General features: G+C 44.9%; 1 protein-coding gene and 1 long non-coding RNA gene across 5 annotated transcripts; one reads left to right on the forward strand and one right to left on the reverse strand.

Annotated features, from left to right (window-relative positions):
- The first annotated feature begins 5,850 nt into the window (after positions 1–5,850).
- On the forward strand, positions 5,851–119,460 carry ZNF608 (zinc finger protein 608). Of its 4 annotated transcripts, none has more exons than XM_059175728.1 (10): positions 5,851–6,120; positions 9,608–10,717; positions 59,852–60,107; positions 108,041–108,128; positions 108,654–111,114; positions 112,794–113,211; positions 113,837–114,009; positions 115,350–115,503; positions 117,798–117,879; positions 118,458–119,460. In XM_059175728.1, exons 2-10 carry the CDS (start codon positions 9,803–9,805, stop codon positions 118,462–118,464), a joined length of 4,554 nt encoding a protein of 1,517 aa, XP_059031711.1. In that variant the 5' UTR covers positions 5,851–6,120; positions 9,608–9,802; the 3' UTR covers positions 118,465–119,460. The 4 variants fall into 4 exon arrangements, with proteins under 4 accessions (XP_059031711.1, XP_059031713.1, XP_059031712.1 ...); XM_059175727.1 differs by lacking the exon at positions 5,851–6,120 and adding an exon at positions 8,007–8,600; XM_059175730.1 differs by lacking the exon at positions 9,608–10,717 and having other exon boundaries at positions 5,853–6,120.
- On the reverse strand, positions 87,247–96,339 carry LOC131832551 (uncharacterized). Its single transcript, XR_009354095.1, has 4 exons — positions 95,756–96,339; positions 89,235–89,586; positions 88,642–88,678; positions 87,247–88,142 (listed from the first exon to the last, which is right to left on the reverse strand). It is a non-coding gene; the product is annotated as an uncharacterized LOC131832551 (long non-coding RNA).
- Positions 119,461–143,071: the final 23,611 nt, after the last annotated feature.

The raw sequence follows: 143,071 nt of genomic DNA on the forward strand, positions 1-143,071 counted from the left end.
AGTGATTAAAATATTTTTGGAAGAAGGTGGTCCACAGAGCGGGCTGGCACGCAGCTTACGTTCGAGCTGTAGAAACCTGAACATCCTGGCCCAGGAGTCAGCCAATCAGGAGGCTGAGAAACACATTTCCCTAATGATGATTGGCTGGTGGACTAGAGACGCCGCTGAGCTGTGAGGATGGGTATCTGGCTTTCTGTTGTTTATTGCATAGTCTCCAAACGATTGTAGTGATTCATCCTTTAGGGAAGCTTGTTTTGAAAACAAAAGAGGCACAGTTGTTCACAACAAAAGTGATACTCAGCAGCCAAAGGAGCCGCATATAATGGTACTCTTTGATTTTTCTTTGGAATCAACTTTAGTCTCCTGATTTTTCTAACCAAAGATATTAAAGACTTTTTAGGAGATGCGTAAGGATTTGATTTAAATTAAAATCAGACAGGGGTTACTATTTCTGATAAGCCTCTTTATGCATCTCTCAGCTCTGTGAAAGAGGCACAAATGGAATGTAGTTTGTAAAGTCTGGAGAAATCTTTACATTCCAGCGCCAAAACGTTCACAGTTAAGGGGGGACTCTGTCACTGTTTCCAAGAAGAAGCTGTATTGGGAAAATTTTATATTAAAAACCCACTGTCATTAAGTCTTAGAGATTTTTTTTTAAATGGCAGGAGGGGGAGCCGAGAAAGTGAAGCAAGGAGAAAAGATGGAGTGGAATGGGCCGGCTGTGCCTCGCTCCCTTTGCACCCTTTCTGGCTTGGTGGTATTGTCTTCTGTTGGAGTTGTTGTTTTCCCTTCAAACTGAGCAGTGACAACATTTCACCTCCAAAGTTTAAAATTTAGTTTAACCATCATTCTTTCCACAGACCTTCTTTCTGGAAATGAGAATAATTCTGTAATGCAGATTAAGCAGAAGTATTTTTCAGCCTCTCCTAGTGACCATTCCTTGGCTAGCTAACAGACCAGCCATTCAGAAGCAATTTTCTTCAGGCTGAAATTATGTGCTGACCGTAGCAGAACACTTCCCATAATAACCCTTCCCCCACCCAACGCTAAATACAATCTGTCTCCTACTCACTGTAATAACGTGCAAATGACTGTAATTTTGCAGACAAGAAACAGCCCAAAGTGAAACGTGTCTAAACAGAGGTCGATTTGAAAAATCAGGGCTATTACCTAAATCTGTAAAATACATATTGTAATAAAACCAGCAACAGCAATCTCCAATAAGTAGTTTTAAAAAACTGTAGCTTGTGTTTTGATCTCCTTTATGTGCCTGGTCTCCCCTGGCATAAAAGAAAAATCCCTTTCCAGAAATGGTTTCATTACATGCGATGTAAATTGCCGGTCCTTTGCTAACCGATTCGCAGACCTTGCTTGGGCGCGGGTTCAGTTAGAATAGTGTGCCCCATGCCGCAAGGGCCTGCGCCAAGCGGAGGTAAGATTTCAGACACTTAACACTGACCTACATTGCCGTTCTCTCAATGTGACCAGGGTACAAATGTTTTCCTTAGAAGAATGCACTGTTTTTGCCATATTTGCTGGTTTCTCTAGAACTGCAGGGCATAAAAGGGACAAGATTTGCTGTTTTTTTTCTTTTTCTTTTTCTTTTTTTTTAAGTTGGAATATTGGGAGAAGAAGGAACATGGAAAATATACATACAGATAGAAGGAAGCATCTTCTTTAATTTTCTGTTTCTTTACTATTAAATTTCAGGGTAGTCTGAAATCAGAGCATGGAAATTTCACTTTATTGCATTTCAGTGTTTCACCAAAATGTGAAGACAGCCATTCAGCCCTTTCCCTTCAGCCTGCGGTCCCTTTGTTATATTATACTCTCAGAACTTGAAATTGAAGGTGAGATGATAGTGTATAGAAGTGACCCGAAAAGTTACACAATATGTGCAAATGTCCAGATTCGCGAAATGTGTATCAGAATGTCTCCAAGTCTTCTAGGGCAGGGTGAACACCATCAGTGTCTTTCCTATAAATCCCACCAACCTACCCATCCCACCCTGTCCCTTGTCCCCTAGAAGGGACCGGAAATGTTTCTGTGTACAGGTGCTCTCTCTTCAATTGACATTTGCGTCTTGTCACTTTATTTTGGTCTGGCAGTATTTCAGGATATCGCAAAACTGTGAACTATTTAACCAAGAATACCGCTCATTTCTTTTTGGTGACAGTTGTCTAGAGATGGATATTGTTAAAAATACTCCACAGAATCTTGAGTTGGATTCAGTAAGCATTTCTAAAAAGGCAGAAAAAGGGTTTTCTCTAAAAGACCTTTTGCAAGTGGGAAGCTAAGATGTTACCCAGAGGTAAAAAGAGTGAAGACCTTCTAGTGTTTGTGTAGGTGTTTAAATCACCAACTCCACATTCCCTAGAAACCAGGGCAGGTCACCTGCCCACTACCTAGAGGCAGGTCTGTTCATAAACAGCCTCAAACAGATAAGAATCTTTTTCCACAAGCTTTTGGGCAGTCACAGAGTTTCTCATTATGCCTAAATTAAGTTCCCTTTCCCATAAATTAAGCCCATTTCCAGGTAGGTTTTATTTATTTATTTTTTAATAACTTTGCTTTCCACGTTTTCCACCTGGCCCTGAGTTACATGTCACGGTTGGCAGGGGTTTAGAAAAGCAGGGCCCAGGTACGCACTCCCTTGCGAGTAAACAACAGCTCCAGAATTTGTTTCTGATCCCCCTGATCATATCCTGCTGTTCAGAGGAAACAGGTACCAAAGACAGATGACTTTGTTTTTTCTCTGTTACTCCTTTGAAGCCCCAGGCCTCCTCAGCCTTGGGCTCTTTTGCCCTTAAAAATGTGGGAAAGTTCTGTGCCAGGACCTCCTGATCACCTGTGATCAGTGCAGAAGGTCCAGGGCAGGGCTGGTGGTGGTGGTGACTGGAGGATAACATGCTTTAACAGCCCCTTTTACACTATGCTCTCACTTGCTTCCATCCGCTCCATTCCTTCTAGACTCTTTTCCAGCTTGCTCCTCTCCTCTACCACATCTCTGAGGAGACAGGCCCTCAAATGTAAAATTATAAAGTGCACATATTATCCGATAGCGAACTGGTATTACCGAGTTTGTGCATGGGATATTAGAAGGGAGACGAGCATGTTCCTGTTACTCCAGAAGAGAAAAAAAAATACATTTTTCTTCTCCAAAATCAAGAACTTCCCAATTTCGTGAGGGGTGTAGCTCTGATTTTCTCAAGCTGGTAGTTAATTATCTTAGTTTCCCTCATCAATTAGCTGATAGCCCTCTGATGTCTCTTGATGGCCCCCTTTGTCAAACAAAACAAAACAAACACACGCAAAGCGAGCATAACAACTCCGGCTGATTCAAATCTTCGGGAAGAATGCGGAGGGCAGGCGATGGGGGTGGGGTGCCAATGGAGTGTGGCTCTGTTGGAATGGGAGGAAAATGCTTTGGGTTAAATATGTTGACTGAGTTTGGCCTAAGCCTCTATGGCCAGTGGGGCTTCCTTAGCAAAAAAAAGGTTTAAGATTTAGTTTAGGGGTTAATGTTAGGGTTATATCAGATTGTTTGAGTATTAGGAAGCCTGAGCCTTGGTTTTAGTCATACTCAAATCTATGCCGTGTGATTTGCTTTTTACCAAGGGAGTGTGCTGGAGGAGTGCTTTTACCCTTTCCAACTTCACCAACTTCAGATCTCATTTTCTAAGCTTTTTGAAATCCAGTTGTTATCAGAACTGATGATCGATTTTTCCAGGGTGATGTAATATATGGGGTAGCCATGGTGTTCCAGAGGCTGAAATGGAGTAGATACCCTGGGGACCCTGAGGTGCCCAAGAGTGATCTGGAGGTGTGAGGAACCACTCTTCCAAAAGAAGAAAAGTGTTTTTTTTTTTTGTTTGTTTGTTTGTTTGTTTTTTTAAAATCACCTTATGGTGCTGTGTTATTATCAAGGGGACATTAAAAAAAAAATTCCAAAATCTGTACATTCAAAAATACAATACAAATATCAAAGTTAAAATGGAGCGTGTGTGGATATCAGGTGGTTAATTGACTCCTTCATTTGTTGATGTACAGCGTTGATTTACATGCAGATCTATTTAGGGAGAGACAAGGACTATTCTAGATTTCATTCCTCTGGTTTATAGACCTCAGGAAAGGGTGGGAACTGCTGTTTGTTACTGTTGGCAGCATCAAATTTAGTTCATCATGGCCAGTGAAACAACTAATTGGAGGTTTTTTTTTTTTTTTTTTTTTTTTAGAACTAAACATACTGAAAGCTCAAACATGAGTCAATAGACATTACTTAAAACATGTGACATAAATATTTTTATTGGCCCACAAAGTCATCCCTGAACATTTACATCATAAGCTGTCTTTTGCTAGCACTAATCCACTTTGTATGTCCATTCGATTCAGTGAAGACACATTCCCGCATTACGCTTGTCATGTGGAAATTACAGTAGTGTTGGCTCTTTAATGCTTGGGATCATAATGCTTCCAATGAAACTCAGATCCCACTTTAACTTTAAAATCTCAACATCATAGCTCCTAAAAGGAATGGCAAGTAACAGTGAAAAATTAAAAATAAAGGTACTTTAAAGCCTTTATATATGTATACACATTAAGTATATTTGCTGTTACAGTACAATACTGAACTTAGGTTATACAACCTCTCCTATTCTGTGACCTCAGAGTCCCATTAACTTGGTTTTTGGCATCCGCCCTATAATGAACTCTAAAATATTTCTGTATTCCTGGTGGATTGAGCAGTGTGGCAGTCAGAGGACTTTGCACCTCCCTATCCCCCAAGATAGGGTTAAAGATTGGGGGGGGAGGGGAACTCTGACAATCTTTCTGTTTAAAATTGCACACTGGGGGACTGTTTAACGGGTTACTCTTTCTAGTATATTTATCTCCCACAAATCGATTTTGTAAAAAATGAGGCTGGCCCGGGGTGTTCAATATGATTGGCTGGGAACTTCTTTTATTTTTTATATTTTTTTGGGTGCAGCCTCGGACCAGGTGGAAAAGATTTGTTCCAAATTCCAGGGAAGAACCGTTCCCGTAGTGGTGGTTAAATGGTTGCTAGCCTTCACACTTGAGTGCCTGTAGACCAGAAGACTGGAAACAAAAGGGTTACTTGTTTCCCCACCACCGCCTTTACCCCCAGATCGATTTTTCTTATTTAATCAGCGAGTAAAAAGAGAGACGACTGGGGGAGAAAAAAATTGGAAGAAGGGCAAAGTGGTGGGGGGAGGGTTGAAAGCCAGAAGCCGCAGTACAGAAAATCGGTCTTGGGAGTTCGCGCTGCCGAGTCCTTGCAACAAGGAAGGGAAGCCAGCAAAAAAACGCTCTCAGTCATTTCCACACAGCCAGCCTCTCCTTTTCTCCTCGCTCCGCGCTAGTGGCTCATTTGGCTTCCCTCTGCCACCGAGCGATCACATACATTATTTCCCCCAAGATAACACAATCAAACTTGTATTTACCGACATCCTTTCCTCGCAGCCTGTTTGAGATTTGTTTTAATAAATAAGTGTTTTATGTGAATGATGTAGTCATTGAAACGGGCGCACCATTTTTTTTTTTCCCCCTCGTTACTGCAGGAGGTTCCTCAACCCCAATCTGGTTGGAAAATAAAACGCTTTGTCTCCACAACCACCCCCCACCGCACCCCCACCCGCTCTCAGTGTGTGTTTTATACGTGTGTATATCTCAACCCCCTACAGTAGCCAAGAGAAAGCAGCTAGCCAATGAGAGAGCCCAGTTTCATAAAAGCTGCTCTCTGATTGGCCTGATGCGAAAGGGCAATGGGAACAAAGAAAAGTCCCTTTCAGGTATAGAGGCTGAGAGCTCCTTTTGCTCCACTCCCCCTGTGTGTGTGTTGTGTTTCAGTCCTGATTTCAGTGTTGCAGAACAAGCTTGTGGTGTGTGTGCACCAGGGGGATTTTTCTTTTCTTTTCTTTTCTTTTTAATTTTAATTTTTGCTTTTATAAAAAATACACAGGACGGTCTGTGACATTTGATGGTCCATCTTCTTTAATAATAAATTTGTTGAAGATATTATAATTTCCAAAATAAAGCGGCTGCAACCAAACACATTCAATGCAGTTAGAAGGAAAAGGTCAACTCGATCCAATACAGACCGTAAGTACGGTTGCGTGGTGTGTCTCTATATAGCACTTAGCGGGGACTTCATGCAGGGGAATGTGCGAGTTTTATGCATTGAAATGAGGAACTAGTTACAGGGTTTGGCTTTTGCATTGAGAAAACAGCCCAAGAAGGGTGAGTTTTATTCAGTGGAGGGTGAAGCATTTGTAACTTCTTCACACAAATTAAGCTTGACTGGGCACTCGGGGTAACTTAGAGTAAATTACCTTTTGGGCTGTAACCCAAGGAGAATAAAAGTGACACAGTTACATATACTGATCTGTAGTGTCCATTCCCTAGCTCACCTCGCCCCCTCCCTCTCCTAGCCTAGCTGGGCAAGACCCTCTTCCAAACCGAGCCAGGAAAATGGGGGCAAGGGCAGAACAAGCCGATTTCTGTCTCTTGCCACATCCTAGTGCCCAATAATTTAATATTAAACAAGGGAATAGTCACTCATTACATGTAATGGTTATAATTACCATTTTCCACCTCCTGAAAAAAGCAAGCAGCAAAAACACCATTAAGGGGGGGGGGGAAGCCCCACCCAACCCAAACAAACCCACAAATAGAGTAACAATGGTGTGTTTATTACAGGACCTGGTTTGGGAGCTAGCAAAATGTTTTTCTTTGTTTAAGACAAGAAGGGGGTCCCTAAAACCCAAATAGCTTGGAGGTGCCCTCCCCCCTCTTCTGGGCGTCCCCATCCCTGGCCCCTCGGGAAAGCCGACAAATTGGAGATAAGTTGAGGAAAGGTTTATAAGGTGCTTCTTTAAAACATCTGCTTTGCTCTTGTGCTCATTACATTTCACTCCTTCGAACTTCCGAGAGCCTAGATCTGCGAGAAATGTTTCACATTCATAACTTGTAGCTGCGCCCACTGCAGGGGGGTGGGGGCGCGGGGAGGCGGCGGCGGCGGCGCGGGGGGGGGGGAGTGTATGCAGGGGGAGGGGAGAGACCTTCAGCTTTTTTTTAAAGACCAGATCAGTATTTTCTTGATACGCTTGTCACCATTTTTGTTCTCACGACAACCAATTGAGCCCTTGATCCTCACGTGATGTGAAAGGCTTGCACTGTAACAAAATCGCTCCTTTTAGATGGTTGGTTGTTGCTAACTCGCCCATCCCCCTCTCCCAGCCCCGACATTTCCAGCAAAGCGACTCTCCACTTCCAATCCATCAACAATTCATTACTGCATTTAGCTTCCAAACGCCAGCTAATTAAAAATACTAAGCCAAGCTCCGGGGCCATCTGACTAAACACAGGAGGGGGTGGGCGAGAGAGGAGGAGGAGAGAAAAATAAATAAAAGGGAGACGCACCGTTTGCTGCGACTATCAATGGGAAAAACTGTCCTGAAAAAGGTCGCCTTAAAAAAAAATCTTTTTTTTTTTTTTTGACTCTAATTATCGAATTACCACATGACTGATTGGCTTGAGAGACAGCGGATTCTCCTCCCTCTCCAACCCCCCCCCCCCCGGACTATACTAGGAACTCGGTTCCTTTTTCTTAAAACAACATAAAACAGGAAAACATCACATCCTTTGGGTTTCGAAGACTGAACCAATTTTAAACGCCGTTATTTTCCTCACCCCACCGCCCACCGCCCCCAGCCCCGAGCGAATGCTGTTATAACTGGTTTATCAGCTCCCTGAATCATCTGCTCCCCTCCCCCTCCACACCTTTCTTTTTTCCTCTTGCTGGGTTTCTCATCCTACCCTTTCTTCCTCCCCCTTTCCCCCTCCCCCTTCCCCCTTCCTCCTTCCTCCCCCTCCTCCCCCTCCTCCCCCTCCTCCCCCCCTCCTCTCCCGTCCTCTCCCCTCCCCTCGTCTTCCCCCCTCCTTTCCTCTTAAGTTAGTTCAAGAAATCAAATCTGTCAGGACGGGCGGAAAAATGCCACTTCCCGACTAACAGGCGGAATCCAGCCCAGATTTTCAGTCGTTTCTTCTTATTCTTTCTTCCCTTTCACTAATTTATCCCGATGTTAGCACATTCTGTCTTGTTACTAGCGGACGCCTGTAGGTTTGCTACATGGGATCATTACTTACTGATCACGGTGACTCTGAAGTCTGGAACTGAAGGCGGAATGAGAAGTTGGGAAAACTTTTTTCTCTAAGCTCTCTCTCTTTCTTTTTCTTTTCTTTTCTTTTTTTTTTTTTTTTTTAAACCTATTATTCTCGATGCTTGTTAAGAGGAAAAAAAACCTTTGGTACTTCTGTTGTGAATGTGAAACATTATCTTCCAGCTGTACAGTGACACATTTTTTTAAGGAGAAAAGGACTCCTGATCCGTTTGCCAAAAGGGGGGTGGGGAGGTGGAATAATGTTATCGAGTGATTATTCTGGCTGAGATGTGTTATTTGGTTTCTTCCTTCTTGATCATTTGGTGTTTAAGTAAAATGAGGCACAGGCTTGTTTGCCGAGTGGAGTGGGAAAGGCATTTTGATTTGCTGGCCTGATTAAAAAATGATAAAGGATTAAAGGTAAGCAATGTGTGTGTGTGTGTGTGTGTGTGTGTATGTATATTTATTTGTTTTTCTTGACAATCAACTGTTAAAAAGGGGCTGATCCCTTTAAAAACCGTTTTAACTGATCTTTGTCAAACACACACTCATTTGCGGTCATTGAGGCCACCTTGGCGCAGACTACTTAAAGTGCATGTCTTAATCAGTTTCCCCGTACAGTCAGTGGCACCATATTTAACAGATTGAGCAAGTCTGTGACCTAGGAATACGGTAGAATTGTTTATATGTGATTTTTTTTTCCCTCAGAAGGCAGGTACTCAGCCTTTTATTTAGCACTGTCTTTTCTATAGAGAAATGCTCGTAAAGACATGTGTGTGTGTATTTCAAAAATAAAATTGTATAAACTGTTGGGGGAGAGAGGGTATGTGTTTATGGGAGGGGGGTAGTTATTCATTGTTTTTCCTGTTCCTTACTGGGAACAAAAAACAGATTGCCCAGACGATTTGTAAAAAGAAGTAATCAAATTAGAAATACGGATAATTTAGAAACATCATTCTGAAACTAGCCTCAGAGAACTTCCAAGGTCTGGTCTTTGAAACTGCAAGATCTAGGACATGTTTGGGGATGTTTAAAGCTGTGTTCCTCTCTCTTGTCTTGAGTGTTTAGGCTGTGTTTCTAGGGTTGAGATAACACATGTATGGAAAAAAAATCCTAAACTTTTTTTTTTTTAAACCTTCCTGGACTTGACACAGATCTTTAAGATATCTTAATGCCTTTAAAAAAGTGCTTATTCTTATGTTGTTGATAAAGGGATATTTTTTTTTTAAGCTACTGTTAAGATCCTTACTGTCGTGGGTAAGTTTTTTGGGTTTGGTTATTTTCCTTTAAACCCGACTGTGGAGACAATATATGAACCACCTTCCTGTCCATCCTTCCCTGTGCCCCTTACTGACTCCCCAGTGTTAATCGTTTTTTATTCTGGTAACACCCAGACAAGAAATATTCGACTTTTCCCCCCTTCACAGGAAAAGGTGGACCTGGACTGAAGGGTGTAAAATCTCTGGACACATTCCTGGGGCAGGAAAAAGAAGAGGAAGATAAGAAGATTTTTTTTTTTTTTTTTTTTTTTTTAAGAGAAAGCCCAGCGGAGCTAAACGAATGTCCCCTCATCTCCAAAGGAAAGTTCATCGGATTTTTATTCTAGAGAGCCCATCTTCAGGATGTCAGTGAACATTTCTGCTGCAGGAAAAGGTGTGGATCCAAATACGGTTGATACTTATGACAGTGGTGATGATTGGGAAATCGGGGTTGGAAATCTAATCATTGATTTGGACGCTGATTTGGAGAAGGACAGACAGAAATTTGAGATGAATAATTCCACCAACACCACCAGCAGCAGCAACTCCAAGGATTGTGGAGGTCTGGCCTCCGGTGGGGCCGGTGCTACCGCAGCCTTAGCTGATGGCCTAAAATTTGCTTCTGTTCAGCCCTCCGCTCCCCAGGGGAATTCACACAAAGAGACCAGCAAATCAAAAGTGAAAAGGAGTAAAACTTCTAAGGATGGTAATAAATCTCTGCCTTCTGCTGCCTTGTATGGGATTCCCGAGATCAGCGGCACTGGCAAGAGGCAGGAAGTCCAAGGGCGCCCTGGAGAGGCAACTGGCATGAATTCAGCGCTGGGTCAAAGTGTGAGCGGCGGCGGCGGCGGCGGCGGCGGCAACCCCAACGGCAGTAGTGCGGGCACCGGCCCCTCCGCTGCCCCCGCGGGGGCGGCCTCCTGCGGGAAAAGCAAAGAGGAGAAGCCAGGTAAAAGCCAGAGCAGCCGAGGCGCCAAGCGGGATAAGGATGCGGGGAAATCCAGGAAGGACAAGCACGACCTGCTTCAGGGCCACCAGAATGGCTGTGGCAGCCAGGCCCCTTCCGGGGGGCACCTCTATGGCTTTGGGGCCAAGAGCAATGGAGGTGGCGCCAGCCCCTTCCACTGCGGGGGCGCTGGGAGTGGCAGCGTCGCGGCTGCTGGGGAAGTTAGCAAAAGTGCCCCGGATTCAGGGCTCATGGGAAACTCTGTGTTGGTAAAGAAGGAAGAGGAGGAGGAGGAGAGCCACAGGCGAATCAAGAAACTGAAAACCGAGAAGGTAGGATCAAGTCGCCTTCCTCGAATTCCCACTTTCCTCGTTGTGTGCATTTGTGTGGGTGTGTGTCGGGCGCGGGGTGTGTGTGTGTGTGTGTGTGCCTCTGTGTGCCTCCCACTTCTTCGTGCTTCCTGGTTCTTTGTGAGGTTTCTGTTGTGTGCCTCCTTTCCGTGGACATTTGGAGTGGGGGGGCTGACTCGGGTGCGGTGTTTTCAGCTCTTGCTGCTTCTGCCGCCGCCGCCGCCGCCGCCGCCGCCGCCACCGCCTCCGCCTCCGCCGCGGGCGGTGCTGAGTGTTTGGTTCCCCAGGTGGGAGGGCCTGGGTGTTCCAAGTGCCTTTTGCCCTGCACCAGGGCTCCTGGCCAGTCAGCCGGCGGTGGTGTGCTTTTAATAGCAGACCTGCTCTTCTACCCGCTTGACTCAGGTCCTGGTTTCTCGCCTAAGGAGAGCTGTCTTAGGTTTTCATGTGCCCGCCCTGGTATTTCTGGTAATGAATGTGTCCTTACGTGCAGGGTTCACGTTCCCTCCCTGGTAGAGGCTGTGTCGAGGGTTCTCATTTACACTCTCCCTTTCACCTGTTTCTTTTCCCCAGACTTTCTCCAAAATGGTTCTGTCAAAGGGTATCCTCCTTGGATGGGTTCCCCTTACAGGTCCTGAATTGAAACCCCAGCCTTGGCGTCCTGGGGTCATTGCTCTCTTAACTGTGTGGAAAGACTGGAACGGTTTTGGTGGTTTCTAGGACTCTCTACGCTGGTTCCTTCGCCCAGTTCTTAGCTGGAGATTTCAGAGCGTCATCCCTTGGATTTCTAGCTTGCCTAGGGAGTGGAAAGGTTGGTAAGAAAAGTAAAATAGACTGGGCGGATTGGTGTTCCTGAGAATGGGGCAAGGGCCAGAGGGGATGGGAATTTAGTGTGGCATTTGAGTAATGGGGGATCCTCGATATAAGCCATGTGGACCCTTTCTGCCATCTCTCGTCCTTGTCTTAAGGTCTAGTTAGAGACTGCCTTTTGAAAAACTGCCCCCTCCTTGGGGGGAAGAAGGTGGAGGATGTGCCGCTTGGTGCTGGAGGCCTGTGACTTACTGGTCTGCCGACGGTCATGCGTTGAATAGCGTCCCAGGACGGAAGGGGCTCTGTCCACTGGGCAGTTTGGAAGTGAGCTGGGGGTGTGAGTATGTTTGTATGAAATCAACCTTTAGATTAAATCTGCGGGTCCTGCCTCGCAGAAGCAAAACTCATATCCTGTAGTTTCTGGCATGGCTGGTTGGAAATATGCTTATTAAATAAGCATATTATTAAATAATTTGATTTTTTCCCAATGTCCACAGAACTGTCAGATGTGTTTGGCTGATTATTTCTGTGGCCAGTTATCCACTGCTCTCTCTTCAGACCTCTCCATCTTTGTGGCCGTGGGTTCAAGATTAAAGGGGGAGCACAGGCAGAGGTTCTGATTTTCTGGTTTTAGAAGCTGTGGAAAATCTATTAAGGTGCGAATGATGCCCAAATCACCGACAGCCTCCGGACACTTCTTTTATTCCTCTACCTTGGCTCCGACAGCTTTTTACACCAATGAACCCAAATGCATTTTTAAAAATCCCAGGTTTTGCTTCTCAACATTACATTGTGGAGTTGCACATGATTTTCTGCTAAAAGGCGTTCAGAAATCTTACTTAGTACAGTAGGGCATTTACTTTTGTTGCCAATAGTCTTCAAATTGCACTTCTAATCTGCTCTAACTATCTAGATGAATTGCCCTAATCCAGTGCTCACAATGGCTGTGGTTAAGGAGTCAGAGGCATTTGATTGGATTCACGGCTGCCTGGAATGTGGGAGGTACTGCCCTTTTGCATTCCCCTTAGCCTTTTAATCTTCCAGCCAAATGTTCACATTCAACAATTTTGTTTAGCTGGCAATCGGAACATTTCAGTATCTCAAAGGCTGCTGTCATGGCAACTGAGATTAGAGCACGGTGTCGGTTCTCCAGTTTTTGTGTTCTTCACTTTCCAGTCACAGAGGAAACTGGAGAAAGAATGGAGGAATTAAATTATTCATCTACGTGCGACTCATCTTCAGGCAGAGCAGGATAAATGGGATGATACGCATTGCATAAACGAAGAGCAAACAAGTCGCGATGGGGCCGGGCCGGGTGGAGGAGGGGAGATGGGGGGGCGGGGAGGAGAAAGCGCGGCGCGTTGAGGACACAGCCCACCGCCCTCCGCCAACCGTGGCCGCTGGTGTTGGCACAGGGGCCCTTCAGGGATGGCTCCGAGGGGTTTGAATCCTGCAGCGCTGGCCATTCTCTGTCTAGCAGGGGGAGGGGCGTGTTGGCTCAGGAATGCTGATCCTTAGGCTCCCCACCCCCCCACCTCACCTCACCTCACCTCACTTCACCTCTTAACTTCTCTTTAGAAGGCTTGCCTCCTGGCCACGGGGAGATGGCACTCCCTTCCCCCCCCCCCCCCCCCCCCCCGCATGCCGCCCCGGGTGTGTGTTGGGGGTGTCACTGTAATTCCACTAGCTCCTGGCTGGGAAAACAAGAGCTCAGTTTAGGGACTGCTTTCCAACGAGAGGAGGCTACCCTTTCAGGAGGTATGAGGAGGGCGCGCTTTACCTATTTCCACACTGAGGCATCTTCAGAGAAAGGTTTTCTGACGTTTTGTTGAATGTTTTAATTTCCGCCTTGCTTGATGTTCTTGGGCCCGGGACGAGTCAGGGTCTCACAAGTGAAGATGATTAATTTTCAGCAATCAGGTGCGGCTCACGAGGGGCCAAACCTGAAAACTCAAGGAGGGGGTTTGATGTGCGGGAGCTTTTCCTCTGTCTCCTCCACCCCCCCTTCCCCCCTTGAAAGGTTTCACAGGAGATTCATAAGACTTGCTGTCACCGGTTAATTTTCACAGCATGCTTAAATGTCTATTTTTGGTATGTTTATTCTGTTTCTACACTACACAAAGTCATGTAAAACATGATAAATTGGACCTTATGAAACCTAATTAAATCAATGAGTGTTCCACTCCTTTATGTGGAAACCACAAGTATGTTGTAAAAGTCGCCACTCCCTTAATACGTGAACGAAATCAAAACATGCCATAATTCTGAGATGTTTGAGCTATATTTCTATAGCCCATTTTGTGGTTAAGCCACCAGTGACATGTCTGAATAAGTGGATTTGACGGGTTGGCTTTGGGTTGTTAAAACCTGCTTCTCCACCTTCCCCCTCCTTTCTTTTAAAGCCTAAGAACCTCTACAGAGGCTCTCCTTAGCATCTTAGAGTTTTGACTTATCAGACACAGGCACTCGGCCGGGCTAAATAGGGTACATGGTTTTATTTGATTGCCGGAAAATTCTGAACGACATAGGAGAATTCTTAAAAACACCTAATACTTAAATAGACATGAAAGGCACAGGAGAGCTTACAGTCGTGTCTCAGGGTTCTGGCTGCTCAGTGCATATTCAGGAAGGAGAATTACTTTCCTGATATCATATTGCTTTCATTACGCCGGTCCTTAACAGCCTAAAGGTGGTGTCTACAAATGGACCTGTCTATAAGGGTATCATTCATTTTATTTTACTCTCTTGGAGAAGCCTTTTACACTTCACTAGGGAATTCTGGCACATTTTCTAAGTGAGTGTGAGCAGTTTAGGAACATATTTTGATTAATGAGTTTTGGGGACCGTATGCCTGCCTCTCCCTCCCCAGTCCCCCACATCTGGTGTCCCCTACAAATTCTGCTTAGATAGTACAGTTTATCTGCTGTGAAATAAAAGGGCAAAAAGGTCACTTGCTATAATTAAAGAACAAAGTCCATTGTTGTTGGACAGCAAACTGTCTGGAAAGCTACACATAAGGGATTTCGCGGTTAAAAACGTTGGTAACTAAGGCTGGGCTCCCAGTCAGTGTTGGTCCCGCTCCTCAGATTTCTCTGAGCGGCCTGGGAGGGTGACAGGGCTTTTTTGAGGTAGATGCAGAGGCAGTCCTTCCCTGAGCAAGTTTTCTGTGAGAACCCAAGCAACTTGGGAGCCTTTGTGTGGCCAAGCATATCCCTGAGTCTTGAACGAATTATTTGAAACGGAGCTGGCATGGTGGAGAGATGAAAAAAAAAAAAAAAAAAAAAAACCTCTACAGATCAAGATCATGCTAAAAGGAGAGGAGTAATGTTTAGCAACTTTTAATAACTTTGCAAATAGTCTGGGAGAAAAAAAAGGGGGGCGTGGGGTGCAGAGTCATTGTCCACATGTCACCAGGTTAAGAATCTCTTCAAGTGAAATTGCTTGGCGGCAAGATGGTTTTAATTAGAGTGTTATAAAGACTTATTTTTCCTAAGCAGCATTTTATAGTTAGTAAATGAAATGTATGCCGAACGTGCTAAGCAGAAATCTCCCTAACCACAGAGGTGTTCAATAACCAGATTCAAACAACATGGAAAGTACCATCTGTTCTTCGTTTTCAGCTTGAAAAACAAGGATTGAATGGCTGAGATTTGCTCCAATTTTGACTGTGTCTGTGCGTGTGTGTTTTTTTAATTTAAAAAAGTTCACCTGGTACTTCATAGAAACTTGAAATTGCAGTAATACGAGCAACACTGTGAAAACACATGTTCCTACATTTATTTTAACCAGTTCCACTTTTCTTTAAAAGATTTCCAGAAGCCCAGCCATGGAGCCCTTTATAATGGTTATTCGGTTCCTGCAGGCAATCACAACGAGGGGTCAGCTCTTCAAAGATCGCACTGTTTAGTCAGTACCTGAATTATTCTGTCAATTTTCCCCCTGGAGGCAGGAGGGGCAAAGGCTCTCCCAGGCTAACTCTGGTCAGCGTTTATCGGGTAATCTAATTGTGTGTGATAGCACTTTGGACTGGTGTTGACTCTGCAGAGCCCTTGCTCTTCTCCAGAGCTGTATCTGGGATGGTTGCTAATGAGGAAAATATTCTTTTCACGATGATAACTTTGGAGTCCTTGACTTTTAGACATGAAGCTTGGTTCTGGGCTTAGTGAGAGCCCTGGGTGAAACGGTATCCGGCCTTTGTTTGAGGTCTTTTATAGAAGCTAATGACTGGGCTTATGCCTCCCCGAGATAAATGACATTATCGTGGAGTGGGCTGACAGGAAACAGACATGTTAATGGTGAAGCTGCAGGGAAGGTCTGTTCGGGTTCTGACAAAAGAGTCAAGAAGGGACCCCTGGTTGTGGTCATTAACACATAATGCGTTCTTGCTCTTCCTAAGAGGCCCTTGATAATTGGAAAGCTATTTTAGCCACAAGCACTTAAATCATAAATCTACCCCTTCTAGTTCCTTTGCATTTTTAAAAGTCGCAAAGTAACGTGTTCTTTGTTAACAAGTGTGCGGTCTGGTTTTTTAAAAATGGTGGCAGTTCTAGGCTGGGCGTCCCAGGACGTCTGGGAGGACGGCCCTTGGAACTGGCTTTATCTGATGGGATCTCTGTCTTTCATTGTGGCTCCGTCCTCCTTCTGTTTTAATGAAGCAAAAATAAATAAGTAAATAAATAAAAAATAAAGAAATGAAGTGGGTCCAGGAGCTCAAAAGAAATTGTCTTTGTGCGTGAACGGGTCTTGTGGGAGAGGGATAAAAATCCTGTTTCTTATAGGTTGGGGAGAAGATTTTGTTCAGCGATTCAAATGTGATGAAATCTGCCTTTTGAAGTGTATGTTTAAAAAGTCATGGGTATAATTGAGTTGCAGTGCATTTTAAACTCTGCTTCTTGAACGGAGATAATTGCCATGTTGAACACACTCTAGAGGTGTAGAAGAGGTGGAAAGGATCATGTTATTCTATTCTTTAATATTAAGCGCTGAAAGTTTTTCATAGTAATTACTGTAGCACAACATAGTTTTGATTGCCAGCACTCTGAACTTGCCAGTGATCCGAACATCAAGGGTTTTGCTTGAATACTAAACAGTTTATTCCTTAAGTTACTTGTAGAGCATTCTTGTAGAACATGGAAGCCAGAAACTAAGGAAACACTGAGCAGTCTCTAGCAGTATCGCAGTGGAAATCACCCATCTTCCCTAGGATTGTTGCCCAATAAATAATACTCTCTTAATCTGTACAGCTAACTGTTGGTGCCCGGTAACTCCTATTTCATAGGTGTGTGAATGATTATTAAATGGGGACATTCAGCTGAGTAAATTAGTAGATCAGATTGGCTTCAATCACGGATTCATGAATGGATCAGTAGCTCATCTTGCAAGCAGAAAGGAGCTCTGAGGAGCTGTAGGAAAGAGGAAAGGTTTTGAAAGGTGGAGAGGGGCCTGGAGAAGGAAATTTATTAGCAGAGCGCCTTCCTAAGGGGGCCAGGTGGGACCTACTGGGTTTCTTTCTGTGCTGACCAGGTAATCCCGTAATAATGGGTAAAAGCCTATATTCCTGGGGGAGGCTGAAACTACAGTTAGATTGAAGTCTTGGTTTGCTGACGTGGGGCTTAGCACAAGTGACTCCATTTTGAACCTGTTGTTTCTTTTTGTAACAGTTGCCCCCACCTTTGATCAGACCTAGCTGAACCGAGAGATATGGTCAAACTTTAAGGCGTGAAGTTCTCCCAGTTCTTGATCCCTTTGGGTGGGATTCACAGGTGATGACCTCAGGCTCACCAGTGTTTAGTTGGTCATTTTCATCCTTCCTTTTCTGGCGTTCCAGTCTTAGGGAGCTCATTTGCTTGGGGGTTCGCAGTTGGGAACATACCTTTAAAGGTTCTGAGAGAATACAGCGTGCCAGGGAGAGGACTGTGATGGTTATAAGTTATAGTGCCCAGTGCCAGGAGTGTACTTGGAAGCCACGCTCCCAGCACCCAGACCAATCAAAGGCAAGTCAGTCAGAGTAAGACTCCGCTGAAGGAGTCACTCTTATAAGTTCAGTGGCTTGCTCAGTGATTGTCAGTAACATCCCAAGAAACATGAATCCAGGTGTGGCTGGTGGTGTTGGTTAGAGCGCAGACCCCTCCTTGTTCGCTAAAAGATACACAAGGGCTGTCCTCTTATCAAGAATGACTTTGTGGGGTACCTGGGTGGCTCAGTGGGTTAAGGCCTCTGCTTTCGGCTCAGGTCATGGTCCCAGGGTCCTGGGATCGAGCCCCACATCGGGCTCTCTGCTCAGCGGGGAGCCTGCTTCCTCCTCTCTCTGCCTGCCTCTCTGCCTACTTGTGATCCGTCAAATAAATAAATTAAAAAAAAAAAAAAAAAGAATGACTTTGGTCAGAGAGTCTAGGATGTTCTGGAGACAGCTTCTGCATTAGCAGTGGGTTTTGTAATATTTTCAAGAATTCAGGATGGATTCCTGGTCATAGCCTCATGTTTATTCCTAACCCCAGAAATTGAGACCTGCCAAAGGGAACTAATTTTAATCATGAAGGTGTGCTGGTATAGCCATGGAGGCCAATAAAATAAAAAGTTTCTGGACCATACACATGGTTACTCTTTTTTTTTTTTTCCCAGTGAAATGTACCTACTTTTTTTTTTTTTTTAAAGATTTTATTTATTTATTTATTTATTTGACACACAGAGAGAGAGAGAGAGAGAGAGAAAGAGGTCACAAATAGGCAGAGAGGCAGGCAGAGAGACAGGGGAAAGCAGGCTCCCTGCTGAGCAGAACCCCATGCGGGTCTCCATTCCAGGACCCTGAGATCATGACCTGAGCTGAAGGCAGAGGCTTAACCCACTGAGCCACCCAGGTGCCAGGAGTTCTAGACTTCTTGGTCACTCTTGATCTGGTTTCTTTGCACCCAACTAGATTGCAGAGTTCCCTGATTTTTGGGTATTAACCAGAGACGTGGAAACGGACTCTTATGGTTAGGGTGTCAGATGAAATGGGAGGGGGGGCTGAGTTTGTTTGAGGGAAACTGAGGCAGGAGCCTAGTGGCAAGTCCAGCCGTGTTTGGAGGTGGGTTATCCTCCTTTGCAGTGACCTGGGAGATACGGATGATGGTGTTTATCTTTTCAGGCCAGTGCCAGAGTCAAGGATGGAAAGACAAGAAGAAAGTTTTAGGTTTAAAGTATGAAGTCTTGGTCAGACATTTTGCAAAGAAACAGTGAACCTCAGTGTTGGCTCTTTGTCTTCCTAGTCAGTTTGATTTTGAGGTTTCCACCTGGAGTTAAGGAACTGTCAGGTGGAGACTTCTTCAGCTATGAGATACATTGTGTAACCGAGGTTCAAGTCTCCGAGGTTTGGTGCCATCCAGATAGTGAAAGAAACCTGGCACATCCTCCCAGATAAACCGATGGGCAGTCTTTGTTCTTCGTGATTCGAATTCAGTAGGGCTGGGAGAAAACTGGAAACATTAGTTGGAGTTATAGCCAGATATTTTAAGAAACCAGAAGAATTCAGCACCCAGTCCTTTACAGGTAAATAACAAAATCTTGGAGGCAATTAATATGATTAGAATCTAATATAGAGATAAATCTAATATAAAGATAAATGCAACATTTTTTTCTCTCTACAGTTATTTCCATTTTATACTCAAAAGAGTCACAGTAAAAGTAATTTGTTTGCTTTAAGCTTGGCCTGATTATTTGCATAAGTGCAGGAAGAATAGTGATTGATCAAAAATGCTCTTTTTAAGCCGGCTTTACTGGAACCCTGTAAGCAAAGTACCATGCCAGTTTTTCCAAGGGTCTTTATTTGCTCCATAAAGTCAACCTCAGTTTTTAAAAACACACACGGATCCTGAGTCTATGCACATGTCTCTCAAATACAAAGTTCCAGTAAAAGTCTTGGCAATATTACCGGTGTTCCCAGTTGTGTCCTGTTACAAAGAGAATGGATTCTCATTGAACTTATGTGAATAACTATTTTGCCATAAAAAGAATACTCAAGAGTTTCCACATTCTGAAGACATCAGAGGAAAAAAGTAAATGTTTCATCTTTGTTCATGAAGGTATACTTTACCAAATTATTGTAGGTCATAAATAGCTTAAGGGAAAAAGTTTCCCTAAATCTGGAAAAAACAACATTAAAGTGGTACTTCACGTAAGAAGTCATAAAAATATAATCATCCTCCTTAGTTCATTCATTCCCATGTTACTAATTTTTGTTCTGCTTGAATCCACATTTTCCATTAGTTCTGAAAATTCTTAACTGGTTCATTATCATGATCTTAAAGTTATGAGAAACCTATGTTTGCCAGAGTCCTTGTTTTGAAGCCTTGAAGATGATGTACTTTTGCAGGAACACGTTTGTGAAAACATCTGGGTGAAACAGTAACTATCTGAAAGTGAAAAGACTTATTAAAAAGATGTCCATTGTTAAAGATCAGATGAGAGTTCATTAGAAGGGAATTGAAAAGGAAATTTGGTTATTTCTGTCACACATGTTTTAAGATGATACCTGCAATTATGATGACAATTATCCTGTAATATTGGGCTTTAGGAATTTTATACATTTTCTGGAACACTTATATACCTATACAAATAACAATATAAAGAAGTCCTGGTTTTGAGGAGGCAGGAAGGGGGAAAAAAAGGAGTGTTAGTATTATTTTTTGATAATGCTTCCCGTGTAATTCAGCATAACAAATAAGCCTACTTAGTTTCACATCTCCCTTTCTACAAGCAGAGAAAACAAATCTTTTCAGATGTTTCAGGGACTCTCTGAAAAATCTCAAAGTTAGTTTTTAGTCAAAAAGACTTCATTTAGGATTTAGTTTTGGGAAGTTTGTCAGAAATATCAAAGGTTTTAAAATACTTGGTCAGTTAAGATTTTAGGTCACTGTGAAACAATATGGTTAAACATCTATTTAACCAAAGGGTCAGATAAAGAGTTCCAGGCAGGGGTGCCTTGCTGGCTCAGTTAGTAGAATATGTGACTCTTGAGTTCAAGCCTCATTTTGGGCATAGAGCTCACACTCTTTAAAAAAAAAAAAATGAGTAAAATAAAGACTTCACAGACAAATATAGAAAGTTTAAAAGTTGTACAATATCTTAGAGTCCAGTAATCCAAGGAAACTCAGCAGATGAAAGAATATTAAGGTTCAGTTCTATATAAATATACTGTGGATATTAAAGCCCATTTGTAAAACCTTTATAACAAATTTTAATCTTACTAAGCTTGGTCATGCATAAAAATCTTCTTCCTCAATTTTTAATTTTTATTTCAGAAACTTTCTTTTTTTCCATTCAGAGTTTGTCATCTGTTTTTTCTTTTTCATCCTGATATAGCCACCTTTGCTTTAGGACAAAAGCACTTTTCTCTCAACAAAATGTATCTCCATTCTTCATACCCTTTTTTTTTTTTTTTAAACCACATCCTACTTTTCTTTGGATAGGAGATGTGTCCCTTATTGTTTCTAGTCATTTCAGTTACATACATTAGAATTTTTTTTTTGAAGATTTTTTATTTATTTATTTGACAGACAGAGATCACAAATAGGCAGAGAGGCAGGCACAGAGAGGAGGAAGCAGGCCCCCCGCTGAGCAGAGAGCCCCATGCGGGGCTTGATCCCAGGACCCTGAGATCACAACCAGAACCAAAGGCAGAGGCTCAACCCACTGAGCCACCCAGGCGCCCCCATACATTAGAATTTTTAACCCTTCAACACTTCCCCTTCTCCTGAAAGTTAAGAAGTAAACAATTGTGCAGTGTCTGTTACAGTAGCATTCTGTGGCTTGGTGAGTTTATAAATACTTATCAGAATTTCTAGAAGTAAATGTTTCCTCATAGTAAATGCACTGTGGCACATTACGAGTTTACCATTGGACCCAAATATCCATAGTGCCTCTGTAAAAGGAGCCCAGAGTAGATAAACCGATTTTGACCAATGTATCCTTGTTTGGTTTTGTTTGGAGATGATCTAGATATTTCTTCAGTGGCCTTGACTTGCTTTATCATTTAATTTAGCAGAAGTTTGTTTCAGGTGGCTAAAAAGATTTGGAGACAGGTTGCTGAGAAGTCGACAGAGAAAACTATCTCCTTTTCCTCTATTTGAGTCATTTGTCCTTAACACTTAGTGTAATTACCTATGAAAATTTCATTAGATATTAGACAAAGGCAGTCAGCATCCCAAGTCATTTTTCTGGTTGACAAATACAACAGAGATAACATGAACTTAGCTGATTAGTAAACCCAGGTAGAAGAAAAGTTGTACATCTGGCTGCATTATATTCAATGCTGATAGTTCTAAAGACATGCCTATGTTAATTAAACCAACGATGTCAATGTAGTTGTTACAAAAGATTATTTTAGATCACATGAACTTGAAAGAAGAGTTGGGGTTTTTATATTTTTTGAGAATTTTAGGAATGCTTCCACAACGACTTTTGAAGGCTCTTCTTTTTCCCTCTCGGTACAATTTTATTTTACTTTGAGGGGGAAGGCCTAAAAACATCCTGTTGTGCTGTGAATAGTAACGTCCAATTTGGTCATCTATTTAAAAAAATACTATAAAATATTTTGTCATTTTTCACCTGGGACAAACACTAAAGATTTTTGACAATCTTCAACAAGCGCGTGGACACAGGAGGGGTCCCCAAAGAGGGTGCAAAAGACATTTGATTCTTCTCTCTCTACTGGGTGCTACAGAGATTTGGGAGAGCTGACTCTGGTAACAATTTTCTTCCTTAGCTGGCTTTTGTTAGTTTTCCCAGGATCCCATCTGTAGGCTTCTAGTTGGGTGAAAGTATGCACCACAATTTGGCACGGCTTTGCATTAATTTTAATGTTGGTTTCCCCTTGGCTTTTAAAGGGAAAACACAGCAGACTACCAGAAAATTCCTGAGTCTCCTCAACTCTGGGAGGGCACCCTGTGGTGTCCCCCGAGAGTAGATAAAGGATTGTCTGTAAGACAGTTTGGTAGATTTGGTTTACTGTCATGTTCCACAGTCTTCTCAAAGTGTTCACCTCTTGTCATGACCTCATTCTGTTTTCTGCCTTTTTATTAATCCTTTCGTCTTAGAAGATCATCTGTCTGCGGAAACTTTTGAGGCTGTCCCCTCAATGGGGGTTTAGGGACATTTTGAAACTATGGCCCTTAGTTTGGCCTTTCGCCAAGGAGTGAAAGATACCTGAAGAGGGTCACCTGGAGCCTTGGGTGGTCTTATTTTAAAACTATTTACTAGTCTTTTCAGAGTGAAAAGTGGCTTTAGAAAAAGGATCAATAGATTGAGTAGTCAAAGGGTGACGGAGAGCGGTGGGAGTTGTGTCTGGCTTCAGGTTCTTGTTTTAGGTAGTTTTGTACTTTGAATTTTTCATTGACTCACTGCAATGAATGTTTCAATGTAGCTATTTTGGAATTTTGAGGACTTTAGAGGCTTAAACTAGATAACCCATTCTGTTTGTTTGATTTGGGAACGCTTGCTTCTTAAGCCCACTTCTTCGATGATCATGTCAATGGGAGCATTCCAGTAATGGTCACTGTAATTCCCCTGAGGGTGGGCAACAGTTTGGTAGGACCCTAGCTACAAATGGAGAGTAAACCCACATTTGCGTCTTGCCATATTTTGGAGCCTCCAAACTTTCTAGTTAACCTAGCCAAGTGCTTAGGACAGAAACAAGCTCAGTAAGGTTTTTCCCATTCTTTTTTTTTTTTTTTTTTAATTGATCTATAACTTCTGGGGGCCATAGTGTTTGGACACCAAATAAGTAGGTATGCCAGACGGTGGTACATTTAACTCTTTGGGTTTTAAGACCCCCCCCCCCCCCCAAGTCTTTGGCTGTCTTAGAGCCAAACTAATACCTAAGAGGAGGGATGTATCACTTGGTTGGGTATCTTGGTGGTGGTTTACATTGTACCTTGTTGCATGGAAATTTTCTTGAGGTTGGCAGGTGAACTAGTGTCGATCTTACCCTCTTCCATCAACTTACCATAACATGGAAGTCTCTGGGTTAGGAGGTGTATCAACTGGTCAGTGTTTGACCCATCCCATCAGTTCTGTGGCTTTTTGTATTTTTTCTGTGGTTTGTTGTTGTTGTTGTTTTGTTTGTCTCTCAAGATTCCCATGAACAATGTAGCCTTTACCTAAAACAAAATTTTATTTGCCCAAGGCCTCACACTGGACCCAGGACAGCTTAAGCCAAGCCAAGTCTGGGTTAAATCTGACCGTGTCCAGTCCCACCGAGAGTGGACTAAATGTTACCTTCCTCAGAATGAATGTTCCCCAGGTTTTTTTAAGTTGGACCCAAGTCTAGTGACCAGTAGCATTACCCAGTGTGGAATCTGCTAGCACTGGGAAAAGATTTTGGGGAGGGATTCCAGTCAAATGAGGAGCTTTGGAAACTTAGTTAGGTCAAAAGCTCTATGCCAAGAGAGTGAACCTCAGAACCGACAGGAACTCATTCACAGTCTTCCCCCTGGCAGTGGTGAAAAAGACAGCTCAAAAAAGTTTTCTCAGAGGACGTGCCTGCCTTTCTGCTTCCCCATCCCCAGTACCCTTAGTAGTCTCCTTCTGGTACTGCCACTGCCACCGATCCGTGAACCAGCAAATCTCCACTGAGTAACTTTAAAAATCAAATTGGCTTTATTGAAGGATTTGTGCATCAGGCAGCATGCTGTCTAGAAAATAGAAAGGAGCTCTGGAGAGCCATAGGGAAGGAAAGGTTTTTCAAGGCAGACAGGTTGCAGGAAGAGGAAGTTTATTAGCACAAAGCCTTGTTTCAGGCAGGGTTCCCTTCCTAAGGGAAGGGGTCTCAGACAGATTTTCTCACTTGGGCTGATCAGGTAATCCCAGATCGCCTAGTTAAAGATTACATTCCTGGAAGAGGCTAAAATTGCACATAGATGATGCGTGAAGTGTTGTTTTTTTTTTTTTTTTTTTTTTTTTTTTTTTTTTTTGCTGATATGGGGCTTGGCATAAGTGACTCCATTTGGGGTCTGTTGTCTTTTATTTGTGTTATATATGTTATGTTATAATTGCATAAATAGATGTTGGCTTGGGAGTCGACTAGTACTTTCTAGTTGGTATGGGCTTTATTTCTTTTAAAAGAAGTATTACCATTGATTTTTATGTTCCACTCAGCAGCAGGGTAAATGGGGCCCCCAGTGCCCAGACTCCTCCTGTGCTCAATTCTCTCTCCCCACTGAAGTTTCCTTAAGTGCCTCCTTGCTGTCTGTTGCAAGTTCTTTTTAATTTAAACTAAAGGTTTTTGGCATTCGGAACAAAGCTTTTGCAACTGAATGGGAAGGTTGTTAAACTGTTCATAGTGTGTTGACCAGCAGTTGGGCTGTTTGTAATGTGTGGTTTTTTTTTTGTTGTTGTTGTTTTTGTTTTTTTGAGAACTCAAAGGATCTTCAAGAGGGTGGGATTGGCCCATTACCGCGCTTGCTGAATTCTGCATATGTGCTACCTTTTGGTTAGATACCTTTGGTCACGTATTAAAGGAGATGATGGGTTTCCCCTGAAAAGCTGAAATGATCACAAAGCAAATATGTTTTGATAGGACAGTGGACCTTGGAAAGACCTGGATGGCATTTGGTATTCAGAAGACCTCCCCCCTTTGCACCCCCACAATGAAGCTAAATGAAGATTTAAAAAATTCGCATTAGAGCTGTAAGAGAGAACTCAAAGGGAGGGGTGTGTTGGTTAGAACAAATCAGAGTTTGAACGGATGGATAAGTAGGACTGCTGATTTTTCAGAGGCGTTCTTCTTTTTTCATCCTTCCCATCCTCCTCTGATTATTCTTCTAGCTCAACCACTGAGCTTTTTTGCCTCCTGGGAATCCTCAGGGTCCGCTAGCACAGTAAGAAGAATGTGCCTGAAGGGCACATGTAGGCCTCTTCCAATAATGCCTTATGAATGTGGCTTTTACTGTTTCAAAACGTATTGATTGTATTTTGTGTTGTATATAATGATTTTAGAAGGCAGATATTTCGGTGGTGGGATTGGCTTATTACGTTAACCAGAAAGCAGATGGCATAGTGCCACAGACGTATAATTTTACTTAAAGGGACTTTTAAGGTTTTGATGTGTTTTCTTTTCCTCTTATTTCCCTGATGGCTTCTTTTTATTGAAGGGTAACTTAAGGAGACCTGGTAGCAATTTTACTGCCTTCCCCTGACAGTTTGAAATAATAGCATGGTCTTTGGTTGCACTGATCTTCCACTAGTCAACTAGATTCTGGTTTTTGTCATGTGGCAGTGAATTAAAAAAAAAATAAGTGTTTGTAGTATGTTCTAAGAAATGGACTCTTTTATATGCTTCAATTAGCGACAGACGACAAAGTTCCAGTTGGTCACACTTTCATAAACTTCTAGAAGTCACAGTTCGTCCTTTTGATAAAACTGGTTTGGTTTCTTAGGAAAAAGCACATCTGGCCCTCTGCTTCCTTTAGGTACAACGTTTTGTCTTTTCTTTTGCCTTTAGTCACAGAAGGTTCAAAGGTCATGTCTGAGTCATTCCTAGTTAGGTCAGCAAGCTTTCCCCTTTCTGGAGGGTTGTACTTTTTTGGGTTCCTACACCCACCATGGGTTGGAATTCAACTTGGCCTAAAAATACCATTGATTTCTCTCCCTAGATTTTACAGTTTGACCCATTCCTCTTGTAGGACATCATCAGGATGAGTTGGAAAGCATCTCCTCACTTTTGTTTTGCAAAGTGCACCAAGCCAGACCAGATGACTTTTGGATTTCCTGTCACCTCCTTGGCTGATTTTTATGGATGGCTCATGTTAAAAGCAACAATAATGTTTGAATTGGAAGGCTTGAAGCCTTGGGTTTTCATTCTTCATGGAGAACTGTTTATTTGTGTGTGGTTCACCACAGTACATGGATAATGCTATCAAATCTGTGCTTTATTATAGGCTTAGGACTTGCACAGCAGCCCTTCAGTTCTGTTTTCTGTGTTTGTGTTCCTTGCCAATTCTTTTGTGATGGAAATGAAATTAGAACCGAATCTTTGCAACCAAGGAGAAAATAGGCACAACAAATAGAAACTGTCCCGTGAGCCAGTTTAGAAGTAGTAAGTAGTGGTGATGGTGTGTATATATAATAATATGTATATATGTGTATATATAATATAAAATATGCATATATGTGTATATGTAATATATATAAATATATATATTTAAAGTAAGTGAACTGTATAAGAAAGTACTTCATTTTCACTTTTCCGTGAAGATCTCTGGCCAGGGAGCCCAGCCCTTTGACAGATGGAGGGCTTCCCCCGCTTTTTGCTGTTTTCCATCCACAGTAACTGATTGGAAAGCGATTCACATTCCCAAAACCTTCACACCCCTTTGAAGGTGGAATCTGAGCTAAGTAATATTGTTTGCTTCAGTTCCCCCAAAGGGAACAACATGATTTAAAAACAGCCATCGAGCTTTTCCGCATCAGACTCCATTTGGCCACTTGTCTCCATTTACATTCCTTGCCCAAATCCTTCACCAGCCTTTCCATGATGCCGCAGCAGATGCCAGACACTGAAGTAGAAAGCGAGCAGCTGTTTGATTTCTCTCCCCCCGCCACCCCCCCCCCCCACCTTTAAAAGAAAGAAACCTTCTCTCCCGCGGACTTCTGCATGCTCCAGTTTACCAGGCTGCAGGTTTTCTATCGGATCCGACCGCTGCCTTGCTCGGAAGGCCGGTTTATTGTTCTGGGCTGCGGCAGATGGGAGCGCCCGGGCCCGGGGGCGTGGCCGTCCGCGCGCTCCCGCTGGGTGTGGGGGGTGTGTGGCGGGGACGCGCCGCCGGAGGCGCGCCCTCCTTCCCGCCCAGCACCCGTTTATAGCCCTGAGCGTTGTAAATCTGTCAGCTCTTCGCTACGCTCTCACCTCTTTCTTCATTTGCTCCAGCTTCTAGTTTGACAACGTTCCCCCGAGGCGGAATTCTAATCTGCTTCCAATTAGTTGCAAAATGTGACTGAAATTTCCACATTATGACTGCTGTTTTACTTGCACGCACACATCTAGAAACAAATTAATGCTCTTGAATATTTATTTTTTGAGCCCTTGGATTTACTCGAAGAGGGAGAGTTTCCAACTGTTTGGAATGGCTTCCAGGAATTGCATGCTCCCCTCCCTCAAGCCCCCTGTATTGAGTTTATATTAAAAAGAAAGAAAAAAAAAAAAAAAGGAAAAGCACAACTACTATGGTGGGTCTCCCCACCTTTTAATAAGCCTTTTCCATGTTTTCAAGATTTCTCCAAATGTATTACATATGTTTGTTATGCAGATAAATTTTGTAGCCTTTCTAAAATAAACAAAACAAGAGTTGTTGGCCAAAGTGTAGTGGAAGGGGGTCCTGGTGTGGTGTCTTAATACAACACAGGCACAAATTCACTTCTAAATGTAGCTTAAGTCTATTTGGCCAAAACACTAAAGACTTGTTAGACACCTCTGACTTGCTTTCATTCGATATTCAAAAGCTCAGAACCCCAGATAAACGAATTAGGTGATTGATTAATTGGCTTAGCAAATACAGGGCCGGCATTGATGATGTCACTGTGGCTGTAACAGTTACCCTGGAAGTTTGTGAGGGAGGAAGATCATTACTTTTAAGACCATTTACTTCTTTTCAGTGGTTTTTTTTTTTTTTAAAGGAAGATGTTGACTCACCTGATTATATGTAAATATTAGAGGTGTTTAGATCTTGGTTGCTGGGAGGTCAAGTTTACCTTTATTTATTACTTGCCTTACAAACTATTTTCGCATCTTCCGGCGAATTTGGACCAAGGCAGTTGGTCTCTGGCTTCGTATTTACAGAAAGCTGGTACTCTTAAGCAGGGTAGACGGGTGTATTTTACAGTTCTTGGCGTCTTGGTAGATTGATGTCAAGGATAATAATGATTTTTGAAGTGTGAATAATTTTATTGATGGGAAAGTGGTTATGTTGATCACATTACTTTGTGTTAGTTTTAAATAACACCATCACATGCAAATCAGGTTTTCTCCCCCCAATGCCATCATCAAATATGATCATAGAAGCCGTGAATTAATTTATCATGTCATTTGGGTACATACTCTTTTCAGTCTCGGTAATCAGGTGGTGGGGTATTAATTTCACTTTGGAACAAATTTTATTTTAATATTTACTATATATGGAGTATATGTAACTTATTTTATTTGAAAACTTAGCTGTGGCAGAATTGCACAAAAGAAGTAGGATCGCTCTTTGTATTGCTTCTTTTCTTTCTTCTCTCTGACTGGTATTAGAAAACATAGCCAGATTGAAATGCTTAAAAATTTAAAAAGTGGGCCTTTCAGGCTGTAGAAACCTCCTGGGTTAAAAAAAGAAAAGAAAAGAAATTAGTGGACCCATAGTGAAATGCTCACAATAGGCACAATTGTGCTAGCCCCTCAAGTCCCGGGGTTCACTAATTACCCATTAATGAGGTCAGTCTGCCCCTGCTTTTTCCCTACCTTGGGAGGAAAAGCACACAAGACAGTTGGAGTTCAAGTGGATCTTGCTGTATTTGCAACTTAGCATAAATGCTTTGAAGGCCCCCAGGGCGCTTAATTGGGGCTGGGCATTTTTGCTTTGGGGGAGACTACACACAGCTCCCCATTGTGTATATAGAGGCCACTGTGCATCTTGGAAGCATTACATGCTTTTGTTGATGGTGCATAGGTTTATAAACTCCAAATGAGCTTATTGCCTTTTAACCATTGGGAGCACTAAATAATGGAGGAACCTAAAAGTCTCCGGATTGGGTAGCCGCCAAACAGTTAAAAAAAAAAAGAAAAAAGAAAAGGAATGAATGGTTTAATTGTAGAGCAAACCATTTGTTTACAGATTAAGATTTATTAGGTCACCAAATCCTATGGACCAGGAGGTGGAAGAATGAGGCTGTAAGGTATAGGGCTTGAATGCCCAGTGTTCTGTATTGTGATCCTGCTCAGCTGTTTTTACTCCTGTTTTTCTCAAAAGAAGAATGAATTGTTGAATGGTGAGAACTGCCTGGCCAAGTGTACTTTTAGCTATAGAGAGAGGGGAGGCAGGGAGAGGCGGGTTATTTCTTTGCTGTCTTGTTCAGAAGCTAAAATCTTAAGGCTCTTCCAACCGAGAGAGAGGGACAATGGCTCTTGGTGAATTTCCCTGTTTGTTCCGATGAGGGGAGAATGGTGGTGGTCTTGGTGGTGGTGGAGGAGACAGTATAAAGTGGAAAGAAAGGTATGTGGGAAAGCAGGTGGTGATTGGAAAGCCTTTGTGAAAACAGCCCTAGACAATGCATTCTCTTGAATAATTGGGACCGGTTACAGAAATTCCTCACTATTTCTTTAGTTAGTGGCCTTGGTACTCAGTAGAGGGGAACTCTCCAGCAATGGCAGTGAAGTGGTAAAGGAATTTTGGGGGGACACGCTGTTTGCCTGGCGCCAGAATTTTAGAATGTCTCATTCCGTTTCTAGGACTAGATGATATTCAACAGTAGAAGACCAGAAATCATAGCGTTAGTTCCCATCATGGTTACAGATTGTTCTCCTAATCCTTTTATGAATAATAGGCTTAAGGAAATACAAGTAAAGTATTATTTTCTAAAAGTATCATTTTTTTTTTTTTAAAGATTTTATTTATTTATTTGACAGATAGAGATCACAAGTAGGCAGAGAGGCAGGCAGAGAGAGAGGAGGTAGCAGGCTCCCTGCAGAGCAGAGAGCCCGATGTGGGGCTCGATCCCTGGACCCTGGGATCACGACCTGAGCCGAAGGCAGAGGCCTCAACCCACTGAGCCACCCAGGCGCCCCTAAAAAGTATCATTTTGAATGCTCAGCTCCTTAGTTCACTGTTTTTATTTTTGCATTCATTTTCTTGGGAGTGAAACCCTTTTATCTCGAAGTGCTCTTTTGTGTGTAAACAGGATACTTACAAGTATTGTTGCTACATGATGTCTTTGTGTTCTGTTTGGCCATGAAGAACTGCTTTCCTTCTGGAACGTCATGAAAGTTATTTGTTATTCGAAGCATATATGGAAAATTGAACTTTAAACACACCAAATTGGCTTCATGTACTCTTGAGGTTTGTTTTGTTTCATTTTTCTCCTTAATAAGTTCTGGTTCTACTATTTTGGTATCATGATCACTTTTTTAAAAAGAATTTTTATTTTTTAAAGATTTTTATTTATTTGAGATAGAGAGTGAGAGCGAGAGCTGGGAGACGGAGAGGTAGAAGCAGACTCTCCTCTGAGCAGGGAAGCCTGATGCGGGACTCGATCCCATGACTCTGGCATCATAACCTGAGCCGAAGGCAGAAGTTGAACCAACCGAACCACCCAGGCATCTGGTCATGGTCAGTTTAAAAAAGGCTTGATTTTTGAGTTGAAATCATGGCTGATGGTTTCATTTTACAAATCTTTCTCCTTTGGGGGGTGGTGAGCAGCAGGAGGAAAAGAGGGTAAAAGGTCAAAGTGGTTTCAGTCTTGTCAAGCTGGTGACCTCATTGTACTGTTGTTCATTCCGGATGGTTTTCTATTAATATTTTTAATGCTAGCGAGCCTGGATTTTACTTCTGTGAGCATCCGGCATAATTTTTAAAACTTTAAACTTTGAAATCATGAAAGTTAGCACTGTGGTGCTAGTCACCCAATGGATAACATTTGTGTAAAAGATGTTTTTTAAGCCATCATGCAAAAATAAAAAATTACGTTTTACTAAAGCGGTAAATCCCCACACTCACTCACTTGAATTTGATTTCTTTGGGTGTTGTTTGACTGTTAATATGTGTTCAACCCGAGTTTACTTAGCAAACCAAACCAAAAGTGCAAAGATTAAAAAAAAAAAAATCGCTCCTGTTATCATCAGCCTAGAGGATTTGCACACTTGAAGTCTCTTTATAGCTTTAATCCCTCCTGGAAAGAAAGACTTTAACCAAATTGTCAGGGCCTAGCCCATGGGAATGCTTTGTGAGGGTTTTAAAAGCCACCTGAACATCCTGGGTATTTCAGGGAGTTCAGCTCACATTAACATAGACCTAAGGAACAGAAAGAACCGGGTGTCAGTGCTCAGCTTCCTTGCCTGCTAGTCAGAGTTCCCCTTGTCTCTTCTCTGCTTCCTGCTTGCTGACGTGTTCTGGGTACTCTGGAAGGGGATGCTTTTGTTGCCCATTGCAATGTAAAAGGAAGAATGCTAACCTTTTTAAGACTCTAAGATGCTCTGAAATTGATTTTGCTGCCCAAGTCTAGTCCTTTCTGTCTCAACTCATATTAAAAGCTCACTTCAAGTCTCCCTTAAAAGGCTAGCATATGACTCCAGAAGCCCACTCTAAATTCATGTACTACCTTCTTTCCGTGTAAGGTATTTTCCACTTTCCTGGAGCTAGGACGTCTGCAGAGTTCCTTCCAGCAGTCAGGCCCGTGCAGGGTGAGATGGACTGGGGGGGTTCTGTCAGACCTACGGCTCTTTACCAGGGATAGAATGACAACCCGAAATTTCTTGTATTTTTTGGATCCCAAAAAATATTCCAGATCCCTGGAATCTCTCTTTTTTTTTTTTTTTTTTTTTTTAAAGATTTTATTTATTATTTATTTGACAGAGAGAGAGAAATCACAAGTAGGCAGAGAGAGAGAGAGAAGCAGGCTCCCGCTGAGCAAAGAGCCCGATGCGGGGCTCGATCCCAGGACACTGAGATCATGACCTGAGCCGAAGGCAGTGGCTTAATCCACTGAGCCACCCAGGCGCCCTCTTTTTTTTTTTTTAAATTTAAGATTTTATTTATTTATTTGACAGAGATCACAGGTAGGCAGAGAGGCAGGCAGAGAGAGAGGGGGAAGGCAGGCCCTCAGCTGAGCAGAGAGCCCGATGCGGGGCTCGATCCCAGGACCCTGAGATCATGACCTGAGCCGAAGATAGAGGCTTAACCCACTGAGCCACCCAGGTGCCCCTAAGCACCTGGAATCTTAAACCCGTCGAGATTTTATCTTTCTGACACTTTCAGTGAAACCTGAAGAGGTTCGAAGATTTTCGTTCTTAGAAAAAAAAATCCAGAAAATGCCCAGAGTCTTCAGGTCCAATTTTTGGTGGTGTTCTCCTCCTTAGCTCTCCAGATCTTTTCAGAGGATCCCTGGGAGTTGGGTGAGCAGCTTGTCCGCACCCACTGGTAGCAGGAGGGAATTCAGAGGTGGCGGAGAAATGGGCCCTGTTGTACCTTTTGTCTGTAAAATAAACTCTGACAGGTTTTTAGAGACTTGCATTATGGACGTGTTGTAACTCACTTCGTGAGCTGAGGGGTAATCCTGACTGTGCGAATATTCTGTGCAATGAGGTGTGGTTGCCTCCGTGCTATTTGAGCCTGAATGTGCGTGCATAATTGGAGAGATTATTGCAAACTGTTTTGCTGTGGTAGATGTGGTTTAAATCCTAGCACTGAGCGCAGCATTTACTTTCTCAGCTTACCCACAAAATCTGTGACTAATTTAGTGAATGTGAAGATTTTAGTCCAGATGGTTAGGTTTAATTGTAAAAACTGGAAAGATTTCAAAGTACCCTTTGGGGGAGCGCAGGAAACAACAACGGAACAACAAAAAAGAATGAAGAGTGACTGGGACTCACTAAATAAAGCATATTGGTGTATTTTAGATTTTTAAACATACATGCATACCTACGGGCCTACAGTCCAAGACAAGCTTGAAGGATTTAGTATAGTGGTCGGTATGCACAGAGAGGATCGGGAAAGGGTTTCTAACGTTTAATGGCGTAGGATGTTCTGTGTCAGGTGTTTGTTCAAATGTCTATGTTTGGCCTTTCCTGGCCTCAAAATATGTTTCCTCTCAAGTGTGTGGAGAAGATGTGGCTTCCCTGTAACCCTCTATTCTTGGTTAAAGAGCATTGGCAGTTAATCTCACGAAACCTGAGGGAAATGGTGCTCTTGCCTGGTGGGTGTCTCCTCGCTGTGGTGCTCCCTGAGGCCTGGGCTTGCCTGCTCTTCCAGACTGCCCTCATGAACTTCCTCACATAGGGAGCCCAGTGCTGTGGAAAGATGGGTCTCCTTGTCTGCATCCATTTGTCCTTCACTGTTGGTTGCCATGACTGAGTAAGTCCAAGAATTGGAGTGGAAAAGCGTCTCAAGACCTTCTTTCTGGTTGCTTCAGATCCAAGCTTAAAGGATAGAAGTTGGCCCTTTCCTCTTGGGTCAGTAAAGTAGATTTGAAGTTGGTAGGTTGCTGGGGCTCCATGGAGAACTTATTTATATTACCTGGCCTTGTAAGGAGAGAGAGAGGCAAGAAGAATAAACATATCACGGAGATAAGTTTAGACCATTGGGCTGCTGCTAAGTTCTCCTTTGTTCCAGTGGAATGCCTAGGGTTTATGGATGGTGGCCTCAAAGGCAAGCAGGTGGACACATTTCTGTCACAGGAATGGACATTTGCCCACATATTTATAGATAAACTAGGATTTCAAAATATTCAGAAAACGTGGAGAAATGAGGCAAATTTATATGTGTTACAGTTAGCATATTATCTTTTGTTTTAACCCTTAATGATTGAGCCCAAAGTGTTTAATGAGCACGAGGTTGTCTTTCACGGTGAGGAAGATAAGCAGAAGACTATCTGTATGGGGTCAGTGATTTTGATTTTGGAATGGCTACAAAATAGAGGCCAAGAGAAGGTGTATCCCAAGGAGGAGTGTAGATCTTGGAGGCTCTTATCATCGGTGGCATGGAGAACAAGATCAAAAGGTCGGCCGCCCCAGAGCAGAAGTGGTCTTTGCCTTGATGCCATGGCAAAGCTCCTTCTAAAAATATCCTTCTTTTTGGGGTGCCTGGGTGGCTCCTCTGTGTTAAGTATCTGCCATTGGCTCAGGTCAGGATCCCAGAGTCCTGGGATCAAGCCCCACATTGGGCTCTCTGCTCAGGGGGGAGACTGCTTCTCTCGCTCCCTCTACTCTTTATGCCCACCCCCAGCTCATGTTCTCTCTCTCTGTCAAATAAAATCTTAAAAAAAAAAATACAACTATGCTTTTATCTTCTCCTATCTACGTATTTACTTAGAGCCTGATTTTTCTCCATTTATCAATAGTTTTGCCCTCCACTAGCAATCCGTTGGAATGACCCTTCAGGTGATTTTCAGATGGTGCCACTCCCTCATTGTGAGTGGACTTTTTGAAGGCCCAAAAGATGAAATTCTGTAGGGACTATCTGGTAGGAGGAGAGTCAGGAGAGCTTTCCTGGTGTCCATTGCATGATGCCTTTCGGACAGTCATCTTTCTGTCCCCAAAGCTGGTTTTGGACAGAGCCTCATCCATCTGTAGATGTTTCTTAGTATGTGTGGAGCTGACAGCAAGGTGTAAGTGATGAAGTTGAAACAGGGTCTGACCTGGATCCACGCCTCCCCACCCTTGATTTCACAATGGATATTTTTAGGGGGAGTTTTATAACTCGTGTAAGGAGGGTGTTTGCAACAGGGACCTGATAGGCATAGGAGATCCTGAGGATTGATGCCGCTGTTAAGTTATGGAGCGAGTCATAGACCTGAGAGTAAGATAAATGTCATGTATTTCTATTTCCTATATTAATATATTTTATAGATACACAATTTTTTATAAGCTGTATTTTCTTAGTCTGTGTCTTTCTAATGTGTATGATAAATTTGATTTGAGGAACAGAAATAATGTGCATAACTTGAAGACATCTGTGAGGGCAGCTGTATGTGGTCAAGGATACTGGAGTTCTTGGGATGCAGGTCAGAAAGGTAATGAGACATAAACTCACCAGTGTATCTCTCAGCTCCTCTCGATTTGCCACAGAAGAGGTCCTCCTAGGTTTGTTCAGGCAGTAAGCAGTACTTCTTATTTTCTCTGAAGCTTTGACTTGGAAACACACGGTTATGTATCCTTGCCATTGGAAATCCTACAGGACACCGAGGAGAAGAGATTCACTGGAAAAAGCAAGGAGAAGATTTGCCTCCTTACAGAGAACCTCTTCTGTTGACATTTCTTTACGGTCTTTGACTTTGACGACGGGCACCATGTATTTAGGAGATGAACCGGGTAGAAGGCTATGTCAAGTACAAACTTGAGGTGGAAGAGAAGGAACAGACTGAGCACCTGATGATGACTTGAGGGGAACCAAGGCCTCTTCTCCCAGTGATTGGATGTTTGCACTTTTCTTTTCTTTCTTTCATTTTTTTTCTGGATGTGCATCCTGGTCTCGCTCTTGGCTGACTGCATGTGCTCTGAAAACCACCTGGATAATAACACACGGAGCGTGTTCCAGGCACACCGTGCCCAGATTGGATTGGGAGTTGGGCGCGGGCCAGATCAGGCAGGACTTTGTAGGTCGTGGCAAAGAGTTGGGATTTTCGTTTGAATATGATGAGGATTTTGAGCAAGGGAAAGACATATGACTTGGTTGTTGCTGAAAACTTATGTTTGACTGTGGTGTGGAGAAGAGAAATGGGGGATTCCACTGCAAGGCTTTTTTCAGAAGTCTTGGAGAGACAGGAGGGCATAGACCTGGTCATGGAGGTGATGAGAAGCGCTCCTGTTGTTGAAGGTATTGAGGAAAGACTCAGACGTGAGTGTGAAAGGATGACACTTAAGGATAACATCTAGAATTTGCGGAGTGGGCGGGGTCAAGAGTTGGGACACACGTTGGATGTACCCGCACAGCTTTCAAGTGATGATACACAATGGGCTGGCCAGTGCTGGAGGCATGGCCTGGAAGAGGTCACCTTGCTAGTCCAGCTGGGAAGGATGAGGCCAGGGCCGAGCCATGGAGCATCAGCAGGGCCTAGCAGTGCGTCCATTGAGGAGGAAGAGAACCATCCAGTCTGGTGCTTCCTGAGAGCCGGTGAAGACTTTCTAGCAAGAAGGATGTACTCCCATATGTCAGAGACAGCCAAGCAGTCAGGTTAAGATGAGACTCGGAAGTGAGGGCTGCCTTTGGAAAGATGACTGTCGTTGGTGATCTTTAATCCAAGTGGTCCTGGGAGAGAGGTGGGGGTGGTCATAGAGGAAATCTAAGTTTGATCAAAGGGCTGGGATTTTGGGTATGAGGTGAAGAAACAGAACACAGAAAAAGTGAGTAGAGCACACTTTTCTGTAAGGGACAGCATGGGGTCAGGGAATATTTAAATGTTAAATATTAAATAGCTGTTAAATAGCTTGTTTGCGTGCCGATGGAGATGACACAGGGAACTAGGAGAGGAGCGGGCACGGGGTGCCCTGGAATCGGGGTGGTATGGCAGTAGGGGAGATCTGGTTCCTAGGTGCTTCTGTGGCCTCTCGGAGCCTGGACGCGTCTTCCACTCCAAAAGGACAGAAGTCAGAAAATACGTACAGAGGTACAAGGGCATTTGGTTTTCGTGGTGTGAAAATTAGGTTGCATTTTTATCATTTGTACAGGATATGGTTGCTCTCTTTAAGAAATTCTTTTAAATGCAGGTGTCGTGGACAACAGCTGAATTAGTGAATTTTCATGTCCTGCTTCCTCCAGTAATCTGGGAGCTTTGTCTGTTTTGTGTTCTGATGGTAGAAATGTTAGGAAGGGCAGAAGTGTCCATGCAGATTTGTTTATTCTTTCATTCTTTCCTTCATTCATTCCTTCACTCAGCAAACACTTTCTGCCTGTTGTTTGTATGCCGAACCCAGTCTGGGCCCTGGAGATAGAGTATTGAACAAGCAAAGTTCCTGCTTTCATGAAGCTTCTATTCTAGTTAATTCTGGACAAATACATGTATTTCCGGAGGTGTTAGGTGCTTCAGGAAGGAATTGAGAGGGAGGAGGCGGTGGAGAGGGATGGTGGGAAAGGAGAGTTTTTGTTTTTTTGTGTTTGAGTAGAGACCTGGTAGACAGTGAGGAGGAGCCATTTGACCCCCTGGGGAGAGAACTTTTAGGCAAGAAAACTGTTCACAAGCCCTGGAGGTAGGGGGTGTGTGTGTGTGTGTGTCTGTGTCTGTGTGGTTCTAGGAGATTCCAAGCATGGTTGGAGCTGAATGAGGCTAAGAAGAACCTACCTGCTTGTTGATGAAGTTCCAGAAGGAGTCTGAGGCCAGGCTCCAGGGAGCCTTGAGGAACCAAGTAAGACTCAGAGGATGACGGGTGAGGCTTTTTGAACACGGTGCGGGGGAGGGGCTGCACTGTGATGGGTGTTCTGGAAAGTTCTCAGGATTTGGGAAGCTACACTAAGCTTGATTTATGCCTCCGTTCCTCAGGCAAGATGATGAATACTAAGTTGGTTTTTTGTTGTTGCTTTTTCAGAAAGTGGACAAAATGGTGCCTTCTCATTAAAAAGCAGCCACTAAACTTTCCTCAGAATGAATGTTTTCCAGGTGTCTCCAGTTGTGTGTGCACACCCATATACCCTCCCCTACATACAGAGTCTCCCCTCTATGTGTTACTGTACTAATATAGTCAATCATTACTAAAATTACAAACAATATAATTCCAAAATGATGGGGTAAGTACATAAATAAAAATCCTCATGTTTTTTTCTTGCCCTCCAGTGGATACCTCTTGTATCCCTGCTGGGTATTTAATGTGCCTCTGATTTGGGAGACTGGTCTAGAGCCTTGAGACACTAGTTAAATTTATTCAAATGTCTTTTTTGTTGTTGTTGTTAAAGATTTTATTTATTCACCTGACAGAGATCACAAATAGGCAGAGAGGCAGGCGGCAGGGGAGGGGGGGGAAGAGCAGGCTCCCTGCCAAGCAGAGAGCCGGATGCGGGGCTCCATCCCAGGACCCTGGGACCATGACCCAAGCCAAAGGCAGGGGCCTTAACCCACTGAGCTACTCAGGTGCACCTATTCAAATGTCTTTTATTTATTTATTTATCTATCTGTCTATCTATTTATTTATTTAATGATTTTACTTATTTATGTGACAGAGATCACAAGTAGGCAGAGAGGCAGGCTGAGAGAGTAGGAAGCAGGCCCCCACTGAGCAGAGAGCCCAAACGCAGGGCTTGGTCCCAGGACCCTGAGATCATGACCCAGGCAGAAGGCAGAGGCTTAACCACTGAGCCACCCAGACGCCGCCCCTTCAAATGTCTTTTAGTTGACTTTTTAAATTTTTTAAATTAAGAAAGCAGTACCTGAATCTATAAAAGTTTAAGCTGTACTAAAATAATATTATATAATGGAAAGTAGGTTTTACTCCCTTTCCCCGCAGACCTGCTCTGCAGAGCCAACTACTTTGAACAGTTTTGTGTGTCATTCCTGAAATAGTCTCCATATGTTCAAACATATATATTTATATTTCTTGTCTCCTTATACAGATTCCAAGCACATTTAAGAAACGGATCTGCACCTTGCTCTTTTTGTATAACTAAGGAGATCTTGGATATCCTGTGTTCATTTTCCACCTTTTTGTTTTTTTTTTAAGATCTTATTTTTTTGTTTGGCAGAGATCACAAGTAGGCAGAGAGGCAGGCAGCGGGGGTGGGGAAGCAGGCTTCCCGCTGAGCAGAGAGCCTGACTTGGGGCTTGATCCCAGGACCCTGAGATCATGACCTGAGTGGAAGGCAGAGGCCCATCCCACTGAGCCATCCAACTTTAATTCCATAATTTAGCTGATTCTCTACTAATAGCCTGTGGGTGTTGACAGTCTTTTTCAGTTACATTTTTCAGAATGCTCTAGTAGACATCTTAATACAAATATATTTCAAAGTTTGTCTTCTAACTTGATGGCTGGAGTTGTGTTCCTACCAGCATGTGAAGCAGGATGTGAAGTGTCTGTATTTCTACAAGTTAACAAATTATAATTATTTGGCTTTCATTTGTGGTAGTCTGATGGTAACCCGTTACGTTAATTTAATTTAAATTTCTCCTTTTCATGTTTACAAGTCATTGTATCGCTTTGTTTTCCTATATATTGACAGTGTATAATCTCTGACTCATTTCCTAGGGAGTTGGCCATTTTTTAAATTAATTTAAAGTATTTCATTGTATATTAGTTAAATGTATGTATAAATATAAATATATATTTTTATTAAAGTATTTCAGTGTATGTTAATTAAATGTATGTATAAATATACCTTTTTTTTTTTACGTTTTGCGAATTTTCTCTTGTGCTTGCAGATTTGTTCCCCCCATCTCTTCATTTGCCTTTTGATTCTGTTTATGTTAGTTAGTGTTGCCCCCCCCCCCCGCCTTTCTTTTCCCTCTGTGTAACTGTCTTGAATTGTCAGGTTATTCATTTCCTTTTGTGGCTTCTGGATTTTGTACCAGTATGAGAAGACCTCTCTCAAGAGAGAGTGAGCACAGGCAGACAGAGTGGCAGGCAGAGGCAGAGAGAGGGAGAAGCAGGCTTCCTGCTGAGCAAGGAGCCCGATGTGGGACTCTATCCCAGGACGCTGGGATCATGACCTGAGCCGAAGGCAGCTGCTTAACCAACCAACTGAGCCACCCAGGTGTCCTGAGAAGACCTTTTTTTTCTTTGAGACTATTAAAATTTTTTCTGATAACTGCTCTGGAGGTAGTTGACTATCTTTGTAGTCTTCAACTGGAAGTTGAGCATGGTTTTTCTTTTTTTTAAGGTTTTATTTATTTGAGAGAGCACGAGCATGAGCTGGGGTGAGGGACAGAGGAATAGGGAGAAGCAGGCTCCCCACTGAGCAGGGAGCTCTATTTGGGACTCAGCCCCAGGACCTTGGAATCATGACCTGAGCCAAAGGCAGATGCTTAACTGAGCCACCCAGGCGCCCTGTGAGCATGACTTTTATCTTACTGGCTTTTGGGATCATATAACTTTTATAATAAATATTGTTTATTAATCCTCTATTGTAAGAGATAAATAGTATTTGATCAAATATCTAGAATCCTTATACCTTTAATTTAAATCACTGTTTCTTAGTCAGAGCTCTGCATCTGAATCACCCAAAAAATGCTTAATTTTGTTCCTGTTCCCAAACCTGCAGTTCTAGGTCCCCTATGGCTATTCTGACTCTTCAGCTCTACAGGGGGGTTCTTTGTGTGTATTTAGAAAAAGCTGCAGATAGCTTATTGGAGGGTGCTTCCCCAGCCCCCCAAAGCAAATGTTAAGAATGGTTGTTAGAATCTCCCGTTTCTGGTTTTTTTTTTCCTTTCTTTTATAGTTTTTTATTTAAAAAATCCCCACACTATTGCTTTAAATATAATGTCACTAAGTGTTTTGCAGGTGGTTAATTAGTGCACTTGGTCAGAGGGGAGGTGGAGGAGAAGGGACAAAGGATTTGCAGCACCAGCCCTAGGAATATTCACAGCCAGGTAAATATCCTCCCCGGGGTGCTTTAGCTGTAAAGACAAACCCTGGTTTTGCTTAGTTAGCCCTTTTGGTTTAGTAGCATGTAGATAATTGCCCCGCAGGCCGGAGGAAATGTTTGGGGAGCGTATAAAGCCTGCTGTGATACTCCTGCTGTAGGTCTGATCTGTGGGGGTCATCTCTTCTGGTCAGCTGAGCTTCAGAAAACTGCCAGTTTGCTTTCTTGCCCTCTTGGTCAGCAGAGCAGAGCCAGGAAATCCTGCTGGTGGTGACCTTCGGGAAGGGTATTCTCTGCAGCGGGGCTCCCATTTCTGCCTAGGTCCGGATCCAAGGGGAGAAGCTGTGGAACGGGAGTTGTGAGACTGGGTCCCACTTGATGCGTTGGCTTTGATTTTTAGGATCCTGGGTAAATGTCCCTGTATCTATCCCTGGGCCTTAGCTTCTTCTTGGATTCCTTAGTCTTCTGAGTGTCCTTCCGGTTCCAAAGAGAATCATCATGTCCCCCACTCCTAGCTATTGGACCAGATAACTGTGCGTGTCGCTGACTTGAGTCTCGCTCAGTCTGTCACTGTTGTGTATGTGTGTACATTTCCCTTGCCCACCTGAGACCTCTGAGCTGACTGATGGCATCTTACTTTCTAGATCTCTGCAGCACGGAGCCCTGTGCCTGGTTGTAGGGAGTGCTTCGTTAATGTTGGCTCAACAGGGTCTGCTTTTGGTAGGGTTGCAGACATAGGAGGACCTGGGGGCTGGCACCAGTGGGCCCATACCTTTTGTCTTTCTTCCAAGGAGAGATCGTAGGCAAAAGCCCTTGCTGGGAGTTATCTGGATCTTTTCGTATCTCACGTTCATGTGGCATTTTTAATTCTTTAATGCACTGCCATCTGCAAAGTTGGTTGTATTGCACCTGGTTTTCTGGATCTGGTCGAGCATGTCTGTGGACCCCTAAGGGTTATGCTGTATCAGAAGAACAGATTGCAGTGGTATCCTGTTGGCTGGCTAATTTTTGTTCTACGATTTTTTTTTTTTTTGGTCACCCATAAAACCCTCGGGGCTACAGTGGAAGACTACTCTTAGGGAAAAAAAAAAGTCATTATTCAAGTTAGAGAGAAGTGCCAGTTACAGCTAAAAGTTTAGGTGTGATCATGGGAAAATTTAAACAAGTTAACAATCTAATTTGGAGAGCAACAACAGCAACAAAAAGGCCAGCCCAGGAGTTTGGAGCATAATAAGATCTTAGGAGCTCAGGGATGAATTTGGCCCCTTTACCTTTGGTGAAATTTGTATAAGAACTTGGATCATGGCCCGTTTGGACAGTTCTGGTGTGTAATCATTGATTACAATGATGGATGGGTCATTAATAGTCGTAACTTGTTAAGTGGAACAGTGGTTTGGTTTTTACCTTGAAGTTGGCCATTTAAACTCAACATGTTATTAAAAGATATTTTTCAAAAAAACCCACTAGCCCATATAATTTAATAGATTGAAACTACCCATGTTTATTGTGAGAGTGTTTTTCACCTGAACGAGTTCTGATATTGCTGTGTTCCTTGTCCTGGGTGCGTCTGTGGTTCTTTTTCTGGTGCCCACTGAGTCGTGTGCTTTTCTGATGGCAAGAGCGCTCTTGCTGGCAAAGGGGTGAGACAAAAAATCTTATAATTAGATGTATTATAAGATGGCGATGATGATGCCCATTAGTGAGAACTCAGCATCTTTTGGAGTGAGTTTCTTTCTTTGTTTTTTAAAAATTTGTTTTTAAAAAATTTGTTTATTTGAGAGAGAGTGAGCACAAGCAGGGGGAGTAGCAGAGAGAGAGGGAGAAGCAGACTCCCCGCCGATGAGGGAGCCCAATGCCAGGGTGGGGGATGGTGGGACTGCTCCATCCCAGGACCCCTGGCTTAGGTCATGACCTGAGCCAAAGGCAGATGACTAACCCTCTGAGCCAGCCAGGTGCCCTTGGAGTGAGTTTCTAGTATAGCCATCAGCAAAGCCTCGGGATAGTCTTATCCCCTTTTGAGACCCCTTCCCCCAAGTAAGTAAGCTCCCCAGATAAATTATTTACTCGAAGACTCTATCCTTTCTAATATCAAAAAAATACAATCAAGAATTATCTTTGGACAGCCACTAGCATCTGGGTGCCCCGGGAATGTTTGTTGAGTTCAGTAATCCCTTAAATGATGTTTAAGTACTTCTAAAGTCATTTCCTGTTGGTTTTCATGATGGTCTTAAAGGTTGTTAGAGAGCTTGTTAGTGCTCTGGTTTAGGAGGTGAAGAAGCCAGGCTGATGACTGGTCAACTTGAGCAGACATGTGCAGAGTGTGTGTATTATGAAAAGGGAAGCGCTGCTCTTGACCCTGACTTTACAGACACTAGCTCAGTGCTTCTTAAGTCTATTTTCGGTTACCGTTTTATTGAGCACCTATGTGCTCTCTCTGCTGGGGGAAGGAAACAGCAAGTGCACCAGTGTGTGTAAACACACAGACCTTCGCTTCTGTAATTGCGTGCTGTCTCAGACTCTACCAAGTGTTCGAACCCCAGGTAAAGAGTCTTTGATTTAACAGTTGCTTGTCAGCAAGTCCTTGAATTAAATGACTTAGTTAGGGGCCAAACAGCTTGACTACTGAGAAGCAACAGAAACCCCATGCTTCTTTTTCCTCCCCTAATGTGTTTCCCACTACGCCATGCTGATTTTGAAATGATGAACGACAATTGAAATATTAGGAAAACGCTCCGTGAATGCAGACTGTTCTACAAATAAAAACAGCAAACCGATTTCGTTGTGGCAAGGGAGACCCAGGCCATGCAATTTGTAGTGTGGCTTATGTTCATATATTAGGGAGCCTGCTGGAACCCCACTAAACTGTGAGTTGCCAGCTGTTTGGTTTAATCTGATCATTTACAAAAATACAGCCAGCCTCACTGGTGCATATGTTAAATACTGATATAACAGTAATAAGCGCTATGCCTGTGGCATACATTTTTGCAAATGCTTTCCGTGTCTGCGTTGGGAGAGCCGGTTTGATGCTAATTGCAGAAGTTTCGGTGGGATTTGTATCTGTCTTCTTGAGATAGTTGGAAGACATTTAAGTCCTCAAAATCGGAGGCTGCACATTTTAATTTTTGTCCTACTTGGGGAAGAACCGTGTTCATTTGAAGGAACTCAGGAATGTGCAGGTTGATACTGGTGGTTTCTGGTAGTGAATTAGATTTTGGTGGAGGGTGGCAGTATTGCAAACTCGAGGTTTCCCAACATTCTTTGATTTTGAGGGCAGAGAAAAAGCTTGTGGGTGTTTCTGCCATGCATATTAATTTAGGAATGAGTCGATAATGATTCCACTCGTTTCATTTCAGCATGAAAAAAGGGACACGGAGAAGGCTTGCCTGTCTTTCTTCACCAAATAGCAGTTTTGCAGACCCTTACAAGTTCCCATATGTTAGTGAAAAACATTTTCCAAGAAATTGGCAGCGTCGCACTTTGTAGCTGATGCCAGCTTCCTCCTTGGGCCAATTCAACAGAGAGAAGAGGGGGAAAAATGCCTTGTGTTAGTGGCTGAATTACTCTGACAAGCTTTCACATTGCCCCTCCTCTTATTAATATTCTTTTTGATGTGAGCTTGTAAAACAGAGGATTGGCTGTTAATCTCCAAGATCTCAAGGGCTTTTGGCAGTGGCCCATAATTGATGTGTTCACATGGCTGTTGTCTGACTACTAATGATTAGACAGCAGTGTTATCTCCAGCTACATCAGTGTTGCTTATAAATCACACTTGATAAACTGCAGTTTCATTTCTTCAAAGAGTCTGTACATGTCTACATACTTTGATAGAACTGCCAGAGGCATTTCATGATTCTATGACAGCTTAGATTAGGTTTATTTTTCATTCCTGTGTGACAAAATATTAGACTTCCTTATGCATGTGAAAGAGACTTTTTTGTTCCTCCAACAAGGCACGTGGAGAATGATAGGCAGAGAAAGATTACCTGCTCTCCCTGGGAAGGTGCACAGGTAGGGGTGGCAGGGTCCCTTTTTGGCCTCTTGGGGCCATGTCTCTCTGGCAGAAGAAGAGAAAGATGCCCCCCAGGGGAGGCAGTTCTCAGAATGTGGGCTCCTACTCAGAGGGTGACATGGCTGGGGTAGGGCCATCTAGAATTGTGACAATCTAGATTGTCCTCACTGTTGAATCATATTATGTATTTAACCTGGGCGTCCAAATAGGACTCTGCTGTTTGGAGAAAGCAGGAGAAAGCGAGGAGGTGTTATGAGAGGAAGAGGTAACAGCCACAGAAATCATTCTGTTGCTCTGCTTCGCTGTCCAGGTGGAGCTACTTGGCTTGGCATAGACACACCCAGAGCCCCCCATCTGCCCAGAGGTCTGGGCACTGCAGAATGCAACCGGGTTGCACATTGCCCATGGTGGGCTTTGACTGGGAACCTCAGAGGAACCTTGGCCCTGATCCTACCATAGACTCATGTGTCTTTGAGACAACTTTCTTTATCTATAACACTTAAAAGAAAAAGCAACTAAGTAATGGGCCAAATTGGTTTTGCTCTTCTCCTTCTGTACTTCTACAGACCCTTGGGCTGTGTTACTCCAGAGCCCCTCAGACTCTTTTTGCTAACATTAGTGAATTCATCTTCACTTATTATTTTTTTTAGACCAGATATTAGACTTCAAAGCAGTAGTGCTGACATAATTATTTGATCTTAACAAACAGAATTCTGTTTACAGAGTTTAAAGGCCTGTTGCGTTTAAGAGCTGTCTGTAATGGCTTAAGGTGTGGTGAAAGTTAAATATTTCATCAAAATGTCTCTTACTCAGAATAAAATAATGTGACAGAGATTGGGAGTAAGGGTTTTTTTTAGTAAGTTGGTCACAGTTTAAAGAGCTACTAGAGCTCTAGAACAGTGAGAATGCAAGAGAGTGCACTTAACACCAGAGCTCCCTGAAATACATTGCCCATAGCTCACCCAAACAGAACAGAACAGAACAGAACAGAAGTTTGATAAGATCTCCAAGTTCTTCAGAGTTATTATTAAAGATACTTAAAATTTTAGGTAAATGCTTGACAGATGTGTCTTTCATATTTGGCATTTGTATGTAGATGAAACTGTTTTCTCCAATTTTGTTTCTGTGTACTCAGTTCTAGGTGCAACATTGAAGCCTTCAATGCCTGGGAGTGGCTTTGACCTAAGCACTCCTTGGCCCTAGTAAATTTTAGGCCTGTAATTAAAATAAGCAGTGTCATCAGAGAATACTGTTTATTGATTAGCACTGAAAAATAAAGATGCTTAACTAGGCTTCTTATCTTAAACTGATTTGTAGTTGAGGGAAATTACCCCTACCCTCCCTTTTTTATTAAAGAAAGCGATGTAAATATAAGTTTGTTTGGGTTATGGTTGTTTGATTTTAACACACTGTGGAAAAATATTCATGATTAACTTGGAGAAGATAGTGTCTTAGTGATGTAAATGGGTTCTTCATTGAGTTTTGATACATAAAGCAGCTGTATTGGAGTTCCTGATACAGCTGTAAAATAGGAAAAAAAAATCTATTGAAAGATTGAATATGGTTTTGGTTGTATAAAATATGTACTCATATGTAAGGGCTGTGTGGTGGCAGTAAAGATAAAGATAATTGGAGTATTTTAAAGGTTTTTTTTGCCATCTTTAAATAATATTTCTTATATTTGTTTATTTATATATGTGAGTTTTATGAAGTATATTACGATTATGGCAAAAATAAGTATGCATTCTTTAATTTTAAAAAGATACCAGTTCTTCTTGACTGATAATTTAAATCATGACTCAAATTAACTTGATTTAAATTTAGCTTGGTCTCCTGCTAACACTGTCTGCAGGTGTTTATCGACTAACTGGAAATGTGGTAATATTAAGGGAGAGTATAATAGAAATATACATTTTTACATAAATATGAGAGGCTCAGTTGCCCACAGGGTTTGAGATTAGTATATGGAGTCTCTCCACTGTTTTCTGCTCTTTTGTGGGGCAGGGGAAGCTACCATTATATAAAATGTTCTATTCATTGGTTAAGAAATCTTGGACAGATTATAGTGTCTACCTTAAAAGTTGTGGTTATTCATTTATTTTGGACATGATCACCTTAAGATTTTATATGACCAAGATTTAGAGCAGGGATCATTTGATAGATATGAGTTTGGGTCATTGACCCTAAAATCGGTCTTTTTTTTTTTTTTTTTTAAGATTTTATTTATTTATTTGACAGAGATCACAAGTAGGCAGAGAGGCAGGCAGAGAGAGAGGAGGAAGCAGGGTCCCTGCTGAACAAAGAGCCCGATGCAGGGCTTGATCCCAGGACCCTGGGATCATGACTTGAGCCGAAGGCAGAGGCTTTAATCCACTAAGCCACCCAGGCGCCCCTACCCTAAAATTGGTCTTAGTAGTTTCTTATAGTCATCTAAAATTTGTTCTGAAATAAGATACAGGTAAGATTAAGTATTCTGGAAGTACAAATGCTAAGATAGTGTGACCCTGCCTCCTGCCCCCCCATTAGCCCTTTTTCCTTTTTGACTCTAAAGAGGAAATACTAAAATGGATTAGCGGGTGGTGTTTGACCCTCGGGCCTTCATTTGCTGACCATTGTATAGACAGTGGACTGATGGCACAGGTTCCTTGCTTCAAGAAGGGAAGGTGTGTTTGCATTGGAGAAAACAGGATTTGTAGCTGCAGGGTGGGAACATAGGAAATGTTTTTAATAAGGCACCGAGAATTGGAAGAGAGTTTCTGTCTTGGGAAGGGCAATAATTCTCAAGGGGAGGTTCCTTGGATACTTCAAGGCATCAGGGAGCGGCAGGATCAGGTGAGGGCACTTTGAAAAAGTATATTCAGGACGTACATTGGTTTTGTAATAAAGCCCCCTGAAGTGACGGTCTCATCATCTTCTTGGCTGCCGGGGACGTGGAAAGATGGAGGGAGATGGAATTGGGGGGTGGAGTCTGAGTTCTCAAAGGTCAGGAATTGTCTAATGGAAAAGAGGTGGCTGCAGCCATGGGGTTGAATCATTATTTTCTTAACCTTAAAACTAAAACTGCCAGTTATTTTACCAGCAAAAGATGCGATTATTTGGGAATAGCAGCGAATTTCAATCTAGGACAAGCGAACTACAGCAAAACCCACAGGCGAGTCTGGAGAAGGTTATATGGAAAATAGGGGGGCGTGGGAGGGCTGTTGTAAACAGAGAGTCCATTGGAGTACACTGGGAGCTAGAAGCATGGTGCCTTCTCATTGGCTGAGTCGTGCCTTCTGATTGGCTGGGCTGTTGCTGGGGCAGAAGGAAAGCCTTTCTTCGTTCTCGGGTTGTAAAGTAGTATCCACCTGCAAGGGCCTCTCTTCCTGATGGGTTAGCGGTTGATGACAGTGACAGTGCCCGAGAACCTACCCCTGCTGAATTTCCCTGCTTCCCTTTGTTTAATTTTCAGTTTCTTCAGCTGGATTGAAACAGAAGGTTCCAATGAGGCAGTGGGGCCATACTATGTGGAGGCCAGTTGGTGTTGAAATTGAGGAATCTGTTAAGAATTAGGAGGCTTTAAAAAGCTGTCAGTCTTGCTCTTCTGGGAGGGGCGGGGTAGCGCCGAGGCCACCTCCTCAGGGGTGGGCATGGATTTCTCTTGACTGCTCCCTGGTGTTGGACACCAAACCTCCCCACTCCTCTGATCTTATTAGCGCTATGCTCCACCATGGGGGGCGCTGCCTGTCCTGTCCTCCCCTCCCCACAGCGGCCATCACCTCTTCCCTGGACTACTGTCATGGCTTCTTAACTGCCCACCTTCCTCCAGCTTCCCCTCTCCTCTGTTCCTGCACAGTGTCCCATGTGCTCTTTATCAGAGGAACGGTCGGAGCCTCCCACTCCCCTAATTTACAGCCTTGGAACTGGCTTCCCGTGGAACCCCCCCAAATTCTGAGCCTGATGGAGGGTTATCATGAGCTCCCTGCTTTTCCCTTTTGGACTCTTGTCTTTCTGACCCCTGTGCTTCAAACCCCTTTGCTGATGGTTGTGTCTAGAATGGCCCAGCTCTGTCCCTATCTCCTGTCCCCCAGGCTCCACCCTGCCTTTCTTCCACGTGCTCTACCCCGTCCTGCGGGGCTGCCCCAGTGTGCTACCTCAGCCCTGCCCACTGCCTGCTGGTCTCCCCCATGGCCTTGGTGCCCCTCCAGGGCTCCTGCAGCCATGCTGGTTGCATTATAGTTCCCTGGTAAAAATTTGTCGCATGAAGAAATGACTTCCCTGAGAAGGAGGTGGGTTTAGTAAGCAGCAGCTTACATGAGCTTAGTGTACAGTCAGTACATGGTCCTCTTGTCACAAAATGAAGACCTTATACTACCCTTGTCTTGTTGATCTCAGGACCTCTGCACAAGGACTTGAAATAATAGCCTTAATCATATGCTCTCTCCCTTCTGCACTGGCATTTGCTTACTTTTATCCTAAACATCTTTTTATTAAAACCTTGGTTTTTTAAAGAAATTTATGAACATTGTACCCGTTCATGTTAAAATTCATGCCTCAGGCTATAAAATAAAAAGTGATTCCCCCCTCCCACACCCCCTGGGTTTTTATGTGGTTAACATTTCTGGAAGCATGCATAAGAAACTGTTAGAAGAAAGAGTGTTCCTAGAGAGTGACCTGTTGACTTCTAGAATCTTTGTTCTCAGGAGGGAAAACAGAATTCTGGTCTAGGAGCAGCTCTTTTTGTGTAAGGATTTGTGAGGAGAAACTTTCAAAAGTTGTAGTTTGGGTACAGAACTTGGGAGAGGCCATGGTGGCGTTCCCTGGGAGAGCCCATGGAATGAATATGAATGTCTCGGAGGTCCTTGAGAGTGGGAGCATAGATGAAGGTGATTCTTTCTCTCTCTCACCATTCCATCTCTCTGATAGAGCATGGAAAGCTTTCCTGAGTCCTTTATTTTGATTCAGTATGAAATTAAAATCTCAAAGCTTTCATTCATTTATTGAAGTCGATCATTATTTTGGATCAGCATTTGGGAGATAATGGAGGAAAGGGAGTCAAGAGGTTCATGCTGGGGGCACCTGGGTGGCTCAGTGGGTTAGGCCGCTGCCTTCGGCTCAGGTCATGATCTCAGGGTCCTGGGATCGAGTCCCGCATCGGGCTCTCTGCTCAGCAGGGAGCCTGCTTCCCTCTCTTTCTCTCTGCCTGCCTCTCCATCTACTTGTGATTTCTCTCTGTCAAATAAATAAATAAAATCTTAAAAAAAAAAAAGAGGTTCATGCTGTGCGTCTTTAGGTATGTGATAAAGAATTTATGTGAGTAGGTCACCTGGTTGGCTCAGTCCATTAAATGTCCGCTTTTTGCTCAGGTCATGATTCTGAGGGTCTGGGATGGAGTCCCCCATCCATCGTGCTCCCTGGTCAGTGGGGAGCCTGGGAGCCTGCTTCTCCCTCCCCCCCCCCCCCCCCGCCTGGCTCATGCTCTCACTCCCTCTTTGTCAAATAATAAATAAAATCTTTAAGAAAAAAGAAAAGCATATAAGTGAGCAGTTTTTGATTTTGCAGGGAGGAGAATGAATGGTACTGAGGCGGTGTCCTGGGCAGTGAGTCAGAATTGTCACCTTCTGTGGCTGACGTGCCATGCTTTGGAGAAGCAGGGTTTTGACCCATGCTGAGGCACTGTCTTTCATCTCACCTCTGCAGTGTGACTCAGACACTTTCTTATTGAATTTGTTATGATGAGCATGTTGCATTTATAATTCAAATGTCTAGAATTTTCATTGAAAACACTCTGCTAGGCAGGTGAGATTCCCTAACACAAGGCAAAGAAAAGAATTGCTATTAAAAAGACAAATAAGTGGGGCGCCTGGGTGACTCAGTGGGTTAAAGCCTCTGCCTTCAGCTCAGCTCATGATCCCAGGGTCCTGGGATCGAGCCCCGCATTGGACTCTCTGCTCAGCAGGGAGCCTGCTTCCTCCTCTCTCTCTGCCTGCCTCTCTGCCTACTTGTAATCTCTCTGTCAAATAAATAAATGGAATCTTTAAAAAAAAAAAAAAGAAAAGACGAATAAGGTGTTTTTTCCCTCCAAATAGGCCTTTGTTTCCTTTTTTTTTTTTTAAACCTTTTCCCCTTAAAATTATGTCTGTGTCAAGCAGGATGAAAGGTGGGACGCCTGGGTAGCTCAGTCGATTAAGGGTCTGACTCTTGGTTTCAGGTCAGGTTATGATCTCAGGGTTGTGAGATCGAGCCCTATGTGGACTCTGCTCTGTGAGGAGTCTGCTTGAGATTCTTTCTCCCTCTCCCTCTGCCTTTCATACTCACGTTGTTTCTCTCTCTTTTCTCTCAAATAAATAAATAAATAAATCTTAAAAAAAAGAAAAGTAGGGTGAAAGGCCTGTGACCTTTCCCTAATTTCAACCCAGTTTCAAGGAGAAATTAGAGTCATGCAAAGACAGGCACTGGAAGGTTGATCCCTGCATGTACTAAGATAGTCCTTATCCAGCTGTTTGGAAATTGATTGGTTTAGTACTGTAGGTGTCCCCATGCTAAGCCAAATCCAGAGTTAAAAATCCGGAGTTTTATCACTGAACTGCTTTTTTCACTCACAGGGGATTGGGAGCCAGGTCTAATTGGTGTACGTGGGATTTGTATGGAAATTTTCAGTCATGCAGCTTTTTACAAAGTCAAGGAACTCGTGCAAAGAATTAACAAAAGAAAATAGATGTTCTCTTTTTTTCTTAGCACTTTCATGATGGTCTCCTTTGTTTGCGGCTTATTTTTGTGGTCTGAGTAACTCTGAAAGTGAGCAGGATGGGAGACAACCAGAGAACCGAGACGGACGAGGCGTCAGCACCCTGGTCCCTTCGTGCCATTCTGTAAGCACAGCCCGCCCTCTGGTCCCTTCGTGCCATTCTGTAAGCACAGCCCGCCCTCTGAGCAGGGGGAAGTGTCTGTGGCACTTTTAAACAGCAGAATTTGTGGCTCAGCAGTTGGACAGGTTTTTTTGGCAGAGAACACAGAGGAAGTTAAGTGTGTGACAGTTGACATTGTCTGGTGGAGTCCGTTTGTCCCAGGATGGAGTCCTTGTGTCCCCTGCCCCACCCCCACCCACCCCCCAGCACCACAGTCCTGGAGCTCTACGCAGTTGAGGGCCTTCTGGCAGAGAATTCTATTTGGCTTCAAAACAAAAACAAATTTCAGACACTGACTCGAGTAGTTTAATTATACTCTATCTTTGCGTACTACGGTACCTTCTGTTTGGCTTGGAAAGCTGTCATGTCTACAAGGATGAAAAAGATACTTGCTCTTGTGTAAAGGCAGTTTTATATATGTTGCTGGCCTTTAGGTGTCTCTGCTTTGCAATCTGCTCAGAGGGGCCACTTCTGGAGTGACACCCTCCCAGTCTTCTCCTCCTGGTGCTGCTTGCTACCCCCTCCCCCCACCACCTGGGCCCCACCATAGAGAGACACTGTGGGCTTGGCATTCTGTGATTTTGGCATAGTCGGAAATGGAAGCAGCTGGGGGCCAGAGCCGTGGTCCATGGCTGAGTCTTTGAAAAGCACGTTAGCAGGTGAACCGTGGAGCCTTTTATTTATTTATTTATAAAAGATTTTATTTATTTATTTGATAGAGGCAGAGCGAGAGAAGCAACACTAGCAGGGAGAGTGGGAGAGGGAAAAGCAGGCTTCCCGCTGAGCCGGGAGCTGGATGCGGGACTTGACCCCAGGACTCCGGGATCATGATCTGAGCCGAAGGCAGACACTTAACTACCGAGTCACCCAGTGTCCCCCTTGGGACCTTTTATTTAGGGCAGCCTCTGGTCTTCACACCTGGAAACGAGAAAGTGAAAGCCATGGTGTAATTCCCAACCATTGTTATGTGGTTGTAGCATTTAGAATTGGTTGATTTCAAATAATAACACCACCAAACCTGAGCTTTGGGTTCAGGGAATTTTCTGGGAGGGATTACAGTGATTTGCCTAGATGCCCCGAGAACAACGTGCTTCATTGAAAGGTGAATCAGGCGTGTGGCTTCCAATATACAGAGGTGGGTCCGAAATTACCTTAAGAGGAAAGCCTTTTCCCATTTTGTGTGGTTTGGAAGAGTTTGCTTTTCTTCTTACCCTACTGTGGGTTCAAGTGTGGGCCTGGGCACCACGCCCAGTGACCTTTTATAGTCACTGACTTTCCCGATTTCCTTTTCTTCATTCTGGAAATACTTGTCTTCACAGTCTTGCGAAGATGGACTGAGAGAACCTACAGTATTATGTCCCTCTTATGTGATAGGAGCTAAACAGTGGCTGTCCCTTTTCATAGTTTTACATGAACTTTGAAATCAGAGAGGTTTGGCCTTGAGTAAATTGTCTATCCTCTGAGATCTTCACTGATCACCTCCATAAAATGGGGATGTCGAGCCATCAAGGAGATGGAGAGTATCTGATGCCTTGTACCCAGCAGACCCTGAACCAAGAACTCACCCACGATGCTTCTGTCTTGGCTCCAAAAGGAAAAGTCTCTGCCACATTCAGGAAAGCCAGTATTGGGAGTGACCAATGTACATCTCTTCAGGTTTCTGTGTCAGGGATGGGAGTTGAACCTTGACACTTCACTTTGGAGAACAGATCCGTGTGGAAAGCAAATGATTTTATAAGTTTCCCTCACTTTGCTAACAAAGCAGCCGCGATGTCAGGCACCAAGGGCGGTGAAAATGCAAGGGGACAGACTGTGGCAGTGGTCACCGTCAAAGAGCTGTGATTTCCCCATACATGAAGTGCAGTCTTTCTGTCTAACGCGTTTTACATGAAAGAGGTGTCTGTGGGCGATCTCATAAAAACAGCCAAATACCATGATATGGAGAGAACGTCATGAGCATTAAGTCATTGTGCCCCTGAGTGCTCGCAAGAACGAAAAAATATTTTCTGAGCAAAATAAAACACGGTGGCCACTCTGGTGGTTGTTGATCTGAGAATCCAGGATTGGGGGGCGGGGGTTAATAGTTGGATGAGTGTGAAGATCATTGCACCGGTTGGAGGAAACCCCAGGGCAAGCTCCCCTCAGGGTGCGTGGACTGGTCCCAGGGTGTGGGAGCGCCATCTTCCCTTGACGCTGGTCCATCTCTGGCCCTGGCTGGCCCTTTTCCCTCTGCCTGCACATCACCTGCCTGTCTCTTTGCTGGATCTGAGCGGTGCAGTCAGGTGCCCGCCAGGGTGTCTTCCCCCTACCCCCCAACCCCTGCCCTGTTGACCGTGCCCCTTTGGCTGTCATTTTTCCTGTCCTGGATCCCATCCAGGGCTGACAGAGTCAGTGTTGGAGGGAAGCAAAGAGGCTGCTACCCGCCCTGTCGGCTCTGGAGCCTTCCTTGCTCATCAGCCCTCAGGAAGCCCTTGAAATAAGGTGAACTGAGAAAATATTGCCAGAGTCTCTCTGCAGACTTTTCCCCCCAACCCCCTCTGATTACATACACTAAGTGCCGCTATCTGTGTAAATAACCTTTTCTTCCCCGCCTCTCTCTACCCCCCTCCTCCCCCACTCCCATGCTCTTAGGCTCTCTCGAGTGATAAATAGCCAGGCTACTGCTCAGTGTGCACCAACACCTGGGAATAATCATGCAAAAATAACAGTGAGAGACTGCCGCGCGTCTGTTCTTGACATTAACTTTCCTCGGTTTGACAGGCTGCCACCACCAGCTGTTAGACTTATGGGCCCCCCCCCCATCCCCGCCCCAACTGGAGATGGCTGCTTTCCTGCTTTTCTTTTTTTGGGGCTGTAATAGGTTACATCAGTGTCCCATCAAGATGACAGAAAAGAGCTTTGACAAAGGAACCGGTGCTCAGACTGGCTGGGTTCTCTATTACAATCTTGTATTCTAGATGTTAGTAGTATTAGACTGATGATTCCCCACTAATTTTTTTTTTTTAACATGGAATATCTGATGAGTACTATTTTAGCATTCTCCGCTTACCACCCCCCCCCCCAGGTATTCATAATTGCCTCCCATGAATTGCCTTTAGATGCAGCAGATCTTGGTATTTGGTCTTGAAGGGCCAAACAACCTGCTGATTTCTTTTTCGTCAAGGTGTCCTGTGTATTTGTAACCACAGTGACCATATTGACAATGGCAACAGCTTTTATGGGTTGAGTGCTGCTCTGTCCCAGGAGCTGAGCTCGGGTTGTTTGTCTGATTTCATTATTTCCATTTTACAGATGAAGACATGGAGTCCCAGACAGGTCAGGGCACTTGTCCCCAGGTCGTGTAGCTGAAGGTAGACTACACTGGGATTCCAGTTTTGAGGACTGGCGCCCCGTACCCCAGTGTCTGCCACTGCATGCTGTGTTTTGAACTCAGGCCCTGTGGTCAGCCCCTTTGGACAATTTGGCTGCATTTGTAGAAATGTTTGAGGAGTGCCCCAGTCTTGCTTGATGAGGTAGGATGTCCAGGAGAACAGGGACCTGCTTGGCTTTGACCTACTTCTGGTGTGCTAGCAGGGTACCCAGTGCCTGGCACACAGCAGGTGTGTAATTACTGTTTATTGGGGGGATACGTGCTCAAGTTGGGGCAACTCAGAGGTGGCTTTTGGGGGAGTTGTGTGAAAAAGGGGGTGCAACTAGAGATTAGGAGATTTTGTAGATGTGTCGGACTCATCAGGACGTGCTATAAAATTGCGGGGGGAGGAGGGTGAGTTGAGGGGCAGATGAAGCCCCTGCATAAAAGGAGGAGAATTTCCCTGGGCTGAGCTGCTCAGGGTTAAGCCCCTTTTCTTATACTTTGAACACACTTTAACTGCACTTAACTATGCATTTGGAGGGGATTATAGATTTATGTTAAATATAGTAGGATATAAAAAGGAGCTTTGTAAGGTTGAGGCAGGGTTAGAGAACTGTAATATCAGACCAGGGACTTATTTATTTTTTTCCCCCTCTCCTTTCCTTCCTCACAGCCAGCATTTACGGAGCTAAGCACTTTGCTGAGCCGTCACTTGGCATGAGTTATCTCATTGAGTCTTCCCTCTGACCCACTGGGGGTATGTGTTAGTCTTCCTCCCGTGCTTAGGTCCAGACATTGAGCCTCAGAGTAACCAAGTAACTTGCTCAGGGAGCCCCCACAGCAAATACCAGCCAGGTCAGGATTAGAACCCGAGATCCACCATGGCCAAGTAAAAGTGTGTGCCACTTGGAGGGAGTCCTCCTAGGGACTGTTGCCGCCCTCTGCCCCCGCGAGCCTCATTGGTTGAAGAAGGTACGGTTCTGTCTATGGATCAGTGACCTGGAACTCAGGGTGCAGTGGAGTTGATCTTTTGTATGAGGTAAAAACACTACTGAAAATCCCTCCAGGTCCCTGCTTTGCATATGGTGCGTGTGGCTTTGTGTTAGACCCGATTCGAGAACTGAAACCTGTAGGGGGACATTTGCTGGCAGAAAGAGCTAGTGACACTGAATTTGCTCCCTTCTACCTTACCTCTTTTGTCTCCCAGTGTGTGTATTTGAACTCCTGCTGTCCCGTTTATGCTTCTAGGATGCTGCTGCTTTCTACCCACTTGGGCTACCCCCGGAGATAGCTTCTTGCGTTTGTGCAAATACGGGCCATGTTTCTCTCTAACAGGCGGAGGTTGGGCTGGGTGGTCTTTGAGGTATAGAACGTTCTGTGATTGTCTTGGGGGAAATCTGGAAATCCAGAGTCAGCTTCCTGGAGCTGGGCAGGTCACCGCCAGGCCGAAGGGAAGCTCAGCCCTGTAGGTTGATGCCACCAGATGTGTGGGCCCAGCCTAGCATATTATCTAATTATTATTTTAAGAGATAGTAGACATTCAGTCTCTTACCTCATTTTTTTTGTTGGCAAAAACCTGCCATGTTTTAGGAAGCAGCATACCTACCAGATAGAAACCATGCCTAGGGCCGCAGTAATTCCCCATCCTCCTCTGTGGTTGGTGACTTCTGGGGAAGTGGAGCTTCTAATAGACCGGAAGGGTGGTCTTTGTTCTTCACTCCACATTCTGCAATCCCACGGGAGAAGAGTTCCCCTTTCTTCTCTCACTGGTAGTGAGGCTCTGGTACTCACCTATAGGAATGGCAGCTGTGATTTCTCTTGAGGAAGCCAGTGTCGTAGAAAAACCAAGAAGTTGACTGTGTGAGTCAAGGAGTTGAAGGTTCTTCACTGTATTACCTGTTGAGTCTTCCTGTGGAGTTTAAGAGTTTTAGCCTATTATCGCATGGGGGAACTGATTATGATGAGTTCATATTTTCTGGCCAAACCCTATAAAGCTTAGTTTCTCATTTTGAATCATGTGGGGACAGGGCTCCAAGGTCCCCTCTGTAAATGCTGTCAGCCAGGCTCTTACCATTGCATTTTGGATTGTGTGGATGGAAATAAACACAGTTCACTCGCTGAGAGGCCCCGCATACCGTGGCCTCTCCCCTCAAGCCTTCTAGATTCTTTAGAAATATGATGTTTGACTTCTCTTAAATATCCCAAATAGTAGAGGTGTGTGTGTGTGTGTGTGTGTGTGTGTGTGTGTGTGTGAATATTCGTAGTTGGAGTTTACATCGAAATAGAGATTTTGTCCAGAAATCCTGTTGTGATAGGAGTTGCCATCAGTAGAAGGCTGGAGATTACATTTTCCAGTTGAGGAAAACTGTGTTCAGCGGAACTTAAGTGCCTCCCCAAAGGGACAAGCTAATTAGTGTCAGAGTAGGGGCCAAAATCCTAGTGTCCAACACCCTGTCCTTATAACTTGGTGTTATAGGCTTTGCCTCGTTGTATCCCAGTGTCCCATTTGGGGGAATTAATGCCCTCTTGTATGCCTTACTTCCTTTTATTTCATCCCCTTTTCTTGTATATCTAATTGAAGCCATGTTCGTTTTCTTGGAATTAATGTAGGCTGTCGATCAAGGGATGTAAAGGGTATTTCGAGAATATTGTTCCGTTTTGTCTTTTCAGTTTATATATGTAGCAACCAATCATTGTCAGTTTATAGCTAACTATACAAATTAAGAAGTTGTTGGCAAATGTGAAAGAAAAAAAACCTATAAAGGAGACAGTTTATCATCCCCCCCCCCCTTTAAATTCTGGTAAGTGGTTCTTTTTTTAAGATTTTATTTATTTGTCAGAGAGCGAGTGAGCATGCACAAGCAAGCAGAGAGGCAGGCAGATGCAGAGAGGGAAGCAGGCTCCGCACTGAGCAAGGAGCCTGATGCAGGACTCCATCCCAGGACCCCGGGATCATGACCTGAGCCGAAGGCAGTAGCTTAGCCGACTGAGCCACTCAGGCATCCCTGGAAAGCAGTTCTTATCTCACACAATCTTTTAGCTGAAAAGATTACAATGTAGCATTGGTTTTTTTTTTTTTAACCCCTCACTTGAATTTCCTCCCTCAGTACCCCTCTCTTCATCTGTCAGCTCAGTCTTAAAATAGAAACTATCAGTAGGAACTCTGATCCGCATTAAGCTGCATTTACGTGAAAGCGTAAATCACCAGACCTGGGGTCTCGGGGCCGCTACGTGCTTTCTTTCTTGGGGTCTGTGATCAAGAACGCAGAACAATACAAAGCGTGGAGCTGAAGTTTTATGGCAGCTCTGAGAGCAGGAAATTAAGTTTCTTCCCCATGCAGATGGGTGGAGGGCTGTTCTCTCGCGACTTGGATCAGTCAGGCAAGTGAACGTCAGTTTATCATTTCAGTGAGAGGCAAACTGTAGAAATAGTTCCTACTATCATATGAACAAGGAGCCCACACAGATGACTGCTTCAGCTGTTGAACTAGGAGCACACTTCCTCATATAATTTATCTTGAAATGCATGCGCGGTGTGTGTGTGTGTATTTAAACAACAAAGACTATGTTCTAGTACATTTGTAGCCAAGTGTTGATTTCTCACAAAGGTTAATTGGGAACATAGGAACCGCAGACTAAGATGGCGTTTTGCCGGAAAAACCTTCTGTGTGCCCTTTTTTACCCATATGACTCGTTAGCTCGACTGATCGTGTGTGCAAGGAGTCATCCCTTATAGGTGGGCGGTGTCTGTGTGTCACACGAGGGCATGAGGAATGTGGAGTCCCGGTGCAGATGGGCTTTACAGTGGGCTTATCTGCCTTTGACCACCTGTTTGAGCAGGGCCCTAACTAATTCTCTTAACAGTCCTAGCAGTGGTTAAAATGGGTCTGATGAATGAGTGGGGTGTCTGGTGATTGACCTATTTGGTATGTGCACAGCCTTTGGTTTCATTACGGCCGGGGTCCTGGACGTGTTGTGGGGACGATCTCTTTGCCTGTTCTCTAAGATAGGGGTGCAAAGGAGATACCGTTGCTCTTACAATGTAAGCTCTTACATTGGCTGTCTTGTCTGTTTCCTGGGATTTAGAGGGAGGGATCCTGGGTCTTGGTCAGATTCATCAGGGATCTCTCCAAGCCGAGCCACTGACGGATGGGTGCATTGGAGAAACTCCAGTTCTTTTAATGTTGGGCACACACATTTATTTCCCCATTTGTATGAATTTTGTTAAACTTTGCAGTAGAAAACTTAATTAGGAGTTGATGCTTAATACATGCTAATAATATCCAGTTTATATGTTTGAGTGTGTATAATCAAGTTTATGTATTTTATATATTCAGCAGAGTAAGTTAATGTATTTTCGTAGTGATTTAATTCATTATGGTTTATAAAGTACTTTGAAAACAATTTCAGTCCATCTCCTGTGCTTAACTGTCCAAATGATGCATCTGCAGTGTTTATTGGAGTTCCTCTTTTGGAAAACACTGCAGTTTTGGAAGTACGATTTTATTACAGGAGGGAAGGAGCCTGAATTTTGCAGAGCGTATATCTCGCACCCTGACCGAGGCTGACCGGTTGTCCATCGGTGACATCAGGACATTGAAGTCCTGCCTCTCATTCTGGAAGCGAGAGCCCCAATGCTGACCTTGTTCGGCATGTGGGAAAAAAGAAATCAGATGCTCATTTCCCTTTGACTGTGTCTTTTGGCACCATGCAAACCCTCAAAGCGTATTATAATTGCAAATGGAATTTGGAACGGTGATGTATTCTAGAAGTGATGTAAACAGATTGCATTGCAAACAGCTCCGAGAATACAGCACCACTGCAGTAAGCCTGTCTGTCTTTCAGGTTGACCCCCTGTTTACAGTGCCAGCGCCGCCACCACCGATTTCCAGCAGCCTCACGCCTCAGATTCTGCCCTCCTACTTTCCCCCATCTTCACCCAATATTGCAGCACCGGTTGAGCAGCTTTTGGTTCGGACTCGTTCCGTGGGTGTCAATACGTGTGAAGTTGGAGTAGTGACAGAGCCCGAGTGTCTGGGGCCCTGTGAACCTGGGACCAGTGTGAATTTGGAAGGGATCGTGTGGCATGAAACAGAAGAAGGTAAATACACTTTACTTTTCTCTATTTCCCTGTGCCCTCTTCCCCATGACGTTCTGTGTTTATGCCCACCGGTGAGGGGACGTGGTCTGGTGGTAGGCGGCGAGGTGGGAAGAGGGGTTTTCATGCTGTCTGGATGGCTGTCGGAATAAGCACGGAGGCTCTTGTGTTCAAGGTGAATGAGAGGTCCGTGAAAGGGATCTGTACTTTAGGCGCTAGCACAGGGAGACTGGGAAGCAGGATGAGGGTTCCCCTTTGCCCCAAGAGGGATTGTGGAAATTAGGGAGACAGATGGATCTCAAGTTCACTTTCTTCTTTGGTGCCAGCCAGTCTGTCTGGACATGGTGGTTTCGTTTATCTTGACGTGGGGGTATTAAGGCTTAAATTGACCTGCTGAATTGAGCTCGGGTTCTTGTGTTAAGCGAGGGCCGTGCCCGTGATGTGGCTGTGGCTGGTTGGTGGTCTGAGCTCACAAAGCCCAAGCTCAGAGGCTTTTAAGCCCCAGCTGAGCCAGTCATTTCTCTTCTGTGACTGGAGACATGGCACCTTCCCTGCCCCTTAGCTCCCCGGGCCAACTGGCAAGGGGAATCCAGTAGTCATGAGACCAGGGGATTAGGATTAACCTGTCACTGCTCTTAGAAATGTACAAGTGTGGCCTCTACCATACCCACCATGGATCGAACCCTGACTGGACACATCTCATAGCACGTGATCCCCTGGTCTGGTGTGTTTCAGATGTCATTGACCTTAGAGGCCCTTAAGTAATGAAAAACGAAATACCAAGGACAGCACTGCATTGCTCCACTGGGGAATGAGAGGAATAGAGAAAAATGAGGAAGAAACAAGCCCCAGGCGAGCAAAGGAGAGTGAACAACCCCTTCTTCCCTCTAAGCTAGGTTGGTCAAGGATAAGGGAGAGGACAGGTGTCTGAATCATGACCCGTTGGTCTGAGAGGAGTAGGGACAGGGAGGAGGGTAACGAGACTCCGAATCACTGTTTAGGTCCCTCTGCATCAAGGGGGGAAGTTGAGGGTTGCGACTCCTAGGAAAGAAAGTAAAATATATACAAAAGAATGAAAATCAGATGACAGGTTGTCCCAGCGTAATTGTCAGAAGGTGGAAAACAGCACACGCTGTCTCCAGGTAGAAAAGCAAAAAACCTTAGGAGAATCTTGGAATTCTGCGTCTTGTGTCAAATAACGCTGTTAAAGGATCTATTTTGTGTTTGGTTACAGAATTTCGTAGATAGCATCGGTAAGGAAAAGTCTTTACAGATGAAGGAACCCGGGAAAGTGAATAAAAGCGGCAGATGGGAAGAGCTCTCTTGTGTGCGCAACCAAAAGTGATAGTTCACGTTTGCTTTCGGCTTTAGAAATGTCTGGTGTTTGGGGTTGGGGGGGTGGAGGGGGTGCGTCCTCTTTGTACTTTTAGTAGAGCTCTGCAGCCAGATTGGAGCTAGAGTTCACATTTTCATCTCTTGCTTGTCCATTGAGACGCCCTCCAGGGCACAGGGTAGGTCCCCTGTGGGCAGCCAGCTTCCGTCCTCCTGCTTCCCCTTGGGTTGTGTACATACTTGGCCTTCTCAGACTTTCCCAAGAGCCGAAGCGGGGGCTGAGGGTGTCCCGGCTTGTATCTTGGGGAAGAAAAGTATAGAAAGAGACAGCATCAAGACATTAATAAGGTCATAGTTCATTAGCTTGGGTACTGATGATTCGGACACAGAAAAAGATTTGGAAAGGCCAAGGTTGATCTTCCATTGACTCGAAAGAAAGATTTTCTGGCACTTGAATCCACGTGCTTGTTAGGGTGAAGTGGCACCTTGCACTTCTGTCCCAGCAGCGACTTAGTGACTGTCAGTTTATTGCGCGTCTTGACTTTACTTAGTCCTGTGTGGAACAGGACCATGTTCCTGCAGCATGACCTCACTGGGTGGCAGATGCTGTAAAATTAGCTACAGACTTTCTGGAACGCCTGTAAATCTTGGGTTATTTTTCACTTCGCTTGGACGTTGGCTTGGTTTTGACTTGAACCTGAGCTTCTAATAAAAGATGGGTTTACTTAGGGGAAACAAATGTTGTATTCAGAAACTGTAGGAACTCTGGGCAAACCGTTAAAGAGCTCGATGCTATTGTCAAGATTACTGTGACATTCTTTTCTTCCTTCTGTTTGGTCGCGGTGCACGTACAGTCTCACGAGTTGCACAGTGTTCTCTGAGTGGTCCGCCTCCTGAGTCCATGTGCTGTGGTCCCCCCATCCTGTGGGTGTGCCCCTCCCCCCTCTTGTGGCACACTGACAGCTTTCCGGGCTCTGCAGACCCAGGACTGGAGCCTTCTGCAGCTCCAGCCTTCTTGTTACTGTCTCACATTTTCCAGGATTTGGGACGTGTGGATGTCGACTGTGGTGACAAGAAGGAGCCAGAGCTCCTTAACACAGTTATTCTTGCTGAATAAACTCAACTCCCGACCTCCACAGAACTCGAGAACCCGACTTGGTAAAGACGCGGGTCGTAAAATGTGTGTTTAATGTGCAACCCTTCTTAAGAGTGTTCCATTTGCAACCCCCCTCTGCCCCCACCCCCGTACAGTGTGTTTAAAAGCTCTTGTACCAATTTAAAAATTAAATCCACTTGACCATTAATTTTTCCCTTTGGGGAAAAACAAAGAGAGAAACAGAACAAACGCATTTGGAGCCAGTTAGTTGGCAGAGCTAAAAGGGATGGGTTTGGGAAGAACGGGAGGGGACGGGAAGCCACAATCGTTTACTGCTGTGGGGTCGCATTAACGGCAAGCTTTAAGTCAGGCACTTCGGAAAGTGCCGGTTGCCTCTGATTAACCTCCTGGAGATGGAGTTGGAAAAAAAAAAAAAAATCTCTTCCCTGGTGTTTTCATTTGAGGTGATTTTTATACCCGGGAGTGGTTTTCACACACCTAATTTGTTAGGTGTGTGTGTGTATTGAGATCCTAGAAATTTCTGGAGCTCCTATCTGCCGTCTTTGGAGGGAATATGGAGTGTTCTCAAGATCTGTTTTGAAGGATAATGTGCACCAGCAAGACAACAATATGAAATCCCCACTAAATACTAATTGCTTCTTGTGCTTGGAATTCCTCATTTGAGGAGGGTTCTTTGAGTCACAGGCTTTGCCTTTAGTGTTGCTGCCAGGATGTGGAGTCCTGGTTGCCTGAGGACCAGAGTGTCCTCAGGAGTAACGTGTGGTGAGAGAAGTTCCCTCTGGAAATAATTAGTGGGTTTCAGAGCGTGCTCCAGAGGAGAGAAAAACTATTAACTGCATTTGGATGTTTAGTTACTCGGCTCTGATCTCTCTTCTTGAAGGTGAGTGCATGGGAGCAGTGACGTCTCATGCAGAATTGCTCTCAGATGTTGGAAAGAATTTCCTGGGCATTTCATTCCTGACGTTTGGGATGCACATGCTTTTGTATAGTTATTTGTTTGGAAATTGGCTCTTTTGGGGAGGGTGAGGGTAGGGGAGACCAAACTGGAAGAAACATGGTGTGTACGCAGAGCATGTAAATACATACATACTGAACTTGGCTTTTTCGCTCTTATGAACGTGTTTTCCTTTGGATTTTTACTAAAGCATATTTCTAACTGGGCTCACCCCCCCTTTTTTGGGGGGGGCTCTATCCGAGAACACACTTTGTTGTTATAACTCTAATTTACTTTGGCCTTTCAAGCATGTAAGGTTACAACACTGAGGTTCTCAGCTCTGTGCCTTTGAGTCACCCGGAGATTTTTAAAAACATGTCCAGGCACCATTTCTGGGCATTTCCTTGGTCAGGGATGGCAGTTTGGGCTGGTTGGGTGACCTGGTGTTGGTGTTTTTTTCCAGAGCTCCCTAGGGGATTCTGATGTGCAAACAAGACTGAGAAACACGGTCTCGGGGGAAAGAGGGGATGTCCTAACCCCTGCAAGCTGCTCGACTTTTTCCCTTTAAGGAAGTCCATGTGTTGTTACCTCATTCTCTTGGGTATAAAATGGACAGACACCCCTGCCCTATTTACCTCCCTGGATAGTGTTTGCCTAAAAGCTATAGTGTGGCAGGTGAGCGTGGTTGAAGCACCATCCCAGAAAGAAAGAGGGTCCAGCGCTTGATTTTGAACTTGGACTTAACAGAGTGTCTGGGACTTAATGAACAACTAATTGGTACCACTCTTCTGACTTGTTAATATGGTGGGGTGGACCTTACTGTCTGTCCCTTCAGTGAGCCAGAAGTGGTAGCTTCATTTCCTTTCCCCGTGGTGTCTGCTGAATTATTATTTTTTTTTTTAAAGAAAGATTTTATTTATTTATTTGACAGAGAAAGAGAGAGCGTGTGCACAGGAGCAGGGGCAGAGGGAGAGGGAGAAACGGAGCCCAATGCAGGGCTTGATCCCAGGACCCCGGGATCATGACTTGAGCTGAAGGCAGCCACTTAACTGACCTAGCCACCCAGGCTTCTCTCTGCTGAATTATTTTTGAAATAGTTCAGAAATCCAGAGTATTAAAGTTAAGACTTGGCAGCCTTCCTATTAGCTTTGAGAGGGGATGCAGATGGCAGCTTCTGAACGTAAGTGTGGTGTTTTAGAGAAGACGTGCCACCTGGTGTAAGAGGCAGAATGGTTCTTTGTATGAGGTTCTTCATCTGAGGTTCTATGTGTTTTCCAAGAACAGTGATCTTGGGAATTAATGTTTTAAAGGTAATTAATCGGGGGAAGTAAATGACTCTCTTTAAACCACCGGAGATGCTTGTCAGTGCTTCTGCTTCTCCTGTGTCTCCAGAGTCATAGAGAGGACAGTGTTTCAGCGTGCAGTATCGGGGGTTTCAGGTTCATTCATTAAGAGGCAAACGATCCTCTATAAACTGACGACAGGGCTGACCTACGTTGTCGTTAACTCCTGTGCTGCGGTGTTTGACTTGCCGAACTTATTACCGGAGATAGAACTTTCATTTTGAGTTTTGATTTGAGAAGAGATTACATACGAAATCCAGGCTCACTTTGTGTTTTTGGTGTCTGAACGTGGAATAGGTGCCATACTTTTTTTTTTTTTTTTTTTTAACTAAGTGAAATGTTCTTACTTACTGAGGTATTTCCCAGTGATTTTATAAATTCAGCTTTGACTCACAAGGCGAGTAAGATGTCCACTTTCGCTTCTGCATTTCATTACCTGCCATGCCAGTGATGATTGTTAACTCAGCCGTGGTGGGGGTGGGGGGAGGGGACTTGAAGACTGCTAGGGGGCATGCTCCCTCCTATCAGGAATGGGCTAAGTGGAGGTAAATCAGTGCCTGGTATGGGGGTCGGCAGGTGCACACAGTCAGTTAGTCAGTGTGCTGGTAAGAAAGAGCATCGGGCCTTGATCTTCACCATGAACTCAAAGGGATTCAGAAAGCCGGAAGAACTGCTGGTTAGTGCCATTTGGTGTCTTGACCATAAACTTGACCCCCCACTCCCACCCCAGGCATTCTTACAGTGGTGGTTGGCCGTGAAGAGTTGAGATTCATTACCACTGGTGGCAGAGCAGCTCGAAGGATGGGCCTTCCAAAGCGTACAAGAACCACCTATTTTTTTAAAAAAATATTTTATTTATTTCACAGAGATCACAAGTAGGCAGAGAGGCAGGCAGAGAAAGTGGAGGAAGCAAGTTCCCTGCCGAGCAGAGAACCCGGCGTGGGGCTCGATCCCAGGACCCTGGGATCATGCCCCTGACAGAAGGCAGAGGCTTTAACCCACTGAGCCACCCAGGCGTCCCAAGAACCACCTATTTTTACATGCAGAAGTCAACCCAAGTAGAAAACCATATTTGTATATTTGCTGGACCACATGCCATCTTGGTTATCTCTCATTATTCTGGGTACAATGGTAAAGGTTTTTCTTTCTTTCTTTTTTTTAAGTAAAATAAACTTGGTTTAAAGATACATGTTATACATAATTATAAAACATGTCAAAGTATTTGGTTTTTTAAGATTATAGAAACTCACGTTACCAGTTTCACAGAAAAATCACAAATGAAAAACGGAGGCTAGGTGTTCATAGTGTGTCGTCCATAAAGATCTGTGAATGAAGGGGAGGTCTAAGGAAGGGACCAAGGGCTGGCTTGTCTGGGCTGTCTTGCTGGGTTTGCTTTCCTCCTGCACCTCTACCAGCTGTAGGCTTTTCTGATGGGGCCACCGTTTGCATATGGATGAGTGATGGTGTGTTTTGTTGGAAAGTGATACCATAATCACATCGCTGCTAGTCAGTGTGAAATAAATAAGCTGCTCTTAGGTAGGGTTCAGCTTCATGTTTTTAGACCAAACATTTTTCTTTTGTGTCATTTGTGTGTGTATTTTGTTGGTGACCTTGGGTGTTAGGGAATGAAGCAGTCAGCTTCATTAAACTCCCTGTGTAAAGGCCTTTTCTTGTTAACCCTTTTGGTTGGTCAATACTGTAGCTGAACTTCTCTGTGAATACAGAATGTGAGGCATGTCATACTAAACTTTTCTTCAGACTGGAGTATAATAAAAGATCTAAGAAGTTTTCTTACAAGATGTGTGTGGATAGTAGTGTCCTCCCTTGCTTGTCTTTTCCCTATATAGAAGTTGGTAAAAGGGGCGCCTGGGTGGCTCAGTGGGTTAAGCCGCTGCCTTCGGCTCGGGTCATGATCTCAGGGTCCTGGGATCGAGTCCCGCATCAGGCTCTCTGCTCAGCGGGGATCCTGCTTCCTCCTCTCTCTCTGCCTGCCTCTCTGCCTAGTTGTGATCTCTCTGTCAAATAAATAAATAAAATCTTAAAAAAAAAAAAAAAAAAGAAGTTGGTAAAAAAAAATCTTGAAAGTGTCTTAATATTACAGTGACCTTGAAATGAAGATATATTTTCTAATTATGAAGTGGAGTATTCTCATTGTTGCAAGAAATAGCTTTTGGCCTACCTGGGCATATTGATTAAAAGTATTTCTTTGACTTGTTAAATAGAATTTTTATAGCAGCTTTCTTGAGATACAATTCACACAGCATACAGCCCACCCATTTATTTATTTATTTATTTATTTATTTGAGAGAGAGAGAGAGAGAGATCACAAATAGGCAGAGAAGCAGGCAGAGGGAGAAGGGGAAGCAGGCTCCCTGCTAAGCAGAGAACCCGATGCAGGGCTCGATCGCAGGACCCTGAGATCATGATCTGAGCCAAAGGCAGAGGCTTAACCCACTGAGCCACCCAAGCGTCCCCAGTCCACCCATTTAAAGTGTATATTTCAGTGGGTATTTATTTTTTTAAAGATTTTATTTATTTATTTGAGAGAGAGAGACAGTGAGAGAGAGCATGAGCGAGGAGAAGGTCAGAGGGAGAAGCAGACTCCCCATGGAGCTGGGAGCCCCATGCGGGACTCGATCCCGGGAATCCGGGATCGTGACCTGAGCCAAAGGCAGTCGTCCAACCAACTGAGCCACCCAGGCGTCCCATCAGTGGGTATTTTTTTAATGTATGAAGAGTCCTCCAACCGTCGCCACCATTAATTTGAGAACATTTTTATGATCCAAAGGAAACCCTGTCGCCCTTAGTAGTCACTACTGCTTCCTTAGCGCAATCCCCATTTCATTGACTAAATGCATCCTTGTCTTTGATTCTTCCTTGATTTTAAGTGTGTTTTATGGATGAGAGAAAGGGTGGATTTGTTGAGTGTTTGTACTGGGCATTCATTGTGCTGGACATGCTTGCCAGGTAATGATTTCCTTTAATCCTTAGAACACAGTCCAGAGTAAACTCTGGTTTTGTCCATACTTTTAACGAAGGAGCGACTTAGAAAGGGATTTACCTCTGCAAGACTGCACACCTACCTCCTTGGACGTGCAGAACCCTTTGTGTGTCCCACCTTGTCCTGGGAGTTCGGCTCTAGCAAGCTCCCATGTATCTCCCAAAGCGTGCTTTGGAAGGAGGCAGTCCCATATGACACAGTAATCAGAGTTTTTATTTTATTTTATTTTTAAGCACAGAATGATAGGAAATTCTTTATAGTGCTCGCATCTGATTTTGGCAGGAGTAACTGAATCCGTTTCAGCTGGGTTGATGTATACACACCATCCCTTTCTGCCTCACTAAGCTGGAAGCTTCTTTAGTCCACAGATCCCATCTGTTTTGTTCACTGTTGGATCCCCAGCGCCTGGCACAGAGTCAGTATGCCATACATATTTGTTGAATGTTGAATACATTTGCGGAACAAAGTGATATGGTCTTGATACCTGTTTCAGTGTGTGTAGTATAGCTTTCTAGTCAAGAATATGTTACTTTTGAATTAAGTTTGGCCTAGACAATCTGGACAATATTGCTCCAGAAATCTACTTTTTCACTGATTTGTGTGTGTGTGTGTGTGTGTGTACGGGTGGGGGGGCATTATAAAATCTGATTACAGCGTATTAAAATGCACCTCGCAACCTTGCTCTTCCTAGACCAGTCTCCAAAAAAGGGGGAAACAAAATCATTTGGTTTGCCTTTTTCCCTTCTGCCATTCGTATCCTCAGTATGGTTTTAATTTTCTGATCATAGAAGGCCATTTGAGGATATCCACGGGGTGGAAAACACCCAAAAGGTAGAAGAAAAAAAAATCATCTGTAATCTCACTATTCAGGCATCTGCTATAATTTGTTGGTTTACCCCCCCCCCCCCTTTTTGCTTTTTTATTATTTATTTATTTATTTAAGAGAGAGAGAGAGAGAGAAAGCGAGCGCGTGAGAGGGGAGAAGGTCAGAGGGGGAAGCAGACTCCCCGTGGAGCTGGAGCCTCATGTGGGACTTGATCCTGGGACTCTGGGATCATGACCTGAGCTGAAGGCAGTCGCTCAACCAGCTGAGCCACCCAGGTGCCCTTTTTTTGCTTTTTAAATACACTTTTTTTTTTTTTTAAACAAGTTGGGATCATTTGGTAGATAAATACTGCTTTCCCTTTTAATTATAACATTAAAGCATAAACATTATTTTTTAGATTTTATTTATTTATTTGACAGAGACAGTGAGAGAGGGAACACAAGCAGGGGGAGTGGGAGAGGGAGAAGCAGGTTCCCCACTGAGCAGGGAGCCATATGTAGGGCTTGATGCTAGGACCCTGGGATCATGACCTGAGCCGAAGGCAGACGCTTAACCGACTGAGCCACCCAGGCGCCCCCATAAACGTTTCTGATGTTGAAACATTTTCTAAGATGCGTTTTCTGCTGATACAAAGCATTTTATGAAATGGACACACAATTTGATTCAAATTCCTCTAAGTCTGGATATTTACACTGCCTTCAGCTTCTTCAATAATATTATACTACAGAGTCTGTCTTTGTGCTGAAGTATTTGTTCTGTTTTATGAATTTGCAGTTACTCTTCTAGTATCAGGTTTCAAGAAACAATCACCCAGTCAAAGGACACAAACATTTTCAAAGTTTGATGGCTTCACTACTTTCCCCAAAGGCAGTCCTGGTAAACTGTACCAGTTCCCATGGCCCTGGTTGAAAAACTCTTTTCTCTCTCAACCTTCCCGACAACTTTGGCCTCACTGACCTTTTCATGACCAGAGGATGGAGTTAAAAGTCATATGCACAGCCTCCAATGCCCACATTCAGGGTCCTACCGTAGATGGAGAGGGAATGCGACTGTCTTCCCCCTTGTGTAAAAATCACAGTGGACCAGCCAGGAACAGCAGGTGTGCTGCCAAGGGGTCCCAGACAACGTGCGGCCAGCGCCCTGTCCCGGGAGGGCATTGCTCTGGGTGAAACAGAGGTTCACATATCACTTCTGCTTGTGTCTGGATGTTTTTACATTTTCTGCGCCCTTCCCCTGTCCCCCCCAAAGGGAAAGAATTTTAAAAAGACCTCCTCGGAGACATTCAAACACGCAGGGGCAATTTGGGGTCTGTCAAATACCCATTCTGAACTGGAAGCCATCTCAGCCACTCCCGTTTCTGTCTTTGCAAACATCTTCTTTAGGGTTCTGCTCCTTCAGAATAAGGATGGATGGAGTAAGGAGGGATCTTTACAGGAAAACTTTGCACCTTGTGATTTGTTGATAATACATCATTTGTCACTCGACTTACTCAAGCCGGCACAACTTAGCCCTGACTTGTCCACCGTCCCTCCCTCCCCTGCTTCCAACATTCATTTCCCTTTTTCCCTAGCCTCTTCCCTCGGCTGCTGCCCTGTGTAGCTACAGCAGCAGGAATTTTCCAGGTCGTCTTAAAAAATAGTATCTACTACAGTGTTCTCACATGTACCCTTCCCCAGCCCTTCTGTCCCCAAATAAGACTGGCTAATAGTCTTCTGGCGAAAGGAAAGGAAGCTATGCTATGGGGACGTCCTATCAGAGGTTGCAGAAAGCATTCTCAGCAAAGAAGGTTGCAGGAATGAGGCTCGTGGGCAAGTGGCGGAGTATCCAGCCAAGACCTGAGAAGGGCAGGATTCAAAGCGAGGGGAGTTAGGCAAGCCCCTCTCCGCCCATTTGGTAATTGCTTGCATCTGCATAGGAAATGGGATGGTTATAAGCATCCCACACCCTACATGGCCTCCGTTTCACAGGAAGCCTTCTGACTTGGGTATGTTGGGTAGTATTTTCATTCCTTGGACGTTAGAAGTGGGGCTGCTTTCTTTACACGACACATGACACATTGGGTATGTCTGAACAGCGGAGCACTTCTGCCTGGGGAGCTCTACGGGGCTCTGCCAGCGCCATCTGATTAGCATCTTTGCTTTATGTTCAAGACTCCCATCATGAGCCCTGTGACTCTCGCGGAGAAATCGAGGCACAGGCGGCCTGAATAAAATGGTTATGTGTCCTTTCTGGATTTCTGCTGTGTACCTCCCATGATCAGCCTTTCCTAGTTTTTAAGTCTCTCTCTCTCTCTGTGTGTGTGTGTGAGAGAGAGAGAATATAACCAATTATTTAAAAAATATGCTAAAAGGCAAATAAACATTTGCTTGTCAGTTTGAGGTTTTGACTGCAATGTGGGAACTTAATTCGGCTTATAGAGTGAGATGTCTTTTAAATTTAATATTCACCAAATATTTTTACAAAAGTACCCAAAATGCTGTTTTTGACTGCATATTTCATCACAAGAGAAGAAATAGCCAAGCCCTTCCCATCCGTCAGAGGCAATGCCACATGTTCCTCTGGCTCTGTGGACCGTTGGGCTCCCGCCAGCTCTTCACGGACTCACTTGGACATCTGCACACTGTCTGTGTTGTCATGTTGCTGTCTTCTTGATACTCATGTTGACAGACAACTTTCGAAGTAAGTCACGTTGAAAGAGCTGAGAACATTGAACGTGTCTTACTTCACTTGAGGAGCAGCAAAGGCCCATTTGTTGAGAGAGAACCAACCAAGACTGCTTTCCACCACGTTCCTCGGCTTCTGGAGAATACCTTGTAGCTTTTCAGAATACGACAAGCCAAGCCAGTCCCAGCGGTGAGCTGCTTCTGACCAGCACCTCGAGAGGACATCTCTAACGTGATTTCTTACCCAAATGTACTGGAAGCACAGAAGAACCGTAAATTGGGTTGGAGGCGTTGGCTTTGTGCTCTGAGCCTGAGACCGGGCTGGCTGCAGTCGTCTGGCCCTGCGAGGGGCTTTGAGTCCAGTGAGTCTTAATACCCAACTGTACACAAGTGAGGAAGACCATAGCCTGGAATGATGACTGTCTTCCATAAGGAAGAGCTTTTCTCTTCTGTAAAATCTCTACTCAGTAGGGTGACCAGAAGGCTGTCTCACATTCCTGGGGAGTTCTAAAAAGAAAAGAGGATAAGGTCTAAGGTGATAATGCAACAGATGACCCCAGGAGGGTCAACTTTCAAAGAAGCAGAATGCAGTGAGGTACTTACTGTTGTTTGTTTTTTTGTTTGTTTGTTTTTAATTTTATTTATTTATTTGACAGACAGAGATCACAAGTAGGCAGAGAGGCAGGCAGAGAGAGAGGCGGAAGCAGGCTCCCTGCTTGAGCAGAGAGCCTGTTGCGGGACTTGATCCCAGGACCTTGGGTTCATGACCTGAGCCAAAGGCAGAGGCTTAACCCACTGAGCCACCCAGGCACCCCAGTACTTACTGTTGTATTGACTGAACATTCATCTTGAGTGATTGAGAAGGAGAGCGCTGACCACAAAGTCCTCTGTCACTTACTAGAGAATCCAAAGCACATGGCCTCTAGGACATCTCCCTTTATATCTGACTTTTGAATTAAACATCTTGAAATAAATATCATCTGTCCAACCAGTCCTCCTGAGACTGCAGTTTCTTGCAGTAGCTCATTTCCAAGTGTGGAATTTCAAACAAGCATGACTTGTTGAGTGTGACTATTAAGTATCGGAGGCCGTGGTTAGTGTTCGTATCTTCATTTTGTCAAAGGGAGGAAAATAAAGTGTGGGGAATTTATGACTCGAGTGGAAATCAAGGCAGGGTCTGAAGGAGAATCAAGGACCACAGAGTTCCAGTAGCTTCAGTGATGCCTTGAGAAGGATCTAGTGAGCCATGAAGGCTTACATCAAAGTGTCAGAAGAAGGTGGGCTGGACCACACTGGGTTCCTCTTCTGGAGAAGAATTCAGGCCTGGCAGCTAACCCATATCGCTTCGACTCTGGGTTCTGACTCACTGATAAGCTCCCCTGCATTCCCCCGATCCTGCCTGACTCCCGCCCAACCACTCCTGATCTGTAGATCCAGGCTTTTGCTCAGGGTAAATTGTTCTCTGTTTTGGAAAGTAGGAAAAGTCATCCCGTGTTTACAAGGGAGTGTTAGGGGATTGTCAGGGAGTCTAAGTTAGTGTTCTAGCTGCAAATTCTCACAGCGTTGGCTTGTATGGGTCAGTGATTGGTGTCATTGCCCTATTTATTTCATCCTAATAATTACTGAAAAGTGACACTGAGAGTAGTAGAAGTGCTAGGCCAGTAGGTAAGTAGGTAAGCATTATATGCTTGATTAGAACCCAGAACATTAAAATTGCTTGGAGGCAGCTGAAGCTTTCTGCGCACATGATGGTTCCTTGATTAGTGAAAAGCCTCTTGAGTGACAGCACTTGACTTAAGAAAGCACACGAAAAGCTACATGCCTTGGTCGTCTCCCATGAGAAGCCAGCGACGGGAGCATTCAGTTATTTCATACAAAATCCTGTGTTGATTCAGATCTTCTGGAAGGGCATGAGTCCATACAGCAAGGAGCACCTATAATTTTTGGATTAAAAATTCTTTATCTTTTTGGCTGCAGTGGTCTAAATCTATTTAGCAGATTAAACACACACACACACACACTCCCCCACCCCCCAAAAAAAAACCCTCTGGACTGACTTGCAGATCCGTCCAGAGTCCTCAGTACTGCAGTTGTAACTGCTGCTAGCGAAACTGAGAGAAGACCAGTGGCTAAAGCAGGACCAAAACCAAATGAAGACAAAATGATGTGATTGCTCCAACTTTGTGGTTACGAGAGCAGATTGGTCTCCAGGGAAGAGGGAGGCCATTTGAAAGGAAAACGGACAAAGGTGGCCTGTTGCCTAATGTTGATCCCTCCTGCTTCCCACCAACCCCATGTGTCTTAAAAATACATGTATGTATGGTGACCGATGATGAGGTTCTGTGAGTGTTACTGCGGCTGCCCTCAGCTTTTGCAGATACTGTCCCTTGCCCACCAGCAAAGGACTCTGGGCCTCACTTTCCTCATCTGTAAAATGGGAGGGTTTAGAATACCTAATTCCTTAATGATACCTGAGTTTTGGGGCACAAGGGGGTGTGAATCCCATAGAATGTTCTTGCCAGAATCATTTCAGATGTAGAGAATTTTCTGAGAAAAATTCCAAGCCAACAGTCAGCCTCAATGGCGTTACGCTTAAGTCACCCTCTGGGTTCGTGCCAAGTCCTGCTGAACAGCAGGTAGCCATCCCATGAGTGTCCCAAAGTGGATCTATTTCTGGAACACTTTATTTATTGAAATCATTTATATTGAACTATTGGCCATTGTGTAGGTAAAGGGGAGTCTGGTCTGAGTAGGCTGACATTTATTTTACGCTCTGGTACATTCCACGGAAGAATGAGCACATGGAAGACATTATCTGAAAAGATTCCTAAAACGTACCGTTTCAAACTCCTGCCCTAAAATGCCTGCATGAGCTCTACCTCCTTCTGTGTTACTCTATCTACACCTTGTGTCCCAGGGTGCCTCCCCATGGATGCTTACCGAAGTCACTATGCGCGCATATATATATATATATATATATATATATATATATATATATATATATATATATATATATATGCAGCACAGCCGTGTACTATGATCGCTTTTCTTTTCTCACCTGACTTTCTCCCTGGAGTTATTAGTTGCCTTCTTTTTGATTTGCTTAGTGTTCTATGCACCCCTCACTAATTCACCATGAACCATCATGCCAGAATTATAAATTGCTTCTCATTTTGTTGAAACACACCCAGCATTCTATACATTGTGTCTTTTGGACTAGTCTCTCAGAGTCTTCCCATCTGCTCCAATCTGGTATTTTAGGGGTTAGGCAGGGGCTTGTGAAAGAGTTACAAAAACTGAGCTCTCTGTACACCATCCTGAAGATTCCATTCTTAGGTTGGATATCCTGTTTGCTACATTGACGGATGCATCGCCCTTGTTTCTGTCTTTCATTTTGGAGAAGCCTATCTTCAAGTAGCTTTCTAAGAAAGGGTTCACGGGGAGTAAACGTTTTGAAATCCTGGATGTTTGCGCAGGTTTTTCTTTACCCCTCATAACTGGACACATGAAGGGGCTAGGTGAGGAATGGGTGACAGTAATTTTCTGTCATACTTGAAGGCTTTGTTCCACTGCTCTGAGCTCTCCCCATTGTTGTCCTTGAGAAGTTCAATACCATCCCAATTTGAGAGCTTGAGTGTGTTGGGTGTCCCCCTCCCCACCAAGCCTTCATCTCTTCTTTGTCCCCAGCATTCTGATACATCTCAGTAACATCCTTTGGCATGAGTCTTTTTTTAATCTCTCTTGGTCCTCTCGTTAGAAACTCAGGCTGTATCATGTTAGAAATTTTGTAGATATCTTTCTTGGGTGGGGATGCAATTTCCATTTCCATGTTCTCTCTGGAGCTGCTTTTAGTTAGATGTTGAACCTCTTGTATCAGTTCTACTTCCTTTTTTTTTTTTTTTGTAAAGATTTTATTTATTAGAGTGGGGGGAGGGGCAGAGAGAGAGAGAGAGAGAGAGAATCTCAAGCTGACTCCCCAGTGAGCGTGGAGCCTGAGATCCTACAACTCTGAAATCACAACTGGAGCTGAAATCAAGAAACGGACTTAACTGACTGAGGCACCCAGGCACCCCTTACTTCTCTGATCTTTTCTCTCCTTTTTCAGTCTCTGACATACCGTGTTTTGGTTTTTTTTTGTTGTTGTTGTTGTTTTGTTTTTAAAATATTTTATTTATTTATTTGAGTGAGAGAGTAAGAGAGGGCATGAGAGGGGAGAAGGTCAGAGGGAGAATCAGACTCTCCATGGAGCTGGGAGCCTGATGTGGGACGCAATCCCGGACTCCAGAACTAAGACCTAAGCCGAAGGCTGTCGCTTAACCAGCTGAGCCACCCAGGCGCCCTGACATACAGTTTTTAACAGATTTTCTAATTTGGGGAGTTCTGTCATTCTTTATCTTTAAATATTTTCATTGGGAAAAAGCATCTGCTCTTATACATTTTTCACTTTTGTTGTTACGGGGATTAAAAGCTTCCTGTTCTAGTTTCATGAATGCAGTGTCTCAGTTACGTGAGAATCGACCTTCCTTCTTCCTTCCATCGGCCAGCCTCATTTCCAAGTTCCTTTGTGTTTTTGTCCTCCTTTGTCCTCAGTCTTTCCTGTTGGAGATTTTCCTCAAGCACTTCATGATCCTTGACTGTGTGCTTGGGGATGGTGGCCTCAGAAGTTGGTTTGAAGTCCCACATGTGTGGGAGGGTGTTTTGATGGTATAGGAAGATCTGAGTGGATTGTCTGTCTAGGGGATCTCCCAGCTGGGGGTTTCCAGGCTTTGATCAGTTTCTCCAGAAAAGCCTTCTCTGATTTCCTGGTTACCAACTTTTTAGGTGTCAATTTTGGGAAAGAGGGTGAAGATTTTACTCGGCATTGTGTAAAAACTGAACCTTACTGTTTCTGTTGGTTTGTTTGTTCCGTAACTGTAGTATTATCCACATTATACGGATAAGAAAACTCTGAAAGAACCATAAGTTCCTTTGTTGAGTTTTCTTGGTAGCCACCATTTATTTCATGACCTGAAATTGAGATAGTTTTAGTCAACTTAGAATGTGCCATCATAGTGATTGCTTAACTTCCTTTTTTTTTTTTTTTTTTTTAATTTTTAAAGGATTTTCTTTATTTGAGAGAGAGAGAGACAGTGAGAGAGAGCATGAGAGGTGAGAAGGTCAGAGGAAGAAGCAGATTCCCCGTGGAGATGGGAGCCCCACACGAGACTGGATCCCGGGACTCCCGGATCGTGACCTGAGCCGAAGGCAGCCGCCCAGCCAACTGAGCCACCCAGGCGTCCTATGATCTCTTAACTTCTAAAGAGAGATCAAGTCCTTCATTTTATTACTTGCCCACGCCCCTACCCCCCAGTGTGGCTTTAGTTAGGCTCCGTTTCCAGATAGACTCAATGTTTGGGAACTTAAAACAGAGGCATATAAATGAAACAACAAACTGCCTTTTTAAACTGCTTTTGGTGATGTAAACAAAACAATGTAGTAGCTTTTTGAAAGAGTCTCCCAGTGCCATCCCTGCCTGCTGCCCTCATCAGTCCTGGCCAGATCATGACTTCGGGCTTGATTTCTGCTCTTTTTATCTGTATATAGCAACACAACTTGTTCACCAAACTGCTCTGTCACAGATTCCTTGAAATGGTTTAGCAAACGTCTCATTCCCTTGTTTGTTGACCAAAACTTGAACACTTCCACCTCTAAGACACTGAGTTGAGAGAGGTCTCCTAAACTGTTCCTTCGACAAAAGACGGGTTCACTGAAGACACCTCATAAAAACCAAGGTCCCTTTCTTGGTGGACTTCTGTGGTGGACCCAGGCCCCAGGGACAGGCTGTATCTGGAAACACTCTGCTCACTTACCCGAAGCACCTTCCATTACTTTTGTTCTCAAGTTTCTCTCCTCAGCCGAGAAGGGGCTTTATTCATTTCGTGCCCCTACTTTACTTTTATTTTTTATAAAGATTATTTATTTATTTATTTATTTATTTGACAGACAGATCACAAGTAGGCAAGAGAGGCAGGCCGAGAGAGAGGAGGAAGCAGGCTCCCTGCTGAGCAGAGAACCCGATGTGGGCTTGATCCCGGAACTCTGGGATCATGACCTGAGCTGAAGGCAGACGCTTAAACCACTGAGCCACCCAGATTTTATTTTTTTATCGAGAGAGAGTGAGAGCACTAGCAGGGGCAGAGGGAGAGGGAGAAGCAGGCTCCTTGCTGAGCAGGGAGCCGGAGGTAGGACTCAGTCCCAGGACCCTGGGATCATGACCTGAGCCGAAGGCAGACGCTTAACTGACTGAGTCACCCAGGCACCCCAGCCCCCACACTGTTGCATAATATAGGGTCCTTCCTTGTTGAGGGGAACGGCTATGAAAGATGATTGCAAATATCACAATGCTATCATAGAAGGCATTCTTATTTGTCCAGTTCACGCACATGTCCCTGGTACCCAGCACCTGGGCAGCCGCTACCAGTCCCTCAGGGTCGTCTGAATGAACTAGTAAATGAATGCTTGGTGAGGAGGAAGGTGGTCAGGTCAGGCATGACTTTGGAAGCCAGCCGCGCTCCTTCATTCCCTCTCCCCGTGTGGCTCGAGCCCATGTTGGCGCTCAGAGGGAGCGGGTGTGAGTTTCGTGCCGTTCTGTCAGATGAGTCCATAGGTGACAGGCAGTGAGCTGAAGGAAACGTTTTTATATCCTTAAAAGTGTTATCTGTGAGGAGCAGTTTGTAGCACCAGAGTGAAAAGAAGCCTCTCTCAGATGGCTGGCTTGATGCAGGCAAAGCTGCTAATTTGTTGTCAGCCTCGAGGAGATTTAGAGCCTCGGCCTCCCCGGCGGTCGCTCACCGTGGAATTGTTTCCCTGCTCTTTCCTCCGAGTCTCCTGCCCCGCAGTGGGAGAAGCTGGAGGTTTGCAGAACCTGGGAGCACCAAGATTCTTCTTTCGTGGACAGGTGTGGAGATTGGTGGCCGGGGACTTTTTCTGACTTAAGGGCGTGCTCTTGGAAAAACACACCAACCCCTTCTGATAGCTGAGGGCAACCACAGAAATTCCTGTGGGAAGGAGACCTGGAGTCCAGTCACTCAACCATGCCGGGAAGGGGAGCATCAGAGCGAAAGTTCTCGTCTGCTCCCTTGGCAAAGCCCTCCCCGAGGCAGACTGCATACACAGAAAATGCACTTGGCACCTAAGTCGGAGCCTCCCCAAATGTCAGATTCACACCTTGTAGCAGGCCCTAGCCCTGGGTCTGCCCACCAGTTCTGGACAGGACCGCGGGAACCAAGATGGCGGCCCACTTGTGGCGGGATGGCGGTCCTAGAAGTCCTTTCCGGACTCTGGTTAAGCCCCCATCTGTTGAGGCCACATTAATGGGAACTTGCCAGTGGCCACTTGTAGGGGGAATATAGAAAAAGAAACTCGAGTAGGTGGTTGTTTGTGTGCTCTGGGTCAGAACTTGCATTATTATGTAGATTTCCACGGTTAATCAGATTAATTTTCGTCTTTTACAGTTCACTGAGATTTTTGTCCCCAAGCGGAGGCCTTTGGGTACTGAGTGCTGGAGTTTTAAAATTTCTTGGTAATGCCTGAATCAACACTCTAGGAATTGCCTCTTTGCCAGCTTTTCTCCTTTTTGGCAATGGCGAATGCATGAAGAATGCCTTCTTTGAAGCTTTAAGGCACACAATAGGCTAAGAACTCTCTAATTGAACTTTACAAGCTGAAGGGGCTGACTTTGTGCAGCATTTGAACAAACTTCTAGTCACCGCAGTTTAGTAAGGGGTGGCTGCCAAAAGCCATGTAAGGCTTTATTTGATCCATTTATGAATAAAGAGCCTGCAGTAAATTAATTACCATATATTGGGGCTAATAAAATCTAGCACGATGAGAACGCCTTTGGGCTGAGGACAGAGCTGATTCCTGGTATCCGAGCGTTTCCTGGCCCTGGGGCCTTCCACAGTGCGGGTGGGTGGTGGGGGTGGAGAAGGATGGGGTTCACGCTGCATGTCCATTGAAGAGGTATGTGAGCTAGCTTTTGGTTCTGCAACTGCTGGAAGGCTTTGCTTTATTGATCATAATAAGCTGTTCTGTCTTATTAAAGTTGCATCATGGAGTCTGGTTTTTGGGAGCCCCGTTGAGAATTAGTTGCAGAAGAAGTGATTTGCTTGTATTTTCCGACAGTTAACAGGCCAAGCAGATGGGGGAGCAGACCTGGGCTAGTTGGGTTGGCTGCCTGCCACTCTTCCATGAATTGTGATTTTCACGGATCTGTACTAGTTTCCCATCTACCTCCCCCCTCTTTTGGAAGTTCTAGCCTATGGGTCTGAGGAAAGGAATCCTTGGTTTCCTGTAGAATGCTCCCTTGTAAGCAAATGTTACTGCAGGGTGTCCCATGGACCCTGTGTGGTGTGCGTCAAATCGGTGTCGCATAGACTGCATGTTAGTGCAAGAGCAGAGCACGAGCTCTTTAGCGAAAACAGATTTCACCTGTGCTCTGCTTTGCATTTTTCAGGTGCTTCTCTTTTGTCCAGGCTGTGGTCCCCAACATACTGAACCACACGGAAGAAAGTGTGTTCAGCTTCTGTTTCGAAATGGCATTTGTATACAAATGTGAAAGAAGCCAGAGCAGCATTTGGGTGAAGAAGGTCGCAGTTCCTCCTCAGAGGCCATTCCAAAAACTTGTTTTGTTAAATATATGTAAGATGAACACACACACACACACACACACACACACACCCCATGTGCAAAAATGCTGTTTCAGATGAGTATATGGTAGAAAGGACAGTGTGAAAGCAAATGCGTATTTCCTACCACCTTCATGAAGAAATGGGACATGTCCATTTCAGGACCTTTGAAAACCCCTGGTGTGCCCTGCCTTTCTCCCACTCTGTTGTTAACATTCTCTGTGAAACCACTAACTTGCGTTTTGTGGGGTTTCTCATTTCTTTGTGTTACTGTGTCCCTCTGAGTTTCTATGTCAGCACCTCGTTTATTTTGCATAGTTTGAACATCATATAAATGGGGTCCTATAGGGTGCTTCTCTTGGCTCGGTGTTTTCCCTCAGCCCTGAGCTCTGGTTCATTTCCACTGCTGGGTCGGAATGTTTGAATATACTGTGATGATTTATCCATTCTTGCGCCGGTGGACTTTCGGATTGCAGCCAGCTCTTTGCAATTTCAAACACTGTCCCTGTGAACATTCTTGTAACTGGTCTCTCGCTATCTAAGGCAGTGTTTAAACAAACCAATCTACTTTAAACACTACGCTGGCATATTTTTTTTAAAGATTTATTTTGCCAAGAGGGCATGCCGCAAGATATTTCAGGTATCAATTGATTGTAAGGTGACCATTTATTACCCACTTCAAAGAAAGGCATGTATTTACCCAGCAATGCGAAGGAACCATACATAGATTTGTGTCTCTGTTCTTACTCTGGGTCCAGATAAAAGTGCCGGCTGCTGCGAAATGCGTTTCATTAATGTTTGTTAAAAGGACAGCTTCAAGAGTCAAATGGAATTTTAAGATTGAAAAGATAAGTGAGAAGTGCCTCTTTGTCTCCATGGGCTGCCTTCACCTCTCCTCCCTGAGCCGATGGCGTGTTGCTTGTTGGCACTTGCTGCTAGGTGTTCTGGTTGCTTCTCCCGTGGCATTCCCCAGCAGCCTCGCACGACATCTCTTCGACTTAATGTGAAGTCGAGAACAACACTTGGTTCTCCAGAGCGGAGTACCAGTCTTTAAACGTGTCTCCTGGGAGAAGGCGTGTTGAATAAGTAGAACCGAACGTGTCTTCTGTATCCTTGTCTTGCTGCCCCCGGCCTTTGCATTGCTTTTCTCTCTGTGCCAGAGCCCTCTTCTCCCAGAGCTCCCATATGTTCACGTTTTTGCAGTTTGGGCTCAGATCTTACCTTCCCAGGAAGACATTCTTGGACTCCCATACCCAGACTCCCTTCCTAGCCCTTATACTGCTTTATTAATTTATTTTTTCAAGGACTTGGTACCTAAAATTATAGTTGTTTCCTTGGCTGTTACCGGCCTTTTTTTTTTTTTTTTTAAGATTTTATTTATATTTTTTGATTAAGAGAGTAAGCATAAGTAGGGGAGCAGCAGGCAGAGGGAGAAGCAGACTCCCCTCTGAGCAGGGAGCGCAATGCGGGACTTAATCCTGGGACTCTGGGATCACAACCTGAGCCATGATTGCTAAACTGGCTGAGCCACCCAGGTACCTGGCTGTTACCTGTCTTATCCCATATGTCATATGGGGCCAGAGTCTGTCGGTAGTGCCTAGTGCACAGAAAGGGGGAAAAATGGGTTGAGGAAAGGGTTTTTTTTTTTTTTTTTTTTTAGATAATAATGACTAGATTAAGGATATTTCCTTTTTTTTGTTTGTTTTTGTTTTTGTTTTATTTTAAGATTTATCTATTTATTTGAGAGAGAGCGAGAGCATGAGCAGGAGGGGGGACAGAGGGAGAGGGAGAAGCAAACTCCCTGCTGAGCAGGGAGCCCAGTGCAGGACTCTATCCCAGGACCCTGGGATCATGATCTGAGCCAAAGACAGATGCTTAACTGAATGAGTCACCTAGGTGCCCCAGATTAAGGATATTTCTAAGTGAAAGATGGCTGTAGTCTTTATATGTAGGCTGCTAGAGACTTCTAAGTAAGTCATCAGACTTTAGGCTTTGTTGTTTTTCTGATCCTGTGAAATGGGGTTATGGATGTAATAAGTAGGAAACAAGAGTAGACATAAAATTGCTTTTTAAGCAGGGGGAAAGATGTGTTGCTGACATTATGTAAACTGCTCCTGATTGTGGACTGGCCCAAAGGTGGTTGAAGGGAACTAGGTTTGAAAACCTTTCAGGGGGCGCCTGGGTGGCTCAGTGGGTTAAGCCGCTGCCTTCAGCTCAGGTCATGATCTCGGGGTCCTGGGATCAAGCCCCGCATCAGGCTTTCTGCTCAGTGGGGAGCCTGCTTTCCTCTCTCTCTCTCTCTCTCTCTCTGCCTACTTGTGATCTCTACTTGTCAAATAAATAAATACATAAAATCTTTTTAAAAAAGAAAAAGAAAGAAAACCTTTCAGAAATTTCCCTGTAGGAAGACAACAGTCTTCGAAGATAAAAGTGGCAGCCAGGTGGGAAAACTCCGGGAGACTTTATTTCTCCCCCACGGTAATTGCACATGCAGAATCTGTACACTTTTGAATGTCTGCGCACCTAGCTGACACACACTGGAAACTTAATAAAAACATTTTTATTTTCCTCTCTCCTGGTAGGTATTCCGTTTTGTAAATTTTACATCGGCTAATACTTGGTAATGTTCTTTTATCGAGGCCTATTAATCATCTGACCGTTCAGAGGAGGGGCTATTTTGTTTTGTGATTTGTGATTCTATTGGACAAACAGAGTCCTGTGCCAGGCAGGGAAAGGGTGTTTGGATAAAAGCTTCCTAAGTTGTTTAAATACTTTGTATTAACCTCAGAATCTACTAGACCCTTTCTTCTCAATCCGGACTGCACGTTAAAATCATCTTAGGAACTTGGGGGAAATGCCATGGCTCAGGCTGCACATCTACATACGCCAATTTGTTTGGTTTAGGATGGAGTCTAGCATTGTTTTTATGTGTGTGAGTTTCTCTGTGACTCTTGAGGTTATTCTGATCAGCAGGGAGCGTCGAGAACCACTTGAAGAGATGATTTGTTTACAGACATGGCTGTCTGGACACCTGGGTGGCTCAGTTGGCTAAGGTGCCTTCGGCTCAGGTCCAGATCCCAGAGTCCCAGGATTAAGCCCTGCGTCAGGCTTTCAGGCTTTCTGCGCAGTGGGGAGCCTGCTTCTCCCTCTGCCTGCTGCTCCCCCTGCTTGTGGCCGTCAAATAAATAAATGAAATCTTTAAAAAAAAAAAAAAAAAAAAAAAGCAGCAAATATCGCTTCCTCCAGGAATCACCCTGGTAAGTGAGGATATACTGATGCTTGGGGCCCCACTCTCAGTGGTTGGAGTTTTGAAGGAGGATTGGCCTCAGGATTTTTAAAAAGATTTCTCCTGTGATGCTAATTTGTCCCAGTCTTTGAACCACTGCTCTCAACTATGTGCTGCTTAAACCTAGAGCCCACACAGAAAGGCCTCCATCATTTTGCATGTTGGTACAACAACCTGGAATGCTTCCTAAAATGCAGATTCCTGGACCCCACTCCTGAATCTCCAGGGGAATATGTTGGGGTGCCACATACCCCTCCAGTGATTTTTAGGATCGTGCACGTTTGGGGGACCTGGCCCAAGCCCAGTCAGTATTGCTTTTTCCTATGTTATTTGTTGTGGGTGAATTTTCTCATAATGTGCTTGGCTTGCCTCTGAGCAAAGAAGTGAGTTAAAACAAAAGCCTTTCAGATTTAGGAGAATATATACAAGGAGCAAAATGTATCAGTTAATGACATTTCAGGGGACAGTTATAATTGCTTTTTTTTTCTGTAGTTAAATGATAATAAAGTACAAGCTGCATAAATCCTTGAAATACAAAGCCTGTTCAGAGATAAACATTTGATAATGGGGGGTATGGCAGAGCCTCATCTGTTTATTATAATGTGAAGAGATAGCGTAGGTAATTAAAAGCCAAGACCAATGGGAAAAAAGTGTTCTCATCCTCGGAAACCTTCCCCTCTTTCCTGCACCCAGGCCTTTTAAAATTTGAGCCTATAATCTGATTTGCATTTCACTCTTATTTCCATGATTTTAGTCTTGTGGAGATGCTCAAATGTAGTGTCCTATTAAAAACACATAGATAAATGAGCAAAAGTGAAAAGACAAGACCTATTGGACAGTACTGATTGGACTCAATTATGCGCCTTGCGTTGTGTGAGCCACTCGGGAAGAGATTAAAAGTACAAGATCATGCCTTGTGCTTTGTGGATAAATAGGCCTGTTTTGCAGTGTCTAAATAATGTACAACCTGTGTAATCTACCGACTGGTTCATCACTTGCCATCCTGAAGAGTAGCAGCTGAGTATAATTTGCTACATTGTACTCTCTGGTGTTTCTAGTCATTTATGAGAGAGTTTTCCATCATTTGTAGGCAAAAGATCCCTGTCCCCTCCTGTGAGTTAAGAGTTGGGAGTTTAATGAGGCCAACCTCCAGCCGAATCTGCTGGAAAGAGCTTGGAAGGGTGAACGAGGTGTGCTCAGATTGCCTGGGGAGCACAGTGGGGGTTGTTGTAACTTCCTGGGGTGGTGGTCAGGTCCCCATCCCTGGAGGGTGGCTCCAAAAATTTATTTGTTGCATATGCCCACTCTCTCATGTTCTGTTTTTCTCCCTTGTGTGAGGAGGCGGTTCATTACACTTACCCTTTTTTAGTTTCTTCTTAGAGAATCACCGAAAGCTAGTAGGACCTTATTGCTGTCACCAGGTACGAATGTAAGCCCATGATAATACGACTGGGGTTCCCACTTCTTTCTGATGAAAGAACTTTTAGGAGACGTGTTTGTTTTCTCTGGGATAGAAAACAGTGAACAATGTTAAGATCTGAGTTGGGGTTTTTTTTTGTTTTAGTTTGGTTTTTGGTGGGGTTTTCTTCTTGTTTGTTTTTGGTTTTTTTCCTTTTAGCATTGGAGATGCTAACATCAAAAGGCTGTTCCTTCAAAGAACTTCATGTTGCTATTTAAATGGTAATTACTTTTCTCCTGGGTTAGCTCCCAGCTTGGTAAATTTAGCAGGCTCAAGTATTTTTATTTTATATTGTTGGTACTATGAGACGAGGGTCTGAATAAAAAAAAAGTGCTCACTCGATTCTGATTAGGAGGACAGTCAGTTCCTAGATTGAGCATCTGTTCCAGTGTTACTTGGGAAAAATCATAAACTATGCTGCATTTTAAATAAGTGAATGGTCCTTTGGTTTTCTGTTATTGTCTGTTTTGCACACATGTTTCCTTTCGTGTACTTAGAGACCATTTTCCCAGTGAATAGAGCCTACCGATATAATTAAGCTCAGTTTGGTTCATTCTTCAGCGAGTTACTATTTTCATGGAGGAAGAGTAGTAAAATCCTGTTTTTAAAAAAGTGCTAGGAAACCGAATCACAATATTTAGAGGTCAGAGCATGGCACGGTTATTTTAAAAATAAATAAATAAAAATAAAAAGCCTTTCCCCCATATTTCTGATGTGCACCGGGATTGGGAACCACAGACACAGACCCATTCTGCATTTTATTTCGGTGAGAAAGAAGTAAATCAATGAATTTATCTAATGAGGTACCTATTAATATTTTATGTTGTATTTCTCTGTAGAGTTTTCTAGAGAGAGAAAGTGTGTTTTGGCTCTTTGGTAATTTTGCTGGGTGGTTTCTTGACTGGTCATCTGATCCGTCCTTTCTCTATAGAATTGGGTCCCTGGGAAGACCATTACGAATTCTGTGCGCTCCCCACCCCGCCCCACCCCCACAAGCCTTTTTACTTAGAGCTTCCTTTGAATATTTTATTATCTACTGGTTTATAATCAAGACCACCCACCTGATTTTAGCCTGCTGACTTTTTCCCCTGCCTTTTTATTCCTTCAAGCCCACAGTGCATGTGTATTCATGTTTTTGCTTTCCGTTCACGGAGATCTCCAGCTGGGAAAATATAGTGTGTACAATACTCTCTGCCTTCAACTGACATTGCTCATAAATTGCAACAGAAACACTGCTATCAGCAGCTTAATAGCAGGTAGAATACAGCTCTCCATATCAAGTCTCAGCAGGGTACAGAAACTACGCTTACCAAATTTCCAAAGGAGAAGGACGAGGGGGTAGGAAGTTTTCTCTCGAAGAATAACCAAAACAACACTGAAAATTGATTCACTGAAAGCAGCTTTTTGAAGAGGGCCTATAAGGGCTGACTCAGTGGTTGCTCCGCTGTCAGCTTTCTGCTGAATTGTTATTTTGGCAGACCTCACAAGAGGGTTTTATGGTAGAGCAGTGTGGAAAAAGGCCGGCTTCTTGGCTTCTCTGTCTTTCCGTCTTTCTTTCTGTTACCCTTTTAAAAGGCCTTCGATAAACCTCATGAAATACACGGGGTACCTCTATCTCTACTGTAAGATGATGAGGTGCTGTTAGAAATTACCCTCAGGCACACACCTGCCCTCACCCATGCCCGTGTCCCTGGCGGGAGAATCCTGCCTAGAATAGTGGAAAAGCTGGCCTCGCCGTTAGTCTTGGCTCTGAGCTACAATTTATTTTATCTTGCCCGGTGACCCATCCAATTATTTGACTTCTGGTAAAAGAGCACACAATTACGTAGCATATCAAGATGTTAATATTTTAGGCTGGGATGTAAAATTGGACACTCTTATTTATAGAACCATTCCGTTAAAAGAAGGGAAAAAAAGAAAAGGCGAGGAAAATATATAGCGGCCTCCAGTGTGAGAATTTCCAGTGCTATAGCACATCGCTTTATCTTAATAAGTGAGGTTATATTAATATGTTGAAAAGGCCCCAATTCCCCTCTGTGAAGAAAGGATTGCCAGGCTCCGTCATCTTTTGTGAGTCGCCATGGCAAGAGTCCTGCCTCTTGCCAGAAGAGATTAGTGCGGGTGGTGGAATAATTCTTTCTTTAAACCAAGTTAAGCTGTTGTATTAATACTACTGTCCAAGGGCTCAGGCAGATGAAAAGTGCTCCGCGTCACTCTAGGTTCCTTGGTGACTTTTCCTAAAGGAGTCACCAAATATTCCTGTCGCCACGTGCAGCCCCATCCCCCAGAATGTAGGAAAGTCATTAATCCCAACCCCCCCCCCCCATTTCTGTCCTTCAAAAACGCCACATAGTTTTATGTATATCTTACTTTGTGTGGTGCGGATTTTCCTCTCAAGTCTGGGAGCCTCGTTGCTCTGATAAGAATCACCTTAAATGTTTGGAGGAGAGCTAATAATTGGGTTGTGTTTTGTTTTTTTTTTTTTTTTTTTTAATTTTATTTACCTATTTGACAGAGAGAGATCACAAGTGGGCAGAGAGGCAGGCAGAGAGAGAGAGAGAGAGGAGGAAGCAGGCTCCCTGCTGAGCACAGAGCCCGATGCGGGACTCGATCCCAGGACCCTGAGATCATGAACTGAGCGGAAGGCAGCAGCCCAACCCACTGAGCCACCCAGGCGCCCAGAATTGGTATTTTTAATAAGCACTCAAGAGGATTTTTTTTTAATCACCCAGGGAGTTTGGGAAAACATTAGCGTTGGATAAGCCTGGGTTTGAAACCCATATGTGCCATCATCTAGGAGTGTGTGTGTGCGCACATGTGTGTGTGTGTGTTTGAGTGAGAGAAGAGATTCACAGATTTCTCTGTAGTTCAGCCAGGAACCCACATCTGGAAACCTCTCTATTTTCCAAAAGGGCACCCTGATTCTTAACATGTAGAGAACGCCAGAGCCTCGAGGCCCGTGGATTTTTGCTGTCAGTAATGCTGCATTGGGATTGAGTATGGCTCATGACCCACTCCCTCCTGCCAGGCCCCTTGGCCGTGGACCCTGTCCACCCCGCCAGAGGGCTGTGATGACCCACTGCCGTTCTGAGAACACCTCCTCTTCCAAAGCGAAGACCGCGAGCGCCTGGGGAGGCAGCCCCCTGCCTTCCAGGCTGAGTCAGCAGCTACTTCTTGAGCTTGGTGATAGAAGGAAGCAAGTACGAGAGGCTCTCGGTAGTTTAGATCTCATTTTGTCCTGTGACTTCCCACCGCGCAGAGATGTGCTCCGTTGGCAGTTCCGCTGGCAGGCGGTGGGTGTTGGTGGCCGTGGTGGGGGAGGGGGCTGGGAAACGTGTAGGAGTCAGAAGACGTCTCTGGTACTTCTCTCCTTAGCACGGTGCTATCCCAGGAAGCCTGTGGTCAGGTTCACTGAAGGCAAATGGGTAGAGCTTTATCTGACTTCTCTCGTCCTCCTGCTCAGTGCACTAAATGTGGCACTAAGTGGATTGTGTTTTACCACTCTGGCCTTTGCAGCAACAAGGAGTCTTCTGATTCTTTTTAATCCTTTTCTGTGGCATAAATTTAAGACACTCCCCTTCAGCTGCCTTCCTAAATCGGCCAGGGAGTTTAGGATTGATTAAATGAAAAGATGAGTCCCTGGTGCATGTGTTACCTACCACAGGACCTTGGCTATTACTTGGAGCTCTGACTCCTTCCTTATCCAGACCAAAGAAGCCTTTTCTTGACCACCCTCCCGCTTCTCCAGAGCCACTTTTTATCACTTGGGTGTGTGTTAGTCTCACTGAAGCAAAATTCTGCAGTGGCCCTAGGGCTCCCTCAAGGGCCTCAGCTTTAAAGGAACCTCTTACCCCCTGGAGAAGCCTTGAGAGCCCATCACAACGGCCTGGCCGTCCCAGTTGCTACCTACCTTATGCTGGGTGCTGCTCTCTGGGCCCCCAGGATCCCTGGAAGAGAAGAAAGGGAGAGACCTAGCTGTACTTTTGGCTCTCTTCTCCCTAGTCAAGGGACCTGGGATCCACCATTTAATCTCCAGGCCTGGTTACTTCTTCTTGAAGAGGGGAAGTTTTGCATAAGTGATTGCCAAGGTTCTTTTGTGCTTGAAAATAACCTGATTTGTTTGTTTTGGAGGGAACTCAGGACATGATGTGATGAAGTTTATTGTGTCAGTTGTGTGCCTTGTCATTTAAATTTGGCGCCGGCACTGATTAGTGCAAGAGGAGAATTCCTTGCAGTGAGGGCCAGCTGTGTATGCTCTGGTGGCTTCTACATGGGGACACTGGGTAATTGTTACAGACTGGAGCCAGGTCGCTTGGGTTCCTCTGTAGGGTCACAGCTTCCTGCTCTTGTGACCTTGGGATGTAACTCACTGCCTTTTATGCATCAGCCCATCATTTGTAAAATGAGGAGAATAGAGTATCCTCCTCATTGGGGTGTTAGAAGGACATTTCAAATAGTGCCTAACACACAGCACTCTATGCACTTCTCAGTGGACACACATACCCACTCCCAGCGTTGCAGGATTTCTTCGAGGCAAAGATAGGAATGCCTTTCGTTAGCCCGCCAACATGTATGTTCTCTGTAATTTGGGATTCCAGCCTTACAAGACGGGCAGACTGTCCTCCTAGTAGGTATTCCTCCGCAGCACATTAACACTGTCATGGTCCTGCTTTCTGACAGCCACATCAAGCTAGCAGGTGTCTGGACTGCAGGTCCTTCCAACAAAGGCGATGTGACGGGAGAGGGGAGCCATGGTCAGACAGCGGCCAGGTCTCAGATCTGCAGTGAACAAACCCTCCTCCTCCTGGGAGCCCAGTTTCCCTGCTGGTCCAAAGCAGCTTTCCTCTGGGGTCACCTAGAATGTAAACAACAGGAAGAGGTGATGGGAACCATGCTTCGTATGTAAATGCTCTGTGAAAAATATTTACTGCATCCTCCCCAGCCCCCAGCCCCATCTTCGTAGATTTCTTTCTTCTATTTCCTTCGTGTAATGACTGCGGTTATAAGTGCATTTTAAGTAGAAGTTATTTTGAAGGATTGATCCTCTGTACCTCATGCTTTCAGGGATCAGGCATTTCATTTTTGCTTTCAATTGAATTGCTAATTTATAATAAGTGAGTGGAAATTTGCATCTTTATAATCTCCTGTTCCAGAGGACACTATGCTGCATCTGTAACCGTATTTACCCGTGTATGGATGGCCGGCGTTTAAACGGTTGCTGCTATGGCCCAGATTTTTTTGTTTTTGTTTTTGTTTTTCTTAAAGCGTGACTATTTCAAAAATTTTTTATGTGCCCTTTTGTTTTATTTTGTGGAATATTTACATGCAAACTGTGACTTACACATATTTACCAAGTTTCTTTGTAAACGAGTGCCTTAACGTAAAACTAGACTAACATAATTCACTGGAATTAAACATGAAGCATTGCAGTTTGTTGTACAGATTAAAACGCATATGACACGGGGCGCCTGGGTGGCTCATTCAGTTAGGCATCTGCCTTCAGCTCAGGTCATGATCCCAGGGTCCTGGGATTGAGTCCCATGTTGGGCTCCCTGCTCATCAGGGAGCCTGCTTCTCCCTTTGCCGCTCCCCTTGCTTGTTCTCGAGCTCTCTCTTTCTGTCAAAAAAATAAGTAATGTCTTAAAAAAAAAAAAAAAAGATGCATGCAGCTCTCCGATATAGACTTGGATCATTTGAGTTGTGAAGAAACAAGTCAAAACAAGTTACGAGTCTTCTGGGAGGAAAAAAAAAAGTGCCTCTTGACTACATGGTGAAGGCAACCATATTGAAATAGTGTCCTTCTCCTGTCTTTCCCCTGGATTAGGAGTGCAGTAGCCTGAAGATCTGATGCTTTCTAAGTAAACTAATCTATTTGTTTTATGGGGAGAGAGGAGATACCGAAAAGCACAGTGGCAAAGACAGTTCTGTGTCCGGCACCGGAGAGGCCCTGTTAAAAGTCACGGGCCACGTGTTGAGGACCAGTGACGCATGTGCACGCTTCTGGTAATGCCAGCTTCCAGTTAGTACTAGTTCCCAGTCCCAGCACTGCTTCCAGCCACACGGTGCATCCCCAGAAGGCAGGCGGAATAATCCGCGCCAGCAAGGATCACAACGGGAAGACACTGCTTCGCACCTCACCAGAGTTTTCCCCCATTTATTGTCATGAACGCGTAACATGGGATCTGCGTTACTGAACAATCAGTGAAATAATTTTCTGTCTCCTTGAAATCCATTTCTGGTGATCACACATGCAGATGGAAAACCATGGCTTGAAGATTTACACTCAGCAAATAAAATTGACGTCCCCTGAAAGGCAAAGACTGTCATTTCATGCTTGCTAACCTTCGTTGTCTATCTCCCTTTGGGACACACACGCGGCGCGGGACACACACGCGGACGCGCCCATTATGGAGAGATGGCTTTCTGCTCTGTCAACTTTGTTTTATAAAAGCTCTGTTTTCTTTATGGCCTTTATCTAGTACATCTGTAAAATTTATTTAAGCCATGACAGATCTGTCTTTGGGGCCCCAGACTCTGGGAGAATCCCCACTTGGCGGCCCATTGGGAGGAGATTTGTAGGCTATGACTGTTCATTAAATTGTAAGCAGCAGTGGGAGAGGCCAGTGGTCTGCATCTACCGTGGCTGGGCGGTTATGGTCTCTGTTTGGAGCTTCTGCCATCAGGTGAGCGACAAATGGACCTCATCAGTCGCTTTCATAATAGTTCAATAAAAGTGGATGGCTTTTGAAATCCTTGAGGAAGGTTCCGGGTTTCTTTACCTTATAAGAGTGCTTACTTCACAAAAATTTCCAATAAAAAAATAGAAGGTAACTCAAAACCCAATGGTTCGCATTCATATTATTACCCGTTATTTTGAAAATGGCAAGAATCGATGGAGATGGGCTCCTTCACTTGGGAGGGATCAGAATCAGGGGACAGATCGTCACCGTCGCAATTTCACTTCGGCCTTTGGATTTGTGTCACGATAATAACGCAGGGACTCTTTTACACTTTGTTCATTTCAATATTTCATCTGCCTTTAAAAAAGAAGAAAGAGGGTGCCTGGGTGGCTCAGTGGGTTAAGCCACTGCCTTCGGCTCAGGTCATGATCCCAGGGTCCTGGGATGGAGTCCCACATCGGGCTCTCTGCTCAGCGGGGAGCCTGCTTCCCCTCTCTCTCTCTCTCTGCCTGCTTCTCTGTCTACTTGTGATCTCTCTCTGTACAATAAATAAATAAAATCTTTAAAAAAGAAGAAAGAAAGACATTTATTGAGCACCTGCTTTTTGCAGGGCACTCTGAGTGAGAGACAGTGCTGAGTCTCCTCCAGAGTTGGCAGATAAAATTTCAGCTTCCTGAACATCACGTACGTCCTACAGTAGAAATACCCACAGGAGCGGTCAGGCATTTTCAGGGCTTCCCAGAGCTCTGTGCCCCCGGCCTCAGACGCCAATGCATAAAGGCAGGCCCGGTTCTCCCTGCAGAAGGTAGTAGGAAAGCGTGAAGCCTGAGGTAACCTGTTGCGTGCAGGGTACTGAACGTCAGTTTGAGGTGTCGTGAGGGTGGGGGAGGGGTGAGTGGTGGCGGTGGAAAGGTAACCGAGGCCTGAGTGTGGACAGTGGCCCAGATGAAGAGGAGGGGATGGAGCCAGGAATTTTTTTTTTTTTTAAAGATTTATTTATTTATTAGACAGATCCCAAGTAGGCAGAGGCAGGCAGAGAGAGAGAGGAGGAAGCAGGCTCCCTGCTGAGCAGAGAGCCCGATGTGGGACTCCATCCCAGGTCCCTGGGATCATGACCTGAGCCGAAGGCAGAGGCCTTAACCCACTGAGCCACCCAGGCGCCCCTGGAGCCAGGAATTTTAGTGGGAGTCAGAAGAGCCACACCTTTGTGACCAGATAGGTGTGAGTGCTTAAATGGAAGGGAGAGGTCTGGGATTGTGAATTGTGACTACCTCGAAACGACAGCAAAAATGATAAGTCAGAACTGTAGTCCGTGGTGAATTCTAGAACGAGTCCTCCGCTTCGTACTTCAGATCCCTTCTAAGGAGTGAAACATAGATAGGGAAGGGATTCCGGGTTCCCTGCTATCCCCAGACCCCTGTTTTGTCTGACATGTCGCATTATGGGAAAGAAGAATAGCATTTCCACAAATTAAGGTCTGTAGCCATTGGTGGGCTGGTTAAAAAAAATTTTTTTTTTTAAGATTTTATTTATTTATTTGTCAGAGAGAGAAGGAGTGCATACAAGCAGGGGGAGCGGCAGACAGAGCAGGCAGAGGGAGAAGCAGGCTCCCTGCCAAGCAAGGAGCCCGATGTGGGACTCGATCCCAGGACCCTGAGATCATAACCTGAGCCGAAGGCAGTGGCTTAACCCATTGAGCCACCCAGGCGCCCCTGCGCTGGTAAATGAACACCCAGTTTTGGATTGGAGGACTCAGGAACCCTGATTGGTAGTGTTTGCTGTTTTGTGGTGTATATTCTCAACTATGGTCTGTTCCAAGCTTCCAACATGAGGTGTCTGAAGATGGTTCTAGGAAGAGGTGTGTGCCCATCCATGGCACGTAACTCCAAGCACACCACTGGTCTTCACCTAGGTGGCCTTGCGTACCCCAGGGGCCCACATCCACACACATACGGTGCCTTCATGAAATAGTGTTACTTATAAAGTTAGGTTTAGGTAACCTTACGCAACGCATTTTGGAGCATGGGATCAGAAGTCAGACTGCCTGTGTTCACATCTCTGACTTTCCAACCCTGGGCAAGTCTGCCGGTTAAGCCATCTTGGAATTACTTTGCTCATCAGTAAAATAGTAATCATCAGGAACCGGAGGCTCAGTCGGCTCCGGTCATGATCCTGGGGGTCTGAGGATCGAGCCCCGCATCAGGCTCCCTGCTCAGAGTCAGCTTCTCTCTGTCCTTCGGCCCTTCCTCCCTTTCTGTGCTCTCTGACTCTCTCCATCTTCACGGACTTGAGACTTAACCCTTCGTAAGGATAAGTCTTTATGTATGGCACTTAGTGGCTTGAATACTGGGTGGTTTTCTCTGCGTCCTTTCCGAACTCATTTCTGGGCTGTACGAAGTAGGAATAGCCAAGGAAGTTCTTTTTCTCTAAGAACAGGCTACACGTTCACTTTTGTCCTGAAGAGTCCACTCAACCTTTTTTTCTTTTTTTTTTTTTTTTTGGCTTTGATAGCCCATGACATTTATGAGTTTAATCTGCTCTGGCGGTGTGTTCCTAGTGAATTAGGAATTTCTGATTTTCTTTACTATTCAAGTTGAGTTGAACTGAAGGAAACCAGAAAATGTAGTCCTTTGCAGCGAGACACTTTATCAGGACTGAAAGCACGGTTTGCTCTCTTGCCCACCATCTTTTCAGAAAGCTGATCAGATCGAGTATTACATTCATAGATCTCGGAGTTAGTATACCGTCAAACCCACAAATGGAGCAGGGTTTAATTGGAAAATGGCTTTCTAGTCACTCATTAGGGAAAGTATGTATTAATTTATAGGTACTAATTTAGATATGGGGATATAATAAATAAAACAACGTAATCAGTCTCTTGGCTAAATGTGCTAGGATTTTGTGGCTAAAAAATGTATTTGTTATTTTTAAAGATTTTATCTATTTGTCAGAGAGAGAGTGTGTGTGTGTACAAGCAGGGAGAGGGGCAGAGAGAGAAGCAGATTCCCTGCTGAGTGGGGAGCCCGATGCGGGACTCGATCCCAGGACCCTGAGATCATGACCTGAGCTGAAGGCAGAGGCTTAACCCACTGAGCCACCTAGGCTTCCCGTGGTTGAAAATTTCTTAAGCAAAGAAAGCTCAGTGAGAAACTAAGCCATTTGGTTTTTGTGTTATTTTTCCCCTTGTTTCCACAAACTAAGACTTCCGAAAAGTCACCATGTGATCTTTCCTTCCAAGAGTTCAGTTTTGTAAAGACACTTGTTCAGTACTTTCAACAAGTGTTGTGGGTCCTTTGCTGTGGGGCTGTCCTGTCCGGTCACCTGCTGCCCCGGGCCATGGAGAAGCAGACGAGGTGCTCTGATGACTCACCTTTGCCAGGCCACCCCCACCCCCCCTCCTCTCCCCTAGGAGGCCTGTTTGGGTAAGAAGAGAGAATGGTTTGGTGTTTCTTTCAAAGGAAACCAGAAAGCCTTTGGACCCAGTCACTCTGCACCCCTTCAGAGTGCTGTATCCCTCACACGAAGCCCACGGGCCACTGTGCACAGCCCCTGCCCTCGCCATGCAGGGGGTGGCTGGCCCCTAGCATGCCCAGCTACCAGTTTCAGTGGAAGAATTTCTTTAGTTATTTCAGGCAGAGGACTTCAGTAGGAAATACGGTATCTCTACTTCATCTCTCCAGCAGGTGCTCTCCTGCCCTATGGACTCTTCCCCACAGATATCTGCCTTTAAAAAAATAAATTAATTAAATAATCTTCCCTCTGCCAACTCCCAAATGTTCCCATTGTCCAGCCCAGCATTCCGTGTTCACATTGGTATTCAGTGTAGCAACCCAGGACCATGATGGGTACAAATCAGAGTTTTGTCTCGTGTGTGTGTGTGTGTGTGTGTGTGTGTGTGTGTGTGTGTGTGGTGTGTGTAGCTCTTGAGAGAATTACAAGGCAACCTGGGAAAGATGCTGAAATGTTTAGTCAGGTCTTCTCTCGTTGGAAAGAGGTGTATAAAACACACGGTGATGATGAGCACCAATTAACAGTGCATTACTTTCCGGAGGAGACTTCACGCTGGCTGCCCTGCAGGTCAGAGTCAATAAAGACTGAGTTACTAACAATAGCCTTTCTCTCTCCCGAAGCCTTGGACTTAACCCTAACTTCATCAGACCAGAGAAGAAGAGGCTCGTGCAAACAATAGGCATCTCCGAGGTTGACTTGGGCCTAATGCTCAGAGGCCGTGAAAGCTGTCGGGAGCCTGATTGATGGGCTCTCACGCCTCAGTCCCCAGTGCAAAGCACTAATGTTCCAGCCTCTTTGGAGTGGGTGGTTGTGCCACCTGGGGTCAGAACTTACCAGCCTGCAGGGCTAATGTTTCAGATGAGGCCAGAGTGCAGTCAATAATTGATACGGAAATTCTGTGCTTCGAGTCACCAAGGAAGGCCACATCTTGACTCGAATTCCTGTGTGTTCCGAAGAGAAGTCCAGGTCCGCTTCGGATCTCCCTGCTGACAGTGTTAGTCACGTTTAAGACGCGCTCTCATTGCAGAAGAGGACGAGAGCCATCCCGGAAGGCGTATTTAGTAGACACAACGAGCCAGATTTCAGGAGTTTCAGAATTGAGAAGTAAAACGAGGGGAAAGAAACACCAGCCCTTTGGCATTTATTTAAAAACCAAAGTAAATCACCCCTCAAATGTAATACGTAGATCAGATGAAATCATAGCGACTTCGGTAAGCATCCATGGGGAGCGTCGGTATACACAGGTCCTGAAACTCAGCTTCCCAGTACGGACCGCTGGTGGGAGAGCAATGTTAGGAGCTATCAAAGACTGGAAGAGACGTGAGTGTCAGAGAGCAGAGCCTCGAAGACTTGATCCCTTCTGCAGGGCAGTGTCACCCCAAGTTAGCTTGGTGGCTGCACGTGACCGTGTGTGTGTGTGTGTGTGTGTGTGTGTGAATGAACATCTCTGCGTCTACATAAACACATGTATTATACACACAGTATGCAGAAATGGGCAGCAACGGGGTGACACCAAGCGAGGCTGGTCAATCAATAACCAGCTAAGTTTTGTTCTGCTCCAGCAAAACGATGACTTGCTCCAGTAAGTGCTAACAAAGGCCCTTTCCCTTGCTCTGCTCGAGGAGAGTACTATTAGTCACGCTTCATTAGGCTTGTTTACAGAAAAGAGCTGGTCTCTAAGCACATTATTGAAATACTTGTAACTCTGCTGGGCTTTTTTCTTCGCTGAAAAGATAGGGACTTCGGAAGGGGGCGGAGGGAGGGGGCCTCGGACCATTGTCGAGACATCTAGTCTGTTCAGATGGTAATTGGAAGGATGAGTTTGCCTTTAATGCTCTCTGCAGTCCCCAGAGCCCTGCTGCAGGGGCTCCTCTCTCGGCAAGGTCCCGGGGACCTTTAATTTTGCCTTTTGTTGCTGTGACAGATGCCAGGCATTCAGTTCCTGTTCCTGCGGACCGGATGTGCGGTCCCCGAACCCCACATCCCTAGAGGAGCCCGCAGGGATTTAGAACTGCATGTCCAGAGTGGTGAGGAGGAGGAGGTGGGGATATGGGCTTGCCATGGTGGGTATGCCAGGAAGGAGACCTTCCTGGGGGTTGCAGTTGGGGCCAGGCTTAGGAAGAAGCTAAGTCCCTCCTGTTGGAATTTGCAGCTCGTGAGATGTGCTTAAGAGATCGTGCTACCGTGTGTCCAACAGCCCAGACCCCGGGAATCCAGGATAATTTGCCCGGCGGCCCCGTCTGAGGGTGCTTTACCTGCCAGAAGCGCAGTGAGGCCAGCTGCCGGCTGATTTTCTCAGTGTGCAACTCCTTGTATTTTGGGGTCTCCCTCTGTTTCCAGCTGTGATGTGGGTTCCAGGGGAGTTTCACGATGAGGAAGCCTGAGTCCGTTTGCCAAGCGACTCTTGGATGCCCACGCCCCTGTGTTTGATGCTTTATAGAAACCATACCTTACCCGGCATCCGTATTGTCCCTGTTTTATAGATGAGAAAACTGAGGGGCAGAGAGGCTTCATTAAGGGTGAAGCCCCAGCTGCAGAGTGTGCCGGGGGCCAGGTGAGTCTGTCTCCCGAGACCATCTTCTCGGGCGCTTGGGATGCTGTGTAGGATTACCAAACACTCTCTCATTCTGTCTTCCTCCCAGTCTTCAGAGTAAAATTGGCTGCAGGCTGAGCTTGATTGGAGTTAATTCCTTCGGCTTTCCTTATTACATTCTGAACCCGAGCCACCATGGTGTGGCCTCACTATGGGAGTCACTGGGCTCGGCTGCCTCCCCGTGAGAACAGGGAGATTTACCAACGACAAGGACCTCATTCACCCCATTGCCTTTAATTTTGAGGGTGCTGACTCCGGTTCCTCTGAGAGGCACTCCCTTGTTTCCTTTTTAGATTGGCAGAGTTGCTGACTTTCAGGTGACACATAAAATGTGTGCCTCTGCGTGTCCTAGACATGCAGGGTCTTGCTGGGGATGGACACACACACACACACACACACACACACACACACACTGTACACAGGGTTCCCCGGTCTTCAGCTGCTGTTGTAAATTGCTATTTTAAATTTCAGCAAGTGGAATAATAGCAGAGTGATCATCTCCAGTAAATGCTGTTGGTCTTTGTAAAGAATGGCTTGTTCAGAGGATTTATGATTTATGGGGGACCCAGCTGGTGGCCAGCAGAGCCGTAGGAATGTGTGCTCTCCTGGGCCAGGGAGAGCTGGAGATGAAAAGGGCCCAGAGCTGGCACGAAAGCAAATAAGCGCTCTGACTTTGAAAAAAGCATCATAATTTCTATGAAGCCAGGCTCTTGGGTCCCAGTGAGATGCACGCATCAGTAGCAGCTTTTTGATGTGCGCATAATTGTCAATTGGTTCCCACTGTCTCCCTGTATCTCAAGGACCCGGGGAGGGTAAGAAATGACTGGAAAACGCAGTCCTATAATCTGTCCTGGGATTATCCGTATTTTGACGAGCAGTTCACTAGCACTGAAACCTGAAACTCTGCTCATCACCCACCTCGATGGATGCGCAAGAGGTTTGCGAGCAAGGAGAGGAGGAAGATCCCTCCCTCTTTGTTTTTTTCCTGAGTCTGCTCCCCTTCCCCAAAGTATAGGCGTTAGTTCATGCGTAGGTTTTATGTCCCCTGGCATCTTGCAATTTCATTCATCCCGGTGATGGGTGAGCAGCCCTGCCTGTTGCTCCCTCCCCTGCACTTCCCTTGGGTTGGCAGGAAGGGGGAGCCAGAAACAGACTTCTCTCTGCACCTGGAGCTGGGGGAGTTGCAGGTATCTCGGAAGCGGCTTTCCAAATTCATAGCATCTCACACCCTTCTTCCTGCCTTTGGCCTCAGAATGCTGTCTTCTAGGGGCCTTGGCCTGGAGCCAGGGGTTTTTGCGCCTGTTGTTGTCTTTACCTGTTTTTGAAGTTGGACTGATGACATCGTAGAGATCCTGGCTGAGGGGTTGTAAGCGGAAAAGATGCCGTGGGTAATACTGAGTGCGGGAAACCGAAGGCCTGCCTTCTCGCAGCTGCTCATCTTCCGTGGCAGGCGGGTCTGAACGTGGGGTTGTGTTGAGGCTGTGTCCCTTCCGTTCTGGGGGTGGGGATCCTGGTTATGTGCTATGGGCCTGGGCCCCTTATATGCCGCTGCCTCCTAAAATAACTCTTGGATGTGTGTTAGGAACATGCTGGGAGGTCCCAGAGTAAGAACCAAATCGTGATTGTGGCTCAGAGTAAGCCTGCTTCAGTAAGTACTTACTAGATACCTTTCCCCAACTTGTGAGTGCTTTTATATTAAGGAAGGAAAAAAGTGATCTCCTAATGAGCTAATAATTAAAGCTTGGGAGACCTGAGGGGGGAAGATGTCTGTTCTCCTATAGCTGGCACTGAACCCTGGTCTCCCCATGAAGATAGGGAGGAGAGGGAATGAGAAACCCTTCTATTCCAGTTGGTACCTTCAAAAAAGAGAGGGTTTGGGACACCCGGGTGGCTCAGTGGGTTAAAGCCTCTGCCTTCAGCTCAGGTCATGATCCCAGGGTCTGGGATCGAGCCCCACATGGGGCTCTCTGCTCCGTGGGGAGCCTGCTTCCTTCTGTCTCTCTGCCTGCCTCTCTGCCTACTTGTGATCTCTGTCAAATAAATTAAAAAAAAAAAAATCTTTATTACAAAAGAGAGGGTTTGAGGAACTAGAAATCATTCATCGATACTCAACCACTTACAGAGCTATGAATGCAGAGGAGCAGGAAAAAATTCGGGCTTGGAACTTTGCACCAGAAATCAGTGTGGTTTGTTAGCATATGTCTGTGTCAGCCAGCCTCAAGGCATTACTTACTGGACAGTTTGATCAAAGACCAGAAATGAAACCTCTTCATATGAGTGTGTACCTACATGCATAGACTCTGTATGTGCACAGGGTCACTCTGTGCATTGAAATTCTTCCAAATGTCTCAGAAGACTTTGTGTTGTGGTCCCCCTCCCTTTCTCCCCTCTCTATGCTCCCCACCTTCATCTTTTATCTTTTCCTTGAGCATATCAGTTCATTTTCCTGTGTGATGGCTGAGCCTTGATAGAGCACAGGATGCAGAGCCTCCCCTTGGGGAGGCATGCAGCCTCCCTGCCTGTCACTTGCTGCCCTGTCGGAGCAAGCTTGGGGGTTGGTTCCCCCTGCTCTGCATTCCCTGAAACTTGTCTTCTTGTCTATCCCCAGGTTGGGGGGCCTCCTGACCCCTAAGCGGTATTGTGGTATGGGTGGTTACATTATCTCTTTGTTTCACGAGTAGCCTTGAGCCATCAAGGATAATGTTTCTTTAGCGTGCATATGTCTGCCTTACTTAAAATCAAGTGGTTTTTGTTCTCGTCATGTTTAAAGTTGCTTTGTCAAGATCTCCCCATGATTTTTTTTTCCCCGTTATGCTCTTTGTTCCCTGAAATATCCGTAATGACACACTTAGGATGTCTTATAATGATGAAACTTACTGAAACTTATGTACTGATTTTTTTTTTTTAAAAGGAAAGCATCTCTTTCTGAAATTAACATTAAGTTCTAGTGATCTGTTTGGATCTGATTTTTGAAAGTTGTGTCTTAGGCTATCAAAGTTTTCACGAACGCTTCCACTAGGGTAACGCTTGGTCAGTGAAAATCCTGTCACCAGCCAGAGACGCCAAGCAGGCTCCCATACAGATGTCCAGGACAGCAGCTGAGTGTTCCCGGAGGTGCCTTACAAAAGCCTGATTTCTGCTCCCTCTTCTTCCCCACAAGACTTTTTAACAGGCCATTGTGTTTTCTAGAAGTGGGAAAGGGTAATGTTACTAGGGAAGCGAAGAGAAGAAAAGCAGCAAGAGCCTCTTTTAGCTGACCAGTCAACTGCGTATTGGCCACCTGTCTTCATGGGAAAGAAATAGATGGCAGTGAATAAGCGAGAGTCTAGTTTTCCAAGAAGCTCAATGATTTTCCCAAATCAATACAGCTCATCAGGCCTCAGAACAAAGGCTGCGGGGGAGGTGACAGTGATGGAAGTAGCTGTGTGTTCTTTTGTGTATTAAACCGTAAGGCCCATGGGGAAACAAGGTCTCTTTAGCTATGGTTCCCCCCCTCCCTTAGAGCTTATTCAAGGTAGTTGGGGGTGGGGAGAAAGCCTTTCAGGGTTTTTTTTTTTTTTTTTTAAATAAGATTTCCATAGATGGTATCCCAGTGATCAAATGTACTTTTGAAAGAGATAAGCTCAGTCCAGGAAGAATACCGTCTTTTAAAATGGAGATTAGAACATCATTCTGCCATTGCCTTTTGCTCTCTGGTGTTGGCTTAGTCCATTTGCTTGGATTTCTTGTGGATTTTTTTTTTTCCCTTGAGATTGATGGGTAGGGTTTGGAGGAACCAAAAAGCAGTATCTCGATGTTCAGATGAACTTCTGGCCAATCAAGAATCATTAACGATCCTCCCATAAATGAACCTTGTTCCCGATGCCCTGAAAATAACAGCGAACCCTAAAAGAAATGCTGAATTGTCGTCTGAGAGCTTATAATTAACGTAGATAGAGCGGTGCCAACATCGTCCAGCCGCCAACAGGGAACATCTATCCAAACCAGCAATTTTTAGCCCGTCAGTCCTTTAATCTTTAAGCTCACTGTGCTTTCATAAAGTAGTACATTAACACCAGAGCAGAGCATGTCTGGGGTTTATGAGTGGGGTGGTGGCACACTAGGGCATAAAGTGTTTCATTACACTCCCCTTTGTTAGTGCTGCCCTATCTCCCAAGCTCCATTGCCGTACGCTATTTGTTCAGATAAAGCCCAATGTTCAGGGTGACTAATCGCAGCACTGTGTTCCAGATGGTTTGATTACAGGATGTGGTTAAAGTGACTCTTCAAACATTCAGCTCAGCAGTAGAGCTCTTTAAAAAAAAAAAAAAAAAAAATACTGCATTTTCTGGTCATGTGATGACACGTTTCTTATCCTCGTGCTCCAGAGATAGTTGGCATAGGGAAATAGGCAAGTCCCTCTGCATTCTGACTGTGGGGGATTTCATTGGCAGCCTTCGTTGTCAGTGAAACATTTGCCCCAAAGAGTTAGAAACCCAACTTTGTCCTTTGAAGAAAGATCTCTCCGAAGGTTAGATGCTATAAAGCCAGGAAAATCGAATAATTGTACTATGCAAAGCTCAACCTTTTTAAGCAAGTCCTAGCCTTGGTTACAGCAAAACCACAACAGTAAGGTGTGGGAGGGGAGGGAGTTGGAGTAGGAAGGAGTGATGATAAATCATACCTTGTACAATGGTCATATTGTATAAAAATGTAGAGTAATAGGATACTCTAAATGTATGAACTTCATCCTGGGTGCATGAAACCAGCATATTGTGGCCTTTTATTGTCACAAATGATTCCACTAGAAAAAATATATAAAAGGAAAGAAATGTGTAAACTTCAAAAAAAAAAGGGGGGGGTTGTGGCACAACAGGGTTACATTTTGGTGTTATTAGAGTGAGGTTTCTGTTTTCTGCTTGAGTGCACGCCAAGTCCATCCAGATGTGGTAGTCTGAATAGGAGTCCAAAAAAGAAAGGGAAAAAAATAAAAAAAAGACCGACGTGATTCCAAATTCAGCATTTGCAACGCTTGGCAGAGACTTCTGTCCCAGAGACAAGGCACTTTAAAGACTCTGGAACACTCTTTAAACTGTAATACAAACAGAGTTAGATCCGCTGGGAAATCAGGCAATTGCCCAGTTCTTGAGGAAACATCTTCACGAATAGGAGAAGCAGTAATTCATACACCATATTTATCACATCTTTGGAGTACAGTCTCTCCACAGAGAATTTCTGTCATCTCTGCACTCTGGGAGATTATGCTTATTGAAAAAGAATGGTGAGAAGAAGGCTTCAGATCTAGATTCCCTTCTGTCACCATGTCAGAGTTCCCAGGGGTCGAGTGCGCTGGCTCTGTGTTGCGCGCCAGGCCCTGTGATCACCGGTGGGGCAGGTGTAGGCGCTGCTCCTCTGTCTTCTGGTTGAGGGCGAGGCATCCTCTGTCTCTAAGGACTAGCAGCATGGGAGGGACAGGGTATTAGGTTAAGACAGTCTCCGCAGTGTTCAAACATGGGAGGAATTGATCTGCTGCTTCCCTGAGGGAGTGAGTTTGGGATTCCTTTGTTGCGTTTCCCTGGTCATTCAGGGGTCCCAGATGAAGGAGACCCTGCCATCCGCCAGTGGCCTTCAAGGTCACTGCTGTCTCCATGCCAGCCAGCCAGAAAGAGGAAGAAGTGAAAAGGACATGTACCGGGGATAGTGTGGGCCAGGCCTGTAAGTGGCGCACGTCCAGTCTCTCACTTGGCTGTCACAGACCTGAATGAGCCACACACCTGCGCATTGACCTGGGCGGGAGGCTAAGAAGGGTCTAGCTGGGGACTCAGAGGTAAGCCTGGATTCTGGGGAGCATCCGTTGGTCAGAGGGCTGTGAAGGGAAGTGCTGTGGGTGTCTCGGGAGGGGGCGGCTGTGTTTCCGTGGCATGCACTGTCAGCGTGGGAGTGGAGAACATTCAGAGAAGAGGGAACATTGGACTTTGTCCCTCTTTGGTGCTGATTCATTAGGAGCTTTCCTTGGAGATTTGGACTAGAACGTCTTAGAGGGATTAAAACTGATATAAATGGTGCTTGCAGAAGAAACTCCATTAGGCTGGAGGGGGGGAAAAAGAAGTGAGCTGGAGGTGAAAATGTTGCAGTGGTTGTTGTCCTTGCCTGGATGAACGGCTGTCCACGGGACAGTGGGTAGACTTTCCCTGCTGGTTATCAGAATGTCCCTCTGGGAGCAAGGGAGTCAAAGACAGATTTAAATTGAGAACCAGGAACGACTTTTTAACAAGATGACTGGAGAATAATGGGGCAGTCCTGGGTGCTTGGTGAGCTCTTGTCACTGATGAAGAGGAGGAAGAAGGGACACGTACACACTGGTACTGAGGGCCTTGTGCCCATTGGCTTCATATCCTAGCTCTTGTATAGGTCTGGCCCACTGTCGACCTCTCAGCCTCTAGTACCTTGTGACCTTGAGATTTCTACTTATGTTATCACCTTTCCTTGTGACAAATTCCGTTTCCCAAAATAAGTCCCTGTTTGGCTGCCTCAGCTTAGGCGCCCTTTGTTGCAACCATCCAAGGAGGCCAGAGTTAGGATCACTGTTTTAGGAGCCTAGTAGCCTAAGACAACCCTCTGAGCAGGGACTGTAGGCAGGGTAAGTCCTAGGAACATCTTATCCAGGGTCTAGTTTAATGTGATGGGTTAAGGGAACTGTTGTCTAGGTATAGGTCACCCCTAAGCTCTCCTTCCCTTTCTGGGTGACAGGGTGTGCCTGTGTTGGTTTTATGGTAAGTTTGTAAGCTCTTGCAGAACAGAGTTTGGATGGAGGTCTGGCTAGACCGTGGCTGATTCCATAGCACCAAATAAGTATCTAATGTATACCCTGGAGATGTCTGCGGGCTTGATCATCTCTCTGGGAGCACTTCACTGCTAAGTATTGACAAGAGCACATTAGAGTTAGAACCCTGTGACTGGAATTCTTAGGAGACGTCAGGGCTCTCTGGACTTGCAGAAGTCACGGGCTTAGGTTATAGAGGGCGGAACACGTTCTTCTAAGTGTCCTGTAGATAGTACATACTTTATGGGGCCATAGCTTGGATTCTGTATCAGTACCAAGACAAAGCATTAAAAAAATATGAAAACCCTGTGTGGTGAGCACACTCAAACTATCCATTGCTGTCTTTAGCTGTATTCATACTTCATTGGCCGTGAGCTTCAGATCTTTCTCAGATATAAAACATTGAGGGGCAGGCATTATTAGAACTTGGACAAAGACCATTGTCCTGGGTAGGAGAGGAGGACAGTAAACCTCAAAGGATACTGGAGAATGTGAAGATGAAAGAGGCTGGTTGTAGTGTGTCCCCAGCACCTGGGTCACAGGCAAGGCATTTGGAAGAGTACATGTGCATTAAAAGAAATATCAGCTCTGTTTGGCCTACATGTATATTTATTTCCAGTGTATGTAAGATAAATGAGAAATACAGCTGTGCCCAGATTTATGAAATTCGAAGTAGAACTTGAAAAAGACTAATTTTCATTTTGGTTATTTCGAAAGAAGAGTCCCACTTTACATGCCCCCGGGTTACCAAGTACGCAAGCTGTTGGAGACTTCAGCAAGAAACCGACAAACCATTTGCACGTCTGAGAGCTGAAACACCACCTTCCCACTTGTCCCCTCACAATGGAGGTGGGGGGGGGGGTTGTCTACACGCAGACTTTCTTACAAAGCAACAGGACACTTTGTAGTTTATACGAGAAGCAGTCCTTAAGCCTTCTTTCCAGTTTGGCCATGTCAACATGTGCGTGTGTACCCTCGCACGTGAATGCTAGGCAGAGAGACCTCCTCTGTGGCAGAAAGAAAAACAGACACAGGCACACGTATTTCATTAGCCCCGATTGATGGAGACTCTTCAAAATCTCCCCGAGAGCAGAGCATCTGTTTTTGAGCGTTTCAGATACCGAGGGCTTCCAGGAAAATCAGGCTGGCCCATGGAGGCCCTATTGAAGCGGAGAATGGGCTTGACCGGGATTCCCCGCCCCCCATCCCCCACCCCCAGGGCCGGCCGGTAATAAGGACGGTCCTAGCAGTCTCCCTAGTGCTTCCCCACGAGGTGTGCCGGTGTGGCTTCTAGAAACAGCCTCCGGCCGTGGGAATGGTTTCACGCTGTGCAAGCCGCAGTGTGGGCTCAGCCTCGGCGGCAGCTGGCCACGGTAGCCCCTTGGCTGCCGCTTCGGGGTCCCCACGGTGCCCCCCGGGCCCCGGCTGGGGAACCGCCGACCGGGTCCCGGGGGCCGCAGGCGCGCGTGCTCGCTCCGCGCCCCGAGCGCCACCGCCGCGGCCCCTGCCCTCCGCCCAGCGCCTTTATCCCCGGCCGCCGCCTCGCGGCTCCGGGGCGGCCGCCCTCGGCCCAGCCAATCAGACGCGCGCGTTCCCAGCAGGCGCCGGCCAATCCGCGGCCCGCGTTTGCTGGAAACGCGAACCCCTTAGGGGAAAAGCAATAACAAAAGCCTTTCACTGCAGACAAATGTTAAGTGTCTGTGCAGACTTTTCCTGTTTTTAATTTTATTACTGCAAGAATGGAAGGTTTGTTGTTTCTTTCATGTTTCCTTTCAAGCAATTTTAATTATACATTTGTGCTACATCAGGGACTCTGGAACGCAGTGATTCAGCCTAGTGCGTCTAAAGCTAAAATGCGGTAACCTTCTGGCAATACAGATATATTCCTGCACTGTAAATATAGCTGACATGCTAAAGAATTTTAAGCAGCTGCAAAGGTCTTTGACACCACACACAGGGCCCCAGAGAGCACATGATGAGAAAACCAGCTCCGTCTTCCCCTTCGCCTCCCCTCCCACCGCCCTCCCTTTTCCTGGAGGGATGTGCTCATAAAGAATCCTTTCCTCCAATTGTTCTGTCTTGTGCAAATTTTGACCAAATGCCTAATTACCATTGATTCTCATCTCAGTATGAATTTTTATATTCAGTGGTTTAAAAAAAAAAAAAATTTCCCCAGGGAATTAGAATGGAATCAACCGTGATTTGAGGAAATGCTTGCTTTGCTTCATTCCTGTCCCCCTCCCACCTCCCCCCATCGCTACAGTGAGTAAATTCAGCTGTCACCTAATAGCAACAGAGACCATATGGGAAAGCATTTTTTAAATCTCTTTCGGAGACTTTTGAAAGAAATCCTTCCTTTCCCACTACTGAGTTCCAACCATTCAAATATTTTTACCTGCTGTGAAAATGTTCCCAAGGAAATTAGTCTTACCTTGTGAGTTGTCCCGTACTGTAAAGGAGTGCAATACAGGCTTTCTATACAATTCAAAATGGCAGTGAGCGAGGGAGCAAACCAACTAGAAGCAGACCTTGAGGACTGTCCCTTGGTGCTTCCAAGATAGAATGGATTGTAGGTACAGAAAACACAACAAAGCCTCACTCAAGCGTTTCATTTATTTACCCTAGTATTTTAGGTATGTCTCAAGATTAGGCCCTTTTATTGTACGTTTTTAACGAGTGATTAAAAAAATATATACGGCGCTTGTCCTCTAGAGAAATAAAGAGGATGTTCTATTTTATTTTCCTGTGACATTTGGTATACTAAGTGCACTTAAGTTTAGTAATTCACAGATGCAGTGCTAAATTAAATTGTCTGCCTGCAAAGCAGTTGGGAAAAGCAGAATGGCTTGCAGGAAACAAGTGTGTTGGTTTTGAGATTTTTCTTCTAATCCTCTGTGGCAAATGCTTTCTAAAGTTGATTCTAAAGATAACCCCAAGAGCAAACCTATTGTGCACATTTATTTTCTTAAGAGGGCTATTTTCGGAGTCCTTAATATGAAACAAGACCGAACAGTGAAACAGATACCATACCCTGGCTGATGCTTGTCTCACAGAGCCAGAGAAGGGAGGAGTAGGAAAGAGAGAAATCATAGCAGATTGTCTGCTCTGTGGACTCTGTGGCCCCCCCTGCTCTCCCCCTCAACACCTATTTTTGTGCACCCCTATAATCTTTTTCTAAATACAAAATCACCACGATTCTATACTGTTGAATTGGAAACAAAGCCGATGCCTTTCAGTCACCTTCTGGTTTAAGCACTGGTAACTGGTGCTTAGTTTTTGTTGGCCGCTTGCCAAACGAAAGCAATTATGTGTAATAATAGAAAAATTAAGAGGTGAGTGTTGGTGTTTTACAGCAGGACATGGCAAAAACCATTTCCTTCTGTCAGCAGTATCTTGATTACACTCTCACACACAGTATTGCCCTTTTGTACCGCATGGGCATGATCACACACACACATGCACGCACGCACACACACACACACACACAAACATACACACGCACGTACACACAAACATGCACACACACACACACACAGAGTTTCCTGTGGTTTCCACTTGAGGTCACTGAAACCAGAAAGAGGAAGAATGCAAACCACAGCTTTTGAAAGCGGATGAGAATAGAACTTTGCTGGTAAAATCATCTCATCACCACCATCATCATCATCATCTGGAAATAGAGGAATCCATGCTAACCGTGGTCCTCCTTCATTGCCCGTTCCTGCAGGTGTTCTAGTGGTCAATGTCACGTGGAGGAACAAAACTTACGTAGGGACCCTGCTGGACTGCACCAAGCACGACTGGGCCCCTCCCAGGTATGCACGGGGCCTTTTATTTCAGGCTCTGTTTTCTCTCCTCCTTCCTCTTCCCCTCACCTTCCCCCACCCTCTCTTTGCAAAGAAACCCGAGAGATAGATTAATAATGCATACAAGTCTGCCCGTAATTGAAACCAGGCAAAAGAGAAGGGAGCAGTTCAGGATTGCACACGGTGAAATGCAGATGCGGGATTTCTTTTCAGTCTCGGAGAACTCTCCTCCCTGCCTCCCTGCTCCCTCTCTCCTTTGTTTCCTTCTCTACTTAAAATGGGAATTGGAACTGGATTTGAAGCTAGATATCCCAGTCGTTTTTCTTTGGTGTTCTAAAGAACATACATCCTCCCTAGCTGGTTCTTTTGCAGGGAGTGAAATTCTCAGCGGAAGGCTAGGGTGTGTTTTGCTTCTCTGGGCCCAGCCCTCGGGCTGGGGGGCTGTTGGCTGCTCTTGTCTGCATTGTGTGCCTCGTGTTTTCACCTGGCTCTTCTGGGAGTGCTCATTTTGACCTCTGTTGCTTGCTTCCCTAGGTTCTGTGAGTCCCCGACCAGCGACCTGGAGATGAGAGGGGGCCGGGGCCGAGGGAAGAGAGCCAGGTCTGCCGCAGCAGCTCCGGGCTCGGAGGCCAGCTTCACGGAGTCCAGAGGGTTGCAGAACAAGAACAGAGGGGGCGCCAATGGGAAGGGGAGACGAGGCAGCCTCAATGCCAGCGGGCGAAGGACACCCCCAAATTGCGCCGCGGAGGACATCAAAGCCAGCCCCTCCTCCACCAACAAAAGGAAAAACAAGCCCCCAATGGAGCTGGACCTGAATTCCAGCTCTGAGGACAACAAGCCCGGGAAGCGTGTCCGCACGAATTCCAGAAGCACTCCAACCACTCCTCAAGGGAAACCAGAGACTACTTTTTTGGACCAAGGCTGCTCGTCTCCGGTGTTAATCGACTGCCCCCACCCTAACTGCAACAAAAAGTACAAGCACATTAACGGCCTGAGGTACCACCAGGCTCACGCACACTTAGACCCGGAGAACAAGCTGGAGTTCGAGCCCGACAGCGAGGACAAGATCTCGGACTGCGAGGAGGCCTTGAGTCACGTGGCGCTCGAGTGCAGTGAGCCCAGCGCGAGCCTCTCGGCTTACGAGCAGGTGAAGGCACCCGCCTCACCGGGCTCTGGGCACCCCCCTGGCACCCCCAAGGGAAAGAGAGAGCTGATGAGCAACGGTCCGGGTTCTGTCATTGGCTCTAAAGCGGGCAAGAACTCTGGCAAAAAGAAGGGCCTTCACAGTGAGCTGAACAACCTCCCGGTGATCTCCAACATGACAGCCGCCCTGGACAGTTGCTCGGCGGCAGATGGCAGCTTGGCCGCGGAGATGCCCAAACTGGAAGCGGAAGGCTTGATCGATAAGAAGACTGCGGGAGACAAGGAAAAGGGCAAGAAAGCCAACAACTGCAAAATGGACAAAAATCTCTCCAAACTTAAAACTGCCCGGCCCATCGCCCCTGCCCCTGCGCCCACGCCCGCGCCCCCACAGCTCATCGCCATACCCACTGCAGCCTTTACGAGCACCACCACAGGGACCATCCCCGGACTGCCCTCCCTCACCACGACTGTCGTGCAGGCCACACCAAAGAGCCCTCCGTTGAAACCCATTCAGCCAAAGCCCACGATTATGGGGGAGCCCATCACCGTGAACCCAGCTCTCGTGTCCCTCAAAGACAAAAAGAAGAAGGAGAAGCGGAAGCTTAAGGACAAAGAAGGGAAGGAGTCGGGGAGCCCCAAGCTGGATGCCAAGCTGGGCAAACTCGAGGACGCCAAAGGGGCGGGGAAAGATTTATCTGGGCATTTTTTAAAGGACCACCTCAGCAAGAGTGAAGGGCTGGCCAACGGACTGTCGGAGTCTCAGGAGAGCCGGATGGCCAGCATCAAAGCGGAGGCAGATAAGGTTTACACTTTCACGGACAACGCCCCCAGCCCGTCCATAGGCAGTGCCTCGAGGATGGAATGCAGCACTTTGGTGAACGGCCAGGCTCCCATGGCCCCACTGCACGTGCTCACCCAAAACGGCGCAGAGACGTCGGCGGCCAAGACCAGCAGCCCTGCCTATTCGGACATTTCTGATGCTGCGGACGACGGTGGTTCCGACAGCCGGTCGGAAGGCATGCGGTCCAAGGCCAGTTCCCCATCAGACATCATTTCCAGTAAGGAGGGTGTGGTCAAAGGGCATCCTTCGGCTACAGCACAATCATCTCAGATGAAAGAGTCCCATTCTCCCTACTACCATGGCTATGACCCTTACTATTCTCCAAGTTACATGCACCCCGGGCAGGTTGGAGCCCCAGCCGTTGGGAACGGCGGGAGCGCGCAGTCCATGAAGATCAAGAAGGAGTCCGAGGAGGACGCAGAAAAGAAAGACAAGGCAGAGCAGCTTGACGCCAAGAAGATGGACCATACCTCAGCACCCTTACAGCCCCAGCACCAGTCGGTGATCACACAGAGACACCCAGCCCTAGCGCAGTCCCTTTACTATGGCCAGTATGCCTATGGGCTCTATATGGACCAGAAGTCCCTGATGGCCACCAGCCCTGCCTACAGGCAGCAGTACGAGAAGTACTATGAGGATCAGAGGCTGGCAGAGCAGAAAATGGCCCAAGCTGGCCGAGGAGATTGCGACAGGAAAAATGAGCTCCCCTTGAAAGAGCTGGGCAAGGAGGACAGTAAACAGAAAATCCTGCCGTCTGCCACAATCTCAAAAGCTCCCTCTACCCCGGAGCCTAACAAAACCCATTCTAAACTAGGGCCACCAGTGCCTAATAAAACTGAGGAGACAGGTAAATCACAGCTTCTCCCCGGTCACCAGCAGCACCTTCAGGCCGACAGCTTCAAAGCTAAGCAGATGGAAAACCACCAGCTTATTAAGGAGGCTGTAGAAATGAAATCTGTCATGGACTCTATGAAGCAGACAGGTGTAGACCCAACCTCGAGATTTAAACAAGTAAGATTGTGGAGCGTGGCCCCCACAGGGAGAGAGCGAGTCTGAGACTTGGACGTGTCTGGGCTTGATCTGGTTAGACGTCTTCAAAGGAAATAAGCCAAGGGTTCATTAGCGTTGGTCCCTCTCCTCCTGAAAAATACTTGAAAAGGTTCCCTCGGGAGTTACTGCCTACCTTGCAAGCGTTACGTTGCCCACAATTGCCTTGTGTTGTGTAGTGAAAGGAACTTCAGACCAGCGCTTTGCAGACTGGTGTTCCTTGCTGTTCACTCACTGTGCAAGGTCCCCTGATTTCTTACTGAGTCCAGAGTGAGGGAGTACTACCACATGGCCGCTGAGATCCTGAGTCTGGTCTCTACAGTGTTCTCTGTCATATTTCCAAATTTCTCCTGGCACCTTCAAGGAATATTAAGCCTGGGCCCCTTCAATCCACATTTCCCACTCGTCTCTTTCATAACACTTGGGGCCCAGATGTCTTTCACATGGTGTCTGAGATGCCTGTCCCAAAGCGGGGCTCAGGGCTCAATGTCCATAGCCTGTGAGATGAAGGGATGGGGAGTATCTGGGTGTGTGGGCCTCCCGCAGTTCTCCTGGGAACCCCTAGTCAGCCAGTCTGAGGTTCCACAGGTAGGCACCTGAAAACCAGCCACCACGAAATCACACACATGCCGACACTTTCTGTCATGGCATGCGCATCCTCACTGTGGACCTCTGAGAGTTAACTCTGGGGTTTCCCAGTGTCCTGTCCCCCTCTCCACTCCCACACTTCTTGTCCCTGGGGAATCAGACCAACAGAACCCTGTCTTCATGCTCGCTCACTCACTCTAGAAGTTGAGACTGGGGCCCAAGGCCGATTGTTCTTTGGGGACCTAAATTCCCAGTGGGTTTTTGTCCTGAATGGGATGGAAGTCACAGAGGCCTTTTGCAGCCCTCCCTTCCCCACTTCTGGAGGCCTGAACCAGGTTCTGGCTTCACAAGGCTACATTAGAGCCATACGGTTTTGAAGGGGTTTAGAGGTGCCTTTGTTTTCTAATAGAAAAACTGTAATGCATACTATTAATTTGAAGTTTTGTGTTTTGAGTAAGATATCTGCACAGGAGATGGGAGCCTGTATACTAAGCCTCAGCTGCTATAGGTGAAGAAAATATGTTAGGAAACCAAGAGTTTCCCCCACTAAATGATGTTAATTGATGTGAAGATGACTTAAATTTACTACGAACTAGCCCGAGTTGGGAGGTTTTTTTAAATTTTTTTTGCCTGCATGAGATAGTAAAGGGAAAATGAGTTTTCGATTAAATGATGTCTGAGCGTGCTGTTTTAAATGTCGAAGGATCCCACAAAGGGCCCAGCTCTGGATTCCCACAGACCTAAGTTTGTGGTCCAGCTCCACCCTGGGCAGCAGTGTGACCCCAGTGTTCCTGGAGCTTGAAAAGCTCTGAATTTGTCTTGTGTGAAAGAGATGAATAATGATGCCTATCTTAGACGTCATGACTTCGTCAGAGAGGGAGGCTTGAAGCTCTTGTGCAGGGCAAGGGCAGACACGTGTTCACTTAGTATTAGAAGTAAGAGTAATAATGCTATCATGGTGATTCATGGGTTTTGCTTCCAAAATTGAAATTAAAAATTTTTTTCCCTCTTCTTTTTCTTTTCTTTTCTTTTTTTTTTTTTTTCTTTTAAATCAGGATCCAGATTCAAGGACATGGCATCATTACGTATACCAGCCCAAATACCTGGATCAGCAAAAGTCAGAAGAGCTTGATAGGGACAAGAAATTGAAAGAGGATAGCCCCAGGAAGACCCCCACCAAGGACGGGGGTGTGCCCAGCCTTCCCGTATCACTAACGAGCATTAAAGAGGAGCCCAAAGAGGCCAAGCGTCCTGATTCTCAGTCCCTGGAGGAGAGCAAGCTGAAAAGCGACGATGGAAAAACGCCTGTGAACTGGAAGGACTCTCGGGGAGCGCGAGTGGCGGTGTCCTCGCCCATAAGTCAGCATCAGTCGTACATACAGTACTTGCATGCTTATCCTTACCCACAGATGTATGACCCCAGCCACCCTGCATACCGGGCTGTCTCTCCCGTCCTAATGCACAGTTACCCTGGTACGTGTCGTGGGTTCTCACTCTCTTGGAGGGAACAGGCTACGTGCAAATTTTAGCGGTTTAAAAAACTCAGGATAAACGAGACGCTTCGCCAGTAACCTTTGTTTTGCTGACTTTTAGGCTGCGTCAAGTCCCCAAGGTGAAACTTAATATGAGGGTTTGGGGGGGGCGGGGGTTGGTCTTTTTGGTTGGTTTGCTTGTTTGTTTTTAAGATCAAATATCAGGCGTCCTAAGCGCTCGTTTGCATTGACTCTGATGGTCTGCTCGAGCTGTTAGACCGACACATACTTTATTGCCTGTGGAAATATTCTAAGCACTTACTGTCATAATCATGATAGTTACTGTTCCTTTCACTTAAGCGGACACATAAATGTATGAAACGGCTATAAGCTCCATTCTGCTTATAACCTCCGTTCATCAGGATGAATTAACTGGGAGAAGAAAATCGGAGGGCTTTCGCACGGTTTAACGATGATGTAGCCCGTGCTTAATGTCAACCCCTATTTTAAGCTCTCTGACTCTTATCCCAAATTCATGTAACCCAGATGACGTTTTTTCCTTCCCTTTTTTTTTTTTTTTAAGATGGAGCCTGTAACTTGATGTGGCATTTGTTGTGTATCTGCAGGGGCCTATCTCTCTCCGGGATTTCATTATCCCGTTTATGGGAAGATGTCAGGGAGAGAAGAGGCAGAGAAAGTCAGTAGCAGCCCTAGCATCAACACGAAAACATCGACGGAATCGAAAGCCCTGGACTTGCTCCAGCAGCACGCCAACCAGTACCGCAGCAAGTCTCCCGCTGTAAGCCATCTTTTGTTGTCACTTTAAAAGTACTGTGCTTTTGGGGGGGGAAGAAGGGGACAAGCTAGGAAACGGTCTTGAAATATAAATGGCTTTCGAGCCCAGCCGTGATTTCAAGATGCTGTTTTATCTTCACACATAAAGCATTGAATGTTCAAACGTCAGCTGCTTTCGCACAGGGGGGAAAAGTGGCCAGAGTGAGCGTGTGTGGTGCTGGTGGGCTTTTCTGTGGCAGAATGCACTACTTCGACTACCAGGAGGGTGCCTGTGAGGGGAAGGTGGACGTTCGTAGGAGCCAACTTTGGGGGCAAAGTATTTTGGATGCCTGATCCGATGCTGGTGGCTGCATGTGCTGTGTTTTGGCTTGGACCCCTGGTCCTGTCCCTGTAACATCCCAAAGCCTTGAGAGTAGGTGTCTTTGTGAAAGATGGCTCCCCCCTTGCTACCCCCTCTCCACACCCCAAGAAAAAGGGCATCTGTTCGTTCTAGAGGCTGTCGTGAAGAGAGACAAAGACCATGGCAGTTCTTGCCTAGAAAAGAGAAGTTGGGGATAAAATGTAGGATCTATGATGTGGATGTGTCCACCAGAGACTCTGGAAGTGAGAAAAGATGATTTCTGAGTCTCTTTCTGTGGGTCCTCCTTCTACTGCAAAGATTTTTTTTTTTTTTCCAGTGAGAACAAAGAACTTTAAGTGGGCTCAGTTCTGGCAAGTGGAAATGTGTAGGAGAGAGTCCTTCATCATGATTTGGGAGAACTGAGAGCTTCTCTCCGCGCCTTCAGAAATGGGTGGATTCTGGAATGCTTCCAGAGGCATAGGGCAACGATTGCCTGTGCTCAATACTGACATACAGTGTTGAGATGCGTATTTTCAATGGACTAAACTAGAGATGGCCATGTTTAAAGTTTAAAGTTACCAGATATATTCTCCCTACCCAGTGTAAACAAAATACAAGGATAATTAGAAAACTTGACGTAAATCTCCACAACTACTTCTTTCGCCCCTTGATCAAAGTACAAAAGTTGTTTCTGGGAAGAAATTGGGTAGATTGTAATCTTGAGGTTATGAGCAGGCATAAAAAAAATCCTCTTACTTCCAGCATTTAGGAAAACCTTGATCCCTTTGGTTTACTCTTAGGTGGGAGCATTTCTTTAAAAGTGTTGGCCTAATGCCCGCTGAAACTCATGCACACCCTTTGAAATTGTCTTCCCGTTGATCAGGAATGTTAAGTATGTCTGCATTTGTTTTTAATCATTGACAAATACTGCTCAAGGGACAGAGGTGGTTTTAGCACTCCTTTTCAGAATCTTAAGAGGAGCCCATCTCTCTTTTCTGTTGCAGCCCGTGGAAAAGGCGACCGCAGAGCGGGAGCGGGAGGCAGAGAGGGAGAGGGACCGCCACTCCCCCTTCGGCCAGCGGCACTTGCACACGCACCACCACACCCACGTTGGCATGGGTTACCCACTAATCCCCGGTCAATATGACCCTTTCCAAGGTCAGCAGCTCCGTCGTTACGCGCGTGGGTTATTCTGCTCGGGAAAACTGTTGCCCAAAGTATCTGTCATATCACAAAGTAAATATATTGAGCTTTGGGTTCACATTAACTCCAGGGAGTAAGTAAGTTTCTTAATTCTTATTTCCTAGTGACACAGCAGAGGTGATTGGCCCCATCTTTTGTGTTCTGCTGAGATAGGAGATGGCTCCCACTTAATAATTGTTGCTGGTTGATGGTATCAGAGGCTTGCTGTTATCTGATGGACCGAGGGTGGCGGCCACGGTCTGGGGCACCTGAATATAACAATCAGAAGATCTGATAGCTCCTTGAGGGAAATTGCTGGGGAGAAAAGGAAGGGATGGCGAGAGGCTTTGGTGACATTGCAGTGATTTCTTCAGATCTTTCCCTTAGCTTTCCTGCCTCACCGAAGTAATAGGAGCAACACGATCCAGTTTAACACTTTCTTTTTTTCTTTTTTTTTTTTAATTTTATTTATTTATTTTGACAGCGTTAACAAGTAGGTGGGGGTGGGGGGAAGCAGGCTCCCCACTGAGCAGAGAGCCCGATGTGGGACTCGATCCTAGGACCCTGAGATCATGACCTGAGCCGAAGGCAGCGGCTTAACCCACTGAGCCACCCAGGCACCCCCAGTTGACCACTTTCAATCACCTCTAATGCAGGGACTGTTTGTAGCCATTTATGGCTGTGACTTTCAAGATGGAGAAACATTTTGAAGAAGCCATAGCATCGACGAGAGAGAGCCTTTGATTTGCGGTGTTATTAGCTGAGCTTGTGCCGTTTGTCTCAGCTCTGTGACCTCCCGGGGGGCAGGGGTGCCAGGCCCCATTGCTGCCCACAGATCCACTGGCCAGGTTCTTGCTGTCTCAGCTCAGATGGCCAAGATGAAATGTCGCAGCCTCCATGGCTTTCAACAGCAGGCATAACTTCCCATAGTTCTGGAGGCGGGGGGTCTGAGATCAGGGTTCGAGCACGGTTGCTCGGTGGTGAGTGCTCTGTGTCTGGCTTGAAGCAAGCTGCCATCTTGCTGTGTACCTGTATGACCTCTTCTCTGTGACAGAGACAGCGCATGCTGAGAGCTCTGAGTTCTTGTCTATAAGGACACGGATCTTGATGGATTACAGTGCCATCCTTATGACCTCATTTAACCTTAATTGTTTAGGTCCTATCCTAAGATAGTTACTCTGGGGGTGAGGGCGCCCACCTAGGAATTTGAGCGGAGGAAGACACTTTTAGCCCCTAACACGTACCACATCACCCCTTCTTTGACTGTGTGAACACAAGAGAACATGTGTGATGTTATCTCCCAAAGTGGGAAGTGCTCTGCAGGCGCCAAGAGTCGTTTCTGTTTGTTTATTCATCTCGTGTTGCTTGCTGTCAGCTAGTGGTGTTAAGAAAAAACAGAAAGGGGGCACCTGGGTGGCTCAGTGGGTTAAGCCTTTGCCTTCAGCCCAGGTCATGATCTCAGGGTCCTGTGATCGAGCCCCACATCGGGCTCTCTGCTCAGTAGGGGGCCTGCTCTGTCCTCTCTCTGCCTGCTTCTCTGCCTACTTGTGCTCTCCATCTGTCAAATAAGTAAATAAAATTTTAAAAAAAAGAAAAAAAAAAGAAAGAAAGGACACAGAGGGAGAGTACTCTTCCCCAGGTTGGCACTTCTGTTTTCTTATTTTTCTGGGGTTTGTTTTTTTGTTTTTTGTTTTTGCTGTAGAATGAAAAATCGCTTCCCGCTAGGCAACTTTATGCCACCTGGGGCTATGCCGCTCTCGCCACCCCTGTCTCTCTTCTTGCGGAATAGAAGTGCAGGCTGTTTCTAAGTTTGATTCGCTGATTCCGTGTGAATTCCTGACTAATTCCTGACGGGGTGCCTTATGTTCCTTCGCTGGGGAAATGTTCAAGTGTGGCCCAAGTTACTATGAAAGTATCATGTTCGAAGCACTTGGCGTGTTGCTGCTGTTGTTCACCGTGACTTTTGCTTCGTGTTGTGACCCGCTGCCTATTAATTCTGCTGAGCGTCCCCCCGTTCAGGAATGCGCACAAACCATCTAGCTCCGTGCAGAGTCCGGGAGATGGAATGTCTTGGAATAGCTATTAAAAAACTGGACTCTTGGATAAATGGTAGACTTGGTTAGACCACGCGGCTTGGGCTTGTCCTTGCTGCGTGAAACGTGTCGTGTATGTTTAGGAAAGGTCCGATGGCTGTAGTATTTCACCTGGGCACCTGTACCTGCTCTTACCTTTCCGAATGTCACAGAAAACCTGCATTTTTTCCCCATCAGGCTTGACCTCCGCTGCCCTCGTTGCCTCTCAGCAGGTGGCCGCCCAGGCATCTGCATCAGGAATGTTTCCTGCACAAAGAAGGTAAATATCTGGTGCATTTCAAATCCACCTTCTAGTAGAGACAGCATAATGGGGGTGGGGGGGTGGATATAGTACAGGCTTTTTAGATCCAAAACTTGGCTCCTCGGTGTTTTATATTATTGTAATGTGTTTTTACATCCCTGTTGCTTCCCCTGTGAGCTTACCTTCCAGGACATTCCTTTCTTTAGCTGTAACATGGGTTAGCAATCAACAGATGGATTTGTTTTTAACAGTTGAGAGTCTCTCACACAGCTTTGTTAGAATAATTGGCCATGACTCCCTTTGTTTTAGCCTGTGTGAAAAACAAAGTCATGAAGGGAGATACTTACTTTCATAATGCTAAAGGTCATGTTTGTTCTTCGGTACTTTGAATTACCCCTCCCATTGTTTGAGAAAGGAAAATAATTTCTTCTTCCGTGGTGTGTATCCTTACCCTCCTGTTCATTCCCTCTCTGTAGAAGGGAATCCTGTGAACAGAGTAGAATTGAGATAAATAAGTCTGTCAGTCGTGGGGTTGTTGTATTTTCGGTGTCACTTGTGGCAAGAACCTCGTGCTAAGGTCTTCTTTTCTCTTGCAGAGAATAACAAGATTGGAAACGTACGTTGTCATGTGACTGGATCACATGGGAGAGCGTTTTATACAAACATCAGTTCCATGGTGTTAATTTGAAATGCCTTTAATGGCAGGCAAAAACCAGTCATTTCATTTTTGTAAATTACAGATTTTATCACAGAGTAACAAATGTTGCTGTAATTAAACTTCTGTTTTATATATATATACGTATACATATATGTATATATACATATATATATATATATATATATTCTTTACTTTTTTGTATCAGTAACCAGGCTCGCACACACAGGGTCTGCTGCCAAGTCGCAAACCACTCAGTAAAAAGAAATAAAAAAAGTGTATCTGTCATGTTGAAAAGTGTTGGCCGCAGAAGGCTGCTTACTTTCTTTTCCTTTCTACTTGTAAATAAAGGACGTTCCATATCCGTGTGCCCGAACCTTGCATATCCTTCCTCGATACCCCGTGAGGCCCTCAGAAAGGCTGGCTGTGATGATGACGATTGGGTACAATTTAGATGTCTATTCGGTGGCTCCCGTTAAAGACACATCAGTGTGAAATGCTCCTGTAGTCACTGTTTGTACTTGTGTGTTGTGGGGGAAAAAAAAAAAAAGACTTATGGAAAGGCATGGGGTTGCCAGTACCACAAAAACTGTGTTGTATATAATGTAAAGATTAAAATGGGGAAATAATGAGCATCTGTGAATAATGAGATGTCATTTTTTTGATAATCTTGAATGGCAAATAACCCAATAGCCTGCGTACCAGAGACATCTGTGATTGTTCTATTACTTGAATAGTCTTGCAGTCCCTTTTTTTTTTTTTTTTTAATGTTTACAATTATCCAGTTTTAGAAGAGAGAGACTTTAACGCCATTGCCTGGTTACTTGTTTTATGCTGTAATCTAGTTTATTTTATGTAAAATGTATATTGAATGCTTTCTTTTTTATACCTGCCTTAAATAATTTGGCAATCAGAATTAAAAAGTTTTTTTTTTTTTTTTATAACGGCCTCTTGTCTGTCTCGTGTTATTTCTCGATGGCTGGGAGTGATTCTCGTTTCCAAAGAAAGGTTGCTTAATATTACGAACGTTCACTTTGAAAGAGAAAGTACACGCATACTGAGTTTTCTCGTGTGAGACGCCGGTGTAACACCCCAGTGGTGTATTTAATTCCGTGGATGTGTGCAAATTTACTCGGAGCATCGCATCAGTACAAATTGGTACATATGAGTTTCTCTGATAGGGAATGATGCTGTAAAGGTATCCGTCTCGGGACATGTGGGCAGTAGGAAAGTCAACCATTTATTTGACTTGTCATTGAGTTGTTTTGCTAGTGTATTATCCATCCCACATAGAGAATTAACTGCCTCTGTCTTTGCCTCCCTTCCATCCTCCCTCCCTTCCAACAAACACTTACTGAGCATCTGCTTTATCCTAGGCACTGTACAGGGACTGGGATATAGCCGTGAACATAGTAGATTAAAATTCCTATCTTCCTAGCAACTGCATTTTCTAGTAGGTGTGGTAAGCTCCTGTATCTGCTAATGGCAGTTGCCCTCCTCCGTGTTTGTCTACAAAGTTCTTGTTGTTGTCAGACATTGTCTTGGTATAATGTGGTTAGCTCTCCTCCTGGGGTGGGGAGGGCTTTGCCTTGCAAACCGATGAGATTCCTACACTCCAAGTGTTTCTTCTGCTTCCGGAAAAGCCTTGCAGGTTTGTCTGCGTTCCTGATAGATTTCTCTAGAAGGTTATTTTTCTCCATATTTTCGCTTCGATTGTCTTTTGAATTTCATCCATGTGAGTGTTTCTAAAGACCTTGGTGGTGGTGGTTTTTCCCCACGTGTGAACATTTCACATTTCTCACCATCGTCGTAAAGTTACTGCATGTTTTCAGTTCAATGTGTCCTTGCCGAGTTGATGTACCTTTGCTGAAGCCATTTCAGCAAGTATATTTTCTCTGTTCCAAATATGGTCTCAGGTGTGTCTGTTGATTGCCTCCCTACTGCTGTAGCTCTAGAAAAGACCAAACAATTCAGTTGTTCCAGACGCCGGAGCAGGGCTAAGGTGGTCTGCTCCCGTCTTCCGCTGAATTGCTGTGTTCCCGTGGCGGCAAGCCGAAGCTACGGATTCCGGGGTGATTTTTCTGCTTTTAGCAAGAAGCATTTTGTTAAAATTCTGTGAAAGCCAGTCTCGCCTTTCCACTGCAGAATGACTGGGTGAGTCCTTATGCCACACCAGCCTTTTGACCACTACTAGTTAGGGGCCTGACTGGTTAGTCTAAACAGATGGACCCAGCCGTGCTTCGCTCTGCTGCTGTAATAAACAGGAGTGCCGGGAAATGCAGAGAAATATATGACCAGACCCACAGTGCGACATGAATGGTCTCTCCTCGCCCCCCAGGCTTTTTATGGGAACGTTATTCATGACTGGTTTACATTAATCACTAAATGAAGTTTTGTTTCTTCGCCTGAACTGTTAGAGTGTTGTCTTTGCTTATGACAACATGAAATTGCCAAAGGGCAGGGCTTGTTTATATTATGTGTGCGGGTTCTCTGGCTGAGTACATAGTCAGGACCGAATGGTAAATTAAAGATTCCCAAAAGACAAGCCTACTTGGCTCCATTATATTACTATGATGAATCTGCCATTAATACGGTTCTAATTGTTTTACTTTTATAGACATAAAATCAGTCCCCTTAGTGACTAATAATAGGGTTTATTGATTTTCCTAAACATTATTCATTCCAGGCCGGCTCCTATCAGCTTGTCCTGAACATATGCAAAGAGCCCGCAGTGCTGACACAGTGCAAATTAACTTCACAGAGAGATGGGAGCCAAGACTTGTTTACAGCTGTGGTCCCATTGAAGGCAGAATATTAAAAACAAGGTAATAGGTCCCACGTAGAACCGTGGGTTCCTGGACACGGAGCGCAGCTGGCTTCTTCTTGGGAACTTGCCACTGGTGTTCATCGCCGGCCGTGAACATGAACGCTCACAGAGTTAAAAGCTGGCCTTATCTGTTCCCACTGGCGCTGACCCTGATTTACTGGGGTTTCAGCCCGAGGGTCTGAGAGCCCCCAGAATGAATAGTTCTGATTGATACGGGATAAAACAGCAGTTTAAGTGATAATTACTGGTCATTTCATTCCCTCCCTGACTCTGAAAAAGAGACGAGACAGGCAAAGCCATTTATTATTGTTTTTGTCACCAAACACAGTCATCCATTCCTTGCTTCCTACAGAAGCATGAGTCACGAGTGTTGTTTACTTGGAGGAGCGAAGCCCACGATGGGCAGGGCCTCTGGTACAGAATCTGGGTTTTTTTCTTAACAAGAGCACTCTTTAATGCGGGGCTTTCCAGCCTCGACACCTGATACTTGTAAAACCCAGTTATGGTTCCCGTTGCCGGGCGGAGGACACTGAGGCCCAGAGCTGAAGTGACTCGAGGTCACATGGCTATCAGTCCCAGGGCAAGCTTTATGACCCCCACGCTCTTCCGCTTCAGAGAAGGGATCCCAAACTCAGGAAGTAACCAGACCGAGCCCATTTTCTTTGCTAAAGTCTGTTCCTTTCAGAGGGGCAAATGAGAGAACCCCAGCCCGCGTCTCTAGTCTTCTGTGAGACAAAACCCTGGTACAGGTTTTCCTGGAGCTGGGTAGCCACCCAGGCCTGGGATCCTGAGAGCCTGGAGCTCATTGCCGGAAGTTTTCCTTTTTTCCTGGTGGTCAAGGTGGTCCTTGCCGCCTTTAGTCATCTGCCACATGCAGCTGGGAACTAGAAACCCAGAACATGAGTTAGGTTTGGTGGGAAGGATGCTCATGTGTCAGAGGCTGGTGGGGGAAACTGGATTCTGGTAAGTTAAAAACAAAGTGAAGCAAGCTCTGGGCACCTGGCTGGCTCAGCGGGTGGGGCGTGTAGCCCTTGATCTCAGGGGTTAGGAGTTCAAGCCTCACATTACTACTAAGGGGGAAAAATAAAGAAGACTGTCAAAGGAAGACATTCAAACCACAACTCTCAATTCATCTCCTGTAACCAGATCCTTTTCTAGGGCATTTTGTGTGCAGAGGGAGATCTGGGAAACATTTATTGGCAAGATGTAGACGTTTAAACCATACCCAAACTTTTATAAAGTTGTATTAGAATGGCTTCTTTATGTTAATTTAGGGGAAGCCTTAAAAAAAAAAAAAAAAAAAAAAGAATGGCCTGGATTTTTATTTTTTTCCCCCCTTAAGATTTTATTTATTTGAGAGTAAGAGAGAGAACACAAGCAGAAGGAGAAGCAAAGGGAAAGGGAGAAGCAGACTCACTGCTGAGCAAGGAGCCCGATGCTGGTCTCAGCCCCAGGACTCTGGGATCATAACCTGAGCAGAAAGCAGGCACTTAAGCGGCTGAGTCACCCAGGTGCCTAGATTTTTCTGGGCCTCTGAGAGGACTTGGTTCCAGAAAGCATTTGCTGTGGGAAGGATATACTATTTACTTAAAAAATTCCTCCTAAAAGGGGTGGCAGAAGGCTGTGGCTCAAAGGCTTCCTGAGCCTCGTGCAGTCATCAGAGAACCAGGTTGGAAAGAGAAAGGCGGTCCTGTCTTCTCATCACCCTCCGGGGAAGGTCCCTCCATCACCCACCCCGTCCTCCTAGATCAGATGCCGAATTTTCCAGGGTTTATTTGTAGGGTGATGATTAGCAGGCAGGGAAAAGAGGTACAATATCCCCAGCCTGGTGGAGGGTGACTTTTCAACGAGATCATGGAGAGGGAAGGCATCTCCAGCAGGGTTGGTGGTAGGGCGTGATGTTTTCCAATGCACATAATGGAAACCTTGTCTCCAACTACCTTCAGCCCCTAGGAAATATATTCTGTTCCATAGCCTGAGGCTGAAAGCAGAGTGAGCTCCAGAGCAGTCCTGCACATCCATGGGCCTGTTTCTCTAGAACACTCTTTGCTCAGCCTCCTCTGTATCCTTCATGTGAGTGGCCATGGGCCCCGGCCACAGGCATCCACGTCTCTCTGTGTCTCTGTCTTAGGAGGGAAGAAGTCTTTCCCAGACAGCTGGCAGACATCCACTCAAGTCTCCTAGACCACAGTCAGGGCACATGCTCACTCCTGAACCGTCCCAGATGAGAGGAAGAGATGGCTGTGACTTCCCTGGGTTGAGAAGGGTGAGAATCGCCCCCGGATCATGCATGGGAAAGGTACCTGATGGCTTAGAACCAAGGTTCCATTAGGGAGGAAGCTGAAGGAGATGAGTGTTTTGTTGTCTGAGCCCAGTGGCACTTGGTAGATTCTCCTGACGTCCGCTGGTTCTCTTGAGGTTATTGTCTGTGTCCAGGATGGGGTCTGGGTATGAAGTAGGCAGTTCTTGGCACGTAAGCAGAACTCAGGGAGACCTTCACCTTTTATTTTTTTTTTTTAAAGATTTTATTTATTTGTTAGGGAGAGAGAGAGAGAGCGAGAGAGAGAGAGAGAGCACAAGTAAGCAGAGAGGCAGGCAGAGGCAGAGAGAGAAGCAGGCTCCCCGCTGAGGAAGGAGCCGGATGTGAGACTCGATCCCAGGATTCTGGGATCATGACCTGAGCTGAAGGCAGACGCTTAACCGACTGAGCCACCCAGGCGTCCCAAGACCTTCACCTTTTACCTGATTCTCCTGTAGAGAATCAGTGATGGGGCAGAATTAGTGTAGTGAGGCACTCATGTCATGGGCTACACGGAACCTCCAAAAAAAATTACAAAGGAATTCATGAGCCTACCAAGCAGGACTCTATTCATAAGCCTACCAAGCAGGTATCTGGAAGAAAGATACCAGTCTCTACTGTATGCACAAAGACAGACACACACACACAAAACACACACACACACACACACACACACACACACAGAGTTATGTGCTCTTTTCCCCCGCAGAAGCTCCCTAGAATTTACAGCCTGTTACCATTTCCCCCAAGCAAGTAGCCCAAACTCTGAAGAGAAAAAGAGGAGCTCGGGTCCATTCCTTACTGTATTAGAGGTACAACTGTGAGGTCGTTGGGGGCCGGGGGGTGGTGGTGTTGTGGTAAGGGGACTGGAGTGTTAGGAAGGGGACTCGTCAGGCACTGGTGTACCAAGAGAAAAAACAAATTAGCCCACAGGCAGGGAGAATCTTATCATAAACAAGGAAGATTCCTTGAGGGAAAGAGAATCCAGGCTTCCGCTTGTAGTCATTGACCGAATGATCAAAAGCTTTCAGTTGAGAAAGAGCCTAGAGTGGTTCTTGCAAAGCAGCCTTACTGTCCCTGAAGAAGAAAAGTAGGTAGGTAGTTCCTAGGTAGTCCCAATGGTGGGGGGTTGGGTGGGGAAGGCTTAATCCTCTCCACCTTTGACCTCCTCTGCCCTCTCAGAGTTCACAGAGGTTGGTAGGAAGAAGGTAAAGGAACGGCCCCCATTTCCTGCCCTTTTCTCAGTCTCTCCGGGTTCTGGTTCTGATGTGGAGAGGGTGTTTACTGGGCTGGATGGCGAGCTCAGTGGTTCCATGAGGAGGTCCCCGAGGTGGTGAGGGGTGGCCCAGGGTGCCACGCAGCAGGTCTAGTGACTGGGAACATTCGGGGAGGCTTCAGTTCCTTCCAAAGAAGTTTGAAAGTGGGTGAAAAGGACAGGAGACAGAATCCTTTTAGGAAGTATTTCCCAATTGCCCACCAAAAGGGCCTCGGGTTTCCTAGGGTCACAGTGCCCAAACCTCGGGTTTCCTAGGGTCACAATGCCCAAACCTTGTGCTCACAGCCCTTCTAGACAGAGGGCACGGCTCTCCTCTCTGTGGATCAGCCGCCTGTGTCTGCAGAGCTGGGTGGACCAGAGCCTTGCAGACTTAACAGTTGCCTGGGAAGACGGAGGTCTTTGTTCAACCCAGGGACTCTGCCCCCAGCTCAGAAAGCTTTAGACCGGATGTGCTCAGCCTCAGAAATCTGCAGGTACCTGGTCGTCTGCCACCCTCAACCTTTTCCCCTCCCCTCAGTGGCAGGATACACAGAGACACGCAGTGTATTTTATGGCAACAGTTTGGTGACTAGACTGTCTGGGGGCTGAAGCAGGATTCATCATGGAAAAGCCCCCAGCAGGCAGCTCCGGGAATCCCTCTGTCCGATGGCACCGTGAACTCAGTCCCCAGGCCACCGGTAAGTGGCAGACGGGCCCAGAGGTAGGAAGCTTCGTGACTCATTGCTGCCCCTTGCTTGGATTCTGTTGTCATCGTTGAGCGGCATCTCACCAAAAACATGGCACACAGCCGGGGTATTCCAGTGCCTGTCAGAGGGCAGCCTGAACATGGTTTCTATCTTGATAGTCCTCTTGCTGGGGGCAGAGCAGCTTCTGGAAGCCTCCCCCCAGTCCAGGGAGCCCAGGCACATTCCCGTGACTGACTCTGGAGGCTGAGGTGGGTTGACAGCACACAGACGACCAAGGAGCGTCCCCCCAGATCAGCCAAGATGGACTTCCTAATAATAGGAGTGAAGTACTCTGTTGGAAGGCCAAGTGTCTCCAGCCTTGCTCCCCTCCATGTTGGCAACTCTGGGGTCCTCTGGGTCTTCCGAATGCCCCGCAGGCTCACCTGGGTACTGCCAGCTTCCTTGTGCTGCCTTGGCTTAGAAGAGGGCTTTTCCACTGTCCAGAGCAGAAATGTATTCAAACTAAAGTAAACAAAATGGCGGATTCAGTGTAGGGCGGAGAGGTCCTCCGGGAACAAGGGCAGGAAGTGCGGATAAGCTCCAAAGGGGAAGCGAAAGCACCTTGGCAGCCTCATCTTCCTCCTTTTTCTCTCCTTCCCCTCTCCTTCTCATCGTGGCCTCTTTGCTCGCTCTCTCCGCTCACTGGCTTTCTCTGATTCTCTGAACATGTGGCCTGACTTGACCAGCAGTATTCCTAGCATCTCCGTTCCGAGTTTGGCTTCCTTGGGCCACCCCTGCACCCCTGCCATCCAGGCCCTGTGTCCGAGGAGCGCTGAGTGCCGGGAACAGAAGCCCATTCAAACCAGCTTAGTTACAGAGAGGGTCTGTTGAAAGCTTATGAGTCAATCTCCTCGTGTCCAGTGATAGGCAAGGAATTGGCAGGTCACAGTAGTGGTTTCTAGAAAACCCCTCAGTCTCACTGGAGTGGCCCATGGTCTCTTACCCCTGAGTCTTTTGGTGCAAGGGTCCCTTTCTCCTACTTCTGCTGACGGACAGACTCGTGCTACCCTCATAGCTTCTGGGCTGCTGTTATTAAATACAGCTTGGGATGCTTACGGACTGCCCTCTGGCCCATTTCCTCAGCATTATTTAACTGCCTCCGCCTTTCAGTTCGCACTCCAGATTCCTACGCTGGGTGTAATGGATTTCCGTCCCTGTCATAACCTGATGTGGTTGGCCGGATTTGGGAGAGGTTGGACGGAATCCTAGAACTCAGGACTGTCCCTCCTGGAAGGCTCAGTACGGCAGCTTCTCCAAGAGTGGAGGTGAGTGGGTGGCATTTCTCCTGTACCCTGACATGACATTCCCTCACTCATTCACGTAATTATTGAGTGCCGGTTTTAGGCTAAAAGCTGTTGGGGATGCTGGAGATGAAACACTAAGAAAAGACACCCAACTCTGCCCTCATGGAGTTTACCTTCTCCTGGGAGAAGGTGACCCCAAAGAAGCATGCTAGGAAACATATACCAGGTCAGGTGGTAGCAAACCACATAGAGACAGGCAACATAGAGCCGAGAGGGTAGGGAGCACCTCACATGCAGAAGAGGAAATTCCTATTTTTGTGGTCATCTAGACATGTAATTAAAGCTCCTGAAGCCCTTGGAATTGCTGGGGCACCTGGGTGGCTCAGTTGGTTTAACATCTGAGTCTTGATTGATTTCCGCTCAGGGTTGCGAGATCAAATCCCGCCTGGGACTCTGCGCTTAGCTGGGAGTCTGCTTGAGGATTCCCTCTCTCTCTCTGCCCCTCCCCAACTCTAAATCTTTAAAACGAACAAACAATACCCTTAGATTCACCTAAGTGATAGGAGTCTGTTTTGTCATGCATAAGGGGCCTCTCCAGCCATACCCAAATGTATGGTAATGAGGTGACTCTTGGCCTGTCTCTCTAAGGCCTGGGTTGGGGACTGGTTGCAGAGGAGGTAACCACGTGATGAGAGGCTTGGAACTTTTAGAGAGACAAGGCCTGGAGATGGAGTTCAATCACCAATGACCAATGACTTATAAAAGCATGACTGTACAATGAAGTTTTGATAAAAACTTAATCCTGATGATAGAACGATAATCCTAAGTATGCTTTCCTAGGTTCTAGGAGTTGTTCCAACAAATTATCAAAACTGAGGGGCGTTGTGGGAACCCCTGATTTATTGTTGGCTGTGCACGGGTGCAGGTAGCCTGGGAACCCATTTGTGGCTGGTGTCTGAAGGGGAGACAGTCTTCATTTAAGAGACTAAATCCTTAACCTGTAGGGTCTGTGCTCACACAAGGCAGTGTCAGAATTGAATTGACTCAGGACACCTCTCTGAGTTGATGTTGGAGAACTGGAAAATTGTTACTGGAAAATAATTTCATTTTATAGAGGGGGTTCAGGAAACAGACAACTGAAGGAGTTGAGGGAACATGTCATACAGATGTCTGCAAGAATAGTGTTTTAGGCAAAGGGAAGAGCAAGTGCAAAGGTCCTGAGGTAGGAATGTGTTTGCACTATTTAAGGTTGAGGAATAGAAATGTAGCTAGAGCACAGATGAGGAGTCCACTGGCAGATAAAGTATGTGTTGACATAGCCTTACAAAAGGAGCCTCCATGTACCCAGCCAGGCAACCTGTCCCATAGTTGTGGCACAGAAAGCTCATGGACTAAAGATACGGAAATCACACAGTTAACTGAAGCAATGTAACCTCAAGCATACAGTTTGAAGCCAGTGGGAAAAAAATGGAGTGGACTAGTACACTTAGGCTGGGACACAGTCCATGGAAGGGCACACCCCCTGAGTGCTATGTTGTACGTAGGTTTTTGTCCGGGATAGGAGGCAGATGGGGCTTTGAGTGAGTGTCAACAGTGAGTGGTCCTCATCTATATTTAGGAGATCATGAATATTCAGTGCTTTGTGTGTCTCGTTTATATTTAGTGGTCATGAATATGTAGTATTTACTTGCTTCTTCCACTTCCCTTCTATCTAGGTTCACACATATATGCTCTATTTGCTTTATCTGTCTTCACCTGTCTCCCAGGTAAATAATTTAATTATCTGTGCTTGACACATCTAATGATTTGCATCAGTCCCCCTTGTTTTGTCTTGTGTAGCCAAGTTGAATATTCTCACTGTGACCAGCGTACACTGCACAAGACCTAGGAATTGGATAGAGAATGGTGGCAAGAAAGCAGAGTCTTACAAGCCATTGTAAGGACCTAATTTTTACTCTGAAGGGGAAGTAGGAGCAGTCTATTTGGATGAGCCTAAAAATTTCATCACCCGCATGGGCGATTTTAGGAAAGGCAGGAGGTTGGAACAATTATGAAAGCAGATGTCAGGAGATTCTTTGCAGAGGGACGTACTTATAAAAAGGTGCTGAGAATGTGGGTTCTCCGGACTGAGGATTAGCTATTGATTTTACTCATTTGCCTACCAGCTGTTTCAGTCTTGTCCTGGTGGCGAAGAAACAGCCATGTGGAGGAGGAGGCAGTTACCTCACGATGTGAAAGGCAGGGCTGAGCACGGAATGGATGGGAGTCAGCCTCGGGAACAGGTGCAGCCAGCTCTGGAAGGAAGTTAATGGGGGAATTTTGCAAGGTGGAAGGTACCATTATACCTTTAGTAAGATTGAGAGGCACTGCTGTTCTTAGGCCATCAATCGATCCCTGCCAGAAGCTTGACGTGCCTCCCTAAGATGCCCTATTCTGGTTATTGCTTCTATATTTATTCCCATTGGAATGAATTATAAATGGTCCAGAATTATGTTAATCATTCCATTTCTGTGATTTGGGCTCATTGGGGCAAAGAAGTAACGCATTTAACTTCTTTGATAAAAGTTTGGTGCTGTTTGTTTATAAAGCAAAAAGATATAGCAATTTCAGTGGATATATAACCCTTAAAAATCCATTTAAGCTCTACCAAAGAAATGATTTAAAAATGCCTTTGTGGAATATCATTGACTTTACTTTTTTAGGAGTCCGTCTTATTGAGAAAGAATTTGGGGGTATTCCTTTCTCTTGTCTCTGTAACACAGAACTAACAATTTCATGTTATTTAAGCTGCAGATTATGTTTCTTAAAGATATTTTATAAAACATCTGAAATGGCCACAGTCTACTATTAATATTTCTGAAAAACAAAATTAATGTATGAAAACATATGAATGATTTTATCTTTATTTCTAGTGAAACATTGCTTGACCAGCAAATGTGTGTATCTTAAACATGTTTTGACATACTGATTGGGCATATGGGAGCAAATAGCTTGGAATTTAACATGACTCCATAACTCCTTAAAAGCCAGAGAAATTGATTCTTCTAGAATCAACCATTTAGTGGAAGTATCATAGCAGTAGAAGAAAACACTGGTGATCTGTTTTTATTTCTGGGATGGGAGTGATGATTCTGGACATAGCATTGGATTCAGAAATCACAGAGGAAAAGATGGATAATTTGACCACATTAAAGAATTTAAAGAATTTAAATTAAAGAATTTAAAGTTGCTTTTGAGACCTCATCAATAAAGTCAGATAACGGACAAGAAACCGAGGGAAATATTTGCAAAATTTACCACAGGCAAAGGGCCATTTTGGATACTGACATTATTTTTTACAAGCATTGAGCCAGCATAGAAAAGAGAGAACTGGAGAATTGTTGCTGGAAAATGATGTCATTTTATAGAGGGGGTTCAGGAAACAGACAGCTGAAGGAGTTGGAGGAACATGTCATATAGATGTCCAGAAGAATATTGTCTCAGGCAGAGAGAAGAGCAAGTGCAAAGGTCCTGAGATAGAAATGTGTTTCGATCATTTAGTGGTCTCATCTCTCATAGAAAAGAGAGATGAGGGGTCTCTGGGTGGCTCAGTGGGTTAAGCCTCTGCCTTTGGCTGAGCTCATGATCTCAGGGTCCTGGGATTGAGCCTCACATTGGGCTCTCTGCTCAGTGGGGAGCCTGCTTCCCCCTCTCTCTCTCTGCCTGCCTCTCTGCCTACTTGTGATCTCTCTCTGTCAAATAAATAAATAAAATCTTTTTTAAAAAAGAGAGAGATGAAGGGTACCAGAAATAGAAAAGGAACACAGTGAAAGATAGGAATACAAAAAGGTGGTCATAGAATATATGAAAAGGACAACTGATTTCTTTTCACCTCTTAGTACAACCAAGGGTAAATGTTGATTGAAGGTGTGGCTCAAAGTTCCTACACTTGGCACTGTTTGTCAAAAATATAAACATACAGGAGCACCTGGGTGACTCAGTTGGTTAAGCATCTGCTTTCGGCTCAGGACGTGATCTCAGGATCCTGGGATAGAGCCCTGCCTTGGGCTCCCTGCTCAGTAGGGAGCCTGCTTCCTCCCCTATTCATGCTTGCTCTCTCCCTTTCTCTCTTTTAAATAAATAAAACCTTAAAAATATATATAAACATACATAGGCATTTCCTTTTAGTGTAGCCTACCACCTATTCTCAATTACATAAAGATTGTATGAAAATGTTCATTGCATCATTTTGAGCAGCCCAGAACTACTAAAATGTCCTTGACTATGGTCTCGCCAAGGCAGAGCCACAGTATGCTACCTTGGAAGGTTAAATGTTTATGTACGCATAGGACATGGTGGCTACAAGGTGTGGCTTGCCGTGTGTACGTGTGTGTTTATGCTCTATATTTGCGTTTGGATAGACACTTGGAAAGCCAGGTTCTCAAGTTGTTTTCAGTGGTTACCTGTCATGAATGGGGATCAGGGAGTAGCCTAGAGGAGGAAGGGGCTTTCTCTTGAATGTCATTGTGAACTATTCGATTTTTACAATGATGGACATAAATCAGTTTCAGAGTGAACTGTCATTTCTCTCCTCATGAATATGTAGCATGGTATCTGTCTATGTGTCTAGCTTATCTCTATTATTTCTCTTGCTATCGCTTCACCATCTCTATGAAATTCATCTCTATTTAATTAATATATATATACTTACATTAAGGGAGAATGTTTATTAGCCAGTTCTAGCATCTTTCACCATGATGTTAGCTGCCGTGAAATTTATTATGCAAAGTTTGTCCTTGGCTATTTGTGTATGATATTTTATTTTAGCATAACATCATTTGCATACTCTTACGCGCTTAATGAGGAAAGCACTCAAATGGAGTAGCAAACAAATAAAGGTCTTTATTAAGAATAGGTTGGGGGGCGCCTGGGTGGCTCAGTGGGTTAAGCCTCTGCCTTCTGCTCAGGTCATGATCTCAGGGTCCTGGGATCGAGCCCCGCATCGGGCTCTCTGCTCAGTGGGGAGCCTGCTTTGTCCTCTCTCTGGCCTGCCTCTCTGCCTACTTGGGATCTCTCTATGAGATAAATAAATAAAAATCTTAAAAAAAAAAAAAGAATACTTTGGGGGCACCTGGGTGGCTCAGTCGGTTAAACACTGGACTCTTGGTTTTAGCTCAGGTCATGATCTCTGGGGGGTGAGATAAAGTGACTCTGCACTCAGCGGGGAGTTGGCTTGAGAGTCTCTCTCCCTCTCTGTCTGCCCCTTCCTTCCTCCAGTCCCTGCCCCCAAATAAATGAATAAGTCTTAAAACAAAACAAAACAAAAAAAAACCAGATTCAGTAACCCTCTTAACAGTGCTCAACATTTTGGAGCTACAAATAGAATATACGCATTGGGAGGAAGTCTTATCTAAAATTCTTTGGATAGAGGTTAATTTCATTTTGAAACAATAGAGTTTCATCATTTTAAAAAACTGGTTGTGAGGGGAGTTGAGGAGTGGGTGGTGGACTCCTCTGAGTAATGGCTGCCATTTTTAAAGGGCACTTTGGAGACCTTGGAGTCAGGGTACACGTAGTGGTTTAGATGCTTAGCAAGAATGAGGTATAGTGAGTAGTTCAGCTTAGTTAATGCCCAAAGTAACAGTCTTCTGTTTTTTACCCCCTTGTTTAGCATCTTCGGACAGGCAGTACCCAATAGGACTAGGAGCTGTAAGCATGTTTAGCATATACTCGTACACTTATATATATGTATTCCTTTGTCACTAGAGGCAAGCCTCCATTTTTAAAATTTTGCATATGCCCGGAGAAATCTTTGCCTATCCTTTGATTTCAAGCCTTCTGAATCATTTGTTTTAGATGTGTCTCTTTTATGCAGAATAGAGATAAATTACCCTATAAAATCTGATCTGGAAAATCTCTTTCTTTTCACAGGCAAGTTTAGCACTTTTAATTTTTGGCTATGAAAGATTTGTTTGTTTCTGCAATGTCATATTATTTTATGTTTTCTTTTTGCTTATTTTAACATTGTAATTCTTTTGACATTTGAGAAGGTTTGTATCTCTGTACCTGTATTTTGTATTTTTGTGTAAACATTTTCTCCAACTCTTCTATAGTATAGAAAGTATATAATTACCTCATATAAGAGTATATATGGCATAATAACCTCAAATACTATCATCAGTGATAAAATTAGCTCATGTTCTCTTCTTTCTCCATAAATATACGCCTTGCTTCAACTTTATTGTCTTTTTTATTGTCATTTTTGTAGTGCTAATTATGTTTTCACTTCTGCCCCTCATTTTGCCAATATTAAATAACATTCTTCTGTGCTCATTTAATTTCTACCTCCTATCTTCTCTTCTCAGTTTTTATTTTATTGGCTTCTAAAAACATGTTATAGAAAAATATTTTCCGTACTTAAAAAGAATTGTACGTGATTTGCTCTTTTGCCTAGCTATCCAGAGGATTATTTTTTATCTTAAAATTCCCATGGATTTATTAGAGTGTATCTCAGTGTTGGTTGTTTTCCCTAATACACGATATGCCATTTAAATGTGTGGATACAAGTCTTCATTTATTTCAGGAAAGCTTTCTTATTTAAAAATACTTGCTCTGCTTTACTTTCCCTTCTTGAAGATTCCAGTTGTGGGTATGTGGGATACCTTTCACTTTGTATCTATCAGATATATTTTATCTTTTATAATTGTTATTGTTTTTCTAATTCTTTTAATTTTTTTTCTATCTATCTCATTTTATTAGCTGATTTCATTTCTAGCTTTAATATTCCTTTTTGTTTTTTTTGTAGTATCTGTTTTCCCCTTGGCTTGTTCATTAAAAAAACAACTAATTTCCCTAATTTCTTTCTTTTGTATTTCTTCCCCAAGTTCTGCCACATATATTTTATCCTGCTTAGTGTTTGGTCTTCCCAGCTCTGTGTTCTTATATTTTTATTTTTTAAGACTTCTTCTATGGAGATAATTGTTTTATTATTAACTTTAACATATCCTGGTAAAATTTGTGACTACAGATTTCATCTACCCTATGGCAATATATATATATATATATATATATATTTTTTTTTTTAAGATTTTATTTATTTATTTGACAGAGAGAGATCACAAGTAGGCAAAGAAGGAGGCAGAGAGAGAGAGAGGAGGAAGCAGGCTCCCTGCTGAGCAGAGAGCCCGATGCGGGACTCGATCCCAGGACCCTGAGATCATGACCTGAGCTGAAGGCAGCGGCTTAACCCACTGAGCCACCCAGGCGCCCCTATATATATATATATTTTTTAAAGGTTTTATTTATTTACTTGACAGAGCCGAGAGCACAGGCAGGGGGAGCAGGAAAGGGAGAAGCAGATGCCCTGCTGAGCAGAGAGCCCCATGTGAAGCTCCATCCCTGGACCCCAAGGTCATGACCTGAGCCAAAGGTGGACACTTAACCGACTGAGCCACCCAAGCGTCCCTATGGCAATGTTTTTGAGTGTTTTTTAAAATCTCTTGTTCAATTTTGATGTTTTAATTTTTTTTCAGCCTCATGCCAATTTTGCTTCGCATGATTGATTGGGTTAGATTTTCCTGGACCATCTATTTACTTACAAGCTCTGTTGTTAAGGGTGGGAAGTAGGGCAAGATGAAATTCTATGGTTTGTAACTTAAGAGTCTTTCCTTCGCTGCCTGAGAGACATTTTGCTTCCACGTGGCATCTCTGGGTTCTGCCCTCACCGCTTCCTGATTCTCTCTGAGCTTCGTGGTGTGATCTCAGCACTGTTAAATCTCAGTCATCTCAGAGCCAACCTTCTATGCAGTCTTTTACTTTGCTGTGGCTCCCTTTCAGTTGCTACTCACCAGTTCCCTTCACCCCTTCCTGGACGGTTCTCTGCTAATTCCAGAATAGCTCCTTTGGGGGCTCTGCTTGGTCTCCGCTGTGGGAGGCAGCGTGAGCAATAAGAAGTCTGTAGTGTGCTTGGTATCCAAGTTTGTCACAAATGTTTTACTCATAGTCCTGTTTGTTCAGTCCAGTTTCTAGGAAGAGAAGTGAAAACCTGAACCAAATTCTCTTTGTCTACATCAGAAACATATATTATTCTCATATTTTAAACAGTCTTAGTTCTGTCTTTTTTTTTTTTTTTTTTGCGCAAATCATAGAGAACTAAATGATTGTTTTAAGAATTATTTTAAGCCAAACAGGAGAATAAAGGAAATAAAGTCTCCCTTAATACGTCTTCTCAAGCTAAAAAAAGCAGCTCTGTGTCACCGGTTAGTATAGGTCTTTCTAGATATTTCTGTGTGTGTGTGAAATTGATATGAGATATTTTGAAATTCATACATATAGGAGCACCTCTGTGGCTCAGTCAGTAAAGCATCTGACTGTTGACTTTTGCCTCAGGTCATGAGGTTAGGGTCCTGAGATCAAGCCCTGTGTCAGGCTCCTTGCTGTGGGTGGAGCCTGGTTGAGATTCTCTTTCTCCCTCTTTCTGTGTCCCTACGCCCCTCCTGCGCATGCACCTGTTTGCACATGCTCTCTCTCTCTGTCTCTTAAAAAAAAAAAAAAAAAAGAAAGTCATACCTTTGACCTTGACCTTTGTTAATGCTTTTTTTTTTTTTCCTGGTTTCTGTTGCCTTATCTCATTCTGCCATTAACTTTGTTCTTATTCCTTGGCTACAGAACTTTTTGATTAATTGTTAAAAGAATTATTTATTGGTCTTGACATAGCAGTCCCTTCTTCCTCCAAGACAGAATATTCAGCAAACGTTAACCATTACGATGGTGGTGATTTTGCCATTTCTTTCATCCAAGCTTTCATTTAAACTCCTTTCCAAAATCTGAAAGCAACACCTGATGTTCTGCTCCTCCCCCATACCCTTTCTCCCTCTCCATCCTTCTGTATTTCTAGCAAATTCTGAGATTGTTTCTTATCACAGGACAAGACCTCTTTCTGGGAATATGATCTGGAGCAATACTACATTTTTTTTTTCTAACAGTGTCTTTTCTGTCCCCTGATGTGCAGTTAACTTTTTTTTTTTTTTTTTTAAATTATGAGAATGAATTTAAGTATCAAAATTCATGTTTTGGAGGTAAGACTTGATGAAATGTTTTGTTTTGATTGTTCACTGTAATGTTAAACAGTTTCTCTTCCTGATCCCAACCATGAAAAAGTTTGCCTTATTATGTGTCGTTTTTCCTGTATGAAGTAAGATTAAAGAAAGGGTCTATTTTTGGCAGTCTTTAACTTCATGTTGAGACACTAAGTTAGAATCACAGACACTGCCTAACCTCAGAACTCTCATTCTCTTGTGCCAGATAAAGAAGGGCAGACATCACTCTTGTGGCCACTCTGTTAGTCACCCGATAGAAAGGCTGATCCTGGACAATCTATCATTTGGACAAAATAGTCATTTGGTACAGTTTGGGTTTTCAGAGTTTACTCATCCACAACAAGGATAAAGAATAGCTACATAAGGGGAATTCTTCACCAACGGAATTGCTTGGGGAAAAAAAAGAAAGAAAGAAAATGAAAACCTAAAATCATTGCCCTTAGGAGAAGCAGATGCTTCTAAACGCGTCTATACTGCAAAAAAAGATTTTTTTCCTTTCCACAGTATCATCTAGGCTCTGGGGGTCGGGTCCATGAACCGTCCTGAAGTAAATGGCAACATTTTGCAGGACAGGATCACATAAGGATTCTTCTGGAACAAAAGACCTTTCATTTTAATTAGATTCCAAGGGTAGAAATGAATGAGGTTTAAGAAATACTATTAAGTAATACCAATAGTTTCCTAGCATTTTGTTTGTCCGTCTTGTGGTCCTTTGTTGTTCCCGCGTGGCATCCATTTCCTTGCTTTCTAATGCTCTTCCCATGTCCCATGGGGGACTCTGTCCTTGGCTCTCAGTCCAGAGACGGCAGGCAGGGTCCCCCACCCCTGCTCTGGGGGTGCTCAGGCTCCTGTGTGGTAGGTCAGCATATTCTGCCCTCTTGGCCACAGGGAGGGGCTCAGGGGTGCGCTGGTGACTCACTACAGGCCCTCGAAATTTCTGTCAGAGAATTTGCTGGAACTACAGGGAAGTTGCTGAGCAGATAGACTTTAACTCTGGGTCTGATAGACCCTCCATGGGGTGAGGGCTTTCCCCAAAGCGAACTTTACAGGAAATAAAGTTGAGCAAAACGATAGCAGCAGAACTTCGTGATACCTTTCAGAGCCCAGAAGCGTGTCTAAAGTGGTCCTCCTTCCGGACTTTTTCAGCTGTCTGAGGCAAGAAACACCCCTCCCCCACTCTTCAATTTGTTTGTGAACTGAAATGAGTTTGAGTTGGGAATTTGTCACTTGAGTGACAAAGAGTTGTTCCTGACATCTCTCCTCCTTGTGTATATACGTATTTATACTTTGTTTCTGAAATGTCTGGGAATAGCCTTTGTACAAGTTGCTGCGCATGGCAATATACCAAGATTCATGTAATGAATATCATTGACCATTTTGCATATTTAAGTCTGTTGTGCTTTTTTTTTTTAAAGATTTTATTTATTTATCAAAGAGAGAGCACAAGCACAGGAAGAGACGGAGGGAGAGGGAGAAGCAGGCTTCCTACTGAGCAAGGAGCCCAAATGCAGAACTAAACCCAGGACCCTGGGATTCTGACCTGAACCAAAGGCAGATGCTTAACTGACTGAGCCACCCAGGCATCCCTCTGTTGAGCTTTTTTTTTTTTTTTAATTTTTAAAAAGATTTTATTTATTTATTTGACAGAGAAAGATCACAAGTAGGCAGAGAGGCAGGCAGAGAGAGCAAGAGGGAAGCAGGCTCCCCACCAAGGAGAGAGCCCGATGCAGGACTCGATCCCAGGACCCTGAAATCATGACCTGAGCCGAAGGCAGTGGCCTAAACCACTGAGCCTCCCAGGCGCCCCTCTGTTGAGCTTTTTAAAAGCAAAGAAGACAGCTGTCTGTTTTTCTAGCATGTACTGTAGCTTGTATTTTCTTCTTGGTCTATAAGGTTTTGCTCCTGGAAAAAAAAAAAATGGTTTTCCTGCCAAAAATGACTTTCATGTTCATCGAGCTTCATCGGATATTTCCTTGAGGCACAGTGGATGCCCCCTCCCCCATACCCTGAGACCCCAAGAAGGGAGTGGAAGAAATCAGACAAATCAAAGGGCACCCAACTGTGGCCTCGGGATCCTTCTTACTCTTTCATTTGGGCAACAAGAAAGGGTGCCTGTCATCGTTGACTCTGTGAAGTTAGCAGAGAAAACAAAGAATCGTTTTGAAAAATCTGCTCATGGTGCTGACATCGTGGGTTCTCCTATCAAAGGTACGGTCGGTCACAACAAAGATGGAAAAATTCTGCAAGACGCTCAAGTACTCTTTCAGCTTCTGAGAAAAATCAATACCATCTTCACTCTCCTGGTTGCTTGCATAAAATATTGACCGCAGATGCATTGCTTTTAGTCCTTATGTAAAAACGCCCATCTTAATCGTCCGCCGGGTCCTAATTGTTTCCCCTCCCCTCTCAACAGCAAGAATAATGAGAGGACAGCTAAAAGCAGAACTATATAGTTATTTTATAACTGGCACTAACAAATTTCGCCAATTACAGAGTCCATTCTGTAAGCAATGAATGTGTGGCTCCCAATTAATCTCGTGCACCTCTAGGCAAGGTCTAAATCAGCTGGATACAGCTAAAGCAATTTGCACACAGCTAAAAGCAAATTGGAGAGTAAGTGTCCCACGCTGCTGCCTATCTTTCCAAGCCAAAGACACAATCAGTATTCTGGCAGCGGCCCTCCGTCATGTTATTTGCAGCTATCAATTTTAATTATAACAATTATTGATTAGTTGGGAAAGTGAATAATCTGAAGCTCAAATAAATGACTTTCCTGCTCCAGGAGCCCCTTCCTGCCTCTTGCGAGGTATTCCTGAATCCTGCTTAAAGATTCCACTTGGGTCCTGGATGGTTCCCTCCTCCCCGCTCCCTTGCCTCCCCAGCCCCACACAAAGTCTTCCTTTTGCAGTTTGGCTTAAAGACTGCCCTGACCTGAAATGAAGGTTGGTCGGCATCTTGTTTCTCATCAGAGAGTTTAAGAGACAGTTATGGAAGAGGCATTACGATTTTTGAAAATTTCGTATTCGTTCACCTGTTTCTTTTCAGGTGGGTGAAGAAGGGAAAAAAGAAATCCAATAGGAAGAGAGGAAAATAGAGCCAAAAGGAGAAAGCATGGTCAGCACCCTGACAGATGGAGCAAGCAAATGAGTGTGGTGTAGTGAACAAAATGGTTTGGGGATCGAATGCATGAAAGCGCTCTGTCTTCAGATGAGGGTCATGTACCTTAACTCTGTGACCTTGGGGAAATCAGATAACATCCCCGATCCTTTACCTGCTAATCTGTAAAACAGGGATGGGAATAACACAGTGAGGACACTACTTTGAGGTAGGTTTTGTTTTGTTTTGTTTTTTTAAAAACCTCCGGTGAAGGGGGTTGAGAGCAAGAGGCAGTGCAATGAGGCATTCCATAAGAAAGGGTTCGCTGACATGGTTGTAAATGTTACCTTGAGCTCTCCCTGATACGTTCTATTGTATTTGTTGAATTAGCCACGTTCTCCTTTGACTCAATTTTCTCCTGTCAGATTCTGCATGAAGGAAGCCCTGGAGAGGTTGGCGGTTCTAGAGATGATAGCTATGAACATAAATAAATTCATCTCTCAGTTTATGAAATAGAGGCATGCTAGCAAATTTGGCTATAAAGTGAATTTCTGCAAAGCAAATCCCATTTCTCTATTGATGTCTATTATAAAATCAGATATATATCCGTGGAAAAGAATTTCCCAAGATACTAAGTCAAAAATGGTTAGAGGACAGCGGCAGTTACTTTGAAGTGTGTTCAGAATTTTGAAGTATTTGGCACAATGTTCCCAATTCTGGGATTCATCTGGAACCTATCTTTGCAGAAAAGGCTCTAAACTAACTAAAAAGGATCCTTAAAAATGCTCTTGGAACTAAGATCCCCTTCTCAACTCCGGTCTAGAAGTCTGCAAAGTCTGTGGACCTGAGCTGTAATCATGAGTTTTGCTAATAGAGGTATAGTCTAGCATGCCAAATACTTCAGCTCCTTAAATTTTGGAGGAGAGAGTAGAAAATCAAAGAATTTGGGGCTTTATCCCTTTCTTAATCTAAGAATTCAGCATAATGAGCTTAGTAAGAGGCTAGGTGGAGATGAACACCTCCCAGTGTGGCACCTTAGGTGGTTTTGTCCAGATGCCACCATTACTGTTCAGGGAGCTCATGGTGGGCGAGGTCCTGCAGCAGCATGTGGTCCAAGAACTAATGCAAGGTCAGAACCTTCTTATGCTTAGCAGTTAAAGCCTCAAGTAGCTCATAATCAGTCTTCGCTTGATTCTTCTTCTAGGAAGAATCATATGTTTGGAGAAGCATGCTCAAATCTCATGGAACAAATAGCCAAATCCTTCGCTTCATGAAGATCAGTTTTTCCCCATGGATTTCCTAGAAATAATTTCAAATCGTGTGGGGGTACAAGCTACTTTTCTTTTTCTTGCTCATTTTAAAGGAAAGACGTGACCTGCTTAGTTTGCTCTGTGTCAGAGAATTATGATTTAAGAATATATGTGTTCTCATATAATTGCTAGCAAGTCTGTCACCATATTTCAAGGGAAGCTATTTATGACTTTAGTAAACATTTAAATTAAACACCAGAGTAAAATAAGATGTACAACCGTGACATGAGAAGGAATTTAAACTATTCCAGAGCTATTATTTCTTTCAGACATCCTATTTGGATATGCAAGATTAGTCGTATGGGGCATAATGTAGAGTATCAGATTCTTTTCTAAAGGATCCCTTTGTATTTTTGCCTTTGAATCTTTGCTTTAACATGTGTTATAAAACACACAATACTGTATTTTCATACTTGGTACTTAAAATGCTTTAATGATTTACCACAATTCAATTGAAATTCTTCTTAGGAATCGAATGGGCATACAATTTCCTTCTTTGATAAGAGATTATTTAGCAAAGGTTGTACTTGGACCAAGAATGTTCTTAGGGTTATAGCTACATTTCTTTTCTTTTTTTTTTTTTTAAGACTTTATTTATTTATTTGTCAGAGAGGGAGAGAGAGCACACAAGCAGGGGGAGCAGCAGGCAGGGAGAGAAGCAGGCTCCCCACTGAGCAGGGAGCCTGACGCCAAGACTCCATCCCAGGACCCTGGGATCACGACCTGAGCCGAAGGCAGGTGCTTAACCAACTGAGCCACCCAGGTGTCCCTATAGCTACATTTCAAACTCATGTGATTTTCTCTGTTGAATGCAGGGTGATTTGCTGGAATCTATCAAAGTATGAGGCCATCATGTGCGGTAGCAGAAGCATGAGATTTGGTATCTAAAGCCCTCTGGCTACACCTTGAATCTGTGCCATTTGGTTTTATGTCCCTGGGCAAGTTATTTAACTTCGGTAAGTATCGGATCTCTCATCAATGAAGTGGGGACAACAAAGCAAAATGGGTATAAAAGAGAAAATTAGAGGATGAATTTCCAAGTATGTAATCGTTGCTCAGTCCATGTATTTGTCTCTTTTTCATTTTCTTTCCTATCTCAGTGTAAGAGGTGCATGACGTAGATGAAATCTATTTATAAAATTCTTTTTTATTTTATTTTATTTATTTATTTGACAGACTGAGATCACAAGTGGGCAGAGAGGCAGGCAGAGAGAGAGAGAGGAAGAGAAGCAGACTCCCTGATGAGCAGAGAGCCCGATGTGGGGCTCGATCCCAGGACCCTGAGATAATGACCTGATCCGAAGGCAGAGGCTTAACCCACTGAGCCACCCAGGCGCCCCTCAACTAGTGTTCTGATCGCTCTTTTTTTTTTTTTTTAAAGATTTTATTTATTTATTTGACAGACAGAGATCACAAGTAGGCAGAGAGGCAGGTAGAAAGAGAGAGAGGAGGAAGCAGGCTATCCGCGGAGCGGACAGCCCGATGCGGGGCTCGATCCCAGGACCCTGGGATCATGACCTGAGCCGAAGGCAGAGGCTTTAACCCACTGAGCCACCCAGGCGCCCCATGATCGCTCTTTCTTTGTAACATAGCCCCTTGTGAACCAAAGCAGAGACTGTCCCTGGGGGTTGGGCTGGGAGGAGATTAATAATGGACTGGAATTTTATCCTTGGAGCCGAACGGTGGTCTGCAACTCAGGTGACCTTGTTAGATATGTTTGTTCTGGAATGAGCCTGATCTATAAGGCTTCGGAGTCTCACAGTAAGTTATGGAAGCCATCTTTGACTTGCAACCGTGTTAATTATTTCTGTATTTACTCCAGGGGACCAGGCTGGCAGCTTAGGCTCCTTAGCCTGGGGTAGCTTCCGGACCAGGCCTGTTCTCCTTGGCCTATCTAGAGTCTAGACTATTTGCTGCCCTTGCCTTTCTGGTCCTCGTTGTTCTGGATAGACTGACAAACTTGTTCACACCAAATTTCTAAGGAGTTGATTATCTCCTTTCTTGGGATTATTTTCATCCTAAAGGTGACTTGTGGCCTCAGCAGCAGGAATGAAATAGGGCTGTCTGGGATTTGAGCAACCTCACTGTAGGAATATATTGGGACAGAGAGACACTGAGAGGACCCCACTTGGAATAGTAAAAGGTAGTTACCTTCTGCCTCTTGAAGAAGTCTTGAAGACTGGAGGTTGTGAGCACTGAGAACAGAGAATGCCATTTACTCGCTACAATTGAAATGTTCTAGCGTAAACTTGAAATAACCCAGAAGAGGCTGATTCCTATCACATTAACTTCTGAATGCCTTATCTGTCGGGGTTTTTCTAACATGAAAAAGCCAGTTCAACTGCTTCCTGTGTAAATCTGGCACCTTTTTAAGTGGCCGTGAACAGGTAGGGAAGGGAAGGTCGGCTGGGTGAGGCTCTCTGACAGGGACAGCTGGGAATTGTCATCCTTGTCAGTGCGAGGTCTTGCTATTCGAGAAGCAAACCTGAGTAGAGCGATGGGGCCTCATTTAGAAATACCAACCCCAGCCATAGAAAATCTGTGTGCGGAAGAGTTCAAGCCAATGCCGTGAGAAGTCTAGACAGGGCAATTACTCAGGAAAGTGGACTCCCAGAGGGATTGTGTGATACCTCAGTGCAAGCCTTTGGGTGTCTTTTCTGCCCAGTCGTGACTGGAAGACATGAAGAAAAATTTTAGAAAT

This window comes from Mustela lutreola, chromosome 5, assembly GCF_030435805.1.
Source record: "Mustela lutreola isolate mMusLut2 chromosome 5, mMusLut2.pri, whole genome shotgun sequence".
NCBI lineage: Eukaryota > Metazoa > Chordata > Mammalia > Carnivora > Mustelidae > Mustela > Mustela lutreola.

Coding starts and splice junctions, on each gene's coding strand:
- ZNF608 (XM_059175728.1), top strand. CDS start 9,803: ATGTCAGTGAACATTTCTGCTGCAGGAAAAGGTGTGGATCCAAATACG. Junction 60,108..108,040: donor GTGGCATGAAACAGAAGAAG/GTAAATACACTT, acceptor CCGTTCCTGCAG/GTGTTCTAGTGGTCAATGTC. Junction 115,504..117,797: donor TCAATATGACCCTTTCCAAG/GTCAGCAGCTCC, acceptor TTTCCCCATCAG/GCTTGACCTCCGCTGCCCTC.